The sequence below is a fragment of the Gouania willdenowi genome, chromosome 2 (genome assembly GCF_900634775.1).
Source record: "Gouania willdenowi chromosome 2, fGouWil2.1, whole genome shotgun sequence".
In the NCBI taxonomy this organism is placed as follows: domain Eukaryota; kingdom Metazoa; phylum Chordata; class Actinopteri; order Blenniiformes; family Gobiesocidae; genus Gouania; species Gouania willdenowi.
This window is the reverse complement of record NC_041045.1, coordinates 2,694,484-2,813,189: the sequence shown is the minus strand read 5'-3', so window position 1 is coordinate 2,813,189 and position 118,706 is coordinate 2,694,484. Positions and strand designations below refer to the sequence as shown.

The window sequence follows — 118,706 nt, the reverse complement described above, 5'->3', positions numbered from 1 at the left end:
GCTAGAGGAAAATACTCCATGGGCCCAATATCCTAAAGGTTTGCACTGTTGTATCTGACCTTTTATATATATGCATTTAACCTCTTCTTAAGTAGATATTTGTGTGCTTTTAATTTATTAAACTTTTAATGTTATTCTATTTTTTTGTGTCCTAACACCATTCCAAGTTGCTACAAGTTCATTGTATGACTTGTACAATGACAGTAAAAGCTATCTATCATTTATCTATCTATACAAATGTGTACAGTATGACGACACGTGCCAACACAAGTCGCAGGTAATATTCCAACCTTGCACAACAGGGATTGCATCCGTTAAATGCCGGAAAAAGATTTCGTGCGTTTGCCTCAAATGAATTAATATGCAATCTAGGGATCCAGGATGAGCAGTTACAGTATTGGGAATAGGAAAAAAATGCCACAGCTTTACTCACAGATGGCTGCAGTTATCGTTTGAGGAGAAAATGTAAGCAGAGTGGAAATTTAAGATTGAATTTTAAATCAATTTTGTCTGTTTTAGTTTGTAATTTAAAATCATGTAAACGGAGAGAATGGGACTAAAACGAAAAGCACTTATGTTAAAAAAATGAAATTAAGAAAAAAAAAAACTGTAATTTGTTGTAAAAATATTGTAATACATGCCAGGTCTGACAAAAAGAGATGATAAAAGCCACTGAACAAAGTGTGGCTTTGTCTAACTGAATGAGTCAAACTAATGTGAGACTTCCTTCTGGCTCCAGATGTTTCTCTTCTCTTGAAGAACAGCTGGTCCAGTCGGCCCGACTGTGAGTTTTTACACTTTGAGAGAACTGTTGACCTACTTCTTTTACCCAGCCTCTATTCAGTCTCAAAAGCTTTACACATTATTTTTCATTAACTTTATGATTGACTGTTTGACTTCTTTTAAATATTAATTTCAGAGTCACAACATTGTTTTTCAAGATTCTATAGATTGATGAGATTCAGCAGAGCTGAGTTATAGGAAACAGTAATGCAATGCAAGACTTTAAAACGCTTTGTATTTACTTCACTTATGAATCTCAAGAGTAAAGTTGATTCCAAGCTTAGAAATTCCAAATATTTTATTAAAAATATATCACATTCAGTCAGTTTAATAATTTACAGACAGAAAAACCTGCATTTACACTGTGCACTAACATTCCAGAACTTTACACAGGAAGGAGACATTAGCACAATTAACACAGTTGCAACAGCAATGGCGTATGTATGGTTGTAGAAAAAGTTGATGCAATGTTATACATCGTTTTAATCGACGACAAAATATTTTCCAATTAAAATAGGTGAATCGTTATTCGTGGTTGACAAAAGCTGTCATTGTCAGAGGCCAAAGTAGCTTTGGCTCTCTATGATTAAACTTTCAAAAGCTTTAGTCAAATGTACCTTTTATTCTGTCCTCTATCTGACTCTCAGAAAGGTTTGCCATTGGTTGGATCTGTTTTAGACCAGAACAGATGAGTTAGATGAATAACTTAGGCTGACAGAAACAGAAATGGGAATAACAAACTTTTGTTTCCCTTTTCATGATTTCAGTTCTTTCAAGCTGTCATTCTTTGCAATATCAGGTCCAAATGCATCTTTGTTCTAGTAGTTTTTTAGGTCTGATCATCAAAAAACAAAACGTGGCTTGATGTTACTTATAAAATAGTGCTAAAAGAGGAAATACCTGAATGTTTTCTGCAGGTTTTCCCTTTTATATGACATATACAGTATTGCAAGATTGATAGTATTGATAGAGCTTTGGTTAGTTTGAAAAGGTGCTGAATGAGCATGCCTTGACTAACAGTCATTGTTGTTACATTTCAAGGATTAATGGGGCTGTAGCTCCTTTTTCTAGCCACTCACGCTGAAGCTAAACAAGATGTAGCTCATTCATGCAATAACTTTTTTTTTTTAGAAACACTAAAGCTACTTGGTGCAGTAAAAATGTGCTAAATCTAGCAAAAAAAAAGCACTAAATTGGCAACACCTATGTTTAGGCAAAAACCATCTTACATACCGCTCAGAAAAAGTATTAGTAGTTTATTTGGTACACTTTAGCTGACAGCAGTTTTAATCAAATAAAAGGTAGCAGTTGGATGGGCATACAGTATGTCAATGGTCTAACAGGGACATTCCTCAGAAAACATTGAGGAAAGTCGTTTTTGTGTCTGTTCCAATGGCGTTCCTGGCTGTACATCGGTAAATGCCAGCATCTCTTTGTGTTGGATTCTGGATGATGAGGGAACCTTGTGGATGGAGGTACTTGTTCCCAAAAAGCCGAGGCTGTGCACTAATCACCAAACGCATCTTATCTGGTGTTTCCCATGCTACATCTGCTTTGGGAATTCCAGTTGCTAGGCAGTTTAACTGGACAGCAACTCCACGTTTAGCATAAGTCACAGAGGGAGGGCCACTGGTGATCCGTGGTGGATACGCTATTACAATTACAGATAAAGAAAGTACTGAGCTGCCATACTCATTGGCAGCACGACAAACATAAGACCCTCGATCATAGACCGATACCTGCCGAATGGCAAGTGTTCCATTAGGCATAATGGCATAACGCCCAGCCCTCTGGGGCCTGTTGAGTACCACCCCACTGGGTAGAGTCCATGTCAGTCTGAGAGGCTCTGCAGTGGTTTGGCAATGAAGTAGAAGGGTTTCCCCATTCATGACACTGATTGGAGAATTGTATCTGTTATTTATCTCGGGCCGTCTTCCTGGGGAGAGCGTGACTATGCGTTCAACAAGTCCTCCAAAATTTTGCCCCAAACATCGATACATACCCAACTCAGCAACAGAGGGGTTGCTGATTATCAAGGAGCCATCGGGGCGATGGAAAAACTTTGAGAAACGAGCCCCACTTTGCAACGATGTCCCATCAGGTAAGATCCAAGTGATTTGCGGTTTTACTCTGCCTTCAAAGGAGCAATTTAAAGTCATAGCATTCCCGATGGTGAGGGACTGGCTATTGGTTTTGGGACCTATGATTTGTGGTCTGTGAACAGTTTCCTCCACGTCCAATTTGACCAAAAGCTTAACTTCACCTCCTTCATTACGGGCGATACAAGCCAGCTGCCCTGAGTCTGTTTTTTTGGGGGAGCGAATTTCCAAAGAACCATTCAAGTGAACTGTCATTCTGTTGCTGTTGTATGGTGCAGGAAGAACCACATTTCCAGGTAGAACCCACATAATCCGAGGAACGGGGGTTCCTTTAGCCACACAGTCCAACCACTTTGTCTGATCCTTGACTGCAGTTACTTTGATAGCATTACTAGCTCCTAGTAAACCATTGATTACAGGCGGTGTTACCCAAACTTCTAATCTAATTATTTTATAATCATGTCCTGCACTATTTCTGGCAATGCAAGTGTAGTTACCACCATCAAAGCGTTGGGCTTTTTGAACAACTAATGTCCCATCATCCAGGACCTGGTATTTATCTAAGGCAGGGGAAATGACTCTGTTGGTGGGGGAAATCCATGAAATGACTGGGGCAGGTTCACCTTTTGCAATGCACCTCAGTGTGACCGTCTCACCATAGGAAACCTTCACACTTTTCTGGTCTTTATCCTGGATTTGTGGAGAGGAAGGTGCCACTTTGACCTTGACTCTGACCTTCATCTCATCCTTGCCAAGTTGATTCTCTGCGTAGCAGGTGTAGTCACCTTCTTCTGGTAAGCCAACATCATTGAAGTAGAGCGTCCCATTGTCAAACACCACATACCTGCAGATGCATCAGGAAGACATGATAAATAAATACAGCTATTTCTCTTTGCTGTGAAAACTAAAACTTTGCTAAAACAACCATACCTGCGACTGCGCCCCACACCTCCACCATCAATTTTTTTGACTAGGTTGACCATGGTGCCATCTGGCAGGGCCCAACTGATCTCAGGGTTTGGGAACCCAGAGGCCACACAGTCCACTTTCAGGTTCCCACCATGTACAACCTCCTGATTTGACCTCAGCTGCTTTTTCTCAATCTTGGCCGCTCTGGTCAACACGTTGACTTGAAATAGAATGTAGTCATCACCCATTTTGTTCCGGGCCACACACAGGTAGTCACCGCTGTCGTCTTTTGTTACCGAATGAATGGTTATGGTTCCATTTGTGAAAACTTTGACTCTGGGGTCAAAACTGGAAATAAAAAAGTAGCATGAGCCTTGGACAATTTTAATGCATGGTTCCACATTAATCTACTTTGTTTTTCTCACCTGTACTGAGCATCCACAAGCTTCTTGGAAGGTGTCCTCCAGATAATTCGAGGTTCTGGTTCTCCGTTAGCCACGCAGTTCAGCAGCACCTTGCTCCCATAGATGGCTTCAGTTTTCTCAGGGGAGGAGGATGTGATACTGGCCTTGGACAAAAATGGGTTTTTCATTGCGTTTAACATGACCATTCTCTTGCTAGAAGCCACTGCGTTACTTGCTGTGCATTCATATCTCCCAGCATTCCCAGGGTTCAGTCCTCGAATGAACAGTGTTCCATTGGTTAAGACAAAAAGGTTGAGTCCAGTGACTATCTGTGAGGCAGCCAGCTGTACACCATCAGGCGTGGCCCAGCGAATGACCGGAAGAGGGGCACCAGTGGCGGAGCAGTGGATGTAGACATTGCTGCCCTCAGGTTGGGTAATGTTTTCTTGCTTCGTTTGATGAATCATGGGAGGAAAAGCTGTGACGTGGAGACGAAGTGTAACAGAGTCCGCTCCTGCTGCACTGTTGCCAATGCATTTAAACACCCCTCGGTCACTGTAAAGGGCGTGGGTGATACGTAGAGTTCCATTAGACAGGACTGCCACACGCTGTTGAGAATGCAAACCAAGAGGGGCCGCAGTCATGCGGGCATTAGTGGGGAGCACCCATGTGACTCGTGGATTAGGGTGCCCTTCTACTTGGCAATCCATGTTGACTTTCTCACCGAGATGTGTTGTGATGTCTCTGTGACGAGGATGAAGAATCCGGGGATTGTGAGACACAATCATGAGATTGATCATTATCTCGTCAATACCATATTGGTTCTGGACCGTGCACAGGTATTGGCCCTGGTCTGGGAGCTGGGTTTTCCTGATGATTAACGTCCCATTGGAATGGACTTCAAACCTCTGGATTCTGGTGTTCTGAGCAATACTTTGACCTGTGTGCATGAAAAAAAAATGAAAACACTGACAGACATAAAAAAATTAATGAATATTTGTATGATTTCAAGGCAAAAAATATGAATATAAAATTGGATTTAAATGTCAGCATCTCTACTATCATGTATGGGTTTGTAGAAATGTTCAATACTAGCTTTTTGTCCCATATTGTTCATCAGTTAGTTTATGATATTACCCGATATATATAACAGCACATATCGGTTTTTCAATATTGTTGGGAAAAATGTACCATTTCTTATTGAGAGGGTAGATTGTGACCAAAAGTTTGCAAAACAACCAAGTCATCGAAAGACTGTACTACATGTAATGTCAACCAAAGACAACAAATGTAGATATTGGGGGAAAATTTTGTTTAATCAAATATTAGCAGAATAACGAATATTAGAATTTATGGCCATTATCAGTGGGCTGACACTATCCCCTAGTGCAATGGAAAAAACATTGATTTAAATATGTGCATGGGTGGAAGCATCTCCATACACAAGCACTCTCAAACAAATGAAACCATTAGTGCACGTGTGTTAAATTTCCCAGCACTTTATTACCACTTAAATCTATCTGTAGTCCTTATTTATCCATCAATGATTACTGTATCATTGAACAGCAAAACAATTAATCAGACCAAACAAAATAGTTTTAAACTATTGCTTTGACAACATAAAAAATATAGGAAATGACTGTGGTGAAAAATCAAAATCCATTGGTTGAGCTATTTATATCCACCTTAAGGCTGCAGCACATCCACTACCTGAATGCCTGAGCAGTATGAAAAAAGAAAATTACATCCTTTTGTTTTCACAGATTTGAAAGGAAACAGAAAACTTGCTGTGCACTGGTACTAGTATCACAGACACATACAACAGAGACCAAGTAGACCTGCCACACTTTAATAGAAAAGTTTTGACAGTACTTTATTGGCTCTGTTTTCTTCATATTTTTAAACATGATTTTCTTTTCTTTTTTGCAGCAAGGAAATTGATTATAGTAGGAATTGATGTGTTACAACTGTCACGATATTGCATCATACGTACCAGTAGCAGCTTTGGTCCATGACAGAAAAGGCTTTGGCTGGCCTTGAGCCACACATGGAAGCTGGGCATCTGCTTCAACTTTCACAGTAAAAGTCTGGAAATTGTTTCTCATTATCTTTGGCTTCCCTCTCAGATCTGGTTCTCCTCCAGGTGACCGGTGCGTGCTCAGTGCATCCTCAGTGTTTGTCGGCAGTTTGTGTGTGAACGGGTTGGATTGGATTTGGATGATTGTTGGGACAAGGGTTGGTGTCAGGGGGACTGACTGGTTACTAGTTGGTGTCATGCTTGGGAAAACGGGGCTTATGGTTGCTGGTGTGTTTTCAGACACTTGGCTGGTAGGACTGGGTTTGGATGTAAACATTTTGGGGTCATTATTCTGCTCTTTGACCGTAGAATCCTCAAGGAGGCGGTTGGTTTTCACATTTGTAGAAGCTGTTTGGAATGCTGTGATGGTCGGTGTGGCTATAGGTGGCGTTACAGGATGAGACACTTTTTCAAACTCTCCACTTGGACCCTGATATTGCTCATCATATGGTTCTTCATGGATTATAGGTGAAATTGTGAACCGTTTTGTAAACAAAAAGTCCTCAAAAACTGTTTTGGGTGTGGTTATTTTCACAGCATCTAAAATAACTGGCGCTTCATTTTCAGCAGTTGTATATTGAAGTCCAGATTGGTTCTTTTCAACATCCGTTTGCATAAGCAATGTAATCTCCAAGCCTTCCAGAAATCTGTCAGTACTTGGCTCCACATTTTCTGAAAGACTTCCTTTTTGTGTTTCCTCAGAGGAATTGCCAGGTGGGAGAGGGGTAGCTACAATTCTACGCCGAGAAGCTGCACTCTTAATAAGAGTCTTTCCATGAGTTTCTCTTGGAGAAGTTGTTGGAAACAGTGGTGCTACTGATGTTTTTTCCAGGAGTGGTTTGGCCCAACGTTCGTGGCTGTTCATTGTGTGAGTTGCTGCTGTGGCTGTGAAGGGTTTCGTAGCTGTTCTGTATCCAGGGTTGGTTTGTTGACTAAGTGGGTCCGATGTTGCTTCTTGGCTGCCAGTAAAGGGAACAGTGGTATTCAGGATGGCTGTTGTAACTTCTAATGACATTATATTTAGATGTACGATGGCAGTGGGGTTTGCTGTGCTCACAGGAGCATTTGTGGGCAATGGATCACTAAGTTTTTGTTTCTTTCTGTTTGGTCTTTTCCTTCTAGCCTCATTCCTTCTTTTTGAGTTATTGTGTCCGTTGCGTGATGAGGAATGATTCTTTCTTCTTGTTGGCGTGGGAGTTGTTGTGAGCATTACTTCAGACTGAAAATCAGCAAGCGTTGGCTGCAAAAGTCTTGTCATCGTCTCTGTAAGAGGTTTTTTAGGTTCCTCTTGGTTTGCCTCTGATTTGTTAACATTTAAATAACTTTGCCTCATACTATTTGACCTACTTACACCCTCAATTTCATTCAACATCTTTGACCCACCAGTGTTAACGCCAGTGTAATCTGTGTGTGTATTCTCTTGTGAGGGAGTTGTAACTTGGTCTCTGGTGGTGTTTATGCTGTCTGGCCAGAACGTGGCAGTGTGTTGAGGAACAGATGTTGTCTGTAGAAGGAAAGGCCTGCTGTTTGAACTCGTGACCACGTTTGTAATATGGGCTGTGTGGTGTGTAACGTGTGGCTCTAATGTAGAAGGCATGTGTGGGGTGTAGCTGTTAGAGAAGTCTTGGCTCCGGTAAGTATTGACTTGTGTTTGGTGATTAGTGGTTTGTGCAGTTACTGTTGTTGTTTTCTGTTCCAGTACTGGTGTCACTGTATTGTTGGTGTTTCTATCTCTTATCTTGGCTAAAATATCCGCCCATTTTTCTGGGTCAATTTTAGTCTTTGACACATTAAGCCGTCTTCTATTCTCAAGCAGGTTTTTCCTATCAATGACACGGGATCCCATTGGCTTTCGGAGCAGTGGAGGTCTCCGCCACATGGTCCTGGATGTTTGGCCACCATGTCCGCCAGGGAGCACAGCGGGTGTTTTTCTTTGTAAAGGATCTTGATGGGTCTTGTGAGTTTTCTCCAGTGAAACATCCCCTGAAGACTCCTCTGTGTCTTGTCTAAGCAGTTTAATCTGAGTATTGACCCCAAAGGCTGACTGAGGCGTTGCAGAAAACTTCCTCATGGGCCTCACAAGCCCTTTGCGTTTCAGAACATTGACCTTTACTACCAGTGTTGCTACCCCATGCTGATTCATGGCAACACACTTATAATAACCAGTGTCTGATGGCTGTATTTGCTGTATTTGTAGAGTGCCATTTGGATAAACTAAAGCTTTGGATGAGTTGGCTTGGCTGTGAACTATGTAGCTATTTGGCAGAATCCAGCTAACTTCAGCATCAGGGGAACCAGAGGTCACACAAGGGAGGGAAATGGGGTTGCCCACAAAGCTCTCGACAGGTGTGATTGATGTTACCTCGCCAGGGGTGGGACTTGAAGATTCGTACACAGTCAAAAAGTAGTTCACAACAGCAAAGTCTCCATGAACCCTAGCTGTGCAGTAGTAAATTCCAGCATTTGTGTGGCTGACAGCTTTAATGACCAGCTTTCCATCACTGGAAACAGACAGCCCGCTGTCTTGATTGCTGTAGGGTGCCTCTAGTTTGGAGCCATCTGGCAGCATCCACTGTATGAGCGGTTGGCTGGAGCTGTGAACGTTACAGTTCATTTGACTCTGGCTTCCCACGATTGCACTCAACCCTCTACGAGTCCTGTTTGTTGACTCAATCATGACCCATGTCCTCCTCTGTCTCCGCACCAGCTCCATCTCCACTGACTTTGAAAGATCAGTGCTTAGAGTAAGTTTTACTATCTTTGGTGATGAGTGAAGGCGGTTAAGCTGAAGATCTATGGATGTCTGCATCAGCCATTCCGGTAGGGCCATCATATTAATTTTGATGCCCGTGTAGTACTGGGCATCCTTCTCAGAGTCTTGTGTATATACATATGTCAAAGAAGGGTCTCTGCTAAGAATCATTCCTCTTTGTAGGTGAGCTGGTACACTACTGTAATATGCAATCAGTCTCCACAACCTCTCGTACCTTTCTCTGTCAACTGGGCAATCGAGATCTACCGACAAAGAAATGTTTGACACCAAGTGGAGAGGGTCGATGTGTTCCCAGTTTATCTTGAGAAAGTCTTTGGGGTCAGCAATACTACACTCTAGATCAACCTGGTTGCCATGTTCATCAGAGAGACCCAGGGAGATGTTTCCAAGTGGTTCTTTGAAGTCCTCTCGAGTCAGAACTTCTCTCTCATCATCCACAGGTGAAGTTGTTCTGCCAGGAGCGCTGATGATGGGGTGGCTACACACCAGGCTTTCTACTGACTGGAGTTCTTCTCTCTGGAGGTGTCTGGGAGACGAACAGGCAGGGCACAGCTGGCCACCGGCGAGCGCTCGGTCCTTTTTACATTTCAGCACACCTAGACCGTAAGAGCATAAAAACACTGCTGTTAAACAACTCAACTCATCAAACTTTGAAATGATTTTTCATTGTCCAGTCGGTCACCACTGGAAACTTTCAAGAAAATACAAAACCAGGACACTGGTGTTCCGTCTGGGATACTTGATTGTCCAAAGCAAAAAAAACAAAAAAACACTACCATAGAGCCATAGACATTTTCAGTTAGCACAATCATGTAGTTTGCAGAGGTGCTGCGACTCAATGTACTAATTTTCAGTTGGTCACAGGACATACTTAAAAATAAATATTGATAGTCACACTTGTCAAAGTGTTTGATATCTTTTTTTTTTCTTCTTCTTCAAAGCACAAGAAATATAAATAAGAAATTTGAATTTTCTATAACTTTTCTGTTTGGTTCTTCAATGAAAGGCAGCTTCTAGCGTATCTGCCAGACATTTTCATTTCATAAAAATCTAAAATAAAAGGAATGACAAGAGTAGATTTTATTTTGGTAAACTCAGGAAAACTCAGCTAATTATAATATTAAGAAAGCAAAGCTAGGCAAGGTTCTGGTTCTGGAAAATTTGATCTTTCCAATACTAGCAGGAAGACATTATGAGCATTGGAAGAACTTGCTGATGTAGTAGAAAACTAGTTTGAGTAATAGTTAGCAGTAATGGATTGTCAGCTTTTATCTGAGCATGCCTGTTTACTCTCTTTTTTGTCAATTTTGATTGACCAAATCATACTAGAAATAATATCTTTTACTTTACTTTTTGATGTAACAATGGGATAAAGCAGTGAGAGCTACACATCTCATATTTCTTGTTACTTCTGCAGAGCCAGTATCTGTCAATTGTGATCTGGAGCTGGTTTTGAGGCTCTCCAGAAATTTGCCAGATCTTTGGAAGCACACAATTAGACTTTCCACTGCTGTGTGAGCTACAGTAGAAATATGTCTGTGTGACAGTAAAAGTTTGTCTTGACCAAACACAAGCCAAGTATGAATGAACCTGGCCGACAAAGTTAGCAGTTAGCAAGCTGAAAGTGAAAGTGAATTAATAATACTAGTTTAAGCTAGTATTACATTTGAAAACTGGACAATAACTACTGTTTTAGAAGGATTAGGTGGTACTAGGATAAATAAACCCTCCCCTTATACAAATTGCCCTCCATAAGGTAAGGTATGGGTGTCACACACAACACACCAATGCTATTCTAAATTCTGAAAATTCTAACCTGGTGCTGTTTGATTCCAGTCATAGAACCACCTCATGTTGCAGTCACAGGTCCACGGGTTCCCGTGGAGGTACAGGTTCTCCAACTGTGGCATGGTCTTGAGCATCTCGTTGCGGAGCGAGGTCAGCCCATTGTCTGACAGGTAAAGGTGCCTCAGGGTGGAAACGGGGAAGTGGTTCATCACAGTGAAGGTGGCGAAAGTGGCTGGATGCAGCTGTTGCAGTCGGTTGCCTTCCAGCTGTAGCATCCTCAAAGAGGTAAGGCCATGGAAGGCATCTGGGTGGAGGAACTCAAGTTGGTTGTGGTCCAAGTGTAACCTTGTCAAAGACCACAGGCCATGGAGGGTGTGTCTATTGATCTCTGTCAGCTTGTTGTAGCTCATCTTCAACATCTAAACCAAATTAAAAGAGTGATGACTTGATCAATCCATCTTCACTTCCACATAGATTCTATCATTGGTGTACCTGGAGTGCCGTGAGGTCCGTGAACACACCATCTGGCAGGCTGTGGATGTTGTTCCCATGGATCATGAACAACTCCAGCTTCCTTAGGCCAGCTAGGGATCTCTCTGGGATCTGGTTGATGCTGTTAAACCTAAAGCAACACAAATATAGAGGTCATGAACCAAAGCTTAATCTCCATCCATTCTATGCAATGTAACGCACACCAAAGAAACTAACCCTAGGTTGATGCGTTCCACGTGTTTGGGTACTGCTGCTGGGATGTTGGGGAGAGATCGGAAGGTGCAGTGCAGCTCCGTGGGCTGAGGGCAGGAGCAGGGCCGGGGGCAGGGGAGGCCAGTGGAGGCATTGGGGAGGATGAGCAGCAGCAAGATGGGAAGGATGGAGAGGGTGGGAGGATCCATCCTCAGTCACAGCAGCTGCTTATCTAATCACTAGAGCAGTAGCCACACACACACATTGAAAACATCTGGTGCAACTATAGTCTTTTTAATATGGGTCTTAAAGCTATACTGGGACACAATCTGCAATGTTGAAATCATCATGTCTGTCTTCAAATAGATCTGAACTCAATCCAGCAACTGTTGGATGTCCTCGACGAACAAATGCAACCACTAGATGCTTTATTTTAGAACTTCTAGGACTTATTTCATCTGCTGGTAACATTGTGATTCCAGATGTGGTCTGAGGTCTGTTGGGTTTTCATAGAAAGTACAGCAACAACTAGTAGAGTTTTGTCATATTTTCTTGAGGGGATTGACTGATGATCTGGTCTTTCTATGATTAAAGGCGCTGGATATGCAAGGTGAAGGTCAACAGTGGTCCTCTGTCACATGATATATATAACATACATATATACTGTATATATATATAACATACATATTCTGGTACTGTTAACTTGTCCCTGGATATCCATAACAGCGGACATGTACAAAACCTGTCAAGAAGAAGCAGCAAGAGTTTTCCTAACTTGTAACACTGACATAGAGAATTTGAGGCATTTCATGTGATGACAAGACAGTTTGGGGCCAAAGAAGTGGAGTTTGACTTTCTTGTTAGCCTGTGACAAAAGCAAGGACATATCTGATACCACTAAACGATTATTAGTCTAAAGGTAAATGTCTTTGAATTCAGATTTCAGCCAATAAGCAATTGTATATCATGTTACGTTTACTCTTCGTGCTTCCACTCCTATAGAAAGCCTATGTTTCCTGGTAAATGACGTGAAGCTACCATGGTATAAAGTCAATAGTAATGGATAGTCGGCCCACGCATATGGTTAATATAACCAAATTTGGCCCTCTTTGAAAAAAGTTTGGACACCTCTGCATTACTGCAATACAACTGTGTGTGATTTGCAGAGTCTGTAACCCAAATGTACTGGTGCTATAAAGAGGCACTCATTGCTCACTCACACTAGGAAAAAATGTTTAGCCTTCAACAGCTTTAATTTGATAATCTATTGGTCATCAAACTTGCTATATACATATATTCTATAGCCTCATAGAAACATCATGTATTTAGAAAGCCACATGCTAACAAACCCTAAAAGTCCCATTGATATTTTCAGTAAATAATTTTCAACTGTGGGAGTTCCCAACTGCCACTGGGATTAATACACTATACAGCAGGTGGCTGATTGGTTTATTCTACAAATTTAATTCCAATGATTATTTTAAGGCTCAACCTAAAGTTTTCCCGTCCTTGCTAAGGCATTGAAGAGGCTGAGTAACTCCTCGGACAGCCCGGGGAAACCGCTGGAAGCAGAATGAGACAATCTAAGATGACTGGAATAATCTTAGTCTCCAGTTACAGTCTCCATCAGCAGGCTGTGGTGGAAGCCAAACCACTGCTCCCTCAGTGCTGGACATGCTCAAAAAGTCGACTAATCTTGATAACATAAACTTTCTCTTACCTCAAAGGCTTGGTAACCTCTCCCAGAGGAACTCTTTATATCCCATTTTAGCTGCACGGAGTGCACGAGGTGAAATCCAGAGGATGGAGGAAACCATGGAAGTCCTATTATATTATATAAGAGTCACTTGGACCTCGAAGGTTGGAAAAAAGAAGGTTCTGAGAGGAAAAGCCTGTGGTGGGTCAGTGCTCTCTGTCGGTTGACACACAAAGGGAGAGAAGTGGAGTAATAGCAGCAAAGCACAGAGCAGGGGCGCACCGGGAGGAGCCAGGGACAGGGAACCAGGGAGGGTCAGGCTGTCCAGGACCAGGGAAGGAAACAGTCTTTACTCCAATATATCTATCTACTGTATCTATCTATCTACTGTATCTATCTACTGTATCTATCCATCCATCCATCTATCTATCTATCTATCTATCTATCCATCCATCCATCCATCCATCTATCTATCTATCTATCTATCCATGTATCTACTGTATCTATCTATCTATCCATGTATCTACTGTATCTATCTATCTATCTATCATCTATCTACTGTATCTATCTATCTATCCATCTATCTACTGTATCTATCTATCTATCCATCTATCTACTGTATCTATCTATCATCTATCTACTGTATCTATCTACTGTATCTATCCATCTATCTATCTACTGTATCTATCCATCTATCTACTGTATCTATCCATCTATCTACTGTATCTATCCATCTATCTACTGTATCTATCCATCTATCTACTGTATCTATCCATCTATCTATCTATCTATCTATCTATCTATCTATCTATCTACTGTATCTATCCATCTATCTATCTACTGTATCTATCCATCTATCTATCTACTGTATCTATCCATCTATCTATCTACTGTATCTATCCATCTATCTATCTACTGTATCTATCCATCTATCTATCTATCTATCTATCTATCTATCTATCTATCTATCTATCTATCTATCTATCTATCCATCTATCCATCTATCTACTGTATCTATCTATCTATCATCTATCTACTGTATCTATCTATCTACTGTATCTATCTATCTATCTATCTACTGTATCTATCTATCTATATTCTCGCATTCATGTGTTCATTCAAGGACCTCCTTTAGAGCAAGGGTTCTCAACCTTGGGGCCAGGACCAGATGTCTTCAAGAAACTAAGAATAAATTTTGAACAATTTGAGCCCATTTTTGCTTCTTTTTTTCTGCAGCTACACCAAACTTGCTATATTTTTGCTCCTTTTAATGCATTTTGCTACAATACGCACTTCATCAAATTTCAAAATTCTTTTCTGCACATTTTTTCCCACTTTCAAGACCTTTTCAGCACTTATGAACCCTTTCCACCACTTCTCCACCTAATCTTGCATACATTAACCCATTATTGTCACTTTTAACCTATTTTCAATATATTTCATGCTTATTTTTGCCGATTTGTCATGTCCATTATCTGCCAGTTTAAACTACTTGTTTTTACTTTTTAAATTACATTACCCTAAGCCCTCTTCCCCATTACTTCCACTTTTTACTATTTTTTATCACTTTGTCCATTTTTGGCAATTCTAATTTGCAAGTTTTGACCAAATTCTGTGGTTTTTAAAATCCCATTTCACCATCTTTTCACCATTTTTTATTCATTTTGGACCTATTTTATTTCTGATTAAAACAATGATTTAATCTTTAAGATGACTATATACTATAGTGCAAATAATAAAGTTCTTGGATAACAGTAGATGTTATTCAGATAAATAAATAAATGTTATCACAGATTCATAGAACAATGTACCATCATTATGCTGAAAGTTCTTCCCTTTATTCCCCCTTATAGATGACGCCATCTCCACATGACTGTTCATGTCTGTGTTCAACCACCTTCAGATACTGTGGGGGTCCCCGGTCTCTTAGAGGTAGACAGTCCATGTTCGGAGGCATATGTCTGGGAACTGGGAACCGGTTTGCATGATTTATAGGAAGTTAACCATCGTTTTATGGGTGATTCAGTCTCACTGCCTCAGGATATCAACACCCCCCTGGGTGCTGTGTTTGTTCACTCGTTCCGTTACTCAGCGAGTAACGGCGATAATGTAAACCCAACCGCCCTGTCATTAACGCTGAGTCACACATGCACAACAGAAGGGTTGGGATGCCACTATGAGCCAAAAAATGCACAGACATCATCGCCGATGAAAAACGACAAGTTGAACATAAGAGAAACTACGTTTGATGGGAACACCAAAGGCTTTCCTCAAAGACTAATGCCTCAAGCCGGGCCTGACTGGTGCAAGCATTTGGACAAGTGGGAGGCATCAACCTTTAGTTCAAAGGTGACTGAGGGGTGGGTGGATGAAGAGACTCCATTCATCTTAGTGGTAATGCAAAGCAAAGCCACACCTGGACCAAATCCCCTGTGGAGATGGGTTAAGAAACCAATGGACTGTCAAATATGTGATATTACTGACTTTTATTTTGACACATGGCACATTTATTAGAAATTTAACTTCCAAGCAAATACTAGGGATCAGACAATAACAATATGCTATTCTGCAAAAGGAAAAAAGACTAAAAAAATGTGAAAAATTAACTATACTTTTATTTTGCTTTTAAATCTGTGCAAACCTAAATACTGCACTGACTGAATATGAAACTTAAAACAATAACTTAAATGAATTTGTTCAATTTGAAGTTAAAACAAAGCCACAAACGCAAAAACAGAAATGTGCAGGAACTTTGCATGACAAGTTTTTTAAAATATCAAAATAAAACAGTCTACAAAGTCCAGATATGTTCTTTTTCCAAAATCTATAAGCATGTCCACATTTTCTGGCAGCAATTGAGACCTTTGGACATTGACTGTAGCTGCGTTTCTATTACTCTTGGAAATGCACAAAATCTAAATAGCGCAAAAAAAACAAAAAACTCAAATATCGCTAAAAGGTTTTAACGCTTTCATAATTAGGAATTTCAGGCGTTTCGATATTGAAATGTGTGGCAAAAGCGCTGTGGAAACACTTTTTCTGAAAATACAAGTCACAGAACAAAAGCCGTGACCCAGATTATATTATCTTTTGTCATACGACGACAAAAAATAATCTAAAAATAGAAAATCATCAAAAAAAGATTGTGCAATGACAAAAGTACTATTACATAAATGTATTACTTGGCACCCACCGCAAATAGGTTTGCGCCCCAGGTGTTGAAAACCCCTGAGTGAATATGTGCTGTTGATGTTTCCAACAAAACTGTTCATCTCATTCCATGTGTTCGTCCAAACAGAGGAAGGTAGTCAGGGAAAGAGATAGTCCATCATAACTGATGAATGTGACTGTTTCCAAGGGTTTTGACCAAACTAGTTATTAAACATTCATATGAAGATGGGACGGACAGTAATGGCAGAATGGAAACTACAGAAAGTCTCATACCTTGTCCCGACCATCAATCACACAGATTTACTCTCGAGATAATTCAACGTGGAACTTAAATCCCAACTTATTAATTGGTTTTTCCAGTTATTTATTCATTCTTTCACAAATATTGACATGGTTTCCAACAGTTTACATTCATTTCATACAGAAATAAAACATCATTTATTCAGTGGGATGTTTAGTTATTTAACTCCATATAATTAAGTAGAATCACACCACAGAAAGGAGCTTCAACCGATGAGTCACTTTCAACCAAAAACACACCATCTATACACTCCTCCGCGTTTCATCCACTATTGGGAATTCCTTCCATGTGTCTCAGTTTGTGGAGAGGGTCACACACCACAGGCATTTGCTTGGACTGCAAAAAAAAAAAACACTTTATGCTCGAGCTTCAAGCTCATAAAAAGTCAATGAAAGGATGTGGAAGTGGAAAAATGAGCCGTCGCTTTAATTGGGAGAAAATGTAGAAAAAGTGTGTTTAAAGTGCATATACTGTAAGTGCCTGGGATTAAAGCAGATAGAAAAGTGTGAAGCATGGAACAACATTTTTAGATACAAACAGTGACTGCATTTGGTGTTTTGGCCACTCAGTCGCAAAACATCAATTTAGTCCAAAAAAGTACTTAAGGGAAAGATGATTAAAGTATTTCTGTTTACACGCCAGTAGAATGACTTTATTTAAAATATTAGAATGCTGCTGCAGTCCAAAACACCCCCAAGCCAACTAGTGGCCAGTTATGGATAATACAGCTTTTTATTTTTTTTTTATTGAATTAAAGCCCTGTGTTTACATGCAGTCTACACATGTTGACAGCAGAGCATTCTACTTTAGCGTTGCTTACAGTGATTGAACAACTAAGCAATTTGGCGCCCTAGGTTTGATTTTAGGTGGAACCCCATACATCCACAACAAATTTAGATATAGATAAGAACCTGACTTTGAACCTGATACATTATTGGACAATATTTGTCATAAATTGTAATATCGGTTGATATCAGTATCTGTTTTTTTCACAAATATTGAAAAGCCAATATGTGATGTTTTTGAAACTTTTCAATGAAAAAATATGGTTATTTTTCCATAAATAAAGTTGAATTACTTTTCTCATTAAAAATAGGATTAAGGTGTAATGTGACCTAAAATGAGGTTGGGGAGGGGTGTATGTACTGTATGTATTGGATATTGGCAAAAAGCTGATAATGAAAATCTCTAAAGAAATAAATAAATAAATAAATACTAATGAATTTAAAATAAATACTAAACATTATCTGTCCATTTTCAGACCCACTTGTTCCTTTTTTGAGGGTTGCGAGGGTCTGCTGGTGCCTACACTAAACATTATTAAATTGTAATATATATATATATATATATATATATATATATATATATATATACTTATATTAAATATTAAAAAATGCCCAAATCAAATGTAAACAACTATAAGCAAGTGACATGAGACTAATTAAACAAATAGAAATGTTCAGCATCAACTGACAAAAACTGTGTCATGGCAGTATGTGCGTGTGTGCGTGCACATGTGCGTGTGTGTATGAGTGAAACTGTACCTGCTCGTCTACTGTGGTGAAAATAAGCGGCAGCTGAAGCTGAGCAAAGAAACATGTCACAGTGTGTGTGTGAGAGACTGAATGGAAAGAAAAGATAGTGTTTTTTTTTTCCCCCGTCAGCACACACACACGTAACACACTTCCAGACATATGGCCTCTGTATGTGCTCAGGGCAGCCTCTCTTCAATCTAAAGACAATCCGCCTTGTAACACAGCTTGCAGACTGGGAGCCAAATCGCTTTTGGATTCATTTCTTACGTTATATAAATACACGAGGAAGCCAGAAAACTTTAACATCTGCAGACGCATCCCACGACAAAGCTTTAGAAGCTGACGCAGCAGCAGAGTGGAAAGGGATTAAGAACTCCATCCTTCTTCTTCTGTTCTAGCCTGTTTTTACTGCGAGATCTACTTAAATTTATTCCCCCACAACGGATTGTCCACCAGAGCAAAGCCAGACGCTGCAAGGAACCCAACTTTAAGTACAATGACAATGAAAAAGTTCCAAAAAACAATGTACTTATAAAGCACCATTTCAAATGTACTGGAACCAGAATCAGACAGCATTAAAGTAACATATTTTAATAGAAAATTTGACTTCACAGGAAAAGCTGCCATTTTATGTAACATAGCTGCTATATTTTGTCTTTTCCTATATAGGCAGTGCTGCCCTAAGCAATTTGGCGCCCTAGGCAAAATTTTATATGGGGTCCCTTTGCAACAAAGTGAATTCCACTGCCAATTTAGATTTTTTTTTTTTTTTAAGAAAAACTATCAAAAATAGTTACGCAAAAAAAAAAAACTATATACATAAAATTAATTGAACATTATTTCAATATATAAATAGAATAATCCAAACAAAATGTGAAAAACTGCAACGATATATAGATATATTTTTCCTGCAGTTGCATATTTTGTGAAGACAAATCTCTAACCCATAAAAAAAAGTAGTTTTGTGGTGGAAGTCACATTGAGAATCTGTGTTGGATCATAGAGAAACATATTAAAGGAACTCCAACATTTATCGTCTTCCACTACCATCTTTCAAAGCATTACAGAGACGTTTTGAAGGTAAATAGGATAGTAAAGGAGTCAATTCAGGCTGTCATCTGCTTGACCTCTCACCCACAATGTATCCCATACAGCCTCCAGAGAAGCTTTCTTCCTAAAGTTATCCAAACACTGGAGTCACAGTGACCTTTAAGTGTTGGAGTGCAGAGTGGTCCAGCGGAACAATCAGACTTTCTTGTGACGGTGACAGATTTTTTTCTTGTAGATTTTTGCAGTGTCAGACTGTATGAGTTTTCCTGTTCTTTTTATAAACTCCAGCAATTTCTTTGCTTTCAATACAATTAAAGTAGCATTAGTATTGTTCTTTTTTTCCCTTCTTTTAAAGGGTCTTTACAGAAAGTTACTTATCTCCATGTTCTCAACTGCCTTTTCTCCATCTTTAGTCCAATAAGTCCACTTTCTGTCCTCTGCACTCCTTTATTCTGACGTCTCTGACCTGAGCCCCAGCTACCTCACTTTTCTCCTCCTCCTAACAGGTAGAAACGCCATTTGTCAAAAACGTTTGGCAATGTTTCGTTGAAAAACTAGCTTTATTCTTTAAGTAACGATTAACGGTTTGAGTTATCCACAGCATCTTCGTTCAGTTCTTTCTTTTTGCCGTTTCCTTTTTTCCTATCCCAACAGTCTACAGATGAGAATAAACAAACCCCACCCTGGTTGCAGAGAAGCAGCTGTGCTCACTCATGCAGATGCTTTCATTAGACTGAATGATGAGAAGAGAAGGGAAGGGAAAGGAAGGGAATAGCAAAAACACCTGATTCTGGAGCCCTGGCTGCCATGTGTTGGCTCACAAATGACTATCAACAGGAATGTGAAAGGGTTCCTATGCATTAAACCCATTATGCCAACCACCATGTCCAAGCATGCAGACCCATAAAGGAACACATTTATGGGGCAGGTAGGAAAGAGCAGGTAGCTTCCTGTCATTCTAGTCGTTTTAAACTAACATTTACTGCATGAAACCGATGTACAAACTTATTCCTACTTTCAAAGCAAACAAGTGAGCACATAAATAAGACGTTGAGCTGTTCACCGTTAGCCGTGAGTTCTGATTCACAGTCTTTTCGTCTCAAGCCAAATATAAGCTGCTCATATTTCAAGTGTTCCGACTGGAAGACCTACAAGACCCCCTGCCTTATTGGTTCTCAAACCAAACTTTTAACTTGTATGTACAGACAACTTGTTCAGAAGCTGAACTTGTCAATTTGAAACAGAAAACACTTGATGGGTGGTTCTTGAAAACAGTTTGTTTTGCCAGTTGCCGTCCCTTATCATTACTACCAAACAACCATAGAAGAGAAAGTGGCCCACAACTTTGTATGTGCCACGGACCAATATCATAACTTTCTTCTTTCTTTGCACCAATAAATGTTCTGCTTCCTGGTGATTGTGAACCACTGCCTTAAGGAACTCAAATGTTTGTCACTCTTATGAGAATGCCTTAACTGGTCTAACGCTAGGTTGGATCAAGCCTCAAGGTTTGAAGACTTTTGAAAAGAACTGGTGCCCAAACTTAAACAACGAAAGCCAAAGTTTGAAAGTTTTTAAGGACAAATTACAGATCCTACACAATAAAGTCCTCAATCAACTTGTCCCTGGAACTAGCGACACACCAAAATAGAGCTTTTCTAATTGCTCCGATAACTCAAAACTTTTGTGTCTGACAAAAACAATTCATTTCATCCCAAATTTGGACTTTTACACCAAATCTTAGAAACATTTTTACATAACTCTTTAACGTAACAAATGAAACTAAATTAAATTAAATTTCTAACAAGGCTTTTACAGAAAAAAGGCATACTTCCATAGCCATATCCTTCAGTAAAAACGATAACCAAAACTAATGTTTTAGTAAAAAAAAAAAAAAAAATCAATATTCATTCTGTTTAATGTCTGTTTTTATTGCTGTGTCTTTTCCCCTCCCAACCTTTTAATTAGATTAGAGAAACTTTATTAATCCCCAATGGGGAAAATAATTTTCCACCAAGTTGCACAGTTTACACATACAATCCTAAAGATTATTTTAGTTAGTTAGTTAGTTAGTTTATTTCTTCGGTCATTGTGAACATCCAGATCTAAGGTCATTCAAAGATCCCACACATTACACGACAGGAAAAAAAAAAAAAAAAAAAATATGTATACATTAGGAATGTCAACCGCTAAATGATGCCTGACCGAAAGGGGTTTAAGCTGAAGTCTAGACTTATTATGCCTAACCCCTTTTACAACTGAAACACTACTGTATGTCCAAAGATGACAATTATACAGTTTCTCTCATACCAACGATGGTAACATGTAAGCACAAAACTTAAACTTCAACAATCACAATTATATTAAGCATCCTCGATCAACTTCTTTTCTAATGTTTCATTCAAGTGTTCTATACTTCTCTATTTAAAGCACATGAAATTGCTTTGTGTATGAAATGCTTCATGCAAATACATTTTCCTTGCCTGGCCTTCACAGACAAGATAAAGATTATAGTGGTTCCAGTTTAAGTTTAGCTGCAAAATGCACTGGTTAGTCAAATTAACCAACGAGGCACGACTAATATGCAGCTGTTTACCTGTAGAGATGAGAATCGCAAAGAATGGCAGTTGTGATACCATCTCAGCTTTTTCACATCTGTGCAGTGGTCGTTTCATAATCCCACCAAACGTCCTTTCTGCGGTTGCTTTATCCTGGGAATCTTTGCATTGCAAAAGGTTAGCCAGTAAACACTAGGCTACCTTCTCGATAGCGTCCAGTTCCTTAGCTAATAATAAGCTTCCACTTTCATCTCGCACTGACCCAAAACCCATTTGTCTGTCCAACCCATTATCCACTTTAACAAATTTGACCTTCTTGCCCCCTTGAGCAGAACCCGACTTAACTAAAAACTGCAACATACCCAAACGAAGGGCATTTTTACAGCTGGAATAGTGACCTGAATAAAAAACAAAGAGATGACCTTGGGGTCTTATTGCTCTCAAGGGAGCAACAGATTTGATCTGAACGAATATTTCATCTGACTTCTACGTGCAGATGTTTGAAGCAGCTGGATCATGACATTGTTGCATAATACAGTATTTCAGTGGGAGGGAGGTTGCCACTTAAGACAACATATTCTTGACAAGGATGAGGATTTGTCGCCAAAAGCTTCTATAGCTGTAGTTTAAATTCTTAAGGCATGTCGGCACATTCAGTAAACCTCCCCTATCTGGAGCATCTCAGCAGTGCCTGCTCCCCCTGGGAACCAGCCGGCAAGTTCCTCTGCTTTCTAAAAGGGGGACTGGAGACTGCCAGAGCCATTTGCCTCCATCAGAGAAACGATCTGTCTCCAGGGAATTATTGATCAGCCATCCACAACAGCTCAACCCTGAGTTTATGAAGAGCACACTGGAAGCCACCGTTTACACCTCCGAGGGAGTCACTGCGGACTGAGAGCAGTGTGGTGGCGTTGTCGGTTTGACAACACAACTCAAAGCACACAATCAGTAGGGAAGCGCTATCAATAACAAAGACTTCAATCTGAGGGGCTCCTAATAGTGCAGCTGTTGAGAGGCACTGACTGTTATTTCTGTGCTTATGGTGAAGTCACAGCTGTGTAAATGCATTAGTAGATGTACTATAGCAGGAGAAATTTTGACCCAAGGACCACATATGTTGTATCATTACAAATATATATATATTTCTAACAATATATTCAATTGTTGCTTTACATATTAATTTTTTTGATGCATGAGTATCAAAAAGGAGTTTAAAGAGGTTACATTTACCATATGTATTATCAAAGGAAAAATGAAGGCCGTCAAACCCCTTAAAATACATGAAAAGATTTAGCTAATTGTTAAATGGACATTTACAATAAAAATCTACCATTTTGTCAATAGGTAAAAATCTAGCAAATATTTGAAGGAAATTAGGTCACTCTCTGATATATACGTAATTGCATGAAAGGCTGATTCAATATAGTAAGTATTAGCAATAATATTTCTTTAAAAAAAGCTAAATAATAACTCAATGAGAGCAGTACTTTAATTTACCATAAGGGCAATGCTGTTTTAATGACACAGGCAAAAGAAAACTAATGAATAAATGAAGCAAAAAAAAAAAAAACAACCAAAATTTGAGGAAAAATTACTAATAGCATTAGCAGTGGTTTGACTGCCCCACGCTAGCTCAATCACCTTGACGCAATTGGTCAAAGCTACGCATCAATATCCAGTCATAATGCTACAGTGAATTAATGTAGTTTTTTTTGGGCGTGAGCTAATGCTACAGATGATTTTTGAGCTTATTGTATTACTATTAGTCCATCACTACTGTTGGCCGTCTTTGCTAAACGCAGTAACAATCAGAGGTGAAGAATTCACACCTGAACAGGAAACCAACCCGAACCTGATGTGATGGAAACCATCTGCAAAACTGTGATTCCCCAGTTCCCCATCCACCGACAGCAGGACTTCATTATCCAAAGTCCAAAAACAAAGATCAACTTCACAGAGAAAACAGAAGTGCAACCAAAGGGATCTGAGTGTTGGCCAGGAGAGAAGAATCAAGCTAATATCGGGCTGATCACAGTGGAAACTATTTAGAATGACATCACTGCTGGCGATCGTGGGAGAAGAAAGAGATTGCTTTATTTTTTAGCGGGGGTTGAAACCTGGCTTTGTCAACACACTGTATGCAGTAGACTGGATACAATGCTCAGACTTTACTGTCTTTGTCCCACCATGACCTCAAACTCAATACCACAAATCTCAAACTGTGCAATGGAGCCTTATTGCTAACAGACTGTAGCCAGTGCAATTTCACACCCTAGGCAAGATTTTAGGTTTGCATTCACAGTAAACTCCACAGCCAATTAAAATATCCTCACACAAGAATCTAAATATCTTTATTATTTTGAGCTAACTATATTGATTGTATTTTGGTTAAAGACGTAAAATAATGACATTAATCTACACCAAACAGTACAAACACAAAAGAAATATACAAATCTGTAAACAAGTGACAAATGAATTATATATACAAAATTGACAACAAATTAGGTTAAATGCACAAAAAACAACTACAATAATTACATACTTACAATTTTTCCTCAAACAAAGCCCTGTCATTTGTTTTTGTTTTTTTTGCTCGACTTGCTGTTTTCTGCTCCGTTTCCATGTTTTGCTGTCTTGACTTTCCTTTATTTTGTCTCAACTTTATTTTATTATTACATATTGAGCCGTGTTCTATCTTTTCACTTATGCTTTTTGAGTCACAATCCACACAAAATAGGCATTTAATTAATTTTTTTATATGTTTTATCAATATTTTTGCCAACTTGGTGATTCATTGCTTTGCCTTTAATGTCTTTTCCCAAAGAAAAAATAAAAATAAAAATAGACCTTTTTAAATGTGCTTCCCAACCTCTTTGGGTTAATATGTAGCTAATGTTGACCTGTCAAGTTATATCAATCGCTAACCTCCTAGTCTACTTAACAACTCACTCTCTCCAATGATTTAAAATAACCTCACATATGTTTTTGGATGCTGGGAGGAAATAGGAGTAACCGCAGGTAACCAGAAAGTTATGGTGTACATTACATTGGGCCGGTAATGATGAGGTGAAGAAGCAGCGCGTACAGACAAAATAGACAAACTAACAAGACATTTGAGGAGTCAGGTTTAATTGGGTGAATGGGGAACAGGTATAATATTAGTATTATAGTAGACCTCCAGAAATGACATACATTATCCCCCAATAAGAACTTAGCAGGCAAGTTTTCTTTTATCATCCTTGATTCAACGCTTGACGTTTCAAAGACACATGCACAGTAGCAAGGTGCTGACACATGAACTCCAGGAAATGAGGTAACCAAATTTCCACAATAATACCCATGATTCATAAAGGCTTGTAGATAAAGATTTGGCATGGGATTAGTCATGTGGATAAGCACAGACGCTGATGACTGATCTTCTGTCCAGTTGACAGTTGGTGCAGTTTTAAAAAGAAACCTTGAAGGTAAAAGGTGATTTATTGTCTTGTGGTTGGCGGCAGTGTCTGGATGTGTTTCTGGCCAGCTCATTTTTCCACCCCTCCTTCTGCCACACTGCCATCAGTCTTTGTTTCATGTTTCCCACCATCGCTGCCAAGAAGATGTCTGCAATAGGGGACTAGTGAAAGATTGTATACGTGTGTCAGGTCAGGAGGCTAAGTGTGTTTAATGTGCAAACAAGCATGACCGGACAGCTAAGGGGCTAGTATGAAAAGCCATTAATGAAATTAGTTTGTTTGGACTGTACCATCAGGCGTGCACTGAAAACACTGGGAACAAGGAGATGGTAGCCTAATGGACTGGACTTTGATTGGGCCTTTGGTTTGACTCAAACATGGGAACAAAGGAGGGGAACTCATCTCCTTCAGCTGTTCAGGGATTACTCTAATGGAACTTGAATGTTCCAATGTGTCCAGACTGTTTTTGGCATTTATTCAATAGAAGAGTCTTGATTGATGATTAGATTAAGTGGAACTAAAGGCTTGAACTACTATTTGGTTTCATCAAGAGACCAATGCAAGCTTTTATTTTCTGTGTTTGGCATCCCTTGGTATTTTTCTACGTGCTTGTTGTCAAACCCACCCCATTTATGAGGTTGTTTTTGTCAGTTACCCCCCTTTTGTGGCTTGGTTGGGCCATTTTCCAGAGACTTCTAGCCGATAATATGTCAACAGGGGTGGTATCATCACCATCAACTGTATACCCAACAACACCTTCACAACGCCATTTGTTTAGGAAAAAAATCCCCCCAAAAATGGGACAACACATTTGCATTTATTACAATGTTTGGTTTGATCCATTCATTTATCCACTCCACGCTTTTATCCTAATCAAGGGCATCGGGTTCTGGAGCCTACATCGCTACCTAAAGAGTCCACCATTGGCAGGTCACCAGTCCAACCAAGGTTAGGCATTCCAGTGACTGAGTAGCTATGCTAATCGTCAGTCACCACAGAAGCAACGTCTCTTATTTCCCATTGGCCATATGTAGTTAAGCCCTTTGTAGAAGTTTTTAGGTAACGAGTGTATCTAGACAAGTCTGGAACACAGTGATAACTTGGTTTTAATACAGAAAATAAATCTTACTTCATAATTATGCTGTTAATCATTTATTTACTGACACTGTGTTTTAATTCTCTTTTTGTTTCGTGAACAGAGAGGCATTGGCGTGTTGTTCTTTAGGAAAACTTGGGTGTAGCCATCTATGTGGACATTGCTTTGGCTCATGAAGAGCCTTTGATGAAAAGATGAGGTCCCTGTGATCAAAGCAAGGCCATTAGAGGACACGTGCACCCCCTTATTACTACTACCACTACTTCAAAATGACAGACACAGGCCAAGAAATAATTGGCTTATTCTACGGTTTATGCGTTTCTCAATATGGTTTCTTGTCATTGTGATAATTTCCAGTATAGAACAAGAGAATAGTTGAGTATTATTGTTAAGGTACGGCGAGATCAGGTTAGGTCCCATCTTGTCTTGATGAAAGGAGTCCCTGGGCGCCTGCAGGGGGTGTGGCTTTAGTGCTGACTTGTCATTAGTCAACCCTGTGGTTTAACTGGGTGGGTCTTGACCAGGTCTTTAACATATTTGAATAGAACTAAAGCTACAGATCATTTCTAGTAGGAATGTGCTTTCAGTACCTGAGATCTATTGGTCATACTAGTCTACTGGTTAATCAACTATCTTGGTTAAAGACTTGGTTTAAAGAGATATTGCACAAGAATAAAGTTCCTTACCTGAGTTAGTTTGTCCCTGCATGATGGATCCTCCACTGCACTTTAAATGGCATCTTTAGCTAGGATGTTGCCCATGTCTACTGTAGATTAAACTGTTCAAAGCAATGTAAGAGTTAATAATTGGCATTCAGAACAACAAGACAGTTCTTGGCTTTTTATTTGAATTTCTTGGAGTAAGAAACAAGATATAAAGGGGAAAAAGGGTGAACGAATGGGGTGATAGTGTTTACTCTGGCTGAAGCAAGACAAGCTGACCAACACATGAATGTGATTAACAACACACTGCTAGTGCCAAAGATAATGTTAACAGTCTCATATGTCCATTAAAAGTCACAATTTCTGCACTTGGCCATGTCTGAATGAATCCCTGACACTAGGAATTGGTTACGTCAAACAGTAATTAGAACAACTGTTAGCTAACTAAACATTGTAGCTAATGTTATACGTTAAACCACTTTATGTGCAACAAAATTGCTTCAAATATCTTAGAAACCAAAGCGACATTGTATCTTATCTCCCTTTTAAATGTAATTGTAGCATCTATTCTACTTTCTAGTCTGTCTGTAGCATCAGCTACTGTATCTACCATCATATGTGACCACCATTTTACTCATAATCTAAATACATATTATGTTTTCATATCAGATATTGCAAAACTATATATCATATTCTAAGTCGGTGAGTTTAGTTCTCTTCATTGTTTACTTTATTTAATTAGTGAATTAGTTAATATTTTTAACTGCTTAAGCTCATATTAGCACTGGCCCTCTACCCAGTGGTATTAACTGGTCTGCTTCTAAGCTACTGGGGGGGTGACAAAAAACTCAATTACAACTGTTAAGAGTCTTTGTAAGATACAGAACCACCCTGTGTCAACATGAAATTAATAAGAAAAAAAAAGAAATCTTTGGGTAAAGTCCCGACTCAGATACGGTTCCCTCCAAAAGTAATTAGCAGCATTAGCAACACATTTAATAAGAAAAAGGCTGATATAGTAAGACACAAATGAAAAGTGGTGACACTGTTGAATAATGGATTAAATATTCATATACTGTAAAAGCATGTGAACAAGTGACTGGAATGAGCACATAGTGTAAGAGGAAGGATGTAGTTCATCCATGGACCAATCAAAGATGTTGTTATAAAGCTGCAGGAAGACAGGAAGTCCTTGCGAGTGTCGTCCATTGGACACCGAGACATCATAAACACTTGTGTGTTGCAAGGCACTTCATTCCAAGTGCTCCCCGTCACACATTCGCTATTTAACTGTTTGTAAGGAGACCTACAGTGAACTCTGGTATTCCACGTCACAGTAAAAAAGTGTGTGCTTCGATTCGCAGATAGGAACGCATTTTTTCGTTTCTTGTGCATCATGGAGGGAACGCACACCACTGGATTAGGCCAAATACTCCAGAGAAAAGTGGTCAGTGTCCAATCAAGCCAACTTCTTCCTGCAGCGACAGAAATCAGACTCTTGTCGGCATTGCTGGAGGTATTCAACGAGCTCTTGATTTGCAGAAAATAATGCAATCAGATGTTTGATCATATATATACGACTAAAGGCGGGCATACACTGCGATTTTTGGTCCATTTTGAGCAGATTGTTCACTCTTGCATTTATTTTTGGGATTGTGCCGAATTTCGGCTAAATCGTGTGTCGTGCATTGTGTAGTAAACATGAAAAATGATCAACACCTCACGACCATCTCCTGATCAGCAATCATATGGTCGCAAGAAAATCCAACCGATTTGAAATCCTGGTCACAGTGCCACGAACCGGCTTACCTCAAACTCTCACACTGCGCACGCGCGAACTGGTCCACTTTGAAGCTTCTTTGCAGAGAATTGGCCAAGGCAGCACATTTCTTTTTGCTTAGCATCGCAAGTGTCTATCCACTTCGGGGTTCTTCTTCTGTTTTATTGGCAATGCTTCAGAGATCTTCTACTTCTTCTTCTTGGTTCAATGTCGACGCTTAAGAGTTCTTCTGTTTTATTGGTGATGCTTTAGTGAAATTCTTTTTCTGTTTTAATGGTGAGGCTTCAAAAATTTTCATCTTCTGTTTTAAGGGTGATGCTTTAAAGTTCTTCTTCTCCTTCTAAGTTTTAATTTGCATTTCTGAATACAAGACTCTGACGCGACATGAATGGACGTATAGTGTGAAAACATGAATCATGAACTGCGAACATTCGGACTCTGCAATCTCGTTGCTTAGCTGGAGCCGAGTACAACTATTTAAAAAAAAAAAAAAAAAAAAAAATCGCACAGTATATCCGCCTTAAGTAATGGTGACAAAAAGTCACGAAAAAGAGGAGAATACCATTTGAACACTATAAGTCCCCTTTTCTGACTCCTGACCTGCTACAATTACAGCACCAGTGTGAAGTCACAGTCACGTGAATATACAAAACAGTACAATTAAAAAAACCCTGAATATTTTCAGTTACAAACTTAGAAAGTAACAGTCTTTTGGTATCGAGGAACCACAATTCACGTTTTTGTTTTTGCATATGTGCAGGCTCAGAAATAATAGAAAAAACAACAACGAGAAGAAATACAAAATATATATCAGATAAATAAAAACATCAAGAGTAAACCATCTGTTTTATGTTTTTTTTGAAGTTTTCTTTGTAGAGGCTGTGTGACACCGACTGATAAATTAATGTTCTTTCCGTGATTGAAGCTAAAGGAAAATCATTTTTCAAAAGTTCTTGAAGATCTCCAAGTCCTTTGGAGGCAGAGGGGGGTCTTTCTTCCAGTCGTCCTCGGGGTAAACATCAAAATTGGAGGTGTCGCCCTCGTGGGAGACTTTGGGAACGATAGGAGGCTGTGGAGATGGAAGGAGCACCATCATTTAGATTAGTCCAAGTCCGTTCTAAACTTTCCATAATTCCAATTCACAGAATACCCAATTCCGTGTCCTTTCGGTTTTGTTTCCATTTCATTAGCGTTCGCGAGTTTGATGTCATTACTGCCTATCGAACTTCCCGAAACCTTGACAAACATGCTAAATACAGTTAATTGAGTTGATAGTAATTACTATAGGTGGAATAATTAGATATTTCTAAGCTTCAGATGTTCAAAGGAAACTCACGCAAGATTTTGACATGTCTTGCTGGACATTCAGCCACCAGTTTTATGAGGGAAAATATTGTGCAAATGCATGATATTACAGCTATTTCCATTTCACAAGGTAAATTCCGGCATTTGCATGAAAAAAAAAAATAGTGAAACATTTCTCTTTCATCTTTGAAATGTATTTAAAAAATTTCCATTTCTGTTTCAGGAAGTAAATTCTGTGATTTACATCAGTTTTTCTTGATCACATGCCCCATGAAATGAAGAGAAGTCTTCAAACGAGCAGCTTTAAGAGCCAATCGCATGTCCTTTCTACTGTATCTGGAGAATTCAACAAATGACAACTGATGAAAGTTGCACCATGGGCATCTTGACATACTGTAAGTATGGATACTGACCCGTCATATGAACTTGCTCTGGACCTCTCAGCTGCTAAAAGCTAATTGTTGGGATACCGACTACTTGCTACAGTTGTAACGAGACAAGACGTACCTTTAGTTTCCTTAGAGGAACCAATTCCCAGTCCACAGACTTGAACCATCTGTGCTTCTTTACATCATCTGCTCCGTTCTGAAAAAAAGATGAGACTTTTGTATAAAAATAAATAAAAAAATGACAGGAAGAACCAAAAAACTTTTGACGACTTTGCCCCGCTCTCAATCTGCTTTTTGATTCTTGTCTCTACACTCCTGAGGCCCACGGCCAAGCTCTGAACCAGCAGGAGAGTGAGAGATAAGCAGAGCAGTTTTGGGCAGATGCTCTGAGATCCAAGAAAACAAAAGTTAATGCAGAAAAAGGTCAATCCAAAGGCAGTCAAGAATGAGGTCCATGAGGAGGGAAATAGGGGACTCTCCGACGTCTATGTTGGCATTGCTGCCTGCGTCTAAACTAAACGAACAAGTCTGAAAAGTCTTACAACTCTAGGTAACTAAAGAAAATCAACAATTAAATAATAATGTGGTGCAGTAGTAAGAGCTCTAATAGGTGACCAATCAGAGTGCCTACCACCCTGAGGGAGGACAACACCTTCACAGGTCAGAACCAAAGCTGTTGTAGGTTGGTTCATCTCTTACAATTGTTCCACCATTAAAATACACCAAACTCAAATATTTTGACTAAAATGTCAAGAGTTGGACTAGGATCAATCAATAACACAACTGAGTACTTCATACCAAATACTTGTTTCAGCAGAAAAAAGTGGTTTTAGGGACAAGTTAAATTTAAGACTAACATCCAATTAATGCCAACTTCCTAATTAACACATTAAAACAAACATTCTTTACATAAGGTTCAAGTCAATTTTACCCAAATATTTATGTTACTATAAAAAAATATCTTCTCATGTAGCGTGCATCTGCCCCGAGAGTTACACCCACAACCATATTGCTGTGTTGTTGGTTCAGTTATTGCGTGATTTTACTGCGACGCATTTGGTAAGATATGGGTAAAAAAACATTTGGACTTGCAAAGTCGAGAGCCTAGTTAAGGCTGCACTAAACGTTGTAAAATAAATAAAACAAAGAGGGAACACATATATATATATATATATATATATATATATATATATATATATATATATATATATTGATAGCGCTTCGAGACGGCTACATAAATAAAGGTGAATTGAATAGAATTAAACGCCAATCAAGGCTTTAATTTTATGTTTTAATCTAATGCCTTTTATAACTTTTTGAAGATCCTAAAGAAGGCTGCCAGTCTCTTGATCAGATGAAATCCGTTAATCTCTGTTTAATGTTTTCTAAATGTTGCACTTTTAAACATAAACGTGCCTTTGCCAAATTATGAAATCTGCAACAACACTCAACCCGACAGCTGTAACGAATGACACACACACACAGCAACTAAAAAGCGCCTGCTGTACACGTGTTGGCTTTATTTGGGCTAATTGGAAGAATGTGAGGCTGAAGTCAGAGACTGCCATCATCCAAACCCTCACCTTCATGTTGCCTAGCCGTCTGGCTCGGTCGATGACCAGAAACTTCTTGATGAGGTCCCTGGAGGTGGAAACATAAAAAAACAAAAAACAAAAGAAAGAGAGACGAGTCAGTGAATCGACAGCTCTAAGAAAGATCCTTCCAGCGCTGCCAAAATGACAAATGTTGCCTCATCAAAATGTGGCCCCACATCCAGGAAGAGGTTACGAGCGCTGCCAGTGAGTGTAGTCACTGTTTTTGAAATTATGAAAGCGAGTCTTTTCCTCCAACTTTCTGACACCATAAAGCTGTACAGCGCGTGGGACAATATCTCACAGCAAACGAGGTGTGGACGGAGCCATAAATAAACAACAAGTTGGATATTTCTCCATCTGGGTCTGCATTCTTTCAATGCTTGAAATCAGGAACAAGAGCATATGTCAAACTCAAGGCCCGGGGGCCAAATCCGGCCCTTCAGAGCATCCGGTTCGGCCCGCAGGATAAGGTGAAACTGACGGAGACAACATGAATCTTTGTGTAAATTACCAACTAATTCAGTTGCTTAAAGAACTAAAAGTGTTTCCAGAATCCTGCAATTCTTCTCTAATTATTACACAAAATCTCCCCAAATAAATAAATCAAAAGATATTTAAGTATCTGCCACTTATTGCTTAAATATTATTGATGCCCTTCTAGGATATCTCGAGATTCAAGATATATCAAGTTTTTTTTTTTAATTTGGCGATATAAAAAATATATCAATATAATCGAAATTGTAATTTCCTATAAGTATATTTGTATTAAAATACTTGTTTTAGGAGTCGCTGCTTGAAAGCACAGTTAGATGGATCATTGAGTGTGTTCTAACCGCTAAACAAGCCACACTACAGAACTTACTCATACGTGCTGTCTCTTTTAGTTAAAAAAAAAAAGCCAAAAGTGGCACTATTGCGCAACTGCTAATTAATAAATGTGTTTGTCTGTCCTTTTTGTCTGACTTTATTTAAATTAAAATTATCAAGATTTATACCATATATCGTCATTTTCAGAAAAAATATCAAGATCAGAGTTTTCGTCTATGTTGCCCTAAGTCATTGTGTAAATTACAAACTAATTCAGCTGTAAATTGTGGTTGAAAGAACTCTTCATTTTGCCAAAATCCTGTATTATAAAATACTTCCAAACGACTTGACACGAGTCAAATGAATGTTGCGAGGTGGAAGATTTCTGTTGGTACGAGCTGAAAACACTCAAAACTAAAAGGATGTCAGACAGCTTCTGCAACGTGCATGAATGAAATAAAATGAGCTCTAAAAATCATTAATGTCAGCTTTGGTGCATCAATTAATCTTCGTACCAATGTCAACAACTGGTCACCTGACATGCGTGAGAATCCTGTTCTCTCCCAGGAGACCACTTGGATGTGCAGATGCATTTATGGTGCCCCTAATGGTCATAACGTGCTGTAGCAGGAGGTCAATGACCCACTATCTTTACACACTAGCTCACCCAGTGTTTTTCAACCTTAAGGTTGGGCCCAATGTGAGGTCACCTGAAATAAAAAAAAATGAATGGGGTTGCCTGAAATGTCTAGTAATTGATTAAAAAAATAATAACTGATAAAAACTACTTTTTTTAAATATTTTTTTTAATCTTAAACGGTATTCTACACTTTGACTTTGTCAAATATAAATATAGTTAATAATAATAATAATATTATTATTAATAATAAAACGCCACAGAAAATCATTCCTGCCTGTGGCCATCAAACTTTACAATTCATCACTATAACCTGACAGCTTTGTTTGTTGTATATATCTGTATTATATTTGTACATTTGTATTATTTATCTTGTTTTTTTGTACTGTAATGTGTGCACTTATTTAATTAACGGTTTTACTTAATTATTTATGTTTGTTTCTTTCTTTATTTTTTTGTTTAGTGTTTACTCTTTTTTTATTTGTAGTATTTCTTGAGCCTCTGGAACTGGGATAAATAAACTGCTTCTGATTATGAATAAAATGCAGTTAAAAAAAAAAATCTGTGGTGGCACAATCTATCACTAAACCTTGCAACACTATATTTTTAATACAGTAAAACAAACATTATCAAAAAATAATTCTCAAAAAAACATTTTTTTGGGTCACCAGAAATTCTTGATATTAAAACTTTAAAAAGAGCATTCTGCATCGCAAACACCATGTTTTCCATATGAACTGCTGTAAAATTCCACATCTCTGCGTATAAAGATGAGACTTTTGATTCATCCAGGGACATAAAACGACACACACCGACACTAAATTCCTGGCTGAAGTGTTTCAGCGTGGCTCGGTATCTGGAGCTTACTTGACATAAAAATCCAGATGCCGTGGGAATTCCAGCTTCCCGGCCAGGATCTTCTGATAGATGCCAAACGGGTTGTCATCAAAGAAGGGCGGGTACCTGCGGAAAAAAAAAAACCCATCACCTCCAGCCGTGAAACAGTGTGTGCTTTGTTCACAGGTTTGTAGATGACAGAGTGTGTGTGTGTGTGTGAGCGGCGCCACCACCACGCAGGCCCACAAACGTCTAAACGCTTCCCCAGCTTTCCCCTCCAGCTCTGGCCTGGACAAGTCATTACCCGCAAATTACATAATGAGACATGCTTATGCGCACGCCACACCTAATTGCGCCGGTTTGTCACGAGCAGCAAATGCTCTGGGTTATTTTCCATTAGCGATGGTGACTTAGCAGAGAAATCTGGGTTAGTGTGACAAGCAAAATTCACTTCCTGGAATGTAAACTGCAATATTTGTATTGTTTTTTAAATTATTTAAAACATGTGTTTTTAAGCAAAATCAAGCAGAAGTTGCATTAAGCACAATATAGCCTCGCATGCTGGTTTCGGTACAATATTGTGCATTTACGTGCAATTTTTCTCTAGCGAAAATGCCAAATTTCACGTAAAATCTTGCGATGTGACAGACCTAACCTCCAGAAATGAAAACAACAGATTTACACAGACCAAACCCTTAGACATGTTTTGGGACAATCTCACGCATTTTTTCAATATTTTGTGTCATAAAATGGGCGACCTAATGTCTAGCTCCATTATCTGTGTTAAGCATGTTCAGCATGGTTTTAAGAAGTTTAATAGCCAGTAATGACATTTAATCAGGGCAAGCAAATAAGAAGAAATTGAAAATTAAATGGGCAAACTGGGAAATCATTTTTAAATGGAAAATCAGGGGCTGGACTTCAGGGACTTTCCATTAGGGGTGTCCCGATACAACTTTCTCAATTCCATAATTATCCAATAACGACACCAGCATGAACCATACATCCTTTTATTTACGTATTCTATAGTGTGCAATGTAAACTAAGGCTTGATCAAGTGTTACTACTCAGACAGACAGTAGATAATGAGGAAAAACCAATGGGTTACATAAAGTTTAACTTTAAACAGAAGAACATTCTACAAGTTGAATAACATAAATACATAATAATAACAATGACCTGAAAATTCACCTCAATAAAACAAACAGTTGTAGCTTTGTGCAAAAACTACTTTAACTAAACACATCATTACACAACTGAATAGAATAAATACATAAAAATTAGAATAAAAATAAATATAAATAAATAAAAACTAATGATATATTAGTGATTTTAAACGCAGGTCGATATACTTTTTGTTGTTGCCGATATACACGAATAGGGAGGTTGTAGGTTTACCCAGCAGAGCATATGTTTAGTCTACATATAGCAAAAAACGGTTTATACAGCTAAACTATTCAGTGATTCTCCACTAAATGGTTTCATGGTTATTTAACATGTGAGATGATGTAATCCCGTCCCTTAGTAGATACTCTGAGCACAAACTCGAACTGAACTCATTTATTTTTCCCGTGAAAGCGGGAATAGCTTGGACTGGATTCTGCTGCATTTTTCACGCTCTTGACGACAGGCCGCTGTGGCTCAGGATCGTGATTCGATCCAACCGTGTTTTTCCCACTGTTTTCCAAACTTGGAGCTTCAGTTTTTCAGATGTTAGCCTTCTTGGTCAAACTTGCTTACAGTCTATACTCGTCCATTTTTTCTGCTCTTAACAAATCAACTTTAAGGTCGACGGGTTCACTCGCTGCCTCATTCATCCCAGTCGTCGCTAATCGGCGTGTAAAAGGTCACTAATCTAACTACATGGTGCATATACTGGAAGACTGGTTTCCATTAAAGGCGGTAATCTGTCCCTGGAGGCAGTCTTATGGATTGAGGACCCCGCTTCTAAAAAAAAAAATCATCTCAGCTCGTTCATCATCACCTACAGAGAATGAGGATTCACCTCTGCTGGACACGTCTGCGTCTACTCTCTGCCAGGGACTGGGACACTTCAAAGTGCTGAGGAAAGGTCACATTGCTCTCCTAAACCTTCATCTACCAGTGTGTAAAGAAGATGACAAGAGTAGCACATTGGCTCAGGTTTAACCAGAGGTGACATTTCAGTACAATTCGAGGACGAGTTTTCATATCACAAGAGGGAGGAGTGAGAGGAAAAACACAATAAAAAAATAATAATCAATAAATAGGAGAACAATTACACGCTGGAAAAAAATGCTCAAAAAGTAACCTAGAAAATCGGCTTAATTAAGTTACAGGGTTCCTACAGCATTAGTCAAATTAAATTCAAGACTTTTTAATGCCATTTGAATTTAAATCTGAGACCAACTTTACAGTAAACAATTACATAGGGTTAGCGTCATTTTTTTCAAGTCTCTAGTGCAGACGTGCAACTGGCGGCCCCCAAAGTAAACACACAAAAATACATAAAATGACAATAACAAAACAAAACAAAACAAAAAAAAAGACTAAAATAATCAAAATCAATCCAAAAACACAAAATGACTACAAAATAAAAGCTGTTTTTCGGTTGTTTATACATTTTTGAAAAAACTAATGTTACCATTTATTTTTAAATGTGAGACTAACTACAATCAGAAAAATCATACTTATTATGTCTTAAAATTTTAACATTTTAATAACAATTAAGGCCTTATGTTTAGATTCATGAATTGAATGCCTGTTTTATAGAGTATTCATAATGCCATGAATCTGATGATACAATTCACCATTTGCATGTCACAATACGATATATCCCAATACTAAACAATACAATATACATCGCAATAAATCTTGATCTCAATAATTACAAATTTCACAAGTAGAAAATGGTATGGAATACAAGTTATTTCATGTTTTTTTAAACTTGCGACAACAGGGTCGTTTCTGATTCTTTTAAAGAAAAGTAACCACATACTTTTATAAAAGTGCGTTTACGTGCTATGCAGATGTTAGCACAATTACATTTAAAAACATGGTTAAAAAAATAGATTTGAAATTTTTTTTTTGCATCGATACGTTAATCGCACGGTGAAATTTTGCAATTAATCGCCAAATTGATTTTTTTCGCAGCAAACCGCTCAGTCACCTTTAAAACACACATCTACCCCCAACGTTCACTCTGATCTTTATCGCATGGAAAGGTTTCTCAAGCTTTTTTCTGTACACATGCGGTATGTCTTTACACTGACTCAGCAGATCTCATTAGAAGAGCAGCAAAATATATCACAAACGGCACAACTAACACTGCCTAACCGTTATTTTTAAGTATCTTTCAATAGTAACATTTCATAGCCTTTTGGCAAAAAAAAAAGCGAGATTTTTCTATCTCCTTTTTTTTGGGATAAAAACACATGCATATTTGTCAAGGATTGCATGAAGTGTCAACATAAGTCAATGTAGATGTGATTGTTCTTTGTTGATAAATAAATATTTTTCTTCATTCTTGCACAGTGATTATTGTATTGCGTGCCAAGTATCATTTAATGTCAAGTATCTACTTCACAATATTTTATGCAGCCCTCACGATGACTAATTAAGCTTTTTAGTTAGTTAAAAAAATCCCTCAAAGGATGTATTACTACTTGTTAGAATTCATTTGCATTATAATACTTATTAAGACTTTAGAGCAGGGTTGGGGTCAATAACATTTTTCAGTGACAATTGCATTTTCAATTACCCATGTTCAATTACCGGTACATAATTCCTTCTGTAAATATTGCTCTGATCCCCCTTATTGCACTTTATTCATGTCTTTGTGTTTATGTGACCCCGTTTTCACCTTGTTGCTCTGGGGGAGGCGGCTGCCCCCTGGTGCTGAACGGCGGTAGTGATGTACTCACCCAGCAAGCATCTCAAAGGCCAGGATTCCCAACGCCCACCAGTCCACTGCTCGGCCGTGGCCTTTGCTCTGTATGACTTCTGGAGCCAAGTACTCGGGGGTCCCACACAGGGTCCAGGTCCTGACATGCAGGTTTATGCACAAAGAACAATAGTTTTAGTTTAAAAATCAAACAAACAGAAGTGGCTTCTTTTACTGTTCGCTATGTACTTGTGACTTTATTTCATGTGTTGCTAAATTATGTAAAAAACATTCTAGTATTGTTATTGAAATTAGTTTGTTTTGTGTGCTGCTGAAAATCTTAGCCAGGACTCATGGGAAAAGATTCTTAATTTCAACGTGTCCGTTTCAAATCCAAATAGTAAGTCACTCTTATTTGAAGAGATGCACCCACACTCCAATATTAAGCAGTAAATTCATTAAATTGAACATAACCCTGTGGCCCTCCTACAAATACCTTCAGGATTGGACATTTTTTATTTTTCTTATTGACAAATATGTAAAAAAATAAAGAAATTTGACAATTTACAACAAAATATCAAAACTAAGAACTTGCCAAGGGAACGTCAACTTAAAATAACTTATTTATTCATTTCACTCAAGATTAAACAGTTTTATGGTAAACAAAATAAAACTAAAACAGCGAATATCGTTTGGGCATATTTGGGAAAAAAAAAAAAAAAAAATCACATCAAAAGCAAATATTCAAGAGGGAGATATTAGAAAATAAATAATAATAATAATAATAATAATAATAATACTAATAATAATAAACAAGGGGGGATATTTAAATCAATTCTGGCCATATAGTTCAGTGGGGAAGTATTATCAATTTTTTGTGCTGTTACAGAAAATAACTACAAAAATACACCAAAAAATTACAATACACTCATAATGAAAGAAAAGTAAAAAAACACTAATTCACAATGAAAACTCACAAAAACACAAGAAACAGTCAAAATGATAAACACACCCAATGACAAGAACAAAACGGTCTCAAAAACACAAAAAAAACAAAACACAAAATGAGTACAAAAATACAAGAGATATACACAAAATGATAAACACACAAAATGGCTCTAAAAACACAAAAATGACAAAAACTACAGAAAGTGAGTATATTACATTTTTTTGTGCTTTTACATCTTTTAGAGTTTTTAGACTACAAGTTAAATTAGTTTCAAGGATAATATGCTTTTAAATCCTTCCTTTTTACATATAAATCATACAGTTGTGGTCTATATAAAGCAGAACTGCAATGCTTGGGTCTGAATTCCTCATTATTATAGCTCCACCCCTTTTCTGATGTGCTTCTGAGAGCAAGTCGTTTTGGTGTGGTCTCTTTAAATGCAAATGAGACACTTCATACCCCGCCCCCTCTCCAGGTTGCAGAGGTGACACTCGGTTCAACTCCACCCTGTTCGGCCATTTTTGTAGTTTGATAGAAGAGATACGATTATTTAGCGGTGCAGAAAATGTTTATTCAGAGGTTATTTATCAAATGTCAACAATGTTAGACTTGTCCATCCAGCTTTACATGTTCCAGCCAGAGTCTGACCCGGCGGAGCGAGATGAAAATGAAGATGATGAACCTGCAGAACCCTAACAAGTGAGCTAACACAAGTACCGAGCTAACGCTAGCGCCAAGCTAACGTCACAAAATGCATTTTAATAGTCTTTTCGGAGACAAAAAAGGCAAAATGAAATGACAAATAGGCCATATCATCAAGGATCTAAAACGAGCACACAGCGCCAACATATGAAGACGGTGCAACTGCTAATGCTAACAAAACAATGACAGGGACGTTTTATCATCACACTTTTTAGCGTTATTTACAGCTTACCGAAGTGCTCTGTTCGTCGTCTCCAAAGATAGAAGGAATTGAACCCTCAATCAGATGAAGTCTTTCGGCAAATCCTTCTTTAAACTGACGAAACAGTCATCCTTGAAGTGCTTCGCGCGCACAAAAATGACCTTACCCACAGATGTGGGTACATTTCCGTGAAAAATAAAACTCAACCAGGCACTTCGAAAAGGTTCTGATGCTGGGAGACGTTGTAATGAAGCGTGTGGGTTACTACATCCAACAACCCAACATTTTAACTTATCCTCTCGTAACTTCGGCATCCTCGAGCTTGGACTACAAAATAAAAGCGAGAAATAAAAATGGCGGATTGCTCGAAGTGTTGGGCCTGGAGTCGATGTCCTAATTTGGCAGTTCAGCTGCAAATACTGTGACATTATTGTTCAATAAACGTAATAGAGAATAGAAAAATCGAAACAGATTGAAAAATATGACCAAAACAGAATATAAAGATATCAAAGAGACTAATTTGAACTTTTCTGTACTTCTAAACACTCTAAATATACAAAATGCATTTAAGGGCTAAAAAAGTGGATTTAGCATGATATGTCCCCTTTAAGAAAACAATACATTTGGGGGATGCTTTTAAAATTATGTTACAGCAGAGTTACTCATTTCTATTTTGCAAGATAATACCGAGATTCAGGATTGGACACGGTCACATAGTGTTCACTTCCTGAAATTCATTTTATTTTAATAATGTACTCGACAGGTTTGTGTTTCACATTTAACTGCTGTTGCACGTGTAAGACTACGCCCTGGAGTAAAGTGATCGCCACATGCAATCCGACCCTGCTGTGTCATCCTCACTTGTACTCAGAGTAGATATGAAAGCGACCCCCCTGAGAGTCTGAGCCTGTGGGCGGGACCGTGGTTGATTTGCCCGTGTGTGATGGAGCGGCTGATTGACAATGAGCATGTGTAACAAACATGTGGCGCCCTGTCTGAAAGCTACTTGTCCTCTGATGAAGAGCACTTGGCCCGTCGCCAGCCTTCTATCGTCTGTGTCACTTGGGTAGTGACCTTTTTTCGGCCAGTTGCCATGGCGACGGCAATTTGTATGGAAATGCTGGCAGCTTTGGTGGAAAACGAGGTGGCCGCTGATGTCGGAGGGGGAATTAAGTGCAGGCAGTGGGGGGGGGGGGGGATAAGACACGTGTTGTTGCTTATTAAGGTGTCACAGTGAAGACATCCAGCCCTGTGAGATGGTGCCCACCAGGGGGCACTGTGGCAGCACCAGGGGATGCAGCAGATCTCCTGGTAATGAGGTGCTTGGTTTCCCATTGCAGGCAATTGTGCCACCCTCCATTTCTCCAAGTGGGTCAGACTCACTTCCCCATCACACACGTATTTACACCCCATCTGTTGGAGCTGTGGGACCATGTAATCTCACTCTATTATGTTTACAGGTCAACGGGGGTCAGCGCTTGGCGGGGGACAATCATTATTCCTTTAGTTGTGGACTGGACATCCCCCATTGGATGCCGGAGTTGGTTGGTTTAGAAGTATTATGGGAGATTATACACCAGTATTTTTTTAAATTGGCTGCAAATGTTTCTTTGTTGAAACCTCCAACACAAACGCAAACATTTTGCTGATCTGATCAGTTCCGATTTGTTTTTGAATAAATTGGCAGAGAAAACAGTGTCTTATGTAAAGATATTACTGTTATCTATTGCTTTGTTATGACTCGAATAACACACAAAAACAAAATGATAAAAAAAAACCCAAACAAAACTGCTCTAAAAACACAAGAAAATGACAAAAAAAAAGTACAAAATGTGCAAAAACAAATAGACAGAATGACTTCAGAAATAAAGAAAAAAGCAAGAAAAATACCAGCACATACAATTACTTGAAAAACATACAAAATTACTACAAAAACACAAGAAATATACACAAAATGATAAAGAAATATACACAAAATGATAAAGAAATATACAAAATGGCTCTAAAAACACAAAAAATGACAGGTTGGTTATCATTTTAAATGTTGACATGAACATTGATAATGTGGCCCATAACTTTTTGTGGCCCCTGTGATTAAAGTTGTAGACCTCTACCCTAACCACAGGCTCGTTTCTCTGTTCCTCAAACACGTTTTGTATCTTTAAGAATCAGGTTTAACCAGCGATCGACTAATAATCATCTAACTCCTAACCTTTATTTCCTTTGGTTTTAATTAAACCACATTTTCTCCGTCCACTCACTTGTCTGAGAGCTTCTTGGCGAAGCCAAAGTCGGTGAGCCGGATGTGTCCCTCGCTGTCCAGCAGAATGTTTTCAGGCTTGAGGTCTCTGTAAACAATCTCTTTAGAGTGCAGGTACTCGATGGCGCAGACAATCTCCGAGGTGTAGAAGAGGCCCGTGGCGTTGCTGAAACGCCCACGGCTCCGCAGGAAGCTGAACAGCTCGCCGCCCGGCACGTAGTCCATGAGCATGTAGAGAAAGCGCTCGTCGTGGTGGGTCCAGAACCTGCCGAGGCAACAACAACACAGGTCCGACATGAGGCGGTTTTATTGATGATGGCAGAGAGCTGACGAGAACCCTCCTTTTATCCTTGGGGTCAGTTTAACCCCATTCGATATTAATCATTCAAAAAATAATAGTTGACTTTTTTATGCTATATATTTCATAACTTTTCCTCATTTGATGGGTACAATTGATTAATCATAAAATTACCAAGATGATATTTTTTCAATGTGCTGAACATATATTGCACGTATAGGTGTTCTTCTGGGCTCAATTTCACGCCAAGCCTTTATGCCGTGTAAAACTGCGTGACCTAACATCTTGTGTGTATTGCAATTTGCGCTCTCTCAATCTTGAAAATGTCCTTGAGGAAAAGGTTTACAGTTAGTGAGGTTTTGGAACAGCTCTTTCACAGTAAAAGTGATGTAGAGGAGAAAGTGTCTGATACAGAGGACATTATAGTGAATGACTCCAAATAAGCTACAAAAAAAAAGATAAAAATAAGTAAACACATATGTTTATGAGAGGAAATGGGGCGGGGGGGTCGCCAACATCAATCAATATGGTTCATTGTGTGCGAGTCATTAATGTGCACCCTAAATTAGAAAAGATTTGGATGAAAGATTTTTAAGATACACCAACTCTAAAACTGACAGTTAATGTTTTGAATGAAAACTATTTAAAATGAATTAATTTTGATTTAAAAGTTTGGCCTGATGGTGGCGCTAGAGATTTTACCCGAAGGTAAAATGTGTTAGTAATATTTGAGGATAGTAGGAGGGTTAAGCAAAGTGCGTTAAAATCGGATCAGATAACCCGCTCTGTGGGCTGAGCCTCTTTCATCTCGTGTGGAGGCTCGCTGTGAGCCGCTGGGCTTTTCACAGGAAACACCAGAGAGAGTCGTCAGTGAGGACGATGCTTTTTAGAAAGGCTGGCTGCTGGCCAAGCATACAATCACACACTTTTTAACTCACTTCACTTTTACATCCACTTTCTCTTCATCTCCAAAAAACACTTCAAACGGTATAGGACACGTAGCTGTTAACACCATCTCCAGTGATGCATTTAACAAACAATAGGGGGCGCTCATACTCTCAATTTAAATACTTGAAATTTCCAACATCAAAGTAAAGTAAGACTTTCAAAATACTGGAATCTGAAATTCGACAGATTTCAGATTGAACACATACAGTTAACTAAATTGAATGAAACTATTTTTGTGGTAACAGCATCGTTACATGTTTACCAGCTTTTTACAAGTAATCCCCGTGTGTTTCTCACTTGGGTCTTGTTTTATTTCCATTTTAGTTTGTTGTTAAAATGTGCAAAAGTAAATATTTACCATAAATATTATATTGAGAAAATTTGCTCCACCCATTTAGAAGTGCGATAACATATTAATAGCAGTTTCAAATATATTTCTTATGTGATTTATGCTGCTCATTGAGGATTTTGTTTGGAGGTCTTTATGTATTTTAACTGAATAAGATAGATTGTGTTAGATCAGAGTGAATAAGCTAAAATAGCTAATATTTTTCTTTTCTAATATGGTTCCAGTTGGATTTGGTGACTTGACATAAATGAAAGATAATGTTTGGTTAATTAATGAATACTGACACATATACCTTGTTTAAAATTATTAGTAGTAAGTAGCCACAAAATGAGTGGGAAAAAAATGATGCATCAAAAATTGTGATAGTTGTTGAATAATCAAATCATAGCACCCTGAATCGTAATCCAATCGTGAAGTTCTTTAGATGGACCACCCCTACATCATAGGTGATATCGTCATTTTCTTTATTGCCCAAAGCCAAAATGTCATAAAGCTTAGTCCAACTTCAGAGTAAATATTACAGTGCTGAGTCAGGCTTCCAGCCTTACTGCTGGTTGGTGGTATGGAGGGGAGCTGGACTGGGTCAGCTGAACAAAGATGATGGTGTACAACTCCTCCTACTCCCTATTGAGCACATTGTCACTCATTCATAACGTAGCTGCGGTTGCATGAAAGCAGATTGCGTGTTATTGCCTGAGGCTCACACTTGCCTTCTCCTGATGGGTGGCCTCGCTTAATGTAGGAACAATGAACGGTGAACAATAAACTAGATTTGAAAACAGGAACAATAACACTCAGTTCCTGTTTTCTTTTGTTTCCTAAAAGTTCTGCATTCACACGACAACATTGTCAAAACAATCTTTGTTTACATGAGAACACGAGAAGCATAAAAAATGATGTAGTGTACATGCCAGTCCATTAGATGGTGGTATTATATTGTAGGGCCCTATAAAGTCCACGTTAACGGAATCGCAGACTCGACCAATAGAAACGGTTTAAACGAGGAATGGGACAGAATCGGCATGAAACGCTGTCACCGTGAGGCAAGGAAAGTTTTTTTTTTTATGGGGAAATGTTTCCAAGGACCGCTCATTTGGGGGCACCGCCCACCCCCATCCCATCCTGACTGCATTAAACACCGCCTAAACCACCCCAAACAACGTGTAAACTGCCAAAAAACTACACAAATCATCACTGACTCCTAAAATCAGAGCCGATCAGTTCAGTTTTCAAGCACCAAAACACTGTTGCTGTGTGAATGGACCGCCAAAACAAAATGTTCTCGTGTAAACAGGGCCTCAGTCCTCCTCTACAACTCCATACATGAGCAAACAAGAACAAAACACTTCATGGTGTGTAGTCCTTGTTGGCACAATGTGCAATAGTGTCATAAACTGGTTATTTAAGGTAGTTTATGCGTGAAAAAGAGGTGTTCCTGACTTCCCAAAATCTTACAATGTTTGAAGCAAAGCAGAGGTGAATTGCAGCAGAAAATCTATAATCTTGGCATATCCTGAAATCAAGATGGGAAATTACAGCTACCATAACCGTTTCACCCCAAGCAATATGAGGCCATTCTCAGTAACTGCTTCCAATTAGGCAAAATAGATGCTGAGTGAACAGAGGTGCAGCCTTTTCACATTAAAGTGACTCTTTTTGGTCGTATCCCGCCTTCAATCCCAGGATTAGTTGTTTATTCTGGGTTTCCTTTTTCAGCTCTAGCTGTTGGATCACTTTATTAGAGATATACACATAACCGGATGTTTGTAATGGTACTGATCTCTGACCCACTCCATTAGTGCGTGCGTGCGTGCGTGACTCACAGCCGTATGAGGAATGGATGGTTGACCTCGCTCAGCACCTCCTTCTCGTTGTGGACGTGCTGCTCCTGCTTCAGTCGGATCACGTCGGGGATCCTCATCTGCTTCAGGGCGAAGAAGGCGCGGCTCCGCTTGTCCTTGACCAGGAAGACGCGGCCGAACGTCCCCGTGCCTGCAACAGCAACAGAGGCCACTGTCAGACATGATGGCAGATGTTCATGTGGGAGGTCAACAGCTGACGCCTGTCACGTGGAGATAGGACTGGGCGATCGGGACCATAACTCATATCTCTATATATTTCTCAAAATGTCAATATACAATATAAATCTTGATATTTTTAACTCAATAAAGTCTGACCAAAATCACGATCCCGATTAAAAATTGATTAATTGTGCAGCCCTAGTCTGGAATAGAATGCACTCAGCAATCCATCTAAATGTGCTTGTCATACTTTTCTGAAAAGTAACAAAACTCCTAAAATGTTATTTTAATACAAAATAAGGTATAAAATATTTATATATATCAGAAATGTGGAAAAATTACAAAGAAAAACACTGTTTAACTGTATTATGAATAATATTAAATACTTGTATGATGTGATTTGTACTGTGTAATTGTAATTAAAAAAAAGTAAAAAATTTAAATATTGATATATCTCGATATATATGCGATATTTTCATTTTCTCTATCACCAAAATAGAAAACTCAATATATCTTAATCAGGATATATTGCTTAGCGCTAGTCGGAGATAAGGGAGAAGTTCTGTTTCTGGTTCACACTTCTACCTCAAATTCCCCCGTTTGGATTGTTTACACGTTTTAATCATCAGCGCAAACGTCAAACTATGTGACGGATGAATAAAATTTAAATAATTCAACAAGGAATTTCATGAATACCAAAGAAGGAGTTCTTAGACAAATGATATTCCGGCTGGTGTTTGCTATTTGGCACTGCTGATGGATTGCTTAGACTCGTGGATAGATCAACAACAACAACAAAAAGCTGCAACTATCGTGTGGACATCAGCGTTGGCTTATTTAACAAGCTGTTAAGGTTTACAGTGCATTAGGATGAGAGTGAAATCTGCATCTAAACTCTACAATTCAAGCACTTCATTCATTGGACTTATTGAGGTTATCTGTCAGGGTCTTTAAAATTATCTTATACAATTGTAGAATATTCTAATGCTTATGGTTAAAATATATACAACCAATTGGTTGTATATATATATATATATATATATATATATATATATATATATATATATATATATATAAATAACGTGCTGCTTCACCACAAAATTAGATTAGATTTAAAAAAATAAAAAAATCTGATTAAATGTACTTAAAATCTTATGCACTTTTATTTAATCTAAGTTTTTAGCTGATGTGACACTCAAATTTCCTTCTTTCAGATCAAAAAATGCAGCGAAATCACAGAATTTACTTCCTGAAACACAAATAGCTACATGACAAGGAATATACTTTCACTTAACAAGTTTTGGTAGGAGAATATCACACGTTTTTAACAAATTTTACAAATTAAAGGGTGGTTAAAAGTGTAGCAAGTATTTAAAAGAAATTTAAAAAAAATTGTTCCGCTGCAAAATCTCACAAAACTGCTTTGTTGAGATCAATCTAGCTAAATTTGGCAAAATTTGAACGTACAATTCCGTACTACACTTCTGAAGCAAAGAAACATTCTAATATTTAAGCAATTTAACTATTAAGTCTTTTTGACATGACTTGGGCACATTTAGTTTGTCAGTATTTAGTGTACATTAAATTAGGGAAAGCCAATAACATGGGAATAAAATAGAAATTGGTACTTAAAACAGAAGATTGGAAAAATCGGAGGCCCTACATAGAACATGGAATATAGAATAGAATAAATGTTATCACATATGTACATCCCAGTATGATTTAGCACAGAGGTAGTAAGTTACGTTACAGGGAAACCATTACTAATGAAAAAAACCATACAGATGAAAACTGATTGAATTTACAAAACTTACTTCTTGACAATATTGTTCTTGTCCTTAACGTTATTTTTAAAAGATTTTCTTAAATTTAGTTTCGACAAAATCACAGACTGTTCCATCAAAAGCATGTTTTGGGACATTATCACGCATTTCCATCATTTTTTTTTGGCGTAAAATGGGTAGCTTAATGCTAGCAGTAGCCCTACAGGTCGAATGTCAAATCTTGTGCAAAATCTTACGTGATTTCAGCAAGATTTTGGCATACTTCTGCAGCAAAGAAATATTAAATGAATAACAACAGTTCACTAAATTAAGATAAGATAATCCTTTATTGATCTCACAATGGAGAAATTCACTTGTTACATTTAATAAGCATGTTTGGCATGATATTTGGGAAGTTTAATCGCCAGTAATGACATTTATTACAGGCAGCTGATGAAATGGAAATGAAAAAGAAATACAGTAGCTAAACTGTGAAACAAAATGGGGGAAATTTTGAAACAAAAAAATCAGAGGTTCTTTACAAGTGAAAAACTAGCCTTCAGATATGTGGACTTTCCAGAAAAAATCTGAGCCAAGAGCAGTTACCGTAGGATTCACCCGTGAGAACGTGCTCTTAATCTCTTCTTTCTTATGGAACAAAATAAAAATTCAAGAAGTTTCCTGCTTTAGCATCACTGTAGTCAACCTGAAAAACGTTAACGTGCCTGGGCTAGTCTGCACGATTAGAGGTAAGCGGGTTTAAATCGGGTCAAGTTTTACGCCCATATTTTGCGAACAGCCTGTATGAAAACATGTACAAAGGGCCTGTGTGTACTGGGAAGTCACCTGTAGACACTCACGATGCATAATAAAATGTGCCAACAGGCCGTGTGACACACAATCTTAATGGACTGGTTGTAAAATAGGTTACGTGTGTATTATCTGTACAATTACTTTATAGCTGCTTTCCTTTTCTTTGTTGTATGTATAGACATGGAGGAAATATAAGCCAAATGTGGCCTGTTGGCAGAATGAGTGAGTATTCCTGAAATAAAACCCAATACTGAGGGATGAGGCCAAACTTATGAAACAGAAATCAGGTCTGTGGGTGGCAATAACTGGATGTCTCGCTGTAGGATCAGGTAGTTATTGTCCTACAGATGAAAAGCAGAGTCTGGCATGTGGCGTTTGTGCTGCTGATGAGCTGCCAGACGCATCATGAACAGACCATGACAGTGTGCGTTAGAGAACTGCTGCAAACTGTTATGACAACGCCGGCCGTGGCGTTTCTGTGTCTTAACCACAGTGAAACCTTTGTTAAAAGTCGGTCGCAGTTGCAATGGGGATGCAGAATAAGCACAAACCTGTTAAGTAAATATAGATGCCCGACACCTCGTATCAACGTCGATGGAAAAAACACCCGTTTCTGGATTTCAAGCGTTGCATTATGTTCTTTATGAGGACTTTTACATCCACATGACACGGTGAGTTACTGCTCCACTTTTGGTAGAGATTACAACTTCCTTTGTGTCAGCTTTAAGGATGATTTGATTATTCGGGACAGGCCAATTACCATGAAAGCAGATCAATCAGAAACCAATGAACCAATAAGCTATTAAAAAAAAATTAGGAATGTCCCGATACAACTTTTTCCACTTCCGATACGATACCGATATTTCAGCCTTGAGTATTAGCCAATACCGATATTGATCTGATATGATATCAGCACGAATCACACATACTTTAATTACTTATTTTGTAGAGTGGAATGTTAGAAAAGGCTTGATTAAGAGATGTTACTCAAACAGAAAACAATAGTCAGCAACAGTAGGTATGAGAAAAACTGAACCATTTATTATTAACCAATTGGTTACATACATTGTAACCTTCAACATAATATCTACAATTGAATAAATATAATAAAATATAATATCTATCAGAGATTTTAGATGCAGTCTGATAAAATCCGATATTCATTTTCTGGCTGATATCGGACCGATATCCAATATCAATATCGGATCGGGACACCCCTATGAAAAATGTAACTACAATACAATTATCTGTGTTAATGGAAAATAGACTTTCTTAAACAGTAATAGTTTTACCATATTTTCCCAATCAACTAGTGGTTAAATGTGTAGCAAGAAGACATTTTATCGCAGTATCATGTTACATAATCTCATGCAACGCTACTTCACGCTGATTTGAGAGTCCCGTTTCGAATTACAGTATTTTTCTTAATTATTATGTATTAAGCATTTTTTGGCATCATTTGTCAGTAATTACATCAAATCAATACACATTTGTAAATAAACTGAGGCATAATATTGTTGTAAATGCACTTAACATTTGAGGTTTTTTCATAAAATAATGTTGAGTTCAATAATATCACTTGACATTAATTCTATTTATTCATAAATCATTTTTTAGTGGTCTGGCCCACTTTAGATCAAATTGTACCATATGTGGCCCCTGAGGAAAATTAAGTCTGACACCACCGCCTCAAAGGAACCTTCCTTCAAGTTAAATTAATTTCAAAAGTTTTGTTTTCTATATTTAATTTGATCTGCGACTTTAGTAGCTGGGTGATTTGTACTTATCTATAATAAATGATGACATTTTTATTATTTTAAAAATGTATTCGCTGAATGAGAAACTGTCAAAAGAGTGCACAAATCAGAAGTTCAAAACACTTTCTATTATCTTTAAATATTGACCTCTGGAAAACAATGTTGTCTTGATGTCAATGTTTGATGAGAAATAGTTCCGTTAGAATTTACAAAGCCTAACTTCACTTCGATCAGTACATGTGGACTGGGAAAAGCCAACAAAGCAAGAGGTGGAATTCATTGTAGCAGGATTACAGCTACTGTATATGGTAAAAGTTAATTTTGCATTCAGTTGGTTTGTGACACCACAAGTGAAAAATATGACAATAAATATGAGTGAAATCCAAGGAAGTGACTCGTGCCTCTTTGAGTGTTTGTTCAGTGATTGAATCCCTCTGCACACACTCTCGATGACTGATTTATGTTTCTAATTTACAAGAACATTAGTAGTCCCTCATGGTGCTTGCCAGGAAAAATCTGGACCCTTTGTTGAATGTGGTTGGCAGCCCCTGTCACGGATTAGTGGTTCTTAACCACTATGTCTGTGGAACCCAAAAACAATGACAAAAAAACAAGACTGAGACCCAGGAAAAACATTTCCACTCAAGTTCAGATTGTGAAACATGGCGCAGTTTGAACCTGATTCTTAATTATTTTAAACCCTCTTCTTGTTGTGGTTTCAACGACATATTCAGGTCGCTTCTCCGTGACGCGCGCCATGTTTGTTTTGACACTGGTTGGTGCAGGAGATATGACGTTCTTTCTGTACGGCTCTGATTGGCTCAGTCTTTTTCAAACCAAAGAAGTGAGCAGAAACAGTGGCATTACCATACCCACTTTCCTGTAAATAGTAAGGAAGTGGGAGTGGCTTATCGCCAAGCTAGTGTTGACTAGGGCTGCACGTTTATGGCCAAAATGATAATCACGATTATTAACCACAATTATTCATCATGTTAGGGAAAACGTCTGTATTTTTATTTAACTACTTATTAACAAACAAAATGTGAACAGTTTAGATGGGCCAACTATATAAATACACTGTTACAGACTCTAAAAATAATTACAGCGTATAACAAAAAAGTTGAGAATATCAGACTTAAATCTACAGGTTTTGGTCAAGAAACAACATGTCAACATTTACAGACTTGAGTGTCCGATTAATGAATTAATACAAACTAATTAGATATGTTTTTCTTAATAAAAACCAGTAAAAAAGGTTGGTCGCTCCACATGACTCGCTCTCATCTATCTAGTTTACAGAGTGTGAAGAGTTACTTGCTCGTTATTAAGGTACCTTAACGAAGCCTTAATCATGTGTTCGCCCCCTGGTGGTTGGCTGACTACTGGGGATGAGAAGCACAGCCTGCATTTTTAATGTAAAAATCACCAACGATCAGGTAAATTTAATCATGGAGGCCAAAATCGTAATCACAATTAAAATTGGATTAATCGTGCAGCCCTAGTGTTGACTGCCAGAGTGACAGAGAGGCTGCTCCACTTCAGAGAATAAAGTCCTGCTATAGTGACGTTCTACTGATGGTTCTGCCTGTGACTGATGCTCTCTCGGTTGCGCAGGCTATCTGCACGTGTGACGACGGCACATAAATCTTAATCGCACGAGGGGCCTGCCGCGTAATTTCAAAAACAATTAAACAACAACAGTGAGCAGATAAGGAGCTTTGGCTGCTTTTGTTTTTCCAGGAAAATCCCTCTCATCGCTGAGAATGCCTTGACAAATTAGATTTTTATGCAGGGCCCCATCGGCCTTGCCAACACTAGTCGACTACTACACACGTCTCTCTCTCTCTCCTTAATCTGTGTTATCGAGCGCGCTCCTCCATTAGGTCGCTGCATGAGATCATAAATCAGAATGTGTTGGCGTTGCCTGCAGAATCTTATTATGACTATTATTGAAGGAAAGGAGGAGCGGTGCATCGTCATCACTCTGGTCCTACACGATCACCTGACCAGGAGCTTTTGAGTGTGGCTAGACTTCTGCAAATAGTGTATCACATTAATCTGAGATAAAAGAACAATCTGTAGTTAGAAAAATTAACTAATTTCACAGACAAACATTAAAAATACATAAAGGTTGACACTTTTGAGAGGGCAAAAAAAAAAACATTTGAATGTCTTCATCGCAGAAAACTGGAAAAATAAGAATTACAGAATGCGCTTCTTCTAATGTAAATGGCAAAACTGTTATTATTAAAATTATTATTATTTATTTATTATTTCAGCAAAAGCAGCATTTGCAATATGCATAAATATTGGAGTATAAATGTTCTCCCCGGTTTTGGGAAAATATCACTTTTCACAAAATCTAGCAACAAAATCAAAGAGACATTTAGTAGCCATTAATGGTATGAATTTGGCTACATCTTGGGACCAGATACCACAGCACCGCTTCAGAGGTCTGGGGCAGTCCATATATGGAACGGCTGTGACTGTATAAAACCAGTAGGTAAACGTCACAGTTGTTTTGAACTCACCCACTGTAGCCACCGTCTCCAGTTCATCCAGACTGTAGATCGTACTGGTGGTGGCCGGTTCCCCAGCCGAGCAGCTGCTCTTCCCGTCCTTCACGCTGTCACCACCAGCCACAGAGACCTTGGTGGTCTTGGAGGACGCCATGTCGTCAGTCTGAGGGGTGCTGCTCCACTATTAAGGTGGGGGGACGCACGCAAAGTTCACGACACACATGTCCGATGTCGGCACGAATTTTTGTTTCAGCCTTTACACTGGCTTTTTTACTTTTATATTAAGCACACAGACAAACACTGTCCACATGTAGCGCTGGGATATTCAGTTTAAAGAAGCTTATTGAAGACAAAGAAGAAGCCGGGACAGGTGCACTCCCTCACTGGCATGTAGCATTAGCAGCTAGCATCCCATAGTCAGCTGATAATACTCACACCGCAGCGCCTCAGGCATAAATAGGCAATTAAACGCAGTAAAAGTGTGAATCATGACCTAAATTTCTAAATAACACGTCCTGTCCGACTGGAGTATATCCTGTAATTTAGTAAGTTACAGTCGAAGACCTCACCCATCTGTTCTTCCTGTTCTACAGCCACCAGGAAGCGGTGGCGAGTGGTGTGCACGAGTACTTCCGGTCTGTCTTTTCAAAATACACGAAGAAACAGAAACGACAACATTCTTATTAACTTGTAAATACATTTATGCTGTTTGGAGTGATCTGCTTGAAATGTCAAAATGACCAAATGTATTACATATCAATTAACAAAATCCCCCATATTTAAGATTTGCACAGAAAATGTAATGATGCAACTCCTAAATGTTCTGTCCAGTTAAAAACGGTTCACAATAACTCACTTTGAATTTTCAAATATAAAAATAAATAAATTAAATTAAATAAATAAAAAAAACTTATCTGAAATGTATCCCATTATTTAAAGTGTCAAAATATCATGTGGTGCGATTGTCCAGACACGTTTCAAAAAAAGATTTTTAAGATATCTCTATATCTATTGAAAATGTATTTTCTGTACTATTTGGCACAAAGTGCTTTGCAGTCCTGTATAAGAATATATATATATATTTCTAGGGTAATGTCCAATGATGTTCATCTCATAAAGAAAAGAAAAAAAAAGAGTGCATAAAAAAGAAACAAGCTATAATATTTCTGATAGTTATTCATTTATTACATTTATTTGAATTTGTAACTGGACACTAGAAAAAGTCGCTCAATTTTTAAAATGTGTTCTTCAAGCAAAACAAGCAAGTATTGATTACAGATTTTATCTATAATAACTTTCCGGTGTCTACGAGTCTTTCTTTCATATAAAAAGTCTGTTTGCCACCAGAGAAATGGCTGCATCAGCCGCTCCACTGATGGCTAAACCTACGCAATGCTTCGACAACTTCAAGATCTTGATGTTTTTTTTTTGTTTTTTTTTTGCTTTGTGTGAAATACTAGTAGAAAGATCAAGTGCTTAGACAGTGAGCAAAGAAACCAAACATATGAAACCTACTAGTTGCCAAAGATGGCAGAAAAATAAGTCCAGATTGGATGATGTCACTATGTGGGTGTTAGTCGTTTGAATATGTTTCAAGGTCACTCGTCCATTCTTGTTCCGCATTGTTTAGCCTCCATTCAGAAGGCTAAATTCTCAACACGCAGCTATTTGAACAGAAGATGTGGAACAGTACGGGGCACATTTTAATCAAACTTTCACACCCCAGATTAAATTGTGCTATTGTTTTATGAACACGTTAGCATTGCAAACTTGGGTCGCAGCTATTAGCTCTCTTCCTGCGTGTGTAATCCCTGTTTTTGTGACTGCAGGAAAGGACATTAAGGGTTTGTATGTAGAGTGCGGATCGGGCTGCATCTTTTTGTCCGAGCCCAACCCAAACCCGACAGAGCGATAACCAAATCCGACAGGCGTTAAGTTTTATATCCGAGCCCGACTTGAACTTGTCAGTTAAATTTTTTTTTTTTTTTTCCTTATACAAAGGACATATTTACGTTTGTTAATATAAGCAGGCTTTCCACTAAAAGAAACAACTGTTAATGTTAACAGCACAGATCAGTGTGTGGGGCAAAAAGTGAACATCAAACACAAACAGACGTGCAGTGCGTGCAAGAGACCCAGTAGATCTATTTACATGATCCTTTTTTTAAAGATAAAGATAATCCATGTTTTTGTGCAGAAAAAGGATTGCATCAACGGAGGCTTCCAGGCTCTGCTCTGCTCAATGGTTCTGCCCGCGGGTATACCGTCAGACTTTGGTCGGGTATCCATCCTCTATTTGTATGTTTTTGGATTTTTTTTTACGTCGTTTTGTATAGTTGCCTGTCTTTTTTGGATATATTTGGTGTTGTTATGTGCATTTTTTGTGTGATTTTGTGTATTTCTGTTGTCAATTTGTACATTTATGTCATTTTCTGTGTTACTGTTGGAATTTTGGAGTCTCATTGTGTATTTTTGCAGTTTTTGTTGCAAAATTTTCAGTCATTTTTGTATGTTTTTTGGTTGTTTCATCATTTTGTAAGTTATTATCTTACTTTCTGTGTTTTTGTTTGTTTTCAAAGTCAGTTTTTGTTTTTTTTTCTGCTCACTTGTATATGTTTCTGTTGTTGTGTTGTCTTAGGTGTTTTCAGAGTAGTTTGGTATCTTCTACATGCTGACATGAACGATTATAATGTGGCCCTCAGATCAAATACGATCAAATTTTTTGTGGCCCTTGCTGTAATAGAAGTTTCCCATTTCTGATATGGTAATCTGAGACACAGACCACAGTATGACTGCTAATTCAATGAGCAAATGTGAAGAATCATTGCTGAGGATCCCTTGATGATGATGAGTAATCACTAGAGTGAGAAAGTTTTCTGTGACACAAACTCAAAAAACTAAAACAGCAACCACAGGGTTAGCCAATGAAAGGCTAAGGCGCTACTTCTTCTGGAAGTTACACCAAACGTCAGTCACAATCTCCTCACGATGTGTCTGCTGACCCAGATGAACTCTCTTTCTCTGAGGGCCATTAAATCTTAACGACTCACCCACTGGTGACCATGAGTATCGTCAGAACTGAAGCACAGTTGGCAGGAGATGACCATACGCTGTAATGATGAGCTTCCCATCTGAGCCGACCCATGTGTGAATGCGTTCACTCAAGTGCCTCCAGCTTATTTCAAATATTAACCACAGTGACCAAAAATGATCCTGCTGGCATATTTCTTGCACTGGATGAGTGCAATTCTTCCTCTAGGTGTGTTTGAGTGTGCTTCCATCATCATTATCTGTCTCATGAAAGCTTCTTCCATCTGTTGAAGTCACTATTACTGTAATGTGGGTATCCAGCTGTGTAATGTGTCTTTGGAAAGTGCATTGCTCTTCTCAACCTTTTCTCTTCCTGTTATATCCCTTCCAGGTTTCACAAGATGGTGCATTAGTAGGCAGGGAGATATTGTTTAACCAGCATGTTTCAAGAACGTTTAGGCTAATCAAGAGTGTACTAAGTCAGCTATTCAATTAAATTCAAGTCAATTCAACTTTATTTTTTATAGTGAAAATACAACAAAAGTCATCTCAAAGTGCTATCAAAATATAAAATTTGTAATAAAAAGGGAAAAACCCAACATATCCACATGAACAAGCATCAGCGACAGTGGGAAGAATCGACTCCCTTTTAACAGGAAGAAATCTCCAACAGAAGCAGGTTCAGAAGTGGCAGCCATCTGCGTTGACTGGTTGGGGTTAGTGGACAGAAGGACCAACAGAACAGGATAGAGAGACAGAACATCAAGATGTTCCAGGCTAGTTGAGCCGTGAACCACAGACCAGGAACTGCCAGATCCAGCTTCAAGACACCTGAAACAGAAAAGAGAGAGAAGGGCGAGGAGAAGGCACAGACTGCAGAAAAACATGATACAGTATTAGCAGGTCTGCCTGCATGGTTTATAGCTTTGTTCCTAGTGGTTAGGTTAACGCTATTATACGGCGTAGTATAATTCTTTTTTTAGCTCGTTAGAAAGGCGAATCTCTTCCCGTAGATTGGTAATTACCTTATTGGCGTTTCGTAAAAAAATGTCTATTGCTGATGGTGGCTGAGCAGCGGCATCTCCATGGTCTGTAGATGCGGCCATTACAGACGTCTATTAGCGTTTTTGTGACATTAGCTTCCCTGTAAGAGGTAACTGCTTACAAGTGACTTAGCTAGAGTAAAACATATTGATGAGATTAGCATGTTGAAGGGATAAGGTATTGTTCAAAGTTGTTTCATTAACCAAGACTATTAGCTTTGGCTGGTGATTGAGCAAGCAACGTGCTAATTTGGTGGGGAGCAGTGTTGCAAACTTCTTAGCATGAGAAGTCACTGTAGTTTGTTCAGGAAATCCCAAGATCCCATAATGGCTGTTCAGAGCCATTGATGGGGAGACTTTCAGCGTAAGTAGGCTACACTACCTGTAGTTTCATTAATTATATTGTGATAGAACTAGCAATTAAAATTCACGACAGGTACCCTTTAAAGGCGGCTAACGAAAGAGTACCTGTACACCAGAAAATGTTGCTTCATGGAAACAAACATGCCCTATTGTAGTCTCACAGGTACGCAAACAAAAATTACAAAGCCATTTCAAAAGCCTAATTAAAAAGAGGTACCGCATGTGACACCTTGGCTTGTTGACAATAAATTGTGGCAAAAAAATGTCAGAAATGTGTAACGTACAAGCTCAGGTAATGTTTCTCTACAGCAGCCTATCTCACACTCATACCATGGATACGTTGTTGAATGCCCCTGGACATTTCCATGGTTGGCAGGAGTTATGGTTTCCTTGCCGAGCTTTGCCCAAATCATTTATCCCCTTGGCTTCAGAGTGATTCAAAGTGATTCAGCATAGCGAAACATTTAATTCATCAAAACCCACAAAGACAAACACAAAGCTCCATAGGGGGTGAGGACTCAGGGTTTTGTGATGATTATGTTGCCAAACTGTCTCCAATTGTCATGATTGCTATTTTTAATCAACTTTTTAAATCTGCTAATGAGTTGCTCGATATTTCCCACGTGTCCCAACAGGTGCAGTCATAAATAATGGTGTTTTACACTTTAACTGTCAATGGTCATGAGACCTTTATGACTAATTAGGGTTTATTTCTTAATCATCACGTGAGTCTTTCAGGATTTCCAGCTCACTGAGTGGAAAAATGACACACATTGAAATAATTAAATCTTGCAAATAGAAAGTGATCATTTATTAATTACCACTCTGGATTATCATTTTATTTTCGGAGACTTCCCCCTCATGTGCTTCCATTAGCTAATTAGGGTTTCATTTTGCATCCTCTTGTAACTTCACTGACACTTTACGCACAACCAGTAATTCCACATCAAGTGCCTCATTACTGCTCACTGATGCCTAATTATGCATGTCGAGTTTGAGGATTACAGTCGGATATGTATCTCAAGACGCGTTCTATAACACGGAGGGTGACGATTACAAGTTTGCAAATGGGTGCACGAACAACCAGGAAATCTCTCTTTGAATGTTATTGGAATTTCAACTTTATTCTTTGTGTTGACAAAATAAATTTGATGCCAATGTTGAATTTTTTGGCTATAATTGTATGCATTTAACCATAAAAACAAAAACAAAAAAAGTGCACATATACACCGAATGTAAAGACAATGGTCGTTTTTGAAGAAGCAGTGGTTTTGAATTTAAAAGAAGAGTTACCTCTATCAATAGAATTAATGCTTATTGATATAGTTATTCAATAGACAGGGTTACCATTTGCAATTAAAGGTCATGGTAACCAAATTTATCTCTAGGTGCCCTTTTTAGATTGCCTTACGAAGTAAATTGTGTGGCTGTTCTTAGTATTTAAAGTGTTTTATACCAAAACTAACACAATCCCAAATTTCAGTTACCACCACTGTATTTATACAAGTGGGTAGAAAACGTCTGCAAACTTGCCATCATTCAAATCAACCAAATGCAAGTCTGACAGGGAGTTTCCTCTCGCAAACAAGCACGATTGCGATGCTTTCAATAGCCTGTGGTTGATCTTCTACAAAGCAAAGCGATGTTTCCTGGCTCGCGTATTTCACCCATCATCAGACGAGGCAGTACGGATCCACAAGGACAGCGAAAAAGACACTTTTGATGTTTCCAAACTGGCATGGCCTCAAGGTTTCTCAAGCATTCTCTTTATCCATCTGCTTCAATTTGTTTCCCTAGCAATGCTGGCAGAGAGTAAATAACAGACATCATCGAATAGAATTTCCTGCTTCTGTAAAGAGAAATGTAAACGTTTTTAGGGTCTGGATTGTTTTTGTTGTTGTCGGATGCCTTCAGGCAACAATAATTAACAACAAATATAAGTTGAATGACGAGTTCATTTATATTCACATTAGCTGACATTGCAGTTTGTGAGACAGTCAGGATAACTTGCTAGTATCACACTCCCATTTCCTGCCAACTAGATACGTGTCCACGCCAACCAATGAGACCACTGAGAGATCTACTTCCGGTCAATCCATGCATAACATATGAGAGATTATGAAAGGTGGTGCCAAATCTTCATTTTCCTTTTGGCCAAATTAGGTCATTTTATTTCTGGTAGCATAGTCGAGGCATTGATTTGTTTTTTAAAGTCATTCTGTATAAAATATCTCAGTGATTGGTCTAACAACTCTTTCGTCTTCTAAATACCGTTATCCCCTACATAGAGTCAATGACCTTTATTTCCAAATTTCATTTCAGAGTTTACCAATTTCTGTTTCATTTCTGGCTCAGTTTACATATTTCAATTTGGTTTTCCCTCCATCGTATTTACATAATTAGGTGTCATTACTGGCAACTAAACTTCCTGAAATTGTTCCAAACATGGTTAATATTGAATAATTGAGATAACTTCATAAATGCGCTGAAAGCATGCGCTAGAATTCAGAGTTTTACGACCAGCTGTTTGCTACACTTGTTAGGCATTAGGCCACCAGTATAATTGTGAAAAATATCATGGAAATGTGGGGAGTCTGTCTCACAGTTATTTCCATTTCAGGAGGTTAATGCATATAATGACTGCATTGTATTTATTTTAAAATAAAATATACATGTCTGTATACATGTCTCTAATCTTTTGTGTTTTTGTTCTTTTGTGTATATTTTTGTTGTAATTTAGTGTATTAATATCGTTATTTGGTGGATTTCTGTTGTTGTTTTGTATACATTTGAAGTCATTTTGTGTATTTTTATGATCATTTTGTTTGATTTTGGAGTCATTTTCCCTAATTACCACTACATATTTTCCCCCCAACCTTAATTCATTTATTAGTCAGTCTGTCTGTTTAATTTTAACCAAATAGAGACCGTCTCTCAAAGAGTCCAGTAAATGTTGGAAGGGATCTCGTTCAATATACTGGATTCTGGATCCATTTGAAAACAAATATAAATTCCTATTTTCAGCTCTTTGAGCTTGTTATACAGCGCCTCCTGCTGGTGACTTTGCATCTTTAACGTGTGAATGATCATTGTACCAATCTAAGGATCACTGAATTTGATAACCGTCATTATCTGGAAAAGAGGATGTTTGGCACTAGGTGGAGGTTTACGCTTTGTGAGCGCTCTTGTTTTGTGTGTTTTTGTTGTTGATTTAATTGTTTTTGGAGTGTTTTTTCATTGTAGTCTTGTATGCTTTTCTTGTTTTGTGTGTTTTTGGACTCATTTTGTAATTTTCCTCTCATTATGTGTGGAGTCATATTGTAATATAATGTCTTTCTATACATTTTTCAGATATTTTATTATTTGTTCAATTATATATTATTAGTAGTCGTCTTGTTTGTTTTTGTGCATTTCTGCTGTTGTTTTTTGTATTGTTTGTTTGTTGAGTCATTTTGTGCATCTAACCAGGCAATGATATCTCATTGAAGTTTCGTTGGTCAGGATATGGTTTTAAAGCCGTTGAGAGATTTCCACCTATATGTGCGAGTTCATCACTGTCTGGTTGTGTCACTTGCTGAACTCCGTGATTACAGTTGTTGTGTTAAAGACAGTGTGAACACACGCCTCCACGCTTCCCTGCCTTCACACAAAAGGAGCTTTCTGTCCTTTCTGAGGAGCACCTCGCACTCTCCCTGCTTTTCTTTCAGTAACACAATCATGGCCAGGCCATCTTCTAGGCGGTGCACCTGATGTTTAATGAATCGGCCCTGTTGGTTTTCAACAGGGCTGACACGGAGCGTGCTCTGCAGAGCGTAGCCACCACCAACCTTCTCTCCACACGAGCGTCTCTGATAAGCTCTGAGGGTTTGAGAGGAAAATCTGTCTCCCTTTCTTTATCAATCTGGAACAGAGCTGTTTTTGTGCCATTATTCTGCTCTCCAACAGACAAGGTGGGGAGAACTCAGGACGGCGTGAAAGACATATTGTGCAGGGCACCTGTTTGCTGAGATAAAGCGGTCCTGAAGCACAAAGGTCAAAGGCACGTGTGAACAGGATAAATGAGTGTGTCATTGGCACATGCTGCTCTGTGAAACATCCAAGGACCATGTGTAATTCCATCTCCTTATCACAGAGCTGTTTAGTGTTCAATGAGGAACCTTTCCTGTGGCACAAACACTTTGATTCAACACATAATGGGAATTTAATACGTCAAATATGTTTCAGGGTCTGAATCATTTCATACTATCAGTATTTAGTTGAGAAAAAATGTAAAGTTAATTGCTATCTCGGTCGGATAAGGGTGTTAAACCAACATCATGTCAGGGGAAAAGAGCTATTAATTTCATCACCTTGATTTAGCTTTTTGTAGCATTCACAGCAGGGTTGGGGTCAAATACCTTTTTTTAATTAAAATTACATCTTCACTTATCCATGTTTAATTAAATTACGGTGATTTTTTTTTCCAATTACAATTAGAATGATTAAAGATGCAAGCGGCGTTGTAGGGTCTAAAGAAGTGGCCTGGGTTGATAACCCAAGGTCGGGTATCTCAATGTTGGGTATTAGGGATTGGTCTGAGCGAATATGAGATATTGCATTTAAAATGCTTCAACATTAGCATTAGCATAACAATAGCATTAGCCTAGCATTAGCATTAACCTGACATTAACATTGGCTAACAATAGCTTAGCATTAGCATAAACCTAGCATTACCATTAGCCTAGCAATAGCATTGACCTAGCATTAGCATTGAGTTACCGTTAGCATTAGCCTATAATTACAATTATTGAAACAGGGCTAAAATAATTGTTAGAGGACCGGAGGGGCTTGATTCAAAACCACTTTTGGGAAAATGTACACACAGATAATACATTGAAAAATATTTTTATCACATACATGTGATTATTTTTGTAGAGAAATATATTATTCATACATTTTTGCAGTTATTTTTGTTTATTTGTTCATTGGATCCCCATTAGCTTCCACCGTGGTAGTTGCTAGTCTTCCTCGGGTCCATAAAAATAAATAAATAAATCAAGATTATGGTACATATAAGAACAGAAAAAATGAAAGACAGTTAAAAAAATATACAGAAACATTACATAAAAAGGTACATCAAGACACATTTTCAGTACACCAAAAAAATACATGATATATACTTTAAGACTGGTAAAAAAATATGATGATAATGATTTTTAAAATATGCGTAAAGTTGACATGTCTTTCTGGTCCCTAGGCTATTTGTTCCATCCTATAATTTCAGGATGGTCTGTGTGTGTGTGTGTGTGTGTGTGTGTGTGTGTGTGTGTGTAGCACATATCTCCCCGATGCGGTGTGAGTTCGACCTGAAACTTGGTCAACGGGTTCCAAATACCCCAAGTGTGTGTATCTGTTATTTTGGAGTAATTTGGTCATTTCAAAATGTTTATTTTAATTTTATTTCACTTCTGGACGGCCCCGAAATGAAACCTACAGTATATAAAAATATGAAAATGACTCAATATACACACAACTAAATATTTGTACAAAAAATACACTAAAATGACAACAGAAATGCACAAAACTACACCAAAAAAAAAACAACAAAACAAAAAATACACAAAAGGACTCCAGAATCACACTACAATGGCAACAAAAAAACAATAATTATATAAAAAAAATGCACAAAAAGACAACAGACAGATAAAAAAAATACACATAATGACTCCAAAAAACATACATTACAGAAAAATACACCAAATGAAAAAAATATAAAAATGTTCTAAAAAAAAAAAAAACAACACATTTATCATGCTCATGTCCCATAGAATTAAACCAGGGAAATTGCACACGCTATTTTACTTTGCACCTGCAAATATACCCCTTTATAATGCTACACAGTATGTTATTAATATGCCCATAATTGACAACTCTACTTAAGCTCCCACTATATGAAAACATACTTCCGACGGGCACTGTACTAGTAAGTTAAAAGCTCTAAAAACAGACATTTCTAAATGGTTGGTATTAGGACGATTGGTCCTGGAGTTTGGAGTTTGAAGCAAGTCGAGTATTGCACCAGTGGATATGATGGGAGTATTTTATTTTTTTTCTTGAAATAATTTTGGTTGGCCAGTTAAAATAATCTTCTTTATAAATATTATTAAATTATAATGCATTTTAGTTTCAATGAGGAGCTATGATAAGGGTAACTTGAAACCTACTTAAATCCGATTTAGTTGTTGTGTGCAGATTACTGAACAGATTACTGTTGATTCCTTATTGTGTTTACATGCAAACAGCTATCGAGACACAGTATGTTCCCAATTTCATAAATTATTTTGCTGAGTTAATCAAGCCACAGATTTTCCAATCCCAGTTTAGCTAACCATTTTACACGCATTTAAAAATCCATTGGACTAAGGCGTTTATTTGGTTTTCTCAAGCTGTATAATCACACTGACTGACTTTTACCGATGTAACGTAGCATCAAAATATGATGGCAAGAGTTGTATATTCTTAAGACGAGTTAATGGTTCAGTACTCGACTGAAAGAAAATACTAAATGTTCTCAAAACCCCCAGCAGTAAAACGCTGAAACTGAACTTTTTACAGAATATTTTTCCCTCCATTTTGTGTCTATCTCTAATATGTGATAACCTCCTGTCTGCTTTGGCAGGACGAGCATATATGTTAATACATTACTCTAATCTTGCTTGTAAAATAATTACTTAAGGTGCTAAAGAATAGGGTTTTAGGCTAACTCTGAGTTCTGGGTCTTTGGGAGCACTGCAATACTAACAGAGCCGAATAGATAATGTCATCTACTTTAATTCAAAGTGAAACATGTCCCGTCTAATTCTAAAACTTAGCATTGCATGCTAATCTGTTTTGAGAGGATTTCAGACTATTGCAATGTGCAAAGTGAACTATGACCATGCTAGCCTTGAATTAATTTGTGCGTTTAGTATGGAATCAAGATAGTATCATAATGAATGAACTCTTGCAGGGTTTTTCACGAATGCACATGCTTTGTTTCTCAGTTATATTTCAAATTCACAAATGCACACAATCTGTTTCACAAATGCACACACACTGGTTCACAAATATATATTTTTTTCACAGTCGTATTTCAAATTCACAAATCCACACAATCTGTTTCGCAAATACTGTATATGTTTTATGCAAACTTGGAATATAAATTCTGAAATGCACACACTCTACTTCACAAATATTATTTTGAGGCACACTTGTAATATAAATCCACAGATGATGCAAATTGCTGAATGTGCATTTACAAACTGCTTCTGTGCTGTGAAACCTCTGTGTATTTGTGAGAGAAATGTGTGTGGTGAATTATGAGACTGCCCTGACGTCACGGGTCAACGAACGTCACCATTGGCTGATAAAACTGATTGACAGATTCATCAGCCAATCAGGTGTGTTTGCATTCAGCCAATCATATAGTTTCTTACATTTTCTCCACACTCTTGTTTGAACACTGCGTATGCGCACACATATCAGTAGCTCTGTAATTGGTTTAAAAGTGTGGAGAAAATGTAAGTAGCAGAAGTAGTAGAAGTTTTCAGTGAAATGGTCCCAAACTTTTGAGACTTTAGGTTGGTTCGTCTTCTGTTGCACAATTCCTCTTCACAGTGTAAATGGTGAAGCAACACTGCGCCTGATTTTATTATCAACTTACAACATTAAATGACGCGCACATTTTTGTAGTCAACATTATCAATTATGTTACTAATATATATTTAATTCTATTTTTTCATCATTTTCTCATCCTCATCCATATGCTTTCAGATTTTCTCTGGGCAAATTGGTCTCTGGTGAACAGCAAGTTTATTTTCTCAGCTTTCCTCTAGGATGAGATGTTCCCTCACACACACTGGGTGATAAAGACATTTCATGTTGGGGATCAATACAGGGATCTTTCTTTGTTATTTACCTGGAATTTATCTGAATGCAGCATTTGCTCTCGTGAGCGCAGAGGCCAAGTTTGCCTCCACAGTTGACATGAGGCGAAGCTGCATTTCTGTGATTTGTGCGATCTGCTAAACAAGCTTTACTCATTTACAGTCTGTACTCAGGGGAGGCAAGGGCTGCCTGACCTGAATCTGCCGCCAGATGCCCCCGGCTGCTCTGTGGGGGAAACACTAAATGTCAGAACTCTTGGTCTTTTTCCACTTTAAAGGGCTGCTTTAAAACCAGTGCACTGCTCCCTGTCTGACGGTTGAAAATGTGCAGGAGAAGAGATTCTCTGTCTTGGATTTACGTAGGCACCATGCACCATTAATTGTTCAATTCTTTATAGCTTTCCCAATAATTGAGGAAATGGAAATATGGGATGTTTTGTTACCTCCGCCAATAACGTCATATTTTCACCTATTTGTCATACTTTCACATATGGAAGATTCCATGAAATTCTAGAGGGGTTGCAGATCAATACACTGATTCTAGATAAGTTTGAAAAAATCTAAAAGTCCCTATATCTCAACATTGGCGAAATTCCAAAAATGAATATCTTGGTCCTTAATTTATCGATCTTTGTGTAATTCAACTCAGTTATGTCATTTGGGTTGCTCAATTACCCCTCCGGATTGCATGTTTCATTGCGATCTTTTTCGACAAAATGGGGGTGGCCATATTGGATTTTAAAGATGGTTGCCACTCCATTATCACTTCAAGATATACCAGGACATTTCTTTTAATCAAAAGCATAGGTTTAGATACAACGTTTGTGTGTAACTGAGAAGGGTCATTTCGTAGCATATTCAACTTGGATACTGCCGTTTTCAAAATGGTGACAAAATGGGGTCAAGGGGTGGGAAAAATTTGAATCCCTGAATGGCTTATTTGAACCCCAGCTAAGCCAAAAGAACAATGCAATCAATTTTGGCAACAGAAATGACACCGCACCAAACTAATGTTGTCTCTACTGTGTTGGTGTGGATAACAAGTTGAAAGTCTGAGAGAGGTTAATGTTTAGAAGGCAGTGGCTATCCGTACGGTTGCCGTATCAATATACCGACATTCTATCTGTATGCAGCATCCCTATTTGGCCAGTTTAGGTCACGTGTTAGGTCAGTCATTGGCCAGTTTAGGTCCTGTGACTAAGGCTAAACCTAACCCCAACCCTAACCCTAAGACGCTACGTACTTGTACTTTGGTTATTGTACCAATAGCACCGGGGGTTGTCCGAACGGCAACCGTACAAATAGACACTTTCTTTTAAGAAAGCACAGACTAAGGTTAGATGAGTGAATATTTCTCTGCTACGTATATATTCTGATATTTTCCAATAATTTGTACACAGAGGCCTACAATTTGGCACCTAAAAAGTTCAGCTACCTTCATAGAAACCCTAGCAAACATCATTATAACCCTCTCTTGTTTTAGATGCCTCAGAGTTTAGCAATAAAATAGGCAGAGAACAATCTCGAGATTCCCGATTCAAGGTGAACAGATAAAGATATCCAAGTGGGCCGTGAGGGGGCGAGTTAATCCATCGACGCTCGGCTTACGACAGGAGGCTGTCAGAGTTTGTAAAACACGATTAAGATAAGAGGCAGTTGCATGGATGTGTTATTTACAATGAGGGAAAAAAAGAGTAAGAGAAGAACCTGCTTTCTCTCAGAAATCTCCCCCCACCCCCTTGTTTTTCTCTCCTGTGTCATGTTTTTATCACTGAAGAATCACAGACCATGTCATCCTAACTTACATAATAACCTCTACACTAAACATAGTGCAGGCCCTCTGGCTCTGGCTGCACTCGGCCTGACACCTCTATAGCTGACAGGAGACTTGTTTCTTATTGTCTTTTCCTGTCTGGCCACAGGGCAGGAAGTCTTCATTTCTAGTCCATGTGAGGGCGCTGTGGAGCTTTAGTTCCACTCTGCAGTGCAGGTTTAAATTAAACAATAAAGAGTAAGGAAAATGAGAGGAGAGAAATGAAAGGGTGATGGAAATGATGGCACAGAGAGAGGGAGTCTATTCATAAAAGCTCTCGGTAAAATCAGACTGTGGGCAGATGATTTATTTCTCACTGGGGATGATCTGCTGAGGAGAAGGATGGCATTTTGGCATCAGGAGACCCATTACCAACTGACTTTGTTGGATTGTAAATAGATGAGGTCCCACGGGACTGGCTTAAAATGCTACTATGTTACTGACTAAAAAAAGACAATCCTTTGTTGTCATATTTACTTAATCAATAGTTCAACCTGCATTGAGATGTCTGGGTGTAGTTTGAGCTAGATCTAGTTGGTTCATGTAAGAGTCACATCTTTTGAATGAATCCAGACTTATGAATCCCTCTGAGAGGGTGCTGCTAAATACACAAATTAGCTAAAGTCATCAAACTCACCATAAACATGGCCAGATAAACCATCAGAAACACTCAGGACTCAAACATTCCAGTAGGCAGATCTTGGTAATGAAGGGGGCCAAATTGAAGTACACCCTGGACAGGGTCCTGCAATGGACTGGCGCCCTGTCCAGGGTGTACCCCCGCCTAACGCTCATTGTGAGCTGGGGATAGGCACCAGCAGAACACTGCGAACCTGAAAACAAGAACAAGCGGGACAGAAAATTGACTGATTTGGCCAAATTGACCCACTGGAAACAATCTGGGTTAGCTTACTTATGAGTTTATCAATTTGGTGAGTGATTTTATTTGAGTCAGATCCATAAATGAAATCCAACTGACCAGTGCTAGTTTGAACCTAAGGTATGAAAGGTTAATGATTAGGTTTATAGATAGTAGAAGACATGTATTAGTGGGGAATGAAGATGTCAAGATATCAAAGTCAAATCAGCAAAGAAAAAAGTTGGCAGTTATACAACATTCAACCATTTTATTAATGCCCTACTGTTAAACTTTCAATTAAAGTATGACGCTATAGTTTCTTTTAATATTATCAGCAACATCTATGTTGATCCAAACCAAATGAAACTCAGACAAAAACGACAATACAGTTCTGTAACCATCACAAAGACATCATAGATTAGTGTTGTAATCAAAACCACACTAGACGAGGCAAACTTGGCCAATACTTTTGGGAGAGATGACCGAGCACAAAGAAAATATCTATTTTAAAAACCATTAGGTTGAACTGTTAGAGCATTCTCTCTCTAGTTTAAGTTTTCTTTTAAATATATGTAACAGACAAAAACTAGCTGTCTGCAAATCTTTCAAAGCACAACATGCAAAAATGTAAAATCTTAACTAAACTGTATATATATAATTGTGTGTATTTAAAAGCATTGATAAGCCCAAAATTACATTTATTTGTCAATTAAATAAGGCCTAAATTATGTGTTCAGAGGTATTGATTCTGACAATAAATAAGTATGAGTTTTTGTAGGACTTCAACACATAAGGCACTCTAAGATTTCTCCTGTTAATTTTTGTGATTTTTTTTTTTTTTTTTCTTATAAAAGAAATGCATTTTGAGTTACATGTGGCCAACAAGTAAAAGTACAACATTACATTACATAATTTAAGGAACTACTTAACCCTATAGCCCATATTTATGGCTCGAAATGTATTCATACCCCTAGATTTGATAAGTGTAACACATCTTTCTTTAATAGTCAATTGCAAAGGCCTTGATTTTTATGACTGCTTCTGAATTATTCTGGTGTGTCCAAAAGTTTCTTGCATGTCTCCTGTGGGATCCTGGCCCACTCTTGGCAAAAGCCTTGAGCAGGGTCAGGTTGGTCAGTTTCCTATCAATCACTCTGGTCTTCAAGTCTCACCCAAAGTTCTTAATTAAATTCATGCCAGAACTCTGACGTGACCATTTTAGGATACGGACATCATTGTCGAACCATTTCTTTCTTCTGCGTCATGTGTGGGACCATTATCCCGTCAGTACTTCCAGTTGTTGCCAAGTTCGGGGTTCATAGGGGATTCTTTCACGTTTTCATTAAGGATCATTAATTCTTGGGCTTTGATGTGGTTCCTTGTGCCACACCCATTAGGGTTATGAATACGTTTGCTGATAGTTGCTCCAACAGTATACAGTATTTGGTAATAGGATTCCATTTGAACTATTTACTGCGATGATCCCTACTCTTGAAAGTGTCAAAATGAGTGTGGATCAGGTGTGTAAGCCAAGCCTCTGGTAAAATAACACTAGAGTGAAAGAAAAAAACCACCTTGAACCGATAATAAGATGATTCAGTGAGTCATACGAAGGTTTCCCGTGATGTTTGGTAACCACATCACTACTTACAAAATTCTTTAGTGCAAGAAGCTAAAGCATCAAGCAGGATCTTTTTCCAAGCATTGATTATATACGAAGTGAAATAGTGAAGGTTAGAAGTGTTTTAGGCCTTCTATCTGATGAAGCTCACCAGATCAGATTACGTCAAGAGGTAGAAATGTCAGAAAAGGAGGCTGGCGGGCTAAGTGAGAGGATTAATGCACTGCCTCTGAGGCACAAGGCCTGTTTTGCTATCATGACCTTGTCTACCAACTGCCAGTCAACTTGGACCTCCGAGGGGTTTTCGTTTTAGGACGCCATGTTTGCCAAAACATCTCCTTTCCTCATGGGAAACTGCTCCCCTGAGGGTTATTAAAAACTAGGTGGCAGAAAATGGAAGGTCTGAATGCATCCTTTTAGGTGGAAGATTCTATGATGAATCATCAATAATTCTGGCAGGGATAGATGGAGGACTTTGTCAAAGATATACACAATGAAGTGCTTTGTTTTTTGTGTTTTTGAGCAATTTGTATCTAAAAATTAAATTAGATTGCGCGAAGGCACTTGAAACCAGCATTTAGTTAAGACTTGTAATGCCCTGCGGCACAGTCAGAAGCTTTTCTTTTTGCAGCAAACGCTGTAAAATTGATATGCTTTCGACTTTGATAACCTTGTCTTAATTACCCAATTACATGGCCATCTTCTAGCCCTGCTCTCGTGAAGCACTAAAAAGCAGCCTCAAAAGCTATTTGTTCACCATAACGACAGCTTTGAACTTGTGGGAAATATTATGCAGAAATCCCTCCTTTGATGCAGTGCAAAGTGCGCTTATTAAACAATTAGCATAGTTATTCTGGCGTTGATCACCCAGAGACTATGAATTGGCAAGAGAGTGTAAAAATAGGTATGCTGTTAATTTCCAAGCATGGTGCTTAGTACCTGACTTTGTGCCCAGGGTCTAAGCATTGACACTGTATCAACTGTGTGGCTGTAGAACGTAGATAGCACTTTTAAAAAGCTACATCAGTCTGCCAGGAGGAAGATGGCTCTCTCTAACTTGCTTGCTTGATGAGGCAGTGGCTTTTATTGCCTTAAGATGTTTCAGTGATGATCACAGTGCCTTTGTGTACTTGAAAGTGTTGGCGCAAGAGCTAAGAGTTTTTTCCCTTACCCCCCTTGCCCGTGGCTTTGCAGTACAGTGTGGCAGGTGTTTGTGGGGCTTGTCATTGCAGGTCTCTCAGATCTTCTGTCAGTCAGATTGCTTTGTTGAAATACACACTCCAAATGTCACAGGTGAAATACACTATATTTACAAAAACCATAGATCAGAGCCCTCATGGGTCGCAAAGGTCTTCAGATTGTCCTCATGGAAATTGTTGGTTGTTTCAAGTAATATTTGATCCTCTTTAAAAGATCTGCGCTCTCCTTGTTATTGAAGTATTTGATGTCAAATCTAACGAAGTCTCAAGAGTCCTTCAAACAAACCTTGTACACGTCCATGAATCAGAGGGATTTCTAAAACTCCTCAACAGTATTTGAAATTGTGAAAGAGTTATGTTTTCGCTGAACCACCACCCGACCAGTCATTCATGGTACTACGTATGAATGTTGGACTGTTTAAGACATCTGGACACAGTTTTCCTTGGTAATATTTTCTCTTTATTTAAGCAAATATTACCAAAGAGCAGGGTTGATTTATTCAGCGAATAATTACTGTCATCGTTTTCTTCATAAAGGCACTTTTGCACACGAGGCAATTTAAAAGGGCACTACATTTAGCATAAAATGTGCTAGTTTTTTTTCAGGGTCCAAAGGGAGACAACACAAAAATGGACCCCCTAATCATTTTAAACAGCTTAAAAGTATGCAAACATGTAGATTTTGGACAGTGGTTAAATATTACAATATGGTGCGCAAGTACATTGGACCGAGGGCTAGAATTTTCTCACAAGACAAAATGAGAGCCTAAACTAATATGATGAACATTTTTTGAGTTACATTATGATAGATATAAATTAAAGTCTGTGACAACGCAAGATTTTGTTGCAATAATTTGCATGTGATTTGACATTTTTGTCTCTTTACCATCTCGTTTGTGGTAAAAAACTGCAAGTGAATGTATGATGTCCCAAATAAAGCGTTTAAAGGTATATTCCATGCCATATTGCAATTTCTGCTTGATTTTGTTTAAAATAAATGCAAGTAAAAATAACCGTATTTCCATTTCAGGAAGTGATTTCCATCTGTACTCTGAAAATCAGAGGCCCTATGGAAGAAACTAAAACCCAGCTCAGTTTTTTGTCATGAGATTTCAGTTTGAGCAATACGGTGATATAATAGACATTTCTGTGTCGAGTTTGCATGTTCTCCCTGCGTTTACGTTGGTTCTCTCCAGGTATTCTGGCTTCCTCTCACAATCCAAAAATAATAATCGATCTTAATAAATGTCTTTTTTTTTTTACTGGGGTGTGTGAAAGTTTAAAAATACACAGACTTTCATCATGAACACAGGATTATTGACCAGTGGGAATCTGAACCTTCAAGACAAAGTGCCCCAGCTCCATTTCAGCGTTATTCTACCAACGGACTGAAGGTGAAGCCCTATTTACTGCTGCAGGAATCATTTTAAATTAAAGCATTGGTCAACATGCCAACAGCTCTATATGAGCTGCCACAGAAGGCATCTAACCTGGGACCTTCTCTGTCACCTTCGTGCTCTGCTCACTGCCGTGGGCAAGAAACGGATAGACGAAATTGATTTCAAGGTCAGAAAAACACCAACCGCACGTGAAAAACACAGATTGAAGCCTATGGTTTTTGTACCTAATCACTGCAATGGAGTGACTGCCAATCACTGTGTCCACGTTTCACAGAATATTTTGTAATCACAGTAACACACTAAAATATCCCACCCAGTGACAAGTGCCCGTTTGGGAAAACTCATATTATTCCACATTCCTGTCTGTGAAATGTTTTAACTCTACATTATTACAAACATCAAAAATCTGAGACGTTTTCACATCTTTAAAAAGAAAAAGTGTAATTTAAGTTCTTCTTCTTCTTCGCTCAAAAAAAGATGTAAAGGTTTTGAAATTTTCACTCAAAAGTTTGTTTTGATCTCATTCAGTCATTTTAAATGTGAAACTGTTGAAAGAACTTCAAAACTCTTACAAAATCCTTCCAATTTTCCTCAAATTATTACATAACAATATTTCCATTAATTTAATTGAAATTGGTCAGAAAATCTTGGAAATTGAAAGTCAAGATCCTGTTGCGACTATTATCTGTCACTTATTGCTTGTCGGTTTCTTACATATTTAATATCTTGTATATAAGTGGAAGTGCAAACTAGGGCACCATAATGTTGAAATTACTCATTTTCCCGCATAAAATCTGTGGCCCACTTGAGAACAAACTGCTCCGTATTTGACCGCTGAACTAAAATAAATTTGACGCCCCTGCCCTAAGCACTCTCTTATTGACATTATCGGAAAAGTTTTGCGTATTGCATTGTGGGATATGGAGTCCCGTAGACAGATAAATTGAAGTGTTTTTACTTCAACTTTTTACATCTTTGATTTATTGATCTATGAGGTCTACACTGAAAAAATAAAAAATAAACTTACAAAAATGTGTCTTTTTCTTTGTAAAAACTGAGTATACAAGCATTCTACAGCTGCACTTAAGGACGCAGTGAAATGAAAAACGAACGTCAAACACACCCGATCCCACTCACTAATGGGTCTCATAGTGTTTTAGACGGGCTCACAAGAGGGAAAACATAAAGTTTATTAAATAACATGCAAATTGCTCTGCCATTCTACACCTAATGTAACTAAGACACTGTGGGATGCTATTGAGTTGTATTAGAATTCATTCAAGCCGCGGCTGGTGAATATAATGGCCCTCTCAACATGACTGCAGATAATGTTAAAGGAATCATTTCCCAGCTGAGATACACTTAAGGGAGTGACACTTGTTCTAAATGAACAACAGAACTATGAATACTGATAGAGGCGTAGTAAACACAAAGAAGGGTTTCAACTTTCAACTTTATTTATTTAGTGCCAATTACAAAAAAGTCATCTCAAAGCGCTTTTAAAATATAAAATTTGTAATAAAAAGGAAAAAACCCAATAAATCCACATGAACAAGCATAAGCAACAGTGGGGAGAAAAAACTCCCCTGTAACTGGAAGAAATCTCCAGCAGAACCAGGTTCAGAGGTGGCAGCCATCTGCGTTGACTGGTTGGGGTTAGTGGACAGAAGGACCAACAGAACAGGATAGAGAGATAGAACATCAAAGTCCCAGATTAGTTGAGCCGTGAACCACAGATCAGGAACCGTCAACTCCAGCTTCACGACACCTGAAACAGAAAAGAGAGAAAAGGGCGAGGAGAAGGCACAGACTGCAGAAAAACATGATACAAGAATACATTGGAATGAGAATGAATATGGGGTGAACATCAGTGTAAATGGTGTGTAAGCAGTGAGAGCAGCGTAATGGGTATACAACGAGGTTCAGAAATGGGCACAACTGTGTCTTTGTGGACATCACACATTGTAAACCATTAGAGCTATGTGTAGGTGGTGGATTGTATTTGAATATAGTGTTGATGTTCTACTTTATAATCTTAGTTTTTAGTTCCTATTTTTAGGTTTAGGGTTTCGTTCCTAATGGTTAGGTTAACACTATTATACAGTATACGCTTTAGCATATAAGTAGGTTTTGAGTTTCGTTTTAAAGGTGGAGAGTAGCAGCCTCCCGTACTAAGACTGGGAGCTGGTTCCAAAGGCGAGGACCCTGGTAGCTGAATGCTCCGCCTCCATTTCTACTTCTAGACACTTCTGGAACTGGACGATAGGGCACTAACTAGGGATGCAACGATTAATCGTAAGGCAGTTCAAAATTGATTCATAGGTACCACGAATGATATCGACTTTCTGAAAATTGAATCGCAGTACTATTTTTAAACAGTAGAGGGCGCTATATATATTTGTCCTTCTCTTGTCCAAATGCTGAGGCGGCGTGCGGAATCTCCTACTACTCTCTTTCTGGCCACCTTCTACTCTTAAATATGTTCATAAATGATTCCTTACCCCTTTAGCAATATAGTAATATTACGTGAATATCTGTAAAAGTCATGTTTTTCTATTAGCTCTGTCTGCTAGCATAGCATCTCTTCTTCACTGCACAGAATATCTGCATGCTAACCAAGCATTGGGTTACCAGCGCCCTCTGCTGGTCCAAACAAATATCTGACGTAAATACAGGGCAATGACTGATTTTTTTTTTTTTTCAAAAAAAGTCCAATTGTTAAGGCACAAAATACATTTTCAGTTTTACTTTTAAAAAGAAAAAGAACTATTATGCAGTTTTGCATTGTTCACTATAGAACCAGAATTTAAATTAATAAGCTTTTTCATTTGTATTATTCCTTTATTTATTTCTTTCAAGATTTATTTTTAGTTAAATTGCATTGTTTTGAATAGTTTATCAAGGGATTCTTTTGACAATGAAAAATAAAAAGAAAATAGTACAGTATTTGAGTTTTTTTCCCCAAAAAAATAAGGAATATTTTTCAATCATCATTTTTCTAAAGTCCCATTTAGTAAAATAAATTGTGAGAGAATCGTATCGTGAATCGAATCGTATCGGGAGTTGAGTGAATTGTTACATCCCTAGCACTAACAGGTTTTTAAGATATACAGGAGCTTGATCGTGTAGAGCTTTGAAAGCTAAGAGGAGGATTTTAAACTCTATTCTAGATTTTCCTGGAAACTAATGAAGGGAAGCCAATACTGTAGAAATATGCTCTCTCCTGTTAGTACGTGTTAGTATTCTAGCTGCAGCATTCTGAATTAACTGGAGACTTTTTAGTGAGTTACTGGGACATCCTGACAGTAGGGAGTTACAATAATCTAATCTAGATGTAACAAATGCATGGATTTGTTTTTCAGCATCACTCTGGGCCAAGATATTACTGATTTTAGAGATATTACGGAGGTGGAAAAATTAAGAAAAAATGTTGAAATGAAAAAACAAGGCTTGTTATCTACAATGGCTTCAAAATATATCGCACCAAAGTGGGAGTGGAAGAGGTTTTTCAGCAACACATGAGGAGATTTTGCACAAAAAATGGTTTAATGTTTAATTTTCTGTGCAAAATCTCCTCACATGTTGTTTTGCCATTTCAAAAATAATACGGTTCTAAAGACATTATGGAGATAAATCATATATTTTTTTGTTTTTGTCCTCTGGTATTTCAGTTTTTTGGTTTTGGAAACAAAAATGTAATGTCAACCAATTTTTAAATGTTCATTTATCCCTTCTTGACCCTGATTAAGCAATATGCCTTGAATTTCAACTTAGTTTTTCATTTAAAAATGAAAATCAAATAACCACTTGTTTTTTTGTTTTCCAATGTAATTATCTGGACCAAGACATACACCCACTGTTAGGGTTTCTGTTTTGTTTCTGATTGTGCTTCAAATGTATTTTTTGCTTTGTGTTTTGTTTAATTTTTGTTTCTCCAAGTAGATTTCATCTCTGTCTGTGTTCTCTCACAGGTGAAGCCAATCGTCTTGATTACCCTCCACTGATTGAGTGCCTATGCAGTGACTGGGATGTCCACGTGACCCAGTTTCTCCCGGATTGTTTTCTACCAGTGGAGTTCTTTGAGATTCCAGTGAGTATCTTTATTTCATGAACTCTGCAGCTTTGAATGTGTTGAACCTCTTTGGCACTTTTTATTTGGAAAATATTTGTGACATTTAATGAAATAGACAGTTTTTCTTTGGCTCTAATTATACCTGTCTGCCTCCTTCTCTCCCACCTGCCACATTTCAATTGAAAGAAAAACATGTCACCAGAATTTGCTAAACTCAGTGACAGAAAAGCCTAAAAATAAGGCTAAAACACATCCATTTGGAAGAAGCTTTAAATCAATATATCACTTAGAGAATCTGACTCTTGGGAGAATGTAGGTTGTTTTTTTTGGGTTAAAATAGATTTAAGGATAAGGCAAAGATGTTGGTGTTTACATTTAGGATTTGTGGTTATGTTTTTAAGGACATAAAATTCAGATATACCAGTGAAACATACTTTCAATGATGATCATTTATCTATTTGAAGTTGATGGAAGTACATTTTTAATCTAAATGACTGACAGCTCAACTGAAAGACTTATTATTTAACCTTTACCAGTATAGGAATTGGGGTGATTTAAAAGCCGCATAAACAATTAAAAAAGAAGGTTAATACAAGTATGTGTGATTTAGATTGATATCGTATTGACCAATACTCAAAAAAACATCTGTATCGTACTGGGAGTGAAAAAGTTGTATCAAAACGCCCCCAGTTGGTCGACCAGGTAGCGTTGCTGTATATTTCCAGTTGGATGCAATGTAAATAAGCATTGGGAACATCTGGAGGACTTAGAACACAGCCTTGAGGAACACTCGTGTCGTCTACTAATATGGTCATCTATGGCAATGTTTCTCAAATGGGGGTACGCGGTGGCACTACAGGGCGTACTTGAGACAGAGACAGAGGAAAAATATTGAATGAAAGCATTAATATGGGGTTTTGTAATGTTAATTTTTAGTTAAAAATGATGATCATACTGCATATTACCAGCAACTCACAAAATAAGAGAGAAAAATATACTGGAAAATAAAAAGAACAGAGAAATAACAACAAAATACACAAAATGACACAAAAAACACACACTAAGAGAGAATGATACTTACCTGCAACACACAAAACAACAACGAAAAGACAGTAAATGAGAGAAAAATACATTAAATCACTACAAAATACACAGAAATAACATAAACGTACAAAAAAAGAAACAGCCAATAATTTAAATAATATCAACAACACACAAAACTGACAACAAAAGCATACAAAATAAGAGAAAAATATACTGAATAATGAAAAGAACAGACAAACAACAACAAAATACACAAAATGATGCAAAAAATAGAATGATGATAGAAGTTATTTAGATGAACTGAAAATACAAAGGTCAGTCTTGGTCTTATAGAAATAAATCTAATCAGGAGGCACTGAATACTGTTTAATTCCACCTATTTACAAAATAAGATTATTTAAAATGTGTGTTACGCTCATTCATTCCATCACTATGCTCTACAGTTGTTTTTTCACAGAATTCTGAGCAAAATGTTGTAGCCGGTCAAAAGGGGTACTTGAGAAAGGGGGGTACTAAAGTTTGAAAACCACTACTCTATAGCAGATGTCTATGGGGCGCTAATTGTAAAGTTGTGCATGCTAAGATAAACATCAACGTTTTGCAAAATTTAGCAACAAACCATGTTTTAAAATGAATTTTTATGTTACTTTTGAACAGACATACAGTAATATTTGTGAAATTTGTGATATGTACTTTTTTCATAAAAATATGTCAATGGTAAATCTAAATGTTACATTTAAATATAAATGTTCAAATCTAAATGATACTTTTAAATATAGACGTTAAAATGTAAATGTTACATTTGAATATAAATGTTAAAATCTAAATGTTACATTTCAATATAAATGTTAAAATCTAAATGTTACATTTAAATCTAAATGTTAAATCTAAATGATGATGAATTTTTTTGGGACTTCACCTGTGACATTTAGATTTAAAATTACATTTTTAGATTTAACATTTACATTCAGCATTTATATTCAAACGTAACATTCAATATTTAGATTTAAAGTTTTTTACGAGAAGAAAAAAAAATCACAAATTTCAAACATTCCTGGAAATCTGGTCAAAAGTAACATTAAAAAATTCACATAAATCTTTTAAACAGGGTTTGTTGCTAAATGTTGCTGTTTATTTTAGCATGCCCAACCTTACAATCGGCGCCCCATACGTACAGTAGATGTCATGCTACTATGAAGCTTTCTACTTGACCAGCAGGCTGAGCTCCCCAAACTGTGCTCAGCTGTGGAGATCATTTGATCCACCAAGACCCCCAGGAGGGATGATGGTATTCTGGATCCATTTTCAAACCATCAGATAATTTACCTTTCTCTCCTGCTTACACTCTTTACAGGCCTCTTTTCTTTGTAATGGCCCAGTGTCTTGACACGAAGGAAAAGCCCAGCGTCTGCAGTCTCTTGCTCCATTCTTCTCACTTCACTGCTTGATGGATATCTTCATCCTGAAAGGTATCGGCACGCTCACACGCTGCTTTTAGTGAGTCAGTGATTAGCTCCCAGCAGTGGGACTGGGAGCCTAATTAAATGTGACTATTCCCTATTTGTCGCTTATCAACTGTGAAGCTTTTTGAAGGTGAACCCACTCTATCTACCACTACGTAACACGGCCCTATTCTCTATCTCTGCTGATTAGATTCATATAATAGTAAGAATACAAATACAAGCTCCATTGAAAGATCACATATAATACTTGATGTTTAGTTATTGTCTTTAAAAGTCCACGTAGAGCAGCCATGAGGAGGATAACCAGGAGACGTTGGCCGCCATTTTTTTCCCAAATCGTACACAGGTGTTATGACCTAATCTGTGGCAACCACCCACAGCGCTATCTGCTGGATTTAGCATGATATGTCCCCTTTAAAATATAAATTCAATGTTAGGAAGGCTGTTACCTACAATGTAACCGATTGTACAAATAAATCATTGTATGCTGTTTACAATTATCTAGCTGCAATGAGGTGTTTGCAACCACAACATTGCATTGCCTTTTTGCATATGTAGTAATTCTTGTTCTATTTTATATAATTTTATTGTGTTGTTTGCACATTGTGTGCGTTGGTTTTAAGATTTTTGTTACTGACTTAGTAAAACCAAACTGAAAAGTAGAAATGTCCTTGCACTGAAACTTTTATATTTTATGGTAACTTTTGATGGCACTGTTTTGCATTGTTTTTGGATTTTGCACCATTGTTGTAGTTGTTGTTCTGTTAGGACATTTGCACTATACGTGTAGGTGGTATGGTGTATTATATTATTTAGATTTTTAAAATAGGTTGCATTTAGTGTACACACTGTTTTTTTTTTTTGTTTTTTTTTTTAATTTTGAACACTTGAGGCATAATGGTGGCCATCATTTTTCATCCTCCAGGCTACTGCACAATGACTTTTAAATAAAATAATCCCACTAAACATGTAGTATTTAAAGTACACTTTAGATGCTACAGATAACAGCAAGCCAAAAATTCTATCCAAGCACATTTGTTCTTCTAAAATCAAATTTAAGGGGTTGCCTTGTGTTTTTGATGGAAATTTGTCAGGACTTAATTTCAAGCCATTTCCTCAACAACAGCAACCTAGTCGCATAAGAAGTGATTTGTGAAAGAAAAGTATTTAGTTTGACGAGTGAGGTTGACGCTCATTTTTGCATATGATAGTTCTGAGTTTTTTTTTTTTGCTCATCATTCATGTCTGTGACTCTGCTTCAGGCACACGCTGCACTAAAAGTGCAAATAGTTTATTTTGTCAGCAATTTTCTGTCTTAGAAAACTTTTGAGTTTACAAAATATGTGATGGTTGGCTTTCATCTAAGAAGAGACACTGTGGGTCTAGAAATGTAACAAATCCTGTGGAAAACATGCTAAATTGTGAAGTATATCCATCTTGTCCTTGACCTGTTGGGGAAAAAAAGAATAAACAACAGGTTTAACCACTAAGTATCTACCTATAAAAGCAAGGGAGGTTTGTGTGTGTGGAGCAAATATCTCCCCGACGCGGTGAGAGTTCGACCTGAAACTTGGTCGACGGGTTCCAAATACCCCGATTGTGTGTATCTGTTATTTTGGAGTAATTTGGTAATTTCAAAATGTTTATTTTAATTTTATTTCACTTCTGGACGGCCCCGAAATGAAACCTATTCAACTTTTGACCTCAAGGTGTGAGGGGGCGCTAGAGCACCATCTACAGTATATCTATTTCACAGCACAGCTCACTTCCGGTGCGTGCACGATCTCCCGTGGACTTCTCTTTCCTCTTTTGAGGAAAAATACTTTTTTACTGTACTTTATTTGGTGATGACATTTCGAAACGTTTATTTTCATGTTAGTTTGACCGTTCGCTATTTAGACCGACAGACCTAACCCGGAAGTTATTGACGGCAATGGCTGCTGTGTTGAAAGCTGCACATTTCTCAGCAGCGCGCGTGAGAGAGAACACACCTTCACTATCGATCACCGTCTACGTGTGTAACGGACCACCATTTAGTCCGGTTACAGTCTGTGTCACGACACCCGTCCATTGGGTGGTAGTGACTGTAGTAAAAAAAACACATTTATCATATATGAATACATACTTCCGACAGGCACTGTATTCGACTTCAAAAAAACATACATTTACAGAAAAATAAAACAAAAATATGCAAACTAAATATTTATACAAAAAATACACAAAATTACTCCTGAATCACACTACAATAGCAACAAAAACAATAATTATACAAAACTACACATGACTCCAAAAAAACATACATTACAAAAAAATTAAAATGAAAAACAGCAAAAATTTATGCACAAAAAGACAACAGAAAGATACACATGACTCCAAAAAACATACGTTACAGAAAAATAAACCATACAAAAAAATATGTGACGAAGTCATGCACCTGTCCCATAGAAACCAGGAAAATTGCACCCACATTTTGCACCCGCAAATATACCCCTTATGCTCCCACATGAATACATACTTCCGACTGGCACTGTACTAGTTGACTCTAAAGAGCAAAACCTAAGACTGACTCGGTGCTATAGAAAAAAAAAAAACTTTGTTTTCACTTAAAAGCCTGAATTTGTATGAATCTTTATTCCAACAGATAAAGTAAACCAGTGGTGTCCAATACGTGGATTGACACCCATTTCTACTTGTCGAGTTTTACCATTGCATTTCCGTCCCTCCTGCAGTCGATTGCAGTGACCCGAGTAACTCGTGAGCCAAAAAATGTGGCCACTTCTTTCACTATATCTATTTAATTAAACTGAAAGTTTAGGAGACGCCTCCAAGTGTGCCATGAAGGCTATACTTTTCTTTTCTTTTACTGTTTCTCTCACAAAGCAATCAAAACCAATCATGTAAAGGTGTTATTTAACTTTAGGCTTGTAATTTAATCATATTTGAGATGAACCTACAAAATGCTCTGAGTTCACCCCCCCCCCAGGTAATTGGTAAGCTGCCACTAGTGGCATTATGTGTAGTTTTTTCCACCAACAGAAGCGGAGTCATTTTTCTGATCCATTACCCTTCACTCCCCTGTGTCTGGTTGGACTTGACGGCTTGTTCCTAATCTTTTGGATGCGAAACATTAACTTTCACCCCTATCCCTGGAGGTGTCTTTGATTCTTTCACCCGTGACTGGCAAACTCAAGTAAACAGCACGCTGATACTTCCTAACAGCTCACCAGCCTAAGGCGTTTTGTGTTGCACGATGCGTGGAAGTGTGTTTTACACTAGCTCCTACTTCCACGTATCACCATACAGTCACCAGCGTTCGGGGCATGGCATAGAACAGTCTTTTTTAAGAGTAGTCTTTATCCTTTGTATACATAGCGTGGGAAATGTGTCATCAACAACAATGGCTCTCATTTTTTTTGGCTCAACTATCCCCTTTCTCTTATTTTTTTTAATCCAAGTACCCCCTATTCATAAACAACTATAGAGCATAATGATGGAATAAACGAGTGATAACACACTTTTTAAAGAATCTCATTTTGTAAATAAGTGGAAATAAACAGTATTCAGTGCAGTGGTTCCCAACCTTTTTTGGACTGACACCCCATTTTAATATACATATATATAATATATACTCCAAAGACTCGTGTGTATTCATACACTCTTGGTCAATAAAGTTGATTCTGATTTTTTGTAAAATTAGTTTTTGATCATGTTTTGAGCTCAGTTTTTTTTTTTTTACTGCATGTTAGTTGAACTAGACTTCTATAGAAATACAGTTATTTAAGTGTGTTCTTTTGATTTGAAAAAGTAATAATTAAAACATTTACCAAGACCAAAACTGACACCTAATTCTCTTTTCCTGTGTAGTGCCATCGCGTACCCCTGGGGGTACATGCACCCTCATTTGGGAAACTCCGATCTAGAACAATAAGGCAAAAATGTACTTCAGATCTCTTTCTTGGTCTTTGTCTCTCAAGATGCCAAGGCTTATAACATCATGGATGTGTCTTCAGCTATCTTTGATTAAATATTGTATGTCCAACCTAAAAAAACTCACTTAAATGGAAGAATACTTCATGCTGCGTCTTTTATCAGCTCTGAAATAACTCAACTGATCGAACGGCAATTCATTTGTTTTAACCCCCAACGTTTTGTGTTGCACGATGTGTGGAAGTGTTTCACACTAGCTGCTATTGCCACCTATCACCATCAGCATTCAGGAAGAGTCTGTTTTTAGATAAATCTTGCATTGCCTGGGAAATGTGTGCTTCCAAGGTGTGTTATTGGACGAAAAGAAGATGAGTCACCAAGAACAATATGGTAGAAATGTACGTCTGATCTCTTTCTTGGTCTTTGTCTTTCAAGATGCCAAGTCCTACAACATCATGGATGTGTCTTCGACTATCTTTGATTAAATATACCAAACCTAAAAGAATCTCACTTAAATGGAAGAATACTCCATGTTGCGTCTTTTACCAGCTCTGAAATAACTCAACTGATCAAACCGCAGTTAATTCATTTTAGCGGAACGTTTTTGTGTTGCATGATGTGTGGAAGTGTTTCACACAAGCTGCTACTGCCACGTATCATCATACTGTCAACAGCATTCTGGGAAAGACGTAGAACTGTCTTTATGTAGATCAATCTTCAACCATTTGTATGCATCGCCTGAGAAATATATGGTTCTAAGGTGTGTTATTGGAAGAAAAGCAAATGAGTCATCAAGAGCAATAAGGCAACATTGTACTTCTGATCTCTTTCTTGGTCTTTGTCTTTGAAGATGCCAAGGCTTGTAACATCTTGGATGTGTCGTCAACTACCTTTGATCAAGTTTATCAAACCTAAAAGAATTTCATTTAAATGGAAGAATACTCCATGTTGGGTCTTTTACCAGCTCTGAAGTAACTCGACTGATCAAACCGCAATTCAGTCGTTTTAACCCCCAACAGGAAATGCATTTTATCTTTCTTCAACTTGTCACTTCTGTCTTTAAACCTTGTCTCTAACTGTTTTGTCAGCCCACTTGGCAGCATTTCACTCAGTTTAATGAGATGATTTCCATAAAGAGCCTACAGCAACAAGAGGCTCTCTTTGTAACGGCTGGATCGCATGGCAGGCGGAAAACTTCAGCTAGGATGTAACCTTTGGTTTAAAATTATTGTTATGTAGGGCTGAGTGCAAAGTGGCACAAGAAATCTGGTAAACTACGTGTTACAACTTTTACGTTGAGCTTCTGGTACATCTGTGTTATAATAATCGATTTGTCTTTATGGATATCGGCCAATTATCATCAGTTCCTGATTGAAAGCTGAAATTCTCACTGCTGAGTAAAATAGTAATGACTGAGGCTGGGTTTCCATTACAGATTTTCATAAAATAAAGTTATATATTAATGTCGACAAAAATAATTATGCTTTGAATGGGTTTCCATTAAAGGTTGTTTTCAGGAGGAGCCTCGTAACTCCTTTGAAATCTCATCCCATGTGACTTTGCTGCAGGAAGACGGACACTCTGTGTTCCTTTGTTGTTTCACGTCTAATGTGGCACAAATAATTTCTAAGTATAATGATACGAAATGTCCCAATCTCCTCTTCTATCTACACATACCGCGTCATGTTTACTCGGCGAGAAGTGGTCATGTGACCACGTATTGTATGTCACGTTCTGTGTTTGTGGAAAAAGTGTTATCATTGCACTTCTGCGACACATTTCAATATCGAAACGTCCGAAATTCCTCCTCATGAAGGCGTAAAAACTTTTTAGCGATATTTGAGTTTTTTTTTTTTTTTTTCCAAAATTCAGGTCTATCCATTACCAGTTTTTTTTATTGGGCGATTTAGATTTTGCACATTTCCAAAGGTAATGAAACGCAGCTTGAGAGCCAATCCAAAAAAGTGGCCCTCTAGTAAATTTAGCCTAGTATAGTGATGTAGCACAGACTGATTAATTTAGTGATGAGGGAGAGCTGTGAGTGTTTTTAAAGTGTTTTGACCTTCTTTGCTTTACTGCATTGGAGCCTGTTTACCGTCGCCTCCATGCCCACGAGTCCTTCATATGAGTGGATATCTGTGATTCACATAATTCAAAAGGCAGAATACAATTTTTACATGAGCTTTCCTGCTTTCCACAATCTGCTGATGTTTGGACACTGGTAGCAGGAGAAAAAAAACACCATATGCACTTTCACCGAAGGCCATCTCTTTATTTTTCTCAGCCTGTTTCGTAGCCGGCGTGATGGGCCGCAAACATCGACCAAAGATCAGCTGCCTCACCCCTTCCTTTCTCCTGCGCTCAAAGCCGCTTAGTCAAAGGTCCAAATATACGACATGTTGCTTAGCAACCCCTGGAAAAGGCTCGTTGATTAATTCACACCAAAAGAGGTGACAATGTTGCATGGCGGATCCATGTATTAATAATGACAGCATTCAAAAACACAGGCAGGAAATGGCGTAGGTGAAATTCTCTTAATTAATTTAAGTCATTTAAAATATATATATTTAAAAAAAAAAAACCTATTATTGTATTGGTTCAAATTTAGTGACAATTGTGTTATGCCAACATTTATTCTGCATACCTAAAAAAACTGGAGATTTATTCAAATACACCTGATAATAACTTTAATAATACAGTAATACTCAACAAACATCACCTTTAAATAATGAGTTATACACACGAGGCAAAACATCAATACAAATAAATGTAATTCTGGAGCAGTTTAGTTTATTAGGATCCTCATTAGCTGTACTTTACAGACAGCTAATCTTCCTGGAGTCCTTCTTAAACGTCATACAGATCCAAACTATCCATTAGACAGATAATAGTCATGTAAAATGCAATGATATTTCAATAATTGACAATTCATGCATATACTGTATATAAAAAATACAAATCCTATCAGTACATGCTCAGAATCTGACAATCGCAGTTTTTAAACATTGTAAATATTATTTATAAATAGCTGACACCAAGGTGTCTCTTCTGTTGTCCTTTAAAAACAGACTAATGTTCTATTTTGAGTCGTTTTAATGGCCAAACATTCCATTCTTTCATTGCTCTGTATACTTAGGTCCTTCTGATGCAAGCCTCGGAGCATATCTATGCCATTTTCTCCTGCTTTTAAATTGACTGAATAAAAACTGTGGTTTTTGGAGTTTTAATATTTTCCATGTCAAGAATAATTGAGAAGCTAATATGAAAGTAGATATGTTGCAAAATGTGAGCGCTTGTAGAATGTGATTTGAGCTTGTGTATAAAAAATCCACACACGTGAAATACATTTAGAGACTGATATTTACACATAAAGTTACAGCTGCAAACTTGTAATCCAACATTTATTCACGTTTTTTAATTAATTGCGTAAATGATCGTTTACAACTTCTCCACTCCACCGCGACAGATGCACAAACTACTTTTCTCGTGTGAATCTGCACTGCTTGAGTTTTGCAACACATTTTGCGAGACGTCTGTAGCAAAACTGATTTATGCTCGTAGAAATGGCCCCTCCCCTCCCCGCTCCCCGGAATTGACCAATCAGAAGAGAGGATTTGGAGACAGTGGTTGTGTCTTTTTAGCACAGCAGCCTGTGATATGACCAAAACAAAGTCATTTTTTATTCACTGTAAAGACAGAATGCTGAAATTTGCCTCCACAAATTGTTTGAAAAAGGTCATTAGAGTCATTTATGAACAGAAATAGTCATAGAGTGATTCTCCTTGTTTATATTTAGGTTTAACTTTATGTGGAAATGAGGATCGAGAGCTGACAGCTGATGCAGTGGTCAAGCGTGTAATTTATTTTGCAAAATCTTCACATACATGTTCATTGTTTTATTGCTTCGTCACATTATACAGAATGTACACGACCCACTTAGAAATAAATTTGTGACCTTATCTTTGGGCCCGACCCACACATTGAGAACATCTGTTGTAATACAAAAGATAAAGGTGAATAAGTCGCTATCCTCTCCTGACATTTATTTCAAATTCTGCTGATACCTTTTCTTCACACTGCTGTGTTTTTTTTTAAATTGGGTAGTGGGTGATGACAGGCAATATTAGGTTTTTTTTTCAAGTTGCAAAAAGGCTATTAACAATATTTAATTGACAGTTTTTAAAAGCTAAAATAAATATAATATGAAATTGTATATGTTTGAAATATAAAACATTCCCATATGTAGCTTGAACACTTATTAGAACTTTTATTTAATTGTGAAAATTACTTGATGGCTGCAACTATATGAAGTTCAGATATTATTGTACAGTTTGAACAGTTGGAAAATATTCTTCACAACTGTCAGAAATGTCAACACGTAATAGCGCTAGGATGGTGTGATTAATTCTGTTATAATGAATGAAAACTCATGGTGGGAAAGTGATTTTAAATCACGTTAAACCTCTTTGTGTCTCACTTTATCCCTCACCATTGTTGACAATTCTTTCCCAGTTGGAAACATATATTTTCACGCAGATTATTATCATAAGTGCCTTGAGTTGACATTGTTCGGTTATGACGTTTTGAGTATGAAATTGAAATACTGTCATTCCAAAAAAGCCATCAATGAAAACATTTATTTGATCTGTTTGGAAATCCAAGGTTTTAATTTTCAACACAAAAGAAATAGAACAACAGTCCAGAAATGAGTAATAAACAACAATACTGTATCTAGAGATGCTGAGAAAGACACTTGTTCACAACAGTAATACTCCACGTCAGTTCTCATGACGACTCACTTATTTTTCTCCGGTTCTCCGGCTCAAACATAATACCATGACACCCATTTCATCACAGTAACAAGCCATATTTATAGTGTGAGCAGTGCCTGCCCAGGCAACTTGGCGCCCATTGTTACTGAAAATATACCCACACAGAACCCTATAACAATAAAATAACATGCATAAAATAATGAACACAAATTTAAAACAAACAGAAACAATGTAAACAAGTGACATAAAATATATGATATGTACAATATTAACAAGGTACTGCACTATAAGAGATATTAAAGAAACTGGTATTAACACAGAAAATTAGGATAACTGCATAGAATCAGATCAGAAATACTTTATTTATCCCCGGGGGAAATGACTTGTGTTACAGAGGCTCAAGAAATATTACAAATAAAAAGAATAAACACTAAACAAAGAAATATTTTTTTTTCATAATTAAGTAAAAGACTGTTAATTGAATAAGGATTAAATACAGGTGCACACATTACAGTAGAAAATAAAATAAGATAATTAATACAAATGTACAAATATAATATTGACATATACCACAATCAAAGCTGTCAGGTTATAGTGATGAATTGTACAGTTTTATCGCCACAGGCAGGAGTGATTTCCACAAAAATGAGTATTAAGAAATGTTATTGACGACTTTTAATATAAGAATACTGTAAGGTAAGCATGCTATAAACATAGTAGCCACACCCCTTGCAGTGACGTGCCGTCAGGGTAGGCAAGGTAGGCAGTGCCTACCCAAGGGTGAATTGTTATTTTGATTATTTGTTTTAATTATAATATAATTATGAATTATTTATTTTTCCATTTCCAATAGCCTACAGTACCTATAAGTTTGAAAGTGTCAACATTTTGTGCGTTTCATAGCCCAAATTACTAAACAGTCTTTGGGGGCCACGCCCTTTCCCAAAGGCACATTGCTCCTCTGCCTCCATTCCCATTGCGTGTTTTTACGTGTTTGCACATGCGCTATGCTAAATGCTATACCTAAGTTCACAATGCATTAGTGAATAGATGCCACGCGACCGTTGTCATTTTCTCCGTGTTTCTGTGTTTCCAACACAAACGACGATGCGCTGCAGTGTCATGAGATATATCTGGTTGGAAGAGTTTGGAAGCTATATTAAATAATTGTTTATGTTTCTTTCATGGTGTTTATGATGTTGACTTTGTTAGATGGCTAAATGTTTGTTCATGTGGATCTTGTTGGGTTTTTTTTTTCTTAGTATGAATTTTATATTTTGATAAACGCATTGAGATGACTTTGTTGTAAATTGCTTTATACAAATAAAATTGATTTGAATTGAATTAACAGTTGCCAGCAGAAACATGTGAAATTGTCACTGGTGGTCTCGATTTGCAACGTGCCTACCCAACCCTAGTGGTCACGGCACGTCACTGACCCCTTGGTGTACAGTATTTACACTTGTATGGATGGTTTTCAAAGCTTTAAAATGTGCTGGTTGGACCGTATACATTTCAACTTTATGAATAGTTATCTTAATATCTTCAATAATTACCAGTAACAGTTTGACATGTTGTACCCAGTGCTAGCCCATCAAGCTAACAACTTTGGAGCCTTTGGTTAAAAAGATGACTTCTCGATGTAAAACATGATTGTGTGACTGAACACAAGACAGAAATAATATAATACAAAGCACTGATGCCTATGCTAAGCTGGTGTCAGTATGTAGCCTTAAGCTAACATTAATTCAAGCTTTTTAATTGTCCAACCTTAACCTGAGATGGTTTTTATTATTCTGGTCATTAATTCAAATTCATACCAATTTCCTTTGAGAGGACGTTAAAGATTAAGATAAAGAAAGAAACTGTACTTTGAATGAGAAACCTCAGGCTATAATACTTTGTCACAAATAGAGCGACTTGCAACACTTTGCTGGGTGACATGTAGTCAAAGCTGCCTCATTACGCACGCCTGTGGTGTCATTTTAACCCACAGCAAAGTTGTCAGTTTCTAGGTTATTCAACTCACTATTTATTCATGGCAGTCGTCCCATGATAGCGCTGTAAGCTGTGCATCTGCAAAACAGTGGAAATTAGGACACGCCGAAGCAACAGAATAGCCTCTTGTTGTCATTAATACTGACGATTTGTACATGTAGCATTATAGTGTACGCATGAAAGATGGCTATCATACAAGCTGAGAGTGATTTGAATAATGAATTTCAAATATGAAATAAAGCTTTTATTTATTTGTGTTGAAAGAGAATTATGATTTCAGTCAACAATGAAGGACTAACGAAAAATACACAGTAAGGAAAATTCAAAATAAAACTGATTGATGAAAATTTAAATCACAAATGTCAAACCCAAGGCCCTTTAATACTCCCAATTCGGCCCGCAGGAGAAAGTGTAAATCAACCAACTAATCCAAACACACAAATTCAATGAAACTGCACAGTTTTCTTCAAATTATTCCCCCAAATTTCCCCAATTTAGATTAAAATTGGTCACAAAATCAAGGAAATGAAATATCTGTCAATTATTTCTTGGATATTCTTACAAAGTAGGGCACAAGAATGATAAAATTGCTCATTTTACCCCACTTGGGATTGAACTGGTCTGTATTCAGCTCCTGACCTGACACGCCTGCTTTAAATAATGTTTGAAAAGAACAAGTTAATGAATCCCTCTTTATGAATTAGTGCCTATTAGAATCGACAGGTTAATAAACTATCAATTTACAGAACTAATTTAAGTGACAATGCTGCATGGTGGAATGGTTACGTAAAGAAAATGATTGTCACTAGTCCTCCTCAACGGCCAATGTAGGAGTTATATTCTGTTGCCATGACGACGTCACAGTTTAATGTGAGTAAACAGTCGCAGTTTTTGTTTTTAGGAAGACAAAATAAAAATCTATTATTATTTATTCATCCCTCTCGATTCTGAGTAGGAAAATTGCCTTGAATTTCAATCCTAATGTTTGATTAAAGAAATAACTACTTATTGTTTTGTTTTTTTGTTTTTTAAAATCAAACAAAAAATCCAATTACCAAAACATACACTGGACACAAATAGACTACTTTGAGTCACTATATTGTAGTGGGATTCTGTTTTTTAACTTGAATAGTGGGACACTTTGAAAGCAAGCTTTCAGACTCTTTTTTTATTTATTTATTCTTTTTTTTTTTTTTTTGCAGATGTCATATTTTTTTTCCTGTCATTGATTTTATTGGGAATGACCTTGAGACCTTTGAGACTGTGTATTACCCAGTGTTGTGCCACTTAATGAAAAACTTAACAAGTTACCGTTACTAGTTACTTCATTCGCAAAGTAACTCAGTTTATAGTGTAAGTAATCAAAATAGTAACTGAGTTACTCATAAAAGTAACATTTGAGTTACTTAAAATTTAAGGATGTCTTTTTTTTTTTTTTATCTAAAAATAAATATGGAAAAAAAAAAAAACTCACTGCATTTTTCTGAGCTCCACAATGCATTGCAAATGACATGGTGTCAGGCTAATGAGCTGCCTGAAAGCAGGTGACTCCACAGTAGCGACAGGCGGCATATTTTCTACAACATACCAACAGCAATAGCTTTGCTGATCTGTCCCTAGCTAACAGTCAGGTTAAAATTTAGCCGCTGTTGTCTCGGTGCATTGAGTGCGTCCACCAATGCACGGTTAGCTTATAGCTTGTATGTTTTGGAAGCAGATTGGAGTTGCTGTTTGTCTCAGTAGATAGAACCTTCACAGCTTACACTTCACCGGAATGTTTTTTGTCTTTTTGCTCAACCACAGTGTAAATAGTGCACGTATTTTCACTTTGAGAAGCTCGTCCTGCTCTTGCATTGACTCGCCATGATTAACGCACATTATGTAAACAAAGACACGCTGACAGTGCTTCTTCTTTTTCTTCTGTTTTACCGTGGTTTGCACGGCATCCCGGTAGCGCCACTGTAAACAGGAAATACACCGCATCTACCCGGGTAACGGACAAACGCACCATATTGTAACGGTAACTGCATTTATTTCTTTTAAAAATATTACGTTAGAATTATTGTTTCTGTCAAAAGTAACGGTAATGCGTTACCGCCCAACACTTGTATTACCGCATGAAGTTTGTCTTCGTTTTCAACATAAGACCCTTATTTACGTTTAAAATACAATGTTGCCTGCAGTTGGTGTTTCTTTAGTAACTATGTATTGAGTTGAATCGATATTTCTGTAGTTTGTAATAAAACACATTGGTTTTTATGTGAGAAAAGTCTCATGGTGTAGTTAAGAGGAAAACCAGAGAACATCGACTGTTGTCTATTTCGGTCATTACACCTTCATAGTCGTCAAACAGCGCTATCACCTTCTGCTTCGTGCCCAAGTGTGACACAGCACATTTTTTTCAAGCACTTCCTGCCGAGTCTGATTTAGAGACTGCATTCCACCTCCATTAGATTTATGCGTGAAGTCGGGGTGACTGAAGGAAGACTGTGATCTCGCTGTCTGTACTCTCTGCCTGGTAAAATCAGCCCCCGGGCAAAGATGTTTGCTGGTCCAGGTGAGATCTGATTACACTCAGGCTGACAGCAGTGATTCTACTCTGAAACTTGTCAGTGAGGGAATACATCCACTCAAAGAAATCTGATTATATTAGTCATTCCCTGAACCAATAATGCAACAACCGCCTTCAAAATCAAGTTTTTCATCACACCCTGAAATCTCCTGATACAAACAACAATGGATAAAAAAATGTACTCATCATCTACAGCCCACGAGGTCTTACTTTTGTAATTATCTGATTTTGGAATCAAAACTAAGTCCAAATGACGGAGCGAGGAAAAGAGTAAAGGGCAAGAGATGGATGAATTGCAACAATTAGCGTTTGAATTCCAATCATCCAAATGCTTTTCTACCATAGACTGATTGTCATGACCATTGGCCCTGCCACGGGCCCCTGCTATGGGGGCATTATTGTAACAAAGCAATTTTTGTGTGCACTTGTACAATCTGTGTGTCTGTACCTCGATCCGTGTGCGTGCATTTCAATCCGTGTGTGTTGAATTACAATGTGTAGATTCATTTGTGTGTGGGCCTACACAGCGTGCGCACCGAGGAACCCTTCCCATCACGTAGACATCGCGGGGATTGGCAGCACTATGTGTTTACTGATGCGCGTGGCGAGCCTCTTAACTTCACATCAAATTCAAAAGCATCATGATTTCAGTACGAAGGTAGATATGTTGCAAAATGAGAGCTTGTAGAATGTGATGTGAGCATGTGTATGAAAAATCCAGACACGTGAAATTTATTTCATGTCACAAATGATGTGAAAAATTGTCAACCTGTAGATTACATTTTTATTTTTGTTTATTTTTTTTGGTATTACTTGTGCAAATTATCGTTTACAACCACAACTCTGTTGTTACAGCTTCTCCAATCTGCCGCTCCAGATGCACAAACAACTTTTCTGAAGCTGCGCTGTTTGAATTGAACACATTTTGGGGGAGGGAGCTAGGACGTTTCTTCAGGTATGTCATCGTGTAGTCACACATTATTGATCTAATATTAAAGGTAATTTAACATTCATATGATTTTTATGATCATACGGCATCTTCAAAACCACAAACTACAAATATCTTAAAACTGAACGTCAGGGGCCCCCATTGGCCCCCAGGCCCTGGGCATGTGCCTATTTTGCCCATGCGGTAATCCATCCGTTTTCTACAAAAAAAAATATCAGTAAATACTGTAAATTTCTTGAGATGGGTCAATATTGGCCATTAAATGTAATATTGGTAATATTATAATAAATGTAATATTGGTCAACATCGGTATTGGTTTTTCTGCTGATATTGAAAAACCAGTTGTTTTTTTTTGTAGAGATGTTTATTTGTAGGATACGTTCAGTGGGACATCACTGTGAAATTAGGCTTAACCTGTTATTTCCATAATGTGACCTAAAATTAGGTCTGGGGAAGGCGTAGGCTATGGTTATATATCATATCTGTATCGGTTAATATCGTAAATTGGAAATTTAACGTTGGACAATATCAGCATTTCAGATATCGGCAAAAAGCTAATATGAAACATAAATGACAATTCATTGCACAATTGCCACCAAGCACTACATGCTAACCCAGATAGCTTGCTCAGCTAACTGAAGTCAGTCATTTTTTATTAAAACATTTTGTAGCAGTAGGAAAATCAACTGGACTTGCATCATTTTGTTTCAGAGTTCACATAGATATTGTAGCAGCATGAACAGAATATTAAGAATCCAAGCTGGATATCTGAAGTAGTTCAAAGACTTTTGGCACTCCAGTCTATCACAGTAATCCCATGCTAAGCGCTAATGCTAATCCTATTTTTCTTTTTTCAAAGCACTTGGCAAACTCAGTGTGTACCTACACCTCAGATAAGTTGATCGCTATTTTAATTTCGAGCTAAACCACTTCCACAGCTAGCTTACCGCCGCTGTCATTGCTTGTTGCATTCTTGTTCTTCCTGCTACCTGACAAAGAACGCTACTGCTGCAACTTGATTTGTGTGCATGTGTGTCCTTTGTTGTACAGTTTGTCACGATATGACTATTGGTGTAGTTCCTCTTGAGTAGTTTAGCTTGAGCCGGGTTGATGCTCCTTCAGCTAAAGCTATCATACTGAAGTGAGTCAGTTACTCCACGTCACTCTGTTGTGAAGAATGATCAGGAATATAATGAATTGTATGTGGAAAGGCACGCTTTTTATTAGATCTGCTCTCTCGTTCCTAGCTGAAGGTCAGGCATCAGACTGAATTGTGATTATTTTTTTTTATTTTTGCAGTGGTACAATCCAGCAGAGATTATTAATGATGACACTAATAAAAGGCAATCTTGCGAGATGCCCCTCCCTCCCCTAAAATATGTCTGGTAATTAGTTTCTCACTGTGTGAGTGATCGTTGGCTTAATAATTCTCAGCTAGGTGCTTTAAAGAGGTCATTCTCCTGAAGCTTTCCCTGATGTTGTTATGGATACCAATGAGAAAGCTACTTAATTCCTGTCATGTCCATTGGTAATTATATTTAAGTCATCTTGGCAGCCATTGAGGTTACAATCTTTAATAACGGGGAAATTTTCCCATCACAAAGACTTCTTGAGTTGAGTCCACGTCGTGGAATGCAGAACAGCGTAATCTGGATCTTTCAGGCCCATTACAACGTGATCACACACTCACACGGACTTAGCTTCCCTGATATTGGAGGAATAATAAGACTGCTGAGATAAAGCAGAGCAATCTATCATCTGGGCTTGGAGCGCCTGGATTTCCTGAGCTGAAAAAGGTACAAGGCCCTCGATAGACCAAAATACGATCTATCATTTAACATGCTAACAAGGTGAGGGATTGGAACACGGAAGATAAAGCAGGTGCAGCGTTATCAGGCGGTTTTTGAGACCTCTGATGAAGAATACGGCCTTATCAGGGCCTGATACAAAACAGACCTCCGGATATGGAAAGAGAGTGTGGAAAAAAGGAGTAGGGCATTCATAATGAGGACGGTAACGCATAAGTCATTAGGCAACTTTGGCTTTTTTCTCAGGTTTGAGGTGAATATTGGTTTGTTGAAGTTGACTGCCTTTGAGTTTGATATGTACTCTCCGTGGTTGCACGTTTACAATTCTTGTCCGGTCAGTGTGTACACTTCAATCCTCGTGGGATAGGTTTGGACTTTAATAGACTTTCTCCCTCCCTTCTTCCACAATAAACTGGGTTCTTCTCTACAAGCAGAACCATCCTCACTGGTCAGCAAACGTATTAAACACACTCAAATCCCTATATGGGCCTTTTCTTCCTGCTTCTAACACATCAACTTTTCCATAACTGCCAGATGCTATAATAAAACCGATCACAACTGTCAGCGCTCATAATGTTATGGCTGATCATCACAGAAAAGCTTTACAAGATATCTGTCATAAGACTCATAAAAATGATGCATTACTCATCAGTTGTTCCATGTGTTTGGTAGTTCTACAGCGCTGTGTGAAGGCAATATTTCAAGGACATGATGCTTTTGCTGCCCCACCAATCGCCTGCGAAAAGATAGCTATACTCAGTTTCTTCTATCATTGATTTCTAAAAGTTGACGTCGCTGCTCATGCTGCAGACGACCCAACTTTTTTAGAAGTCCTCCATGGAAGAGATACCTTCCTTCTCTTTTTACCAGCCTCTCAAGGACAGAGCAGTCTGAAGCAGATACCGCCAAGTAACCTGATCTATATTCTGGACAGGCTGTGCACTATATAAAGAAAGTGAAGTGATGGGCCGTTGTAAGTCTACCTGTCTGTCCCCCCCTCCTCCCCAAAACTTCCTAAAGTTTTCAACAACAAGCAGCCATCAGATAAGGCATCTCTTTTGTAAGAGTGAGGATGAGAAACTCAATCCCCTTCTTTTCTTATTTACTCCTTTCACTGCACACCCCTGTATCTATAGTGCAGTGCAGAAACATAGATTTTGTTCAGTGTAAACATACACGCAAATGTGTATATCGACAAAAACATGTAAATTATCCCATAGAACACCAGTCAGATAGTGATCTTAGTTATTTATCTGCTAGTTTCAGCCAGTGTTGTCCTTCCATAACCTGACTGACATAGCATCTATTACTTATTTTTTAATAAAATATAGTGTGACTAAATGTTACTGTCATATCTGCTAATTGGTGAAACAAGGGCATAACTCACCGGTTAGTTGCTGTTTTGGTAACATTTGTAAATTATTCCAACACAATATATTTGCATAAGTATCTATATTAGTAATAATCCTACAATAATTGATCTGGAAATTATAAAGAAAGTCCCTCAGTTTGCAGTTACTAAAGTAAACCATCAGGTAAAGCTTAAAGTTGTTATTTGACTGAATGACCCATTAAAAAAGCGCAAATATGAGGAAAACTACATTGCATTTACCAATTTACATTAATTTCTATAGCCGATGTGTGCTATGGAGGGCAATGCTACCACAAAGGAAAGTAGGAGACGGAATTGAAAGGTTTGGGAGGCTCTACGTAAAAATTGCAGAGCGGCGTTTGTCAGATATGGAAATAAATCAGGCTGGTTCTCTAACTTAAAGAATTGGACATGTACACAAATCAAACCAAGTTCTTAAAAGTTGCAACATTTTTTAATTATTTTTTTCACCCTTAGTTGAAAAGACTTTTTCCAGAACACTTACACGAATGACCCACCGTCATCAACTGTTTCTTGTTGAGGTTTCCTTTAGTGCTAATGTTTTGTTACACACTGGGAAACCATGTGCTATTGTACATACATATGTACTGTATGTGTAGCAACAGCAAATAGCCAATTTCTCATCATTAACAATTGATTTATGAAACTTGTGCAGAATGGTGTACTTATACTCACTCCTACCTTCTTGAGGACCTTCCATCTGTTTCAACCTCCACTAACCCAAACTGAAAGACTGATTAAAACTATTAAAACAATGTCAACAACAGTCTCTATTATCCTGACCCTAATTGGCTGTACGCATTGAGAATAGCAGGAGTGCTGAAGCAGCATCGGTTTGAAAGGCCACAACATTAACTTCCGAGTCAGCTGCTTCAGTGGCTCTGCAGGCTAGAGTGCACATCGTATAATCCTGTTAAAGACTGGGATGTGGTTCTCCATCTTTAGTGGATGTCATCCTTTTCTCTTCCTCTGCATGCAACACGGAAATAATCCCACACTCTAAGACTCTTTGCTAATACACTCTGTAAAATCCAGTCATGTTCTCTGGTGTTTCTCTCACTTCTAGTCAAAAAAGCAATAAAGACTTTCATGGAGGGAAAAAAAGGAGGTATTTATATCAACTTGTAGCTTATGATGGCAGCTAGAATGGTCGAGGTTAGTGGTCTTTATATGCTTTCATACACAACCCTTATTAATGAGATATAATGTTGGCTAAAGATGACATTTAGATGGAAGGACATGCTTTAAACCAGTGGTTCTCAACTGGTCTCACCTTGCGACCCAATTTTGCCACTGTCATTAAATTGCGACCCACTTTTTTTTTTTTTTTTTTTACGAATTCAACCAACCAAATTTAATCCTATTAATCCATATAATCTTTTTTTTTTTTTTAAGCGTATATCTATATATTTGCCCATGCAACAAGCATTTCACAACAGGCCTGTCAAAAGAAAAGTTTCTTTCAAAATAAAAGACAAGTCCAACCCAACATGAGAGACATTAAGTATTTATTTATTTTTGACCAGCTGTTCGCGACCCACCCAGTACAGGTCCCCGACCCACCAGTTGAGAATCACTGCTTTAACCAACAATAATGAGAAAGTCCTTTCAGAACTGTGAGTCGTTCTCTTCCAGGGATATAAGCCTGTCGAGAGAGGATACAGTATGTCCCTGAAACCATTTCAGCTCTGCAGTGTACAGGCTTGGCAGTAACTCCCAGTACAGCCACAAGTACTGGGAGTGTATACCAAAGACCAGTATACCAAATACGGTGATTAAGCAGTTGAAGGGGGCTTGGTTAAGGCCTTCTAAGTTTTTTTTTTTTTTTTTTTTTTTTTTGCAGCCTTATCAGCATTAGACAGAACAACGGGTTTGGGGATTTGTGGATCACTAGAATGTAACCGACTTATTTATAGGGCACAATCTACAAAAGACAGATTAAAATCTAATGTTGGGAATTTGGTTTTGCTAGAAATAATCACTCTCCAGCATTGCATTAAATAACTGTAGTATTAACAGTGGTGTCTTGATGGTTAGCTAGCGTGCATTGGTGGTACTTATACGGGCTAGTACAGAGATGGCAACAAGTGTTTAGTTCCATCAAATTTTAGCGTTAAGTAAAGGAACTCAAAGCTGATGTTAACAGGAAATAAACAGCAACCCTACTTAAAAATATCTTGTTAGCTTTCAGGTTGGCTACTTAGCAGCCTCACCATGGTACCCCTATCAGGTTGTTGCTAATACTTTCAGACCGCTAACTGCTGACAGCTGTCTTTTTTCAGCTTCAGTTCTTAGGACCTAACAATGGCTGCCTTTCCAGAGTGAAGCCCCAAGTGATCGTCCCTTAATAAGGGCCAGTTCCAAAGCAATCTAACCTGAGGCATGACATTGCATTGGTCCTTTGCTACATCCAATTTGTAGGAGATTCGTCCTAATACGTAGCTCTGCTTTAGTGATGAGCTTTAAGTCCCGACAGCACTGACTGATGGAGCTTCATTCAGGTACACGACTACATCTCTTTCCCCATTATCCCTCCTAACAGCGTTATCTTGGAACCTTAGCAGAATGGAACAAGGATTACATTGTTGTCGGTTATGTCCCCCACTTCTATGAAGTTGTCCCCCCCCAAAAAAATCCCATTGCAAACACAAATATATATGTTTTAAATAGTATAGTATGTTTTTTTTTTTTTTTAAACTTTAAAATGCAAGTCAAGTTGCTTAAAAGCACATTGTCAAATTTAGCAATTGAAATATGACACATTTTACTAGTCAGATGATTGTTCAGATTCATAAATTAATTTATTTAGTCTATTACTACTATGAGTTTAATGTTCTCTACTAGATTTATTGATTTTAAAAACAATAATTTTACCGACAGATGTACATGAACAAATTCACTTTCTATATTTTCTAATTAAATTGAATTAATTGCAACTTCCTTTTGTCCTCCAACTAAAATTACATTCACTTTCAGTCGGATGCTTTTATACTGGATATGTAATTCAGAGTGGTGCACCAATTTATAGTTTGTGTAAATGTTTGCAATACTTTTTGCAGTCGGAAAACACAATTATTTTTATGTCAAATACGATGTTATGATATAATATACTGCTGCTCTTGAAGCTTTTACACCTTAACTTCAGCAGGTACGTACAGTATAATATGAAAGCAGTGGTTTCCTACCTGAGACTTGGGAAAACCCCTCTAGTCTTTTATTTTCAACCAACTGCAGTTCATATATTTCTGCAGTAAAAGCATGATTTAACAAGTTCTTCCTTAAATCTTTTCCTGCTTTGAGTTTGTTGAAGTCTTTTCTAAAGTTGAGTCTGTATTGGGTTTCACTAAGGATGTTGTACACTCCCTGAGAGATGATATCACCACCATTTTCAGTTTTCATTTTCTCCAGTTTTGTATGATTTTTACCATCGGAATTTTCTTTTTAAGTAACATTTCTTTTTTTTTTTTTTTTTTTTTTTTAATTCCACTCAATCCATTCTTGTATTTGCACTTGTACCTGCTCTGCTAACAACTTGACTTCGTATGCATTTTTGTTGTGTAAGCCTTAAATGTTATGCTATATTCTCAATGGGAGACCTGTATAAATGCTAAAAATGATTAAATGTTTAGTCCTCCATTAAAAACTAATTTAGATATTTCGTCTAAGGAACAGGTCTCCAGCCACCAGGCCTTGGAGAAAAGAGTATAGTTGATTTTTTTTTTTTTAATGTAATTTATTTTCATGTATCTTTTTATTATGAAAAATTGCCATTTCCGCTTTTGAGCTCACAGCTCCTGTACAATGCACTTATTAGACTCAGCCCGGAGCATTACATACAATTTTCTAGGCAATCCAGAGCAATATACTGATTCTGGATCAGTTTCAAATTTAATCCCTACCTCTCAATATTGGCAAAATTTCAAAAATTCCCTCCTCGGTACGTAATTGACTCCTCTTTATACAATTTGACTCGGTTATGTTGGGTTTGTTCTTGAATTAATCCACTGAGTTTGAGTGCGTTTATTCAGGCTCGGATCCGAAAAGTGTATTCCATTGCAATTTTTTCCCCAACAATGTTAGTGTCCATACATTTGGGCCTACTGTATCCTTATTAGAGAATTAAAGAATTTAAAATGTAAATGATCATGCAACCATGATTAGAGTCACTGATCTTGACAACTGCCAATATCTGGCAAAGAGGATATTTGGCTCTTGTCAAAGGTTTGTGCTCTTTACAGTTTACATCCAAGTTTATTTGCTGTGTAAAGAAGTTAAAGTCAAACTAAATAATATAGAAGGGAAGCCTAAAAACGTCAGTGGCATAGTTGGACATTTCCATTTGTTGTCTTTGGAAGATTTGGATTTCTCACTGTGTAAAAGACAATTTACAATTGTCACAAATGCAGACGAAACCCTCTAATTTGGATATTTAAATCAAAAATGTCCTTTTTTTCCCCTTAACTTTAAAACTAACAAGCATGATCTTAACCCTCTCCTGTCTAGTGTTGGATCTACTGTGTGACAATTCATAGAAGGCCACTTAAAGGAAGTTTGACTCTGTTCTGCAGTAGCAACTGATTATTATTCTTCTTGACTCTGGCCTTGTGTCGAGGTGGAAGGCTTGGTGTTAACAGAGCATACTAATGAAAGTAGCTGAGGCGCTCTAATGTGACGCTTTGCTTTATCCCTGGAATGACGTGTGAGCTAAAGAGTTAAAGCATTGGGAGAATTGGGGGCCGGTTGGATCTCATATACAGAGATTAAATTACCTATCCCCCCCGACACTTGTGATGTCTCAGCAAGTCCAAATTAATAAGCAAGACTTCCACTTTCTACTTGCTTTGCATTGTGATGCTAAGGTGCTGTATCTTGACATTGCAGGCCACTGAGGATCAAACAGTTTGCGAGAAACCTGGCCTGCGAATGAGGATCCGTGGCTACCAGCCTAATTAACAGCAAATTGGGGATGTGAGAGTCGGCCGAGGTGTTTGTCGGAGGTCTGAGGGGAGGTGTAACTCGGCCAACGACCAGATGTGCTTTTGCTTTAATCCCTCTTGCAGTTTTAATGGACATATGCCACACATTGACCTCGAAATACTGCCTAAAGACTGAACTTAGGGTTGTGTAGACAAAAAATGATGATTGTCCCCCTGTTGGATGGTTGCTGTAACGGTCTTCTGAAGGGTATGGATATGTCATACATGCTATTAAGGCTTTGCATTGTAATAGTGCTATTAATTCAGCTGGTGGGAAGTCTTTTTCAGTCATGCACGGCATGCATAGATGTAAAGGCTTGAAAATCTGCCTCGCCAATACTTCCAGTGGTCAGGGTGTTCAAATATGTTTTTTAAGCAGTTATTTCGTTGTGAGACAGCTGTATAAACCTTGTCATTTTATTTTGGAAATCAGTCATACGGTTTGAGAGGATATGGGAACTGTGTGTGGGGGTCTGGGGCTCAAACTAAAGCAATGATAAATCATTCACCATTTCAAATGTCTTTACAATACAAAGATAATGAGGTTTAATTGTATTAATGAATTAGCTGTTACTTACCCCTGTGGTATTCTGTCTACCGTTGTTGGTACCAGATCCTGAATAGGAAGCAGCCATTTTGTTTTTATTCATTATTTGGGGTTCAATAAGTTTGACTTCTCTTCGCTCCATTTCATACTGTTGTTTTGTTCTTGGCACACGTTTTGCTTGAAATGCAAAATCAGAATGAATGAATGAAACTGTTTGTCCCATATTGAGCTGATCTGCAACACACTTTGTACCTTAATACTGACAGTTATTATCTTTTTTTATACTTCATTGGAAATGTCCAGTTTCTCACCGAATGTGTTTTTCAACACACTTTATATCTAGCACTTTCTGAAAGCTAGGGTGTTATACTCTATAGCCAATAAGGTGTCATCATGGTAATTGCATTTATGTGGAGGAGGCTGTGAAACAGCAGAAGAAAAACAGAGTGCAGAAGAGAAAGCAAATAATAACACATTTGAATTAAAAACTTCAGAATAAACGGAGTTTTCAAACCTTTCCTAGAATAGCTGCTTACGTACCTTCTATATTGTATATTTCTATTACTACAGAGGTCCTGAACATGTGGGTCAGGGTCAGAAAATTGGGTCACACATCCTTTATTAGAGTGTCACCTAAAAATATTAGGTTTATAATATTGTGACTAATCTTTTCATAGCAGAAGAAAATTTTTACAAACTAATAGAAAATATTTAGTAAATATATTGGAAATTTTACAGTTTTTTTTCTAAATTATATTGCAACTATTCCTTATGTTTCTCTACATGGATATTTTGTATTCTTTTAGCTATAAACAGGTCCATATTGTAGATTATTGGTATTGAATTTGATATTTTTTTCCTTCATTTTGGCTCGTGTGTGTGTGGCTCGTTTACTTTACATGGTATATTTAAGTAAAAGATGAGTAAATTTTCAGTATCACAATTTTTATTGCACTAGTAAGGAATTTCAATGTTTTTAATTGTATGTCTAAATATTAGCCCAGGCTCCAAACGGATGTCACAGATTTTATTTTTGAGGAGTTGGCAACCTGCGATTCTTCAAATTCTTACGGTATTTGTGAACCCTAATGCAAACACCCTCTAGCGTAATTCCTCCTGACTGCTCATTGGCTGCTCTACAGTCTCACCATAACCATAACCAGGTAATAAATCTAATTCACTTCTTCTGTCATTGCTATTAATGCTTCCACTCAACAGTATACAGCAGCGATAACTCTTAATAACGCTCATTAAATTTCACCATATTCTATGATTGGATTCTGATTGAAGCTAATAGTTTTATTTTTGATTAATTATTTTGAATATAGGTTAGTTATTTGGTTTATGTGTTGGTTAAAGTGAGCTGACACTTACCAATCAAAGGCCCATTGGAAACTATCAAACCCTGATGCTATAGCTCTCCACGAGGCAGGATTGTGGACGTCTCCAAGTTGGTCCAAACTCTGACTTCACAAATAATAAAAGATTTGACAATTTTAGCACCTGAGTAGTTTTATTGCTTGCTCACTTAAGGTGCAGTAATGATGTGGACAGGCAGCAGCGCTCGTGTTCATGCAGAGTTTGACATCAAGCACTGCCCAGGGAAAGATTAAAGTACCAAATGGCAGGTTGGAGATGAGACGGATGTCTGGCCAGAGTATTCCAAGCATAGCTGTACCTGGGGTCACTTGCTTTTTAAAGTCTAACTCAAGGTGAAAATGAAATCAGATAAGAAATTATAATGCCTTTAATGCATTCGAATAAAACATGACACATAGGTTTGTTCTGGCCCACCTCCACTTTATAGTACTGTGTCACTTTCCTCTAAAACATCAGAACTCAAGTAAAATATACCTAAATGCAGCGTAGCTTTCTCATACCTGTAGCCAATTTATTTTACTTGCTAGCAGCAATTTTGGGGCCGGATAGCATGGGCATGCTAAAAACCAATTACATAGTTTTTTACATTCCTATACACAAAGATGCATTTGATATTAGCTATATATTTTTTTGCTAGCTTAAAGCTGTTTTGCCATGAAGTTGGTCAGTTGTTTTGTCTTGTCAGGTTTATTGTCACTCTTTTTTTTTTTTTTTTTTTTTTTTTTTTATTTTAGCAATTTTTAACTTCCAATCTTGCTTTGTGAAGGCTGTGAGTTCAAACACTACTGGGGTTATTTTTACATTGGACATTGTGGTTTAGTTGGTGTTTGTGTAGTTATGCCTTCGCCAAGGAGGCAATATTGTCAGTGGCATTTGTTTGTTGGTTTGTCTGTACGTAGGATTAGGTCAAAAGTATGTGTAGTGTTTATTCGAAGGCTTTTTTCTCCCAGTCTTTGTGAGTGTGCGTGGGGGTAGCTTTCTCTCTCTTGTTTGCACTGAGGTGTGGCTGCAGGAGGATCGTCTTCTGTGACTGGTCCCTATTATCTTATTTGCTATGGATTTTTTTCTAAGAATTTGTTCCGAAATTGTAACGTGAAATGTGCAATCAACTATTTTTAACATCAGGAAAATGTGATAACTGTTTTTAATATTCATAAGAGTAGAGGATCAGTTCAATTATACAGTTCACAGACAAACTCTATTATTCACTTCAACATGGGACGCAAGCTCCGGCTTGATCACCCTGTAGCTGGCCACCTTTGATGAGGATGTCTAGTGTTAAAAAGGCAGAAACACCCCCTGATTCAAAGGAACACTACCGATGATATGTCCCAAATTTACATCCCCGCCACTCTCTAATGGTCAACCTCATGTTACTTCCATCTTTTGGCACAAAGGATGGTTTACCATTATGTCCCATGTTTAATGATTCTGATTCTCAGGAGCTTGTATGCCAACTTTAACAACATTAAACCTTTTTTTTTTTTAGATCATTTTAATCAACTTTTCAATATCATTGCCATCTCAGAAACATGGATCAGCGCTGAAATAACAAAAGTGACAGATCGGTGGCTGCGTTTGTCAACTGGGACATTGATGATGGCTTTTAACTATTGTTATATTCTTATATCATTACATATTTTATGCACGTTGTGTATTGTCTCCTTTTATAAATACTGTACAAAAATCTGGAATAAAATGCATGGCAACACCAGGAAGCAATGGATGAAAGAGCTGCTGCCTTTCATAATTATCCACGGGTTGTACTTATTCATGTATGACATCACCTATTTGCCAACAAATCAACTGCACATTGGTAATCAATGTTCTCTCACGGGTCATAAATGTTTATTGTTTTGATACTGAGTTCCACACATGGGATACATTCTCAATGCGTTTCAATGCATTTGGTAGTTTGTTTTTAGAGCCAGTAACATATTACCTTTATAAAGCGCACACACTGACATAATATTTGTGTCCTGTTTAGCTTTCATGATTTGATCAAAGTGGCTTTGCATTCACCGAGGAGCATAATATTTGTTTTATTATTCCCTTGTCTGATTTTTATTTGCAGAAAACTCCTCACGTCGTCTCAGTTTTGTAGCACTGAATGACAAATCAAACCACTCGCCGCAACCGTGGCTAATTTCAGTTATGCAAATCTTAGTACATTATGAGTATAGCTCACATATAGATTTCTGCTGTCTTGAAAAGTCACAGTTGATGTGCACTCCTGATCGGGGACGGATAAACTGGGAGATCTGCGTCTAATTGGATCGTGGTCGAGGCCTGCCTTCCATACATCTTGCAAATAGAATCCTGCCAGAGCGCAAAGTAATTAAAAGAAAAATAAAACATGATGGTCTTCTAAAAGCCATGCCTTTAATGAACAAAAAGACTAATTAATTGTGCTGTGTCAGGGAGAGCCCTGGCTCTGAATTATAGATGAGTTTAGAGGGTGGCAGGGCTGATGGAGGAAAGGCAGATATATGGGCCGTGGCACAAATGCAGAGGTTAAATACACCATTGCCACCACAGATATTTGGTCCAGGCTTGTCAGGGAATTCTACACAATGTGTGATGATCTACAATCATTTTAATCCTTTCAAACATGTCACCAGGGTTTTTTGTTCAATGAGCTTGAGACTAAATTAGAATATGTTAAGAGGAACAATGTCTTTCCTCAGGACACAAGCAAGAAAATCCAAACTCTGATGGTCTCGATGTGATCGCACATTACAAAGTCCATTAAACGCAACATTAAACGTATATGAAAACAACTTTTATACAGCCGAGTAAGGGTTGTTGCATAAAGTGAAGTGTTTTCCTCATGAGGTGAAAAAGTGTTCATTTCAGGGCTTTTGGAGAGATTTGGAATCGATGCAGGTCACTGGGACTCAATACGAGTAGCTAGGACTCATTGCGAGTAGCTGGGTCTTGATGCACAATGCTAGAACTCAATGTGAGTCGCTGGGACTCAATGTGAGTAGCTAGAACTTAATGTAATTTGCTAGGAAGCGATGCAAGTCACTGTGTCTCAATGCAAGTAGCTGGAACTCAATAGAAGTAGCTAGTACTCAATACATGTCACAGGGACTCAATGAGTCCCTCGGTTCAGATGCACATTGCTAGAACTCACTGCGAGTCACTAGAACTCATTGTTAGTCTCTGGGACTCGATCTGAGTAGCTAGGAATCGACGTGAGTAACTAGGACTTGTATTGTACTGTAAATTGCTAGGAAGCAATGCAAGTCACTGGGACTCAATGCAAGTCGCTAGGACACAATGAGAGTAGTTAGGACTCATTACGAGTAGCTAGTAGTCAATGCAAGTCACGGGGTTTCAATGTGAGTAGCTAGGTCTCAATGCGCATCGCTACAACTCATTGCAAATCACTAGAACTCAATGCTAGAACTTAATGCGAGTCACTCGAACTCACTGTTAGTCGCTGAAACTCAACGTGAGTAGCTAGTATTTAATATAATTTGCTAGGAAGCAATGCAAGTCATTGGGTCTCAATGCAAATGACTGGGACTCGATAGAAGTAGCTAGTTCTCAGTACAAATCACGGGGACTCAATAAATAGCGAGGTCCCAATACACATCATTAGAACCCAATGCTAGTCTCTGGGACTCAATCTGAGTAGCTAGGACTTCATGTACTGTAATTTGCTAGGAAGCTAGGATGTAAGTCACTGGGACTCAATGCAAGTCGCTAGGGCTCAATGAGAGTAGTTAGGACTCAATACAAGTAGCTAGTACTCCATGCAAGTAACAGGGATTCAATGTGAGTAGCTAGGACATAATGTGCATTGCTAGAACTTGATGCGAGTCACTGGAACTCAATGTTAGTCGCTGGGACTCAATGTGAGTAACTAGGACTTAATGTAAATTGCATCTTCTCACACTGAGTAGTTTGTGTAGTTTGTGTAGTTTGTGTTGTCTTCACTACACTAGTGGTGCCTGACTACCAGGCTGTGAACCATTTAGTACCAGGGCTCAAAGAAAACCCTATTTTTTAAGAATATTTATATTTTATTCACCACTTGATGTTAGCTTTAGGGTGTTGAAGGCTGCTAATAAACCATATAGAATGCTAACATGTTTACGTTTTCCAGTTTGACCTTTGGACCTCTCCAACTGGTGGTTTTAGGTGGATAACTTTCAGAGGTGAAATCATTTGCCTTTTGAAACCAGAGGTCACTAATGTTAGTATGCTAACAATGCTGCCAACACAGTGCATTCCCTTGCCGTTGCAAACATCTGATTTAACTTACAGTGCAGGCTAAACTCAACCTGAAACACGTCTGTTAATAAGTAATGTCTTCTGCAGCTGGCTGGGTGTTTGTGTAACATCTGACAATCCAGACATCTATACTGCGTGCTGTGCATTTCACCTGCTGCCAGTCTTGTCCTTTACTTTAACAGGCAATTGTGTTTGTGGGGGTTGTTTGTGTGTAAAATGTAATATTCTTTGTTTTTTTTTAATGCTTTTTTTTTCTGTAAGTTTTTGCTGATTTTGTGGGTTTTTTGGAGCAATATTTTTTGTTTTGTTTCTTTAGTCATTTTTCTAATAAGGCAAATATTTATGACCAAGATATGGTATATTATGTGCTATTATCTCTTCATAATCCCACTGATTTTTAATATTCTATTTAGATTTTTGCATAACTGTAGGACAAAGTCCGTCCATTTTCCATTGAGCTCTAAAAACTGTCTAATGCGAACACCAAAGGATACACCTTTCTCTCTTTTTCAGTTTTGCCACCACTGGCGTAGATGCTACACAGTACCTTAGCAAATTGGGCAAGCTTTTGAAGCTCCTGTCTTGTGTCGACATGTCCGCGTACAGTGGATCCAAGGGTGTGCGCGTAATTGTGACAGCCAGGATGTATGTGCTTTCATCTGGCTGTGGGACTTCACTGGAAAAGAGCTCAAAAGTCCTTCCTTGACTGGGACTGTGAGACCACAGAGAGCCTTTGATCCATTTGCTTTCCAACCCCATGTGGTCCATAGGTTTGAACTGAAGGCCTCAGTGTGCAAATAAGATCAAATGCAAAGTTGTGAGAAATAATAACAAAATACATATTTTATATAGCTCTAGTCTCCTCTGTATTCTTAGCGATACTCAGCCATGACACTCGAGGTCCATCATGCAAAACATTTTCTTACAGCTGTATTAAAAATAAAAAAAAACCCAACATTAACCCTTCTAAAGTGGCTGCATCCGCACGCTGTTTGTGAAAAAGACTTAAGCTGAGGAGCGAAGCCACACATTCTAATGTGCTGCGAAGAGCAGCGGCGTTCTCACTTCCACTGAACATACAGTGAAAATGCAACACCGAGCAGCTCAGGACATGTCCTAGAGGAAGGCAGTGCAATCTTTGCGTCAGCACCACATAACATCATATATCACATTAAGCTGTGAGGGTAATGATTTGTTTCCAAATGATTTTACTGCATTTGGTTTGATGTGGCAAATTACACCCCAAAGCCATCACTGTACACACTTAATTTAATGAGGGCTAGAAGTTTGAGAAGGATGAATTTTAATGCTGTTTGTTGAGTTTAAAGGGCAATAGGGCTAGCGTATCATAAAGTATCTCCGATGCGCAACAAAAGCTCACAATAAAGAAAATGTGGAGAAAACAGCACTACGTAGTGTTTTTTTTGTTTTTGTTTTTTTAAACCAAAGAAATTATCTGCAACTTGATGTAAACACTGCATTGGAATCATTGAGTAGAAATGAAAAGAATAATTTCATAAATGTGAAACAAAAAAAGGAAAATTTAAAATTAAATACAAATAAATAAATAAATAAAAATGGGAAAGCCCCCTTATTTATATTTATATTTTGTTGTGACTCAAACCTGCCAAAAAAAAAAAAAAAATTATTTAATGAAGAGAAAGTTAAGTTCTATAATCTATATTTCATTTTTGGACAAGAATATAATTTTTTTTCTTTTGTATTTTTTCTACTTATATTAATTTATTTGTATGTAATTTTCCTTTTGTTATTTTTCACGTTTTTTTAGTTATTGATTTATTTTTAATTTTGGCAGGTTTGATCCTCCATAGGCAAGTACAGATACCCTTAAAGACCTTAAAGTGCCACTGCATACTACGAGCATAACAGCGAGGAAGCGTGGAACTTACCAAGGCCAGTAATAGTAGCAGCACAGCACAAAGTCCTTCACCCTTTCATTTTGATTGAGGGGTGAAGGTTCAGGTTCACTTTGTGTCAATGCGTCATCGAAATTGCAGGATTTTATGAATAAGCCTGAAAAGACCAAGCATGACATTGGATGTGGAACCAAGGAATAAAACATGTTCAGTCGTATACTTATAATCAAGCACAAAATTGTGCCATGGCAGAGGGTGCATTTGTATTTGTGCGTTTTTGTGTTCTTGAATGGCTAAATTAGCAGTGATTTTGTGCTGTCCTTGGTGCTGAAACATGGCAGACTTGATGGCTATAACTCAGAGAGAGACACACTCTCCTTATTTAGTGATTGTCCGTGCTACTTTCACGCTGATTCATCATTCTTTTATTAAACATGGTTGTTTGTGTTTACGTGATATTATTGGCTCATTTAGTTGCTTTAAAAAAATGTATTCCGTGACATTTTTTGTGTCTCTCTTACTGCCATAACAACACCCAGCTTGTGTTCTGGGACCTGATTATTTACAAATTAAGCACTGTGCCAACACATGCAATAATGCAAAAAAGATTAGTAACAATTAATAATGTTGACAACAAAAATTTGTGTCATTTAAAACCCTTTACCGTCCACCGTCCCGAGTACGGGTCAAAATGCATGCTCAATTAAATGCTTCTCAAATACAGCAGCATATCACACGTATCATAGACGGTTTAAAAGCTTTGAATTTTTCATTTATTAACCATTCTAAGAAACAACCGTCACAGCAAATTATTTTGTCAAACTTGAAAAAAAATAAAAATAAAATGGCAACATAAACAAGCCAGCACTCCCCACCTTTAAAGCAACACCATGTTTTACTGAATCCATATATTCCATCTTTAGTGGTCCTTAAAAAATCCTATGTATCCCAGCATTTAGTCCAAAACACAATAAAACTGCTGTAAAAAATAAAAATGAAATAAAATGTAGCATTGCAGTTTGTTGTACTACCAGACATGTAGAAGACCCAATACTTTGTATGTGGATTATATGGCAAATACCAAAGAAAAAAAACAAAGGATAATATATACAGTATATAACACAGTAATAACATTACTTTTTATAAAGAGTGTAGTGGGGATCAAGTTTGGAAAAGGCCAAAGTCCCACTACAGCCTAAATTGATAGTGGTAGTGTGTGACTGGGTGTGTACTACCTTATGCCCTAAGTCATCTAAAATAGGCCCCAGCACTCCATTAATGGATGGATAGATGGGGAAAAATAGTTGTTCCAGTCCATCCATCTATTCCAACCTCCACCCTTTATATAATTACACTATCTGACTTCTGGTCCCACAGAAATGACTGTGGCCTCGATGGGGTTCCTTTTTTAAATGAAATGTCACCTTCAAACGTTTTACTCAGTGCTAGTGTGGACTAGACGTAATTATTCTCAACTGAAACAAAGTCGGATCAGAGCAGATTAGCGTGAAGGGATAAGTCATTTTTTTTTTTAGCTGTTTGGGGATGAGCTCATACACGGCAAAATATCTACTCTCCCTCACGTGATACAATATGATGGAACATTTTGGATCTAACTCAGTTTTTAAACTGAGATTTAATTTAGATAGTCTGCACCTTGTCACCTGTATTACCAGCGTTGTTCTTAGAGTTAAAATGTGTTCATTAAATAACATGGGGTTGATCTGGGTCACACCAGGAGACACTCACCTGTAGCTCATGAAGCTTCCTGATTACATCACGTCTTGCCTTTTTGTTTTCACATGGTTTTTAATTATCGTCATAATCCGATTTTGTTTATTCACTTTGAGTCTAAATTTTGCATTTTATTATTCATCTAGAAATAGGATGTTGTTGACAAAAATATAAGAAGAAATATAGCGTATATTGGATTAATATAACATACAGTTGGTTTCCATCCCGTAGCTAGTTCCTACAACCTTTATTACCTGCATGGTCAAAGAGGAGAACATTTCAAATCCTTAATGGAAATAGCTACTGTAAATGACAATATATGATTAATTCCTCACATACAAGTTTTCAGACATTATTACATCATTTCACAATATAATTTAAGTGGCTTAATGTAGTAAAAATGGACAGGCATGTAAAATCTTAACTTTTTTAATATAAAAAAAATGTAGCATGTGTTTTCTGCACTCTTTTACATGAAATAAATATGTATTTATGAACAATAGTTAACTCACTTAATCGTATTAGGTATGTGTGGCACAATTTGTAATCAAGTAACTGATAATTAATTACAGTTATGATGTAATTGAGTTCAGATGATTGTATATATTCGATCAAAAATATCAATTGCAATTTAACTAAACGCATGTATTTTACAGTCGATTTAAGACATGGGTCAAAACTGACAATTATATATTTAATATAATTGATTTAATTACATTCCACTGTTAATTTATTTATCTTTATTTGCTTTTTTTGTCTGTTGTCAATTATTGTTTTTTTCTTCTAATTTTTATTTATTTTTAGTATTTCTTCTCCTCTCACCCCGTCCTGTTATTTTCTACACGCACACACTCATGATTTGTAAATATTAGTAAATATCATGCTAACTCAAGAGGTTACGTTTTTAATGGGTTGATTTAATAAAGGCTCAGTAATTGAGAACATAATTGTAATTTACTTTCAGGGGATGAATAATTGCAATTTAAATTGTAAGTGGAAAAAATGCTGGTCACCATAATCGTATTTGAGCTGTAATTGAACATGGATAATTGAAGATATAATTTAATTTTAAAAATGTAATTATATATAAACTAAAGTACTTTTACTTTTGGTCAGTTGTAGAGTGAGTTTTTTTTGCGTTCCCAACAACATGATAGAACCAAACAGGTTTTTTTTTTTGGTTTTTTTTTTTCCATATTTGAGGTTAAGGAGTGGTTTTGCGTGCACCCTCCATGTTGGAATACTAATTCATCTTGTTTTACCTTGCAAATGAGTCCTTCATATTAGTGTTGGCTCGCTCTCACAGGAAAGTTGGTCTTATCCAGCCGCTGCAGGAATTGATTAGCATAGCACATAGAGCGAGTGTTGGCAGCATCAGACGAACACATGCAAATGGGAATGAATAGCTAATGTATTGTGAGAGGATGTTTGTCTTATGTTAGGGATTTCCAAGTGTGGGGGGGGGGGTTTGGATTGGGTTCTCATGATGACGGCTGCCCTCTCTTCTAATTTTGGAAGATGAAAAACCACATTGTTGTAGGGTGTTGCTGTGTAACATGAATGCAAAGAGCGTGCCATTCCTGCTACGCCAGCTGATTGTTGAACATCCACCCGTGTGAGTCGGTCATGTGTGTAACATCCTGGCTCAGCACGCAGGAAGAGGAAAAAGCTTTTTTCTTTATGCATTTTTTTTAATTTGTACTTAATGCCTTCTTGTAGCAACATCCCGACCCTCCAGGCCTGCAGTGCATGAAAGTCTATGTGCAAGGTTAAGCCTGAATAAACCTGCTTTTACTGGTACTATTAAAGCAACAGGATATTTCCACATCATGTAAACATGACTCATGGGCACTAAAAGGCACAAGTCATGCTTCCACAGACTACCTAAGAGTTAGTCATCTGCCTCTGCCGTAGGCAACGCAAGGCAAATTCATTCATGTAGCGCGTTTCATACACAAATGCAGCAGAAAACATTCAACAGCTTAAAATCAATAAGAACATTTAAAATCATCAACAAACACATGACATCAACATGACCAAAAATCTCCTCCTCAATCATACGCAGTGAAGAAAAAGAGTTCCTTTAACTTTGATTTTAGTTAAAATAGTAAGTGATAAACGTCAAACAATACATTCTTTGTGTCAGTGTTTCTCAAATGAGGGTACGTGTACCCTTAGAGGTACGCAGTGGCACTATAGGGGGTAGAGAGAGAGGGAGGGGGGGAGGACGGGGGGGATTGACAAATTAAGTGACCGGAGGTGCTAAAAACTACATAATTAATCTATTCAGGCACCACAAAATCAGTGTTTTTCAAATTTGGGGTTGGGACCCCATGTGGGGTCGCCTTGAGTTTAAATGGGGTTGCCTGATATTTTGTATTCAATTTTTTGTTCATTATTTTTCATTATTTTTATTATTTTTATTAACACAACATACAATCATTTGTTTCTATACTTTCACTTTGTGAAATATAAATGTGGTTTAACTAAACTGTACTAGAGATGACTATTGTTGTAATTTGTACTATATAGATCAAATTGAATTGAAAATGGAGTAAATTTTATATATATATATATATATATATATATATACTGTCAGGGCAAAAATTGTTAGTTATGTTTATTAACATATTTACTCATAGACCTTATTCTTTTTAAGGCTTTAAGTTTAGACTTTTCATTTCTGCTGTCTCATGTTTTCTGCTCTCTTCTCGAGGTCAGCTTCCCAAAACACATTTCTCTGCACACAGTCACATGCCTACACACACTCACATAGTCACACATACACACCCCATACACATCCATTCATACACACAAACACCATATACGCACATACCTCCAACACTCACGACAACCAGCAGATACCAGAGAACTGGTTGCTTTGACCCAAAGAAGAAACTGTCTCTTTTCACCCTCCTCTATCACCTCCACCCTGTCCTCTTTATCTCCTGGGGGGAGGAGGGAGGGGGACTGAGGGGGAATATACGTGATGAGTTAGAACCGTGGGCCACTCGATCATCGGACGTCCACCCGGGCGGTCACTAATTTTGTCCATCTTTGTACTCTTTTTTACTTAGTTTTATAATAAACCTTTTTTATAAAATCATCAATGCCTCGCCTGGACTCCATCACTCAACCAGAGCAATAATTCATGTCTCCAAATGAGGTCAACCGCAAATTTGCCGTGACAATACCTATATATAACTAATTCTACAAAAAGATGTCTCTAGAAATTCTTGATCAAAATGGGGTCACGTTCCAAAAAAGATTGGGACCCACTGCACTAAATACTGTTTCTTTCCACTTTTTGACAAAATGAGATTCTTTGAAATGTGTGTTATCACTCGTTCATTCCATCATTATTCTCTATAGTTGTTTTTAAACAGTTTTCTAAGCAAAATGTTGTAGTCAGAAAAAGGGAGTACTTTGTGTTGTGCAAAGTGGCCAACATGTGGCAAAAAGACAAAAGTATGTATCCAACATCTCATATCAGACATCTCGACACGCATAAATAAACGCTATATTTAATTATAACTGCTGCACAGCAATGTCAAGGCAATTTGAGGCAAAAGCAGACAGCTGCTGTTAGCGTCTAAAGGCAGATTTCAAACGGCTGTCAAAAATCCTGTTATCGAGGCAGAAATCCAAAAATGCACATATTGTATTTACACAGCATGGAGATGTCATTAATTTGTTTTAAAACAATGATTTATTCCACTCTGAGTTGAAAAACTGATGTTTAGAAATTACATTTTTGCACTGACTTCAATTGTTAGCATGAGCGTAAAATCAAAACACTTAGAATAATTCAGTCTTTGATATAAAATTCAGATTTAGTTTTCTTAATCATTTACAATGAGTCTAGTTTTTTTTCTTTTTTTTGTTGCTGTTCATTCAAAATGTAAGAATGCAATCATTTGCAAGTATATGCTTACAGTGAGCTCAATTTTATATGAAAAAAATCAGAGAAGATTTTTTATGTAGGACAGTCTGGAGATGTTGGAGTTTGGTGTAAATTGAGTAAAAAATAGTGGGGGGAGAAATATACCTTTATTACAGACTCAGGGTCCATATAAACCATACAAACACAAAAACCAGCCCATTTTTAGATTTAATACATTTCTAAACAAAAACATTGGTAGACTTCATAATTTCCATCATTTCTATGTTGGTTCTACATTTTGGTGAAAGTTGTAAATCTGTAGCATGTGGTTGATTTGTTGTGGATTTTCAAAAATTTGGAATTTAGAAGCTTTAGGACGATTCACCTGTTTTTGTAACTGAGAAAATCTGGCAAAATTTGCCAATTTGTTCCTCCCAGATTTTGAGATTTTTTTAATTCCTGCGTCTCATTTGCTTTTAGGTGTTTTGATTAAAGTTTGAAGTATTATATTTAGACAGCTGCATCGTTTATTGAGTTGAAATCACTGGAGATGTCATTGTACATGAAAGTCAGGCCACGCTGCGTCTAAAGTGTGATTTTTACGCAAAAAGTGTCAGCTTGGAAGACGGTAGAAAAGAAAAGGCAGTTGAATTTAAAGAGCTTTTTAAAGCCAATAAGTGAAGCTCAGCCTGAGGTGAAGAAGTCCAAGGTTGGTTTTGTGGAAATCGCCGAAAAGAGCAGCAGCACGGCAGCAGTTAGCGTAGCGAGTAGCAGCACCTGTAGCCACGATGCTAATGCAGGAGAACCTGCGTCCAACAGACAGGACACAGGAGGAGAACTATCACTTCTCCAGAGAGAAGAGAAGGCGATGACGGGGAATGTGCTGTGAAATATGTAATGTAAAGTTGTGATTTTCATTTTTTGCTGTGCTGCTGATTCATTAGAGGAGTTATGGCCTTATGGGTGTAAATTTTAGTATTTGTGGGTTTTTGTGTTCTTGAAAGTTTAGTGACATTCGTGACGAGAGTGGCTAAATTAGCGGGGATTGTGCGCTGTCCTTGGTGCTGAAATATGGCAGATTTTACAACTGTCACTCAGAGAGAGACGGACGCGCTCCGTAACGGCTAGGTTACATTACAGTGACTTCAACAGGTATAAATAGTCCTGCTCTCCAACGCTGGTTAGAAGTACGAGTGCCACTAAATGAAATATTACGATCAGATTGAACTTGTACATGAGATATTGGCGTGAGGAATAACTGTAGTGGTTACAACCCTTGATCTTAATTCCCTACGATAAGGCAGACTTGAGTGTATCAGTAGTAAAGGCCTGTTTGCTTACCCCGTAGGACAGCAGCAATTTATTACCGGTCATTTGTCTTGTGCTGCTAAAGCTTTATGAAGTCCAATGCGGTGGCACCAAGCGCGCGACTCTTTCTGCTGACACTTACCAAGGACAAGACCTGTTTGTAGTGGAAGATTGAGACTGACTGGTAATGACTGCCGGGGCTCTGAGCCTTCCTTTAATGAGTAAATCTAGATGATGCCAGAGCCTCTTGAATTCTTGTCAGGAGGAGCCTGCCAGCTGTTGTCGTTCACAGATTACATTATGTGCTGCTTATGAATACATCTTGGCTCAGTTCTAGTTCAATGTTTATAGCACAGCTCACGTCATTGGTTCTATGTTGCACTTAAGCATTTGGCAAGACAGGAAAGAATCCGGCAAAAGACGATGCATGTGATGTCCACAGATGCCAAAATAAAACTACAGCACCGACAAATTCCATCTATCTTTACCACTCAACTACATGAATATTTCATTTTTATCATTTAATCTTTAATATACTTACTATTATAACTGCTCAGAGATATTTATTTACTTTTTGCACCTAAAGCTAAATGAGAATCTAGCTTAAACTGTAATATGAGCTTAGCTTAGCTTAGCTTCACCATTTAATGCTCTCAACCAATGTCGCCGACTAGTTTTGATGTAATTTAGCTAATTAACCTGAAATTACTTAAAAATGATGGTAGATTAGGTATTATACAGAAAATTAATGGTGTCGTTGTTGATGTAGCGGTTAGCGTGTGGTTAGCCCTTAATGCTAACTAAGATAGCGCTACATCTACAAGTAGCAATGAAATACTGTGAGAAGAAATAAAAAAATGACGGTCTTCGTTGTTAGTTGATGCTTTAATTTTGTGTTCATCAGTTTATCAAGATGAGATTAGCATTAGATTAGCATACATACAGTTACAGCCACACTAGCTTTTGCGTAATAATTTGCTGTTTTGATGTATGCTACAATTAAATATTCTCGCTCCATACTCGCCACGTCAAGCGCAGTAGTAATTATTGTTGAAGCGGAACTTTCTTTCCGACCCGATACCAAATGGTCCTCGGACACAAACAATAATTGTAGTTATAAAATCAAATTGTGCTGGCCTGTGTTATGTTAACATCTTTTCAAAGAACGCTTTTGCCTGAATAATATTAAGATTACTAACCTCACCGGAGAAATATTAAAGTTTGTGAATTGTCCAAAGACTCTTAGAAAATCAAACAAAAATACTGCGTAAATAAAGCAAAGAATTTTTTTTTTCCTTTTATAAAGTTGGACAAGATGCAAACCATGCAAACCATTCAGTCAGTGCTGACCTCTGCTTTTATTACCCCTTAAAGTCCATTTCACAGTGTACTGTATGGATAACTAAGCGGTTATTTTATTTGTACAGTAACTAACTCTGAACGCTGACTCAGCAGAATGCGTCAGTCCTACTTGGTCGAGGCAGGATTTTGAAAAGTTCACCAAGTGACAGATTTTTCTTTTTCATCTATTTTCACAGTCAAAATAATATCCGTGCTCTCGCCAAAGCGACGAGTGTGAAATGTGGAGACTTCTTTCAGGCACTGTATGAGTTGGAAAAACAATAGCCCCAAAATGTCAGCAGTAATCCAGCTATCTGATGCCTTCTCATGCCTGGCTGCCCGGAGGCTCCGTCACCACCAATTGATTACATTAAACACTGGCATTTAGAATTTCAAATGAGCCCACTGTCGGACATACGCACAACTGGAAACATAAACCTTTATTCTAAAGGTCCATGTTTCCCTCCAACTGTGTCTGTTATTGGTAACACAGCTTTTGTCTGTTGTCTTTGTTCCGTTTGTACAATTTTTTTTCTGCATATTTTAGGAAAACCAAGAGAAATGTACCAAATATTGAAGTTCCACGGACAAACAAAGGAGCAGTGTTTTTGTCACGATTGGATTACTGTATTTTCTGGATCATAAATAACTACTTATTGCATTTGAAGATGCATGAAGATGTAGCTCATATACAGCAGCGATAATGGATTTTTCAGCCCGCGACTTATATGCAAGCGTGACTTCACACTTAGGACTAACTGCTCCCTCGAAAGAATACAATATGAGAGGCCGAATGTCCCGGAAAAGAGACATTTAAGAGGATATTCTTGTGATTCCCAGGAGGAAAACCAAACCAGACCAATGACGGCCGTACAAATGGCAACGAGGTATTTGGTACTCGTAGTGAATTTCTTTGGCAAAGCTTGCAAAATTTAATGCATGAGATCCTCAGACATGCGGCCCTTGACCTAATTTTGTGTGGAAACCAGTTGTGCATTTGTGTCGTCATTGGTAAAGAATGTCAAACGACTCAAAATGACTCCAAAATCCCAATAAATGTGAACAAAAACGTACCAAATACACGCCCTAATATCCCAAAATGACAGAAAAATACGCAAAATGACAGAAAAATACACAAAATGACAGAAAAATACACAAAATGACAGAAAAATACACAAAATGACAACAGAAACACACACAAACATTTGTTGTTTCCTGTCAATTGACAATGACAGGTTTCAGACCCCCACTCTGATAAACGTTTCCCCTCTTTTTTAGGCTAGTAGCGCTAAATTATTGTAGTGTGTCTTTAATACCACATATTTGCGTGTAATATACAATTTTTTTTGGC

General features: G+C 37.7%; 2 protein-coding genes and 1 long non-coding RNA gene across 5 annotated transcripts; 1 reads left to right on the top strand and 2 right to left on the bottom strand.

The window, feature by feature from the left end:
* Nucleotides 1-1,806: 1,806 nt before the first annotated feature.
* mxra5a (matrix-remodelling associated 5a) lies at nt 1,807-27,158 on the bottom strand. Its single transcript, XM_028472439.1, has 8 exons — nt 27,066-27,158; nt 11,542-11,756; nt 11,326-11,455; nt 10,862-11,252; nt 6,189-9,641; nt 4,217-5,135; nt 3,813-4,139; nt 1,807-3,726 (listed from the first exon to the last, which is right to left on the bottom strand). Exons 2-8 carry the CDS (start codon nt 11,724-11,726, stop codon nt 2,136-2,138), a joined length of 6,996 nt encoding a protein of 2,331 aa, XP_028328240.1. The 5' UTR covers nt 11,727-11,756; nt 27,066-27,158; the 3' UTR covers nt 1,807-2,135.
* On the bottom strand, nt 26,169-53,460 carry prkx (protein kinase X-linked). Of its 3 annotated transcripts, XM_028463469.1 has the most exons (9): nt 53,404-53,460; nt 52,847-53,015; nt 45,785-45,953; nt 42,368-42,631; nt 38,294-38,413; nt 34,422-34,517; nt 32,099-32,156; nt 30,634-30,711; nt 27,206-29,890 (listed from the first exon to the last, which is right to left on the bottom strand). In XM_028463469.1, the coding sequence occupies exons 2-9, from the start codon at nt 52,986-52,988 to the stop codon at nt 29,765-29,767; spliced, it is 1,053 nt and encodes a 350-aa protein (XP_028319270.1). In that variant the 5' UTR covers nt 52,989-53,015; nt 53,404-53,460; the 3' UTR covers nt 27,206-29,764. The 3 variants fall into 3 exon arrangements, with proteins under 3 accessions (XP_028319278.1, XP_028319270.1, XP_028319263.1); XM_028463477.1 differs by lacking the exon at nt 27,206-29,890 and adding an exon at nt 26,169-27,157 and having other exon boundaries at nt 52,847-53,437; XM_028463462.1 differs by having other exon boundaries at nt 52,847-53,437.
* Nucleotides 52,862-92,846, top strand: LOC114473713 (uncharacterized). The gene is made up of 4 exons (XR_003675285.1): nt 52,862-53,023; nt 76,038-76,156; nt 78,537-78,651; nt 92,770-92,846. It is a non-coding gene; the product is annotated as an uncharacterized LOC114473713 (long non-coding RNA).
* Nucleotides 92,847-118,706: the final 25,860 nt, after the last annotated feature.

Excerpts from the sequence above, each read along its gene's own strand:
- mxra5a (XM_028472439.1), bottom strand. The coding sequence starts at position 11,726 with ATGGATCCTCCCACCCTCTCCATCCTTCCCATCTTGCTGCTGCTCATC. Across the intron at positions 9,642-10,861 it reads CTGGAATCAAACAGCACCAG|GTGTGCTGAAATGTAAAAAG; the intron begins GTTAGAATTTTC and ends CTTACGGTCTAG. Across the intron at positions 5,136-6,188 it reads ATGGACCAAAGCTGCTACTG|GTCAAAGTATTGCTCAGAAC; the intron begins GTACGTATGATG and ends TCATGCACACAG.
- prkx (XM_028463469.1), bottom strand. The coding sequence starts at position 52,988 with ATGGCGTCCTCCAAGACCACCAAGGTCTCTGTGGCTGGTGGTGACAGC. Across the intron at positions 42,632-45,784 it reads CATCCATTCCTCATACGGCT|GTTCTGGACCCACCACGACG; the intron begins GTGAGTCACGCA and ends TTGCCTCGGCAG. Across the intron at positions 32,157-34,421 it reads CATCTGGATTTTTATGTCAA|GGACCTCATCAAGAAGTTTC; the intron begins GTAAGCTCCAGA and ends TTCCACCTCCAG.